The 144,179-nt window shown below is 42.2% G+C and overlaps 1 protein-coding gene across 3 annotated transcripts; it reads left to right on the forward strand.

Annotated features, from left to right (window-relative positions):
- The first annotated feature begins 19,535 nt into the window (after positions 1 to 19,535).
- On the forward strand, positions 19,536 to 72,683 carry MEE21 (PIN domain-like family protein). 3 transcript variants are annotated; one of them, XM_086485261.1, is made up of 7 exons: positions 19,536 to 19,809; positions 70,665 to 70,745; positions 70,824 to 70,944; positions 71,037 to 71,262; positions 71,349 to 71,363; positions 71,965 to 72,028; positions 72,114 to 72,683. In XM_086485261.1, exons 1-7 carry the CDS (start codon positions 19,622 to 19,624, stop codon positions 72,175 to 72,177), a joined length of 759 nt encoding a protein of 252 aa, XP_086341387.1. In that variant the 5' UTR covers positions 19,536 to 19,621; the 3' UTR covers positions 72,178 to 72,683. The 3 variants fall into 3 exon arrangements, with proteins under 3 accessions (XP_086341387.1, XP_086341386.1, XP_086341385.1); XM_086485260.1 differs by having other exon boundaries at positions 19,540 to 19,809; positions 71,037 to 71,363; positions 72,106 to 72,683; XM_086485259.1 differs by having other exon boundaries at positions 19,541 to 19,809; positions 71,037 to 71,363.
- The last annotated feature ends 71,496 nt before the right edge of the window (positions 72,684 to 144,179 follow it).

The raw sequence follows: 144,179 nt of genomic DNA on the forward strand, positions 1-144,179 counted from the left end.
ACATATCCCCAAGTCCAATTCTGGAAAAAAAAATTAGCAAATTTAGATCAAAAGGCAACAAAACAGGTGACAGATAGAAAACCACAGTGCAGCCCTAGTGTTGGACATTTGACCTTGTTACCATATACATGTGTTAGTGATGTGTGTGAACACACTAGGCCACCGGGGCATTTTTTCCCTCTTTAGGAGGTTTTTTCCCCCGTGCATTGTATATACGCCCATCACTCTAGGGCTATCCATCTTTCCATTTGCACACTAAGTAATACACTCTCTATTGTGTGCCTTGAGCTTCCTTCGTCTTCTCCAAGCTGTGTGTGTGTGTGTTTCTCTACAACCCTAATTCCAACAATTGGTATCAGAGCAGGTTGCGTCCTTCCTGGCTCAGTCGCCAGCTGCTCCAATACACGCCTGCTCACTTTCTCCGATTTCAGTGAGGTTTGGCGAGCATTCACAGGTCGACAAAAAATTCAAGTAAGCTCGAGGAGTTTAGTCTGCTCAGATTTTTGATTCGGGCTCATTTCGGCCTCCGTTTCCACTACAGGTAATAGTGCACATGCTATTTTGTCATTTTGTGCAGAATTTTTGTTAGTGCCGTTTTTTGCATGTGCCTTATAGTCTTCTACGGCTTGTGCTATATAGCACGTGTTGTTCCTGCTTCATTTCTCCTCTTTTTGGACGGTTTTCACATCAGGTGCAACATTTACCATGGCTGACAACAACACAGATGTGTTCAAGATGTTTGCTATTGAGGACAGGTTGGATGGGGACAATTACCCTATGTGGGCTTATATGATGCAACATGTTCTTGTGTCAAAGGGCGTCTAGAATATTGTGCAGGGCATTGATGTACGTCCTGGTTGTGAGGATGCAGGAGATGTTGAGGATGTTGCAGGTCTTGCTGCTATTAGATTTGTTTTGCATATGGCAAAACAATCTCGTTGGGATGTAAAGGATGCGCATGCTCATGCATTGATTGCGTTTTCTATGAAGTGCACCATTGTTCCTCACATTCGTTCAGCATAATCTACAAAACAGGCTTGGGATATTTTGGCTGGTCTTTATGCAAGTCGCAATGAGAATAAAATTGCTTTGCTGCGTAAAGAGCTGGAATCAAAGATTATGCATGAGGAAGATGATATGGATACTTTCCTTACTGGTGTCAAGGATATCAATGAGCAACTTATTTCTATAGGTGAAGTCATTTCATACAGTTCCCTTGTGCAAACTGTTCTTAATGCCTTACCAGATTCTTACTAGACTTTTGCTAGTACTTGGAGACTTATGACCCAAGGAAATCCTGAAGTTGTCAAGTTTGATGCATTATGCACATTGCTATTGCAAGAGTCACTTTAAAAAAAAAAGCAGGACTAGGCAGCGTGCACTTGAACAGGCTTTTATTGCTTCTCAAAGAAAGGGTGGTAACAGCAATGCAGCCACTTCTTATGGTTCTGCTGCGAGTGGCAAAACTTTTGTTCCTAATGCTTCTGCTGGCAGCAATTCATCTGGAAATTCTGGTGATAAGGGCAAAAAGAAGATGCGTTGTCATTATTGTAAAGCTAATGATCACTTGATCAAGCAGTGTCCTAAGTTGAAGGACAAAGAGGCTAAGAAGAAAGAGGGTGGTTCCAATGCAAATGCTGGTTCCACTACAAATGCAGCCATTGTTGAGTCTTCTATGAAAGGAGACTCTGTTGCTGATGTTGATGCAGAATCGGCTTTTAGTGCAAAGTGCACTTACAATCCTAATGTCCATGATGATGCATGTACTGCAGTTGCTGCAGATTCACATGTGTGGTATTTTGACAGTGGTGCTACAAAGCACATTACCTCACATCATGAATTGTTCACCTCTCTCGAGTCTGTCCCTCATGGGAATTCAGTCACTTGTGCCAACAATGCCTCTTATCCGGTTCAGGGAGTTGGAAAGATTGTGCTTACTGCTGCAAATGGTAGTTCTTTCACACTTGTTGATGCACTTTATGTACCTGGGATCAAGAAGAATCTTTTGTCTGTATCTGCACTTTCTAGACTTGGACTTATAGTCAAATTTGTGGATGACAGATGTACAATTCATGATCTTAGTTTTGGTGATGAAATTGTTGCATCTGGGCTTTTGTGATGTGGGCTGAGCTCAATTTGTATGACAAGTGTGGAATTTTCTTTTGCAAATGCAGTTGCAGATTTAAGGGCTATTTCAGATGCATAACTTTGGCATGCACGTTTTGGTCATCTGAATTTTGTCAGTTTGCTGCGTTTGTAGAAATCTGATATGGTTGCTTCTTTGTCGCCTCTTGAAGCACCTGTCAAACATGTTTGTGAAGGCTGTATTTTGGGTAAAATGCAGCGTTCTAAGTTTCCAAAGGATGGTTCAGTTAGGGCCACATGCAGGTTGCAGCTTCTGCATAGTGATGTTTGTAGGCCTATGTAAACTCCGTCCTTGGGCAATTACCTATACTTCATGACTTTCATTGATGATTACTCCAAGCATGCATGGGTATTTCTGCTTAAAGCAAAGTCTGAAGTTTTTATCTGCTTCAAACAATTTCTGGCTATGGCTGAAAATGTCTCAAAATGTACTATGGGCACCCTCCGTTCCAATTGAGGGGGGGAGTATATGTCTCATGAATTTAATGCATTTCTAGCTGGTCGTGGGATAAAACACCAATGTACAGTGCCTTATACACCTCAGCAAAATGGTGTTGCTGAGAGGAAAAACATGTCACTTACCAAAATGGCACGATGTATGGTCAAAAGTCAAGCTTTGTCGCATTCTTTTTGGCTTGAGGCCATCACATGTGCCACTTATGTACTAAACAGGTGTCCTACAAAGGCTTTGCAGTCTATTACTCCATATGAAGCATGGCATGATAGAAAGCCTTCTATTGAGCACATGCGTGTTTTTGGCTGTTTCAGATTAGCCTATTATTGATGCAGATGTACATGATGTACTTGATGAGGAAAGGGCTGAAAATGAGTAGGCTACAGGTATGCCAAAGGGCTGATGCATACATTGCGTGACAGTAAATTGGATGCACCTTTGTCTAGTCGTACTCATTCATGCTCTCGCCATGCATCTTATGCATCAGATTGTTATGCTTTGGCTGTGTCTAGCTTACATGATGTTGACAAACCTCTATCTTTTGATGAAGCACAGAATTCAGAAAATTGGATGGCTGCCATGCAATCAGAATATGATGCACTTATAGAAAATGACACATGGACTTTATGTGATTTTCCTCCTGGCAGAAAGGCCATTGGTACGAAGTGGGTTTACAAGTTGAAATGCAAGTCGATCGCCATAAGGCTTGACTTGTTGCAAAGGGTTATGCACAGCAAAAAGGCATAGATTATGAAGAGACTTTTGCTCCCACTTGTCGTATGACTACTGTTCATTTTCTATGTACATTGGCAGCTCATTTTGGTTGGGATGTACATCAATCAGACATTGTTACTCCTTTCTTGAATGGTGACATATTTGAGGAAGTTTATGTAACGCAGCCTCGCTGTTTTGTCAAGAAAGGACAAGAGGACAAAGTGTGCAGATGTAAGAAGGCTTTGTATGGGTTGAAGCAATCTCCTCGTGCTTGGTATGAGAAATCTCACACTCATTTGGTCAAACAAGGCTTTCGTAACAATCCAACAGAAAGCACATTGTGTGTAAAGTGTGAGGGTGATGTACTTCTCATTGTGGTTCTTTATGTAGATGATTTGTTGATCACTCGACCAAATGAGAGACATATTGCTGAATTTAAGGCTGATTTGAATGCTACTTTCAAGATAAAAGATTTGAGACTATTGCATCATTACTTGGGCATACAGTTGAGCAAGAACTCCGTCTCCTTCTCCAAGCTTGAGAAGTAGAGAGCCTTCACCAACACCTCTTGGCTATGGAATGCAAATCCAAGCAAGAGTCAAGCTTCAAAGCAATGCTTATCATCTTCTTCATCTCCATTTTCTATGCTATGCTATGCCCTAAGAGTAATGATATGTGAGGAGACTACTTCTTTCTCGTAAGAATACATCTTTTTCTCTTCCCTTCCCTCACTCCCTGCTAACTCTGTTCACCTTTGAAGGTGTTTGAGGTCTTGGGATTGAGGCCGAGGACAAGTTTATATTTATTGCAAGTTAATTACAGGAATAATATTGGTGCATTATTCTTACCATCTTCATGGAATCAACAAGGTCTCAAGGAACACAAAGAATAAATTGTACCAAGTCTCTCTTTATGGGAGAACCTATAATATAAAAGTCTTTTGGAGGGGGGACCGTCGGCTGCAAGTAAATCCGGTCCTCAGTTTTTCTCAATTTCTCTAATTCTCTCTCTCTCTCTCTCTCTCTCTCTCTCTCTCTCTCTCTCTCTCTCTCTCTCTCTCTCTCTCTCTCTCTCTCTCTCTCTCTCTCTCTCTTGCAAGTATTATTCATGCCAAGCTAACTAGGTATCTTTGAAATTGGTGCATTTCAAATAATGTGGGAAATTTTCACATACTTTGGGAACCTCCCCCTCCCCCAAATCTCTCTCATTCTCCCCCCCCCCCGCCCTCTCTCTCCAATCATGGACATGCAACCAAGGAGGTGGATAGTTCTTGGAAAAAGTGTTACCATATACATGTGGTAGTGATGTGTGTGAACACACTAGGACCGCTGGGGCATTTTTTCCCTCTTTAGGAGGTTTTTTCCCCCGAGCATTGTATATACGCCCATCATACTAGGGCTATCTATCTTTCCATTGCACACTAAGTAATGCACTCTCTATTGTCTGCCTTGAGCTTCCTTCATCTTCTCCAAGCAGTGTGTGTTTCTCTACAACCCTAATTCCAACAATTGGTATCAGAGCAGGTCACGTCCTCCCTGGCTTAGTCGCCAGCAGCTCCAGTACACGCCTGCTCACTTTCTCCGATTTCAGTGAGCTTTGGCGAGTGTTCGCAGGTCGACAAATATTTCGGGTGAGCTCATAGAGTTCGATCTACTCGGATTTCTGATTCGGGCTCATTTCGGCCTTCGTTTCCACTATAGGCAGGTCTGCACAGGCAATTTTGTCATTTTGTGCAGAATTTCTGCCAGTGCCGTTTTTTGCATTGCAAGTGCCTTATAGTCTTCTATGGTTTGTGCTATATAGCACTTGTTGTTCCCGCTCTGTTTCTACTATTTTCGAGCAGTTTTCACATCAGGTGCAGCATTTACCATGGCTGACAACAACAACACAAATGTGTTCAAGATGTTTGCTGCTGAGGACAGGTTGGATGGGGACAATTACCCTATGTGGGCTTATATGATGCAACACGTTCTTGTGTCAAAGGGCGTCTGGAACATTGTGCAGGGCATTGATGTACGTCCTGGTTCTGAGGATGAAGGCGATGTTGAGGATGTTGCAGGTCTTGCTGCAAGGATTGCTGTTGTTAGAGTTGTTTTGCCTACGGCAAAACAAGCTCGTTGGGATGTTAAGGATGCACATGCTCATGGATTGATTGCATTGTCTGTGAAGCGCACCATTGTTCCTCACATCCGTTCAGCAAAATCTGCAAAACAGGCTTGGGATATTTTGGCTGGTCTTTATGCAAGTCGTAATGAGGCTAAAATTGCTTTGCTGCCTAAAGAGTTGGAGTCAAAGATTATGCATGAGGAAGATGATATGGACACTTTCCTTGCTAGTGTCAAGGATATCAATGAGCAACTTATTTCTACAGGTGAAGTCATTTCAAACAGTTCCCTTGTGCAAATTGTTCTTAATGCCTTACCAGATTCTTACCAGACTTTTGCTAGTACTTGGAGACTTATGACCCAAGGAAATCCTGAAGTTGTCAAGTTTGATGCATTATGCACATTGCTGTTGCAAGAGTCACCTTCCAGAAAAAACAGGACTAGGCAAAGTGCAATTGAATAGGATTTTATTGCTTCTCAAAGAAATGGTGGTAACAGCAATGCAGCCACTTCTTATGGTTTTGCTGCGAGTGGCAAAAATTATGTTCCTAATGCTTCAGCTGGCAGCAATTCGTCTGGAAATTCTATTGATAAGGGCAAAAAGAATATGCGTTGCCATTATTGTAAAGCTAATGATCACTTGATCAAGTCGTGTCCTAAGTTGAAGGCCAAAGAGGCTAAGAAGAAAGAGGGTGGTTTCACTGCAAATGCTAGTTCCACTACAAATGTAGCCATTGTTGAGTCCTCTGTGAAAGGAGATTGTGTTGTTGATGTTGATGCAGAATGGGCTTTTAGCGCAGAGTGCACTTACAATCCTGTTGTCCATGATGCATGCTTGTCAGTTGCTACAGATTCACATGTGTGGTATTTCGGCAGTGGTGCTACAAAGCACATTACCTCACATCATGAATTGTTTACCTCTCTCGAGGCTGTCGCTCATGGGAATTCAGTCACTTGTGCCAACAATGCCTCTTATCCAGTTCAGGGTGTTGGAAAGATTGTGCTTACTGCTGCTAATGGCAGCTCCTTCACACTTGTTGATGCACTTTATGTACTTGGGATCAAGAAGAATCTCTTGTCTGTATCTGCACTTGCTAGACTTGGAATTGTAGTCAAATTTGTGGATGACAGATGTACAATTCATGATCTCAGTTTTGGTGATGAAATTGTTGCATATGGTCTTTTGTGTCGTGGGATGTATAAGCTCACTTTGTATGACAAGTGTGGACAAAACTTTGCAAATGCTATTGCAAATTCAAGGGCTATTTCAGATGCAAAACTTTGGCATGCACGTTTTGGTCATCTGAATTTTGCCAGTTCGCTACGTTTGCAGAAATCTAATATGGTTGCTTCTTTGCCGCCTCTTGAAGCACTTGTCAAACATGTTTGTGAAGGATGTATTCTGGGTAAAATGTAGCGTCTAAGTTTCCAAAGGATGTTCAGTTAGGGCCACATGCAGGTTGCAGCTTGTGCATAGTGATGTTTGTGGGCCCATGCAAACTCCGTCCTTGGGCAATTACCTGTACTTCGTGACTTTCATTGATGATTACTCCAGGCATGCATGGGTATTTCCGCTTAAAGCGAAGTCCGAAGTTTTTACGTGCTTCAAATAATTTCTGGCTATGGCTGAAAATGTCTCGAAATGTACTATGGGCACCCTCCGTTCCGATCGAGGGGGGGAGTATATGTCTCATGAATTTAATGCATTTCTGGCTAGCCGTGGGATAAAACACCAATGTACAGTGCCTTATACACCTCATCAAAATGGTGTTGCTGAGAGGAAAAACAGGTTACTGACGGAAATGGCACAATGTATGGTCAAAAGTCAAGCTTTGCCGCATTCTTTTTGGCTTGAGGCCATCATGTGTGCCACTTATGGACTAAACAGGTGTCCTACGAAAGCTTTGCAGTCTATTACTCCATATGAAGCATGGCATGATAGAAAGCCTTCTATTGAGCACATGCGTATTTTTGGTTGTTTCGCATATGCTTTGGTGCCACAAACACAGCGCTGAAAATTGGATGATAAGGCTGTCAAATGTATTTTTGTTGGTTATAGTGCTGAAAGCAGAGGTTACAAGTTGTATCATCCGCAAACAAAATGTATTCTCTTTTCACGGGATGTAGTGTTTGTTGTAGATTCTGTTCAGCCCTTGCTGTCATGTACTAGAGACAGTATGTAAGCTCACAGGACATTTATGGCACTTTGTTGCCTCTTTTCAATGGTGGAAATACGAATGTAAGTTCCAATGAGGCAAATGTACAGCCTATGCAGGTTTCTAAAAATGTTATAGATCAGCCTATTACTGATGCATATGTACATGATGTACTTGATGAGGAAAGGGCTGAAAATGAGCAGGCTAGAGGTATGCCAAAATGGCTGGTGCACACTTTGCGTGACAGTAAATCGGATGCACCTTTGTCTAGTCGTACTCGTACTCGTTCAGGCTCTCGTGATGCATCTTATGCATCAGATTGTTATGCTTTGGCTGTGTCTAGCTTACATGATGTTGAGGAACCTCTATCTTTTGATGAAGCACAGAATTCAGAAAATTGGATGGCTGCCATGCAATCAGAATATGATGCACTTATAGAAAATGACACATGGACTTTATGTGATTTGCCTCCTGGCAAAAACGCCCTTGGTACGAAGTGGGTTTACAAGTTGAAACGCAAGCCGGATGGTGAGATCGATTGCCATAAGGCTCGACTTGTTGCAAAGGGTTATGCACAGCAAAAAGGCATAGATTATGAAGAGACTTTTGCTCCCACTTGTCGTATGATTACTGTGCAGTTTCTATGTGCATTGGCAGCTCATTTTGGTTGGGATGTACATCAATCAGACATTGTTACTGCTTTCTTGAATGGTGACATATTTGAGGAAGTTTATGTAACGCAGCCTTGCGATTTTGTCAGAAAAGGACAAGAGGACAAAGTGTGCAGATGTAAGAAGGCTTTGTATGGGTTGAAGCAATCTCCTCATGCTTGGTATGAGAAAGCTGACACTCATTTGGTTAAACGAGGCTTTCGTAACAGTCCAACAGAAAGCACATTGTATGTAAAGCGTGAGGGTGATTTACTTATCATTGTGGTTCTTTATGTTGATGATTTGCTGATCACTGGACCAAATGAGAGACATATTGCTGAATTTAAGGCTGATTTGAATGCTACTTTCAAGATGAAAGATTTGGGGCTCTTGCATCATTACTTGGGTATACAATTTAAGCAGTGTGATGGTGGTATTGCCTTGTGTCAGAAAAGTTACATAGAGACATTGTTATGTAAGTTTGGACTTGAGGATTGCAAACCTATTGCCACTCCATGGAAACAGGTTCGAAGTTGAGTCTACATGATGCTGGCAATCCTGCTAATGTCACTCTTTACCAAACTGTTGTTGGCTACCTCATTTATGTATGCAACACGAGGCCAGATATTCAGTTTGCAGTCTCACAGGTCAGCAGATTTATGCATAGCCCAGGGTCTAAGCATTGACAGGCTGTCAAGAGGATTTTCCGCTACCTTAGTGGCACTTTACATCTTGGCTTGTTTTATCCCAAGAGGGGATCATTGCCGCCAGACTTACATGCTTTTTTGGACTCAGATTGGGCTGGTTGTTTTGACACAAGAGTGTCCACAAGTGGTTTTTGTTTCATGCTTGGCAGTTCATGTATATCATGGTTGAGCAAGAAGCAACCTACTGTGGCCACTTCGAGTTGTGAGGCTGAGTACAGAGCAGTCTTCACAGCTACGGTTGAGTGTGTATGTCTCAGACGCCTTATGGCTGATTTGGGTGTTGGACAGGACACTGCCAACACTATGTACACTGATAGTCAGAGCGCATTGGTAGTTGTGAGGAACCCAGTTTTTCATGCTCGCACAAAGCACATTGAGGTGCATTACCACTATGTCAGGGAGAGGCTCTCAGCAGGAGAGATCGACTTGGCTTATGTGCCAACACAGGACAACCTTGCAGATCTTTTCACAAAGGCATTGTCTCGTGAGAAGCTTGAAGCTTTCCGCAAAGCTTTGGGCTTACTCCCCTTTGTGGACTGATCATGTCCTCAGGGCATGGCACTTCCCTTTACTCATGTGCCAGCTCTCATTCACCGCATCACTCTAGGGCGGATTTGTTACCATATACATGTGGTAGTGATGTGTGTGAACACACTAGGACCGCTGGGGCATTTTTTCCCTCTTTAGGAGGTTTCTTCCCCCGAGCATTGTATATACGCCCATCACACTAGGGCTATCTATCTTTCCATTGCACACTAAGTAATACACTCTCTATTGTGTGCCTTGAGCTTCCTTCGTCTTCTCCAAGCTGTGTGTGTTTCTCTGCAACCCTAATTCCAACAAAAAGGTGGTGTTTATAAACACCATAAATAAAGAGAGATGAAAAACAAGATTTGGGTTTTTATGTTTTTATTAGAGGATTTTGTGCCAACAATATGGGATTCAAAATCTCTACTTATATACAATTCTTGCTGAGATTTTTTGGCTTTCCTTGTTGGTATCTTTATTCTTATATACAATCCTAGATTTTATGTTTCCATGACCAAACAATGTCTGACATAGCCATTGCAAGCCAAATAGAATGCACGTCTTGATATGAAGGGAGAAATACTACAAAGTCTCCTTGCTAGAATTTGCAGATGGGTTGAATTCTTTCCTTGGTTTCTGTCTTTGAGGCCCACAATAATGATCATTCTATACTTCATGTCCTATAAATCTTGTGGTATCCAATTGGGTATCCATGGAATCAATAAAGCTAGGACCTTGAGTTTTGGTCCAAAAAGGCATGTGCAACCTGGTATGTGGGAGGATGGGTTTATCAAGCTCCTATATCACATCAGTCCTATAGTTTATCACATGTTTGTAATTTTGTGGAGTGAAGGTCCATTTCTAATGTTTTTATAAAGTTTAATGTAATATTTTATCCCTGGGATGACTTGAGTCATGGCCTTTAACATACTCAACCAGTGGTAATAGAGGAGGGTCACCAACTTCTAGCATTGTCTTGCCATTGTTATCTTCCTTCCAAAGTGTAATACCATCACTTGGCTTCCAATCTAGTGTGGTAACATGGAATTTGTATTGCATTACTAGTGTGCCCCCATTCACAAGAAGAAGCAAGACCAAAGTGTTGGAATTAGGGTTATATGAAGATGAAGGAAGCTCAAGGCCCACAACAGACAGTGTATTACTTAGTATGCAATGGAAAGAACAATCAGTTCTAGAGTGATGGGTGTATATACAATGCACGGGGGAAAAAACCTCGTAGTGAGGGAAAAATGTCACGATGGTCCTAAGTGTGTTCACACACATCACTACTACATGTATATGGTAACAAATTCCCCTTGGGAGTGATGTAGTGAATGAGAGCTAGCACATAGAGTATAGAAAGTGCCATGCCCTGAGGACATGATCATTCCACAAAGGGGAGTAAGCCCAAAACTTTGCAAAAAGCTTCAAACTTCTCACAAGACAATGCCTTTGTGAAAAGATCTGCAAGGTTGTCATGTGTTGGCACATAAGCCAAGCTCGTCTCTCTAGCTGAGAGCCCTCCCTAACATAGTGGTAATTCACCTCAATGTGCTTTGTGCAAGCATGAAAAACCGGGCTCCTTGCGACTGCCAATGCACTCTAACTGTCAGTGTAGATAGTGTTGGCAGTGTCATGTCCAATACCCAAATCAGCCATAAGGCGACTGAGCCATACATACTCAATCGTAGCTGTGAAGACAACCGTGTACTCATCCTCACAATTGGAAGTGGCCATAGTAGGTTGCTTCTTGATCAACCATGATATGTGAGCTACCAAGCATGAAACAAAAACCGCTTGTGGACACTCGTGTGTCAATGTTGGTATACTTGCAATGCCCACCTCTCTCAGTTTTTCCACCACAATATATGATGCACAGTTTGTAAGGCCCCCATATGAGGAGAAGCCAATGGTGCACATATATTTGGTGGATTCCAACTTTGCACGCTGATGGGATCTCTATTTGTGATTGTGGATGGTACGAAGCAAATTCAGGGCCAACTTTGGGGGCTTCGGGGGCGGAAGCCCCCGATACTTTTTATTCCTTTCGCTGAAATATTCCTTTTTGCTGGAATATCTTGGTCGGAAAATGGTCGGAAGACAATCGAAAAATGGCAGTCCGGTTGGCCAGCTGTCCGTGGTCTTTGGCCGGTGGCCGGATTTCCTTGGCTAGTGGCCGATTTCTAGGAGGACTTGTCTACCCAAAAGCGGCTACACATGGGCGCATGGGCGAGTCCTACCTGGACTTGGCTATCTAAGGGTAGCTGCACATGGGTGTTTAGAGGCTCCCTTACATCTATATAAGGAGACCTTCTCATGAGTAATTCGGTAGAATGGTGTGCACACTTGACGCACACGACACATCCTTGTGTAAGGATTGTTAGTCCCTTGTATTCCTACTTACTCTAGTTGTCTAAATCGCCATCTAAGCTCTATCTTGAGAGCGCATGGGTGGATGATACCATCACTTTGTAATAGTGTGCTAATCTAAAGTTTTTGATTTACCACTAATCTACTTTGCATCGTATATCTCTCTACTCTCCTTGCTACTAGATCCTTATTGTATTCCGCATTTCTTACAGACAAAACGACCAGCCCAATTTGAGGCCAAAAAAGCATGTAACTCTGGCAGCAATGATCCCCCCTTGGGATAAAACATGTAATGGAAATGGCCTATGAACTTTGAGAGTAGCGAAACTAAGAAACTTAGAAAAAGCATTTTTGTGAGATTATTTTGAGAGCATAGAGGGTGAAATTAATTGATGGTAGCAACATAAACATGGTGCTTAATTAACTTGGCATGAACAATACTTTTGCAAGAGAGAGAGTTTAGAGAACATGACAACAATTGAGGACCAGATTTATGTGGAGTCGGTCCCCCCTTTAATAGGCATTTGTATTATAGATTCTCCCATTAAGAGAGACTTGGTACAATACAATCTTTGTGTTCCTTGTGACCTAGGTGATGCAATGAATATGGAAAGCTTCATGCATCACGAGCATAACATAAACTTTGCAAAAAGCATTAACTATCCCAAGGCCTCGAACACCTTCGAAGGTGAAGAGAGCCAGCGGGGAATGAGGGTAGGGAAGAGGAAGAAGAAACATTCCATAGGAGTAAGAAGTAGTTCCTCACTTATCATCACTCTTCTTGCTAGCATACATAATAGCATATTAATGAAGATGGAGAATATGGCAAGCTTAAGCATTGAAGCATGGCTCTTGATTGTATTTGCATTCCATAGCCAAGAGTGTTGGTGTAGGCTCTCAACTTCTCTACTAGCTTGGAGAAGGAGATGGAGCTCTTGCACTTTGCACTTCACACAATGAGAGTGTGTGTGAGTGTCTGTGGGAGAGTATATAGTCCCCCTTCTTGCTTTGGTCGACCCCCTCTTCTAGCTCATGGAAGAAGCTTATTGGACCCCTGCAAGCCTTGGCCAATCAACTGCAGAATGCATAACAGGCAACAAGGGTATCCTTGGGCCGACAAGTGTCCCCCTTTCCCCTTTGAGACAGAGGACTTGATAAATGCAAAAACAATTAATCAAATTGACTAATTTACCTATGCTCCACAGCCACAACACCCAAGCTCTTATTTCAATGGGACCCTACCGGCTAGCATGAGCATGTCACATCCGACGTCTGCTGCTATGCCTAGGGCCACACATATGAACTTTGGGCCACCACATGGCACAACACCATACCAAACTTGGAACCCAAGGGCTTCCTATGTGCCAAGACCAATGCCAATACCTACTCCACATGTAGTTTTTGGAGCGCCTTTACCCACGGTGCCTGCTCACTTAGGTGACTTGGCAGCATTTGCTCAAGCTATCGGTCGATCTATTGTTGAGAATATGCGTAACACGCCTGATAGAGAGCCTAGAAGTAAGGCAATACAAATAGCCAAGCTCACACAAAAAATTAGTGGAGATGGGGATTTGAGAAATCATATCGAAGTGTTTGAACAAATATGCGATTCTCTAGGAGAAACACAATGACCTGCATAAGAGTAATGCTTTAAGCCTAACCTTAAGTGGGAAGGCTGGGGATTGGTATAGAACCCTAAGGGTGGAAGAAAAAACGATTTACCCTACTCTTAGGAGACTGTTCTTAAAAGAATACATAAAAGAGGGAGTGCTTTGGGGTGTAGCCCCTCAACTCTAGAAAGCCCAACGAGAGGAAGGAGAGTCGGTGAGAGACTTTATTAGTCGCTTGAAGCATTTGAATTCTCATTGTAATCCAAATGAGCGATTCAATAATAATCAATTGCTTGATAGATTCATTAAGGGATTACGACATGAGGATATCTACAATGGCCTAGTCATTAGAGGTCTCACCACTTGGGAAGCAGTCACCGCCAATGCGATCCAATTGGAGGATAATTTAATGATTCAAGGAGAAAGAGTGTCTATTGAGCCTAAATCTACTAGCTCACAAGCATCGGGGCATTTGTCAGGTTGTTGTTGCATAGGGAACAATGTGTCTGTAATCTGGATCTACCTAGGTGCTGGCTCTAGATCCCTTTGGGTATCTTCTAGGAACTGGGGTCTGACTTCGCTACTTTTGCAATCTCTTCCTTCGTGTTTTCTTCTTCTTCTAAGATTGGGCAATTGATGTTGTGTCTCTTTCTTCAAGGATATAATTTTGTTTTTGGAGCATCGATCGTGTGAGTACATTTACTGGTACCACAGGTTTACTTTGTGATGGCTCCTCGGTAGCCTCAATCAAGTTTAATGGCGTGATCTTTGGCGCATTTGGATTATTCGGACATTGGGTAATCAAATGATCTATGCCACATCGATTACATATGAGTATCGACATTGTAGACGTGCTCGCTTGATTGGTTTGCATTAGTATAGCGTTCTTTTGTAGCCTAATAGGACACTCGGTCACACGATGTGGACCTCCACACTCATAGCATTGAAGAGGTGGTCTCTCGGCAGTGTAATTGATATTTGGGCCTCTTACAGCAAGAGCGGCTACTTGATAGACAGGTTTGACTTGTCCCCAACAGTCCTCCATGTAGTATTGTGGACTTTCTTCACGCGCATCAATCCCATAGGCAATATTAGGGTCTATATCTTCCTCACAGCCTTCCAAACAAGCAATAGATGACTCACGACCCACTTGATTCATAGAAGTGATTCTTGGATGTGGTGGTTGCGATCCTAGCACTAGAGGTGGTAAGGGTGTTGTTTGAACAACATTTTGGGCCCTAGGGACCATGTGTTGTGACGTTTGTTCAAGAGGTGGGGCCGGCATCAATGCAGGCACTCGAGGTGTGTCCGTCCATGCTAAGGTTGGTCTATTGGCCATCGCGCGATTAAATACTATGCAATTCCTAGCTTGATGACCATACCTCCCACGGGCATTGCAATTCCCATTGAATTTTACAGTAAAAGTAGGACATTCACTGGTACTATGCGGACCATAGCATATTGGGCACCGTTGTTGCTCCCTTTTTGGATACATATGATTGTTTTGTAGAGCACGATTGTCTCCAAGACTCTCTTGAATGGCCTTGGTGAGATATGCTAAAGTCATCTCAAATATCTTTGCCTCCTTAGCAATAGGATCATAGATTTGACACCACAGTTCACTCGGCCCAATTGCAGCATTGTTACACATGTAAAATGGACACTAATGTTGGGGAAGATTCTCCTTATATGGATGTTCTACCTAGGATGACTGAGTCGGAAAATGTGGATTGGGTCCACTTAGCAGCTACCATAGACACTTGGGGAAACAAGGGAACGACCTGGGTAACACCTGAGGGGGATGAAATGCCACCACTTATACCCTTAAATATGCTAGAAGCAATGAATATAGCTTCTGATGACCTACAAGATGAAGGTTTGTATGGCATTGGAACCAGTAGTGTCTCACAAGACTATAGCCCACACGATTTGGAGTCAAAATTATCAATTGAAATTGACTCTGAGGAAGAAGAATCTGAGTTAAATCTTAGTGCAAATGTGGGGACAAATCATTCAGGGCCCAGTGGTACCCTAGATGACAATCTATCCAAGGGAATAGAAGACACAAGTAGCAATTCATCTAGTGACTCTTCACTAGAGATCGACCGTAATAAAAAATTAGACAAGAAGAGTAAGAGATATAAGAGACGACGATATCGAGCAAATGTGCGTGCTAGAATAAATGAAAAGAGATCTACCACAGAATGGCTTAATTATATAGGGGCATGTGATGCTCATCGGAAGTTGGTAGATAACTGGGGTGAATACCTTCAAAGCGTTATGTGGTGTAGTCCACAACCCATCGACATCGCACAACTAGAGGCTACAGAGAAGCCATTCAAGGATATATTTGCTTGGACATATCATGATATAAACGGTGTTCCACCTTTTGTGGTGCAACACACAATCCCCATGAATAGCATAGCTAAACCAGTTCAGCAACGACCCTACCCAATGAATCCTAAATATGCAAAGATCGTTCAAGAAGAGATTGAAAAGCTTGTGAAATGCGGATTCATATACCCTATTGAGCACTCAGAATGGGTGTGTCCAAATAGTGATTGTGCCAAAAAAGAATGGGAAACTCAAAGTGTGCGTGGATCTCAAGAAGGTCAATGCCTCCACTAGGAGGGACCATTACCCCTTGCCATATTCAGAACATGTGCTTGAAAGAGTTGCATGGAAGGAAGCTTATACCTTTTTAGATGGGTACTCTGGCTACAATCAAACCACAATGGTGCTAGAGGACCAAGATAAAACAGCCTTTATAACCGAATTTGGAGTGTTCGCATTTTGTCTTATGGCTTTTGGCTTAACCAATGCCCCTGCTACCTTTCAAAGATTAATAAACACTGCTTTTAGAGAATATTTGAGGGAGTTTTGTGAAGCTTTCTTAGATGACCTTTGTGTTTATTCCTCTTGGAAAGAACATCTATCATGCTTACAAAAAGTGTTTGAGAAGTGCAAATTGTATCGCATCTCTTTAAACCCTTTCAAATGCCAATTTTGGGTTAAACATGGAGTCATTTTAGGGCATATAGTGTCCAAAAATGGGATTTCCACAGATGAGAGCAAAATTAAAGCCATTGCTGAATTGCTACCACTTACAAACTATAAAGGAGTTTAAAGGTTCATGGGCCATGTTGGTTATTACCGACGGTTTATTTTAAACTTTGCCGAGATAGCTCGTCCATTGTACAAACTTCTTATTGAGTTTCACTGGACCGTAGAGTGTGACCATGCTTATGAGTCATTGAAAAAGACCTTGACTAGTGCTCCTATTCTACGAGTGCCCAATTGGAGTGTAATTTTCCATGTGCATATTGATACATTGAACTTTGCTATTGGGTGTGTTCTAGTTCAACTAGGAGAACAGAAAGTGGACTACCCCATTAGCTTTGCAAGTCGTCAATTGAATGATGTCGAGAGAAACTACACCACTACAGAGCGAGAAGGTTTAGCTATGATTTATGCAGTAAAGAAATTCCACTACTACCTTCTTTCCAACAAGTTTGTTTTCTGTGTGGATCATCAAGCCTTGTTGTATTTAGTAAATAAACCTTGTTCCACAGGAAGAATTACACGATGGTTGTTAATTCTCCTTGAGTTTGATTTTATCGTTGTGGTGAGACCTGGTAAAAGACATGTCAATATGACGGATCATTTGTCTCGTATACCTAATGATGAAGCCCCTATTGGAGTCGATGATGAATTGTCTGATACTTCCTTATTTCTAGTCGAGACCATGTCTGAATGGAGTGAGAAGATTGTGAACTTTCTAGTTAATGGTTTTCCACCCAAAGAGCTTCATAAGGACATAGCTCGAAAACTGTTAAAAGAATGTGAACCTTATTCTCTCATTGCAGGAACTCTCTACAGGCTAGGGAAGGATGATATTCTTAGACATTGTGCCCATGAGGATAAGTATTTATACATACTGCAAGAAGCCCACATGGGTATAACCGAAGGACATTTCTCAGGGGAACTAAGAGCTAGAAAGGTGTTGCAATCAGGCTGTTGGTGGCCTAACTTATTCAAGGATGTATCACTTTTTGCAAAAGGATGTGATGAATGTCAACATTACAAGATCACACAACGAAAGGATAAGATGCCCTTACATCCTGTTAAAGTGACTCAACCATTTGAAAAATGGGGTTTGGACTTCGTAGACCCAATTAGTCTGGCAGGTCGTAGCACTCAATCTCGATATATTATCGTTGTCACTGACTATGTGACAAAGTGGGCGGAAGCTAGGGCGACGCGTAAAGCTGATGCAAGGTCAACTGCCAAGTTTCTCTTTGAGAACATTATTACAAGATTTGGTTGTCCCTTTGAGATAGTGAGTGACAATGGCACTCATTTTATAAATGGAGTGATAAAAGAACTCACTACCAACGTCATGATAGCTCACCATAAGTCCACACCTTATTATCCACAAGCAAATGGCCAAGCGGAGAGTACCAACAAGACCTTAATCTCTATCTTGACCAAAACGGTCGAAGCTCATCGCACAAATTGGGATTTGACAGCCCTATGTACTTCTTACAAAGTGGCTATTAATTGTACACCATTCAAAATGGTATATGGCCAAGAAGCAGTTATGCTATGGGAGTTTGTAATTCCTAGTCTGCGTGTAGCTTCACAAGAAGGTTGGGATGGTAACCCTTTAGTTGAGCACTTATATATCCTTAAGAGGTTAGATGAATAAAGGCAATTGGCTGTGCAAAACGCACTTGTGGAGAAAGATAGGAGGAAGAAATGGTTTGATTGTCATCTAAAGAACAAAGATATCAGAGAATTGTGATGGCACGACGGTTGAGTGCGGCACGGCGGTAGCTCCCTCTTCTTTGCGACGAGGAATCCTCCAAGAAGGTGAGCGTAGGGCGGTGAGTGACACACCCTTGATCTCTTGAGCTTGCTAAATTAATATGGTTGTGTGCTTGCATCCATTTGTGGCTCGCACACAGTGTACGGCAAGTCCCTTGTTTTGACACGTGCGATAGACGCGCACAAACCATCCTTCTTTAGAGGGAAAACAAGGTACTCCATTGACATGTCGCATGGAAAAATCAAAAGAAAACAAGGTACTCCATTGATGTGTCACATAAAAAAATCGTAAGAAATTCAGAGGGTTCACTTCATAGGGCTGCAATGACACAATGTGCTTTAGCCAAAGAGAGGAGAGAGAATTGCGAGAGCATTAACAAAGAACTATGTTTCATTCTATCCCAAAGGATCTGAATCTTCCTTGGGAAGATCCCACGCCAGAAACAAGAGACCGACATATCGCTCAGGGACTTCCTAGGGTGTAGGACTCTTTGCGTATGATATGTTGGAGAGGAAAAAGGATGCATTTGGTAAGGTATCCATTTATCTTTTTTCCATTTTTCAAAAGTACAAAAAGTTTAACTACTGTTTTCTATTTCTTTTGTAGCTCCTCAAAGGAGAGATTTTTGCCACACAAACTTGCTAAAGTGAAAAAATTACACTGAAGGTTAGTGCTTTGTTTTGATGGGGAGATGCATGCATGCTTTGCAAAAATGATGTTTGTGTTTCACAAAATCTTCTAGGTTTATTTTGATTTATCGCTTCTGTTAAAAAAGATATATCAAGAAATTCATCCTTAACATCCTTTTTACATAACTACTATGATTATTATTTTCACATTTACACCAATTCACATATTAACTAGTAGGGGGTACCCAATTGTAGAAAATTGAAAATTGGTGTCATTAAGTGGGTTGGAAAAGTCTAAGGGTAATTGTGATGAAAGGCGAATGGTGATGGCAGGCTTCGTAGCATGCACGGAGGAGGCAGACGAGAGGAATGGAGCAGGTGGGCCAGGTACGCATTGATGAGGCAGGCGCGATTGCGAGCAAGTGGCAGGAGTTGGTAGCAGGGGAAGGGGAGGGGTCGCTGGAAGGTTCCGTCCTTTTTTTTGTTAAGTACAAAGAAGCCATCTCCATGACCGAGTTGGGAGCGTTGTAGTGGTATCCGACATCTGAACTTTGGTCGAAACTTTGTACTATGACTATCATTCAAATGATTTTGAGAAGCTGGGAGTTGAAGCAAGTAGTAGCATAAGGATTACGAACATTATGATTTTTAAAGCGACAGTTGAAAAAAACTACTCCAGCGTTGAAGAATCAGAGTTCCAATAACGAGCATAGCACGAGGACGACATGAGGGTGAAGAAGCAAAAAACGAACAGAAGAACTATCCGCTTCTACAAGACGTGCTGTGGGTTCCGGGATCCCTTCAAGGTGCTGTGCGATGGCACCTTCTTGCATTACCTCCTCGCTCACAAGATGGGCCCCCCTGCTGACCACCTCACGCGCCTTCTCGGTTCTTCTAGGCCCTTCACCACCAGGTATGTGTGTGTGTGTGTGTGTGTGAGAGAGAGAGAGAGAGAGAGAGAGAGAGAGAGAGAGAGAGGGGCCGATGTGGCCATGAGAACAAACCAGTAGTATCAGAAATGAAAACAGGCCTAAAAATAAATGCCTATCCTGAAATTCATGAAGTTACAAGAGATTACTGAAAAGCTTTTTCTCAATGGTTATCTGTGTCCTAAAAAGATGTATATTGGTGTCACTAAGATACCTTGGCATCTTCCTCCTTTGACACTTAATAATGGCCGGGGTGTCCTACAAGTAGATAAGAGTCCTCGAAGATGAGGGAGCGCATGACTAAATAGTCTGCTTGGAAACATCCTCCATGATGAGGGAAGCTGGACATAGGAGTCTGTGTTGTAGTCATCCACTGAGAAGAGTGGTGGCAAGACCAAGCTGTCTGCATAGGGGTCTTCCTCCGAGAAGTGGGAAAGCCAAACTAAGCCAAGATCATCGGAGAGAGTACAAGGTGCAGCAGAAAAAGTGAATCGGATGACGATCTAGTTTGCAACTAAGAGAAAACCTCCTCACAAACACGGGCAGCCACCGGATTTTAGATCTACCACGACAACTCCAACAAATCAGCCTTTGAACTAGGGCAGCTCACCGCAGAGGCCTTGGGCAGCACCAATTCTACAGTTGCACATGAAGCACTTGCAAAGAGAGGCTAGAGGGAGTGTCACAAGGTGGGTACCACGTGCCAATAGAAAAGAATAGACTGGACAGACTTTTAGCTTTTCAATGACAACTGAATTGAAAAAGAGAGCACATGCGACACGGAGTGGCGGAATACCACCCCCAAAGAGTATTGGCCCCAAACCTTGGCGCCCCTTTCGGTATTTCTTTATATTTCTTGAACTCAGTACAATGCCGGTACTCCACCCTCGGCACCTCTCTTGGAGCATGTCAGAGAATGAGCCCTCTGCACTTATTTAAAGGCCCTTGGCCTATGAAAAGCATTTAGATGAAAATCCTTCAAACTCAAAAGTATCTGGTCCAAAAGCAGATGCGCAAAAAGCAGCCAGCGTGATTTACGGAAATCCGTACAGTTTTGCCACGTCAACACAGCCAACACAATCTGCGGAAATCCATACAATCTGCCACGTCAGCAACGCACAATGCGGAAATTCGTACAGTTCTGCCACATCATTAGCTCCACGCATGTGTGTGTAGGTCCTACTTTATTTTATTCTCGTGTCACTTGGGCCCCATCGGACGGGGTCCCATAAGTTGGTAGGAACTTCTTCTTCTTCGTCTGCTTATTCTTAGGGTTTAGGCCCCTCGGTCGGGATCTGCATAGTGGCTCTGTTCTTCAGTGGCTTGACACGTCAGCAGTTTGTGACAGGGAGGTGAGAGAGTTCGCTAGAGATAGAAAAGTGGAAACGCTCATAATAACATGGGACGTCCATTTTTGGGCTTTCCGTCCCCACTGTCGTCCCATTCCCCTCGTCCCAACAACGCTTGCTTGTTTCGAACTCCTCTTGCGGAAACAAGATTCCCCTTTGAGCCTCGTTCTCATTTCCCGTCCATGCTATTTGGGACGCGTCCTGTGTTACTATGGAAATGTTGCACAATTTGCACAACGGAGAGAGAGAGAGAGAGAGAGAGAGAGAGAGAGAGAGAGAGAGAGAGAGAGAGAGAGAGAGAGAGAGAGAGAGAGAGAGAGAGAGAGAGAGAGAGAGAGAGAGAGCTTCCGACTTATACCCTATGGTGAGTTCTTGCTCCATTGTGGCCACCACACTGCACTGGGTGTCATGACGACTGTCCATGCACTCTTCACTTGGACATATGACCTGACTACGAAGGACCTAGTAGTATCGAGGCGGCCACTGGACGTTACTTAGGCCGGACACTGGTTGGGTACATGGTGGGCCTCTCGCCTTCATGCGACATAGTTTGAGAGCGGCTCCAGTCTGCCCTCCGTGGCTCTGAAGGCAGCATCGTGGAGCTCATCATGCTCGGCCGTGGCAGCTTTCAGATGACCGTTGCGCCGACTCTCTCTATAGTCGCTCTCTCATTGTTGCAGGGACTTGACTGTTGGTTTTAGAGTGTTGGACACCAGGCTTCGATGTTAAGGAGTTTGATTGCTAGCGGCGGCGGATCCCTTGTTTTTCGGTTATTCTCTCTTTTCCATTGCTCCCGATTCATCGTTCAGGTTGTGTTACTGGTATAGCCGCTAGGTAGGGCTTGGTTATACCAGGTTCACTGGCTACAAAGATCGACACACCACGGATATAGGTCTACGCATCGGGAGACACCCATTTCCTGGACACAATACGACTTCGCTATCCCACCACAGAGCAGGTCCGTCTACAAAGATTGGTGGTTACTGATCGTTCGGATTAGTGTCTTAGATGCCATCAGTTTGGGCACATGGTGAGATCTTGCCCTTCCCACCCTTCTCGCCGCCCCGAGCCACAAAATCCCCCATTTAGGTGTAGCACAGGGTTGGCAGAAGGCCCCTTGCCGCCATACCTTTCGGTAGGCACGCTTCCTGTAGCGCCACACCCACCACCTCGACAACGTGCCTCCCCAACAATCTCACAAGTTATAGCTACTCAACCGACTGAGCCGATACCGGACATACCCTCACTTCGTGGCATCCGCCCAAAGCTACCTCACACTTAACTATGGAAACTGACTTCCCACCTCTGCCATCTTCACCAGCCTCTTCTCCCATTACACCCCCACCCACTGATCCCGCAGTTCCACCCCATGCCACCCACCTCAACCCCCCACCCCTTACCCATGGTACACCACCCCATCCACCTCTTTTGTGCGCTGCACCACCCCCTCATGCTCCTCGCTCCTTCATAGCTTTTGCACGGCCAGTCTGGTAGATTTCTAGAGCTGAGTACAACAATGATAGCACTAGTCCGTTGCTGTACATTTTACGGCATGCACAAAAGACACCTTCTCCAAGATAGTCGGCAGAGTCCCATGCGCTCCTCCCTGTGCGTCTATGCCTCCACTTCAGCTCATGTTAGAGCTGAGGTTTGGTAGTAGATTGTAAGTGGATTGCCTATGTGGATTCGTGGGTTGTTGGTTGTGATTTCAACAATGTAGAGAACATTGAGGACTGACAGCCATTCAGCCCCCATCTTTACCATATGTAGCACCGTGTGAGAGAGATGCTTGGGACAGATGCCTTTTTGCAGTTTTTGGTACAGATGCTTGGCATACTTCATCTGTGGCTCGCACTCCACAGACATTGCAGTTTTCGTGGGGTTTTAGAAGGCAGTCCGGTCGTTTGCTCGAGCAACTAGATAGATTTTATGTGGGCCCTTGGGGAGCATCTCATGGTGGGACAACTATGATTTGGCTTGACACAATGCTCTGTGATCATGCCCTAGTTTCTTTGCATTTGAGATTTGAGACCTCCTCAATGTCTAGACGAGGATTGCACATGCCTGACTTGGTGTTACATAACGCTTCATTGTCTCAATTGATTCAGGAGGTTCGAACACGCATTAGTACTGTTGACCGTGTGTTCGATCTGGTTACATGCATCATGGCGTCTTCGGAGGCTTGTAGACAAACAGCTGTGCAGAGGTGACGAGGCTTGTTCCGCAAGGAGTGAGAGTTACATGACTATTTGAGTTGCATTCGCCGCCAACTCAAGGAATTTCCAAGAGATGAGTTCCTGGGAGAGCGCGAGGTTGACACCTTAGTCACATGTAGAGTGAGAAATCCGAATTCGCCTATCATGCTCCGGTCTCGACATGGATATGCAAAGCGGATAGGATGAATAAGGAAAGGGTCTTGTCCAGCCTAGTACTTCACCGTATTGCTCTTGAGTGTTGTTGGTTTTGAAGAAAGACGGATCTTAGAGAATGTGCATCGATTATAGAGCTCTCAACAAAATCACCATCAAGAACAGATTTCCGATTTCTAGGATTGATGATATACTCGACAGATTACAGGGATCCTTGTGCTTTAGCAGGATTGATTTGAAGAGTGGATATCATCAGATCAGAATCGCGTCGGGAGACGTCTACAAGACAACTTTTCGGACAACTTTTGGGTTATTTGAGTTTTTGATGATGCCTTTTGGCTTAAGCAATGCTCCTGCGACATTTAACCGGATGATGGACAGATTTTTCGAGAGTACAGGCTATTTGTTGGCACTTTCTTTGACGATATCATTGTTTACTCTAAGAATCAGACAGAACATAGAGATCATCTGCTTCAGGTCTTTTAGGCATTACGAGATCACAAGTTAGTGATTAATGCAAAGAAAAGTGAATTTTTTCTACCAGAGATACACTTTTTGGGACACATTGTCTTAGCAGAGCAGGAGTGCAGATGGATCCGGCCAAGATAGAGACTATCCGTGATTGGCCGGTTGCTTCCCCTTTGCATAGCTTGACACAGAAAGGAGTCTCTTTCTCATGGGGACCCACAGAGGTGACTGCCTTTCAGACACTGAACGAGAAATTGACTATGGGAAGAGTTTTGACTTTGCCGGACTTGCAGAAGTCATTTGAAGTATATTGTGATGCTTGTGGTCGTAGTCTTGGTGCGGTCTTAATGCAAGAAGGCCATGTCATTGCTTACGAGAGCGGATTGTTCTCAAGGCCGGAAATGACAGCATAGATTTATGAGAAAGAGCTTTTGGTGGTAATCCATGCTCTTACTCAGTGGCGACATTACCTACTCGGAGCGGATCTTACTGTCTTTACAGACCATCAGAGTTTGTGCTGCTTCTTGTCACAGAAGCAGCTATCGGAAAAGCAGATGCGGTGGGCGAATATCTTGTCATAGTTTCACTTCTAGATTGTCCATGTTCAGGGTTAGAAGAATGTGGTGGCAGATGCTGTGTCTCGGAAGCCGTTGGTTCTGGCTATTTCCGCGATACATCATAGGAGCTTCGCGGATACGGTCGACCAATATGCCACAGATACAGATTTTGTAGACGTTTTCACACGGATATGGGATGGGGAGACAGTAGCGGGATATTCCATTCGGGATGGCTACTTAATGAGAAAAACCATGTTGTGCGTTACATAGCCGTTGAGGGAAAAGGTTATGACTGAATGCCACTGTCTACCTTTTACGGGTCACCGCGGAATCGCTACCACCATGAAAGGGGTAGAGAGATACTTCTTTAAGCCGAGACTCCAGAAGGATGTGGAAGAGTTTGTGCGCAGTTGCTTGGTATGCCAGAAGGTCAAGTTTGACAGGCATAAAGCACAGGGATTGTTACAGCCTTTGCCCATACCCACCCGCCCCTGGGAAAGTATTGCAATGGATTTCATTTTTGATCTCTTGAGAACACAGAGTGGTCACGATGGTATCTGGACTGTTATTGACAGATTTAGAGCAGGCTCATTTCATTCCAGTGAAGAAAGTTAGCGAGACTGTTTGTGGCCCAGATCTTCAGATTACATGGCATGCCTGAGACGATTGTCTCCGACAGGGACCCCGGATTTACGAATTTGTTTTGGAAGGCAATTTGGGAGAACATTGGCACGCGGTTGCAGTTCTCGTCATCGTTCCACCCGCAGACTGTGACGGGCAATCTGAGATTGCCAATTCAGTGTTTTTAGATTTATTGAAGTCTTATATCTCGGATCAGAAGACTCAATGGGAAAAATATCTACCTTTGGTGGAATTTGCCTATAATGACACGATACACTCTTCGACGGGGAAGGCGCCATTTGAGATTGTTGAAGGTGCTGCGAAGGTTTCACCCTTCCTAAGCACGAAAGATAAGATTTTTGAAGCGGATGAGTATACGCGCGACTTAGACACGGCTTTTGCCAAGGTCCGCGAGGCTTTGCAGAAATCTCAAGAACGACAGAAAAAGGCAGCGGATCGCCATCGTCGCGATTTGAAATTGAAGGAGGATGATTGGGTGCTCTTACGTTTTGAAAAGGCACGCCTGAGAAAGAAAAAGGGAAAGGAGAGGCTTTTTCCAAAGCTTAGTATGCGATACTACGGACCTTTCAAGATCTCTGAAAAGATTAATGATGTCTCCTTCCAACTGAAACTACCTAACACTTGGAGGATTCACAATGCATTTCATGTGAGTCTCTCGAAACCTTTCAGAGGTGATGTGCCTGATGATGGGGAGCCTGATGAGCAACCCGAAGTGGAAGAAAACGAGGAGATCCTTGTTCTTGAACAAATTTTGGCACATAAGGATACGAAGAATAAAGGTAAAGTCCGAAGGCAGTTCTTGGTTAAGTTCAAGAACTATCCTGCATTAGATGCGAAGTGGATGGAGGAGGAGGACCTAGCAGATACTCCTCAGATTGTGAAACTTTACCTCGAGGCTTTTGGTTTAGCATAGTCTACTCCAAATGGAACCCAGAATTCAGCTTGGCCGGAGATCTGGTACAGTGGGATGCACAAGAGGGGAGTTACTTCGCTCCTTTGTCAATAGATGCCTCGATTTGGATACTAGAGTCACTGACGTCTCTTTGAGCTTCAGGATACTGATGTTGAGCGCGCGGCGGTGTGTGCAAGTGAAAGAGCACGCGAGGAAGTGCAGTGTGTGTGTGCAGAGAGGGGTGGCGAAAGCCAGCAGGAGAGGAAGCGCTAGCAGAACGATGAGGGAGAGAGAGAGGGCTCACGTTTTTGGGGAAAACTCAATAAGTGAGTTTTGGGTTTTCCCACTTTTATTATAAGTGACCTTTAAAAAATGCGTCCAGGTTCATATTGAACCTGGACAAAGTATAAAAATGTACAAAAAGGGGTTATTCAGGCCTTTAACCCAACAACCTCCCACTTAAAGGCATAAATGACGCCTTTAAGTTAACCAACTCCTAGCAGCTGTATGCAAAGCTCATGTTGAGCCTTAGCAAGACTCTTGGTGAGAACATCTGCAGGGTTATCTTGTGTGTGAATCTTAGTCAAGGTGACTAGACCATCCTCCAATACCTGTCGTATGAAGTGGTATCGCACATCAATGTGATTTGTCCGTGCATGAAACATGGCATTCTTGGCCAAATAGACAACACTTTGGCTATCACATCCCAAGACAGGAGTACTAGCAGGCATACCAAGCTCTTTGACAAGTCTGCCCAATCATATGGTCTCTTTAGAAGCCTCCGTGGCTGAAATATATTCAGCCTCAGTAGTACTCAATGCCACAATTTTCTGCAGTCGTGAACACCAAGAGACAACACCACCAGCAATAGCAAACACACTAGTGGACTTCCTGGTATCCAAGTCACCTGCCGTATCTGCATCACAATAGCCCTTCAACTTCAGGTCACTTTTGCCATAGCATATACACCTAGACTGTGTACCTCTGACAAGTATCTTAGAATGAATTTCACAGCTTCCCAATGTGCTTTGCCGGGATTGGACATGTATCTACTAACAACTCCCACCGCATGGGCAATGTCAGGACGAGTGGCAACCATAGCATACATAAGAGAACCACAAGCTGATGCATAAGGGATTCCCTTCATAGCATTCACTGCCACGTCATCCTTTGGGCAATCGGCTTTGCTAAGTTTTGTGTGTGGAGGTAAAGGTACTCCAAGTGACTTAGCTTCAGCCATGTTAAACCTGTCAAGTACTTTAGCAATGTATTTTTCTTGAGATAAGAAGAGCAATTTCAGCTTTCTGTCCCTCTTGATTCTCATGCCCAAGATGTGCTCAGCATCACCTAAATCCTTCATTGCAAAAGCTGAATTCAGCTGACGTTTAAGAGCATCAATGGTAGACTTATACTTCCCAGCAATCAACATATCATCTACATATAGCACAAGGATTATAGGACTTCCATCATTATCCTTCTTTGTATACAAACAATGGTCTGAATGGCTGCGTTTAAAGCCTTGAGACAGCATAAAAGTATCAAACTTTTTGTACCACTGACGTGATGATTGCCTCAAACCATACAGTGCCCTTCTTAATTTGCATACAAGTTCCTTTCTATCAAGAACTACAAAACCCTCAGGTTGCTTCATGTAGATATCTTCATCAATGTCACCATGAAGAAAAGCTGTTTTTACATCCATTTGATTCAATTCTAAGTCAAGCACTGCAGCGAGAGCAAAAAGGACAAGCAATGTCGTAAGCTTTACAACAGGAGAAAAGATCTCTTGAAAATCAATCCCCTCTTTCTGTGCATACCCTATGGCAACTAACCTTGCTTTATACTTGGGCTTTCCATCAACACATTTGACCTTGTAAACCCATTTGTTAGGAAGAGCCTTTCTTCCTTTAGGCAATGCCACAAGATCCCAAGTATTGTTTGCATGCAAAGATTTGATTTCCTCTTGCATCGCAAGCTCCCACTTACTGCTTGACTCACATGATTTTGCCTCTTTATATGTAAGAGGCTCTCCCTCATCTGTCAACATAACATGATGCAAAGAGGGCTCAAAGCGCTGTAACAACCTTCTGACACGAGTAGACCTGCGTACCCAATGATCTACATTCTCAGGCACAGGTTCTATATCAGGAGGCAACTCATTTTCAGCATGCTCATGCTGCTGAAAATCATTTTCAGCCATGACAGGTGGCTGCCCATCCTCATTTGGAGCATCTAAATCATATCCTACCTCTTCTGGCTCAAGGTTAACCGGCTGATTATCAATTTCAGCTTGCGGTAATGCATCTTGAGGCTCTTTTTCAACATCAATAGGTGGCAAGAGAGGCTGAAATTTGATCGATTTCTTGTCAATTTCAGAAGATGTAGCATATTTTAGCAATTTAGCCTCATTGAACACTACATCTCGGCTGCGTATTACCCTCTTAAACTGAGGCAACCATATCCTGTAGCCCATTTCACCCTCTTCCCCATAACCTAGGAAGAGTCCTTGGATGGACTTGGCATCTAGCTTTGTCCTCAAGTTATCACGAACATGGACAAAAGCCTCGCAGCCAAACACTCTCAAATGATCATAAGAGGCAGGTTTGCCAGACCAAACCTCCTCTGTAATGTCATTTTTCAACGTACTGTTAGGAGAGCGATTGCATACATGAACTGCGGTTTTCAAAGCTTCTCCCCAAAACCCATGAGGGAGATTAGCCGTGGACAACATGCAATGCACTCTCTCACATAAAGTACGGTTATACCTCTCAGCCACACCATTAGAAGATGGATTATAAGGGGTTGTCAACTCCCTTTTAATCCCATATTCTTCGCAATAACGCTGAAATTCAGCAGACGTGTACTCCCCCCCATTGTCAGATCTCAGACATTTAAGCTTACTACCCTTTTGCGTGGTCACAAAAGCATGAAACCTCTTAAATGCATTAAATGTCTCACTCTTATTCTTTAACAAATATCCCCAGTCTTTCCTAGTGCAATCATCAATGAATGTAACAAAGTATGATGCACCACCAAAAGACTTGACAGGCATTGAACATACATCGGAGTGAATTAAATCAAGAGCATTAGCTTTGCGCGAGACACCAGAATAATAAGAAGACTTCTTTTGTTTACCATACAAACAATCATTACAAAAATCTAACTTGGTGCCCTTTACATCAACCCTCTTCAAAGAGGAGAGCACATCAAGTCCCTTCTGGCTCATATGGCCAAGTCTTTTGTGCCACAACTCCAAATGAGAAGCAACTTCGGCCACTGCAAGAAACTTGCCAGGCAAAGCTTTGCCATGTAAATAGTACAATGTACCACTCTTGCATCCCTTGACAATGAGCATTGATCCCTTAAGCAACTTTCATGAACCCCCAGCAAAAATGGTTGTATAACCCTGTGCATCCATCTGGCCAACAGACAATAGACTCTTCTTGATGCCTGGTACATACCTTACATCTTTAAGCATAAACTCTTGGCCATTGTTTAATGCCAAGCGCACAGTGCCCATTCCTTCAATGTCACAAGCATGGTTATCCCCAAGGTAAACCTTGCCATACTTGCCTGCATGATAAGAAGCAAAACACTCCACAGATGGAGTCACATGAAATGAGGCACCCGAGTCTACTATCCAAGACTGTGTAAGGCCATCATTTGCACTTAGCAATGCATCAATGACATCTCTACGTGAGATAAGCATGTCTTCTGCATTTGCTACAACAAAATCTGAGGGGCATGAAGCTGCAACCAAGATCTCCTCACTGTCGGATAACTCTGTGATAACCACACTAGAGGATACATTGACAGTCTCCGAATCCTTGGAGGAGGTACCTGCTGATTTTTTCCCTTTCTTATCCTCTGTCTTCTTCTTCTCCTGTGATTCCTTCTTTCTTTCCTGCTCTTTCTTGAAATACCTGCAATCTGGCTTCTTATGGCCTTTTCTACCACACTGGTAACAAGTCACATCCTTATCCCTAGACTTGCTTTTGCTCTTGTTTTGAGTCTTGGTACCTGTATTTTGCTTCTGACTTCTGCCTCTCGCATTGCAAGGAGAACTGCCACCTTCCCCACCACTAGACTTGCGTCTAATTTCCTCATTTAAGATGGAGCCTCGCACTCCATCATATGTGAGGTTGGGGCTATTACTCAAAGAAACCACAAGCGTTTCCCAAGAGTCTGGCAAAGTCATCAACAAAAATATGGCTTTCAACTTGTCATCAAAAGGTTGAAGCTCAGTATCCTGTAGCTGACTCATAACACTGGTGAAAGCACTTAAGTGCTCAGAAGCCGACTTGGCTTCGTCAAGCATCATGTTCACCAGTTTGCACATCAAATGCACCTGATTCACAGGGGTGGCATTCTCATAAGTGGCCTTCAACTTATGCCAAATTGCATGTGCACTGTCCAAGCCCTTTATGTCCACCAGAATGTCATCGGTCACAACCATTTTGATATAGGCCTTTGCCCTCTTGTTGAGCTTGGCCCAATCCTCATCCGGCATATCCTCAGGCTTTACAGCCAAAAGGGCGTCCTCACAATCCTTGAGGAACAAAATCCCCTGCATCCTGTCCTGCCATAGGTCGAAACCTGTACCGTCAAATCACTTGATTTCCATCAAGCTCTTGGCATCAGACGACGAGGAAGTAGAGGCCATTTGCACGGATAAAAATGCAGCAGAAAGTGTCTACACAAAATCTGAAAATTTTCAGTGATCACAATGTACCGCACGTTGCATACAATGTGCTGAAAATTTCAGCAATTAACAAGTATCCCCAATGCGTACTTGCATAAACCCACAAAAAGCGTACATAAACCTCAATTTGTGTACATAAAAACAGTCCAATTCTGAATTTTCTGCAAATTTACTGTTTTGGCGCATCAATTTGCATCAAATGGACCTATTTTGAGTGGGAAAAGCAAGGGGCATTCACGGGAATGGATTTAGAACACCTGCGTTTTGCTGTTTTGACCTGTAATTTTCTGGTTTTTACCTGTTTTGACCTAATTTCAGCCTGTTTTAGGCTGTTTTGGGAACCCTAATCACCCTACATGACACCGGAAGCAAGGGGCTTCGCGATGAAAGCGGAAATTTGACGCGAGAGAAGCCTTATGCCTGTTGTCCAGCCTCCTGCGCAAAGCTTCCGAAACCCTAATCTGGCTCTGATACCAGTTGTTGAGCGCACGGCGGTGTGTGTAAGTGAAAGAGCACGCGAGGAAGTGCAGTGTGTGCAGAGAGGGGTGGTGAAAGCCAACAAGAGAGGAAGCGCTAGCAAAACGATGAGGGAGAGAGAGGGGGCTCACGTTTTTGGGGAAAACTCAATAAGTTAGTTTTGGGTTTTCCCACTTTTATTATAAGTGACCTTTAAAAAATGTGTCCAGGAACCTAGACAAAGTATAAAAATGTACAAAAAGGGGTTATTTAGGCCTTTAACCCAACAACTGAGAGCTGACAATATTCTACTGTATGAAATGGAATTTGAATATGATACTGATTTGTTCTTGACTTCTTTTTAAGTGCAGGAACTGAGAGACGAAATGATTGCAGCATTTTGGTCTGATTGATCTCGAATAGACATGGTTGCAATAGGGGTTAGTCAATTGGACATCGATGAGGTCCGGATTGGATCTAGATGCGATTACTAGCTACATTGCCGATAAATCATGGTCTAAGATCCGAATGAATGTTGAATGTCATGTGATGTCTAGTGATGTCCTGTGATGTCGTGTGATGTGACTGTCGATTGGTACATGTGCTAGATGTGTGTTCCTAGTACGTAGGTACTAACAATCAGTGTCTGCTAAGACGGTTTATGGCCTCTGTCTGTTTTGGCAGGCGTAATCGAGGGTGATTACAATGCTTTCAAGAGGGGGGTATGTCACAAAGTGATGACGTGTCTGTCCGAGAGCATGCGGGAACCTTGACTGCTGCGGAAGACCCAATCTGCAAACCCTAACCCTAAAATTTGCAAGAAACCCTAAAAATTGCAGAAACCCTAATTCTAACCCTAATCCTAACCCTAAAAGAGTAGCAGTGAAAAGCGCCAACTTGATGACGTGGCAAAATCCCGTAATTTGCGGCGGAAATCCAGCTTTTGCGGCAGCTTTTTCCTACGCAAATTGAGTTAGAGAGAGATAATATCTTATGCTTTATTTTTAGAAGCTCAAGAGAGAGCTTGTAAGAGAAAAGAGCCTTTGCTTTATTTTTAGGCTTTTGATTTTAAGCTTTTGGGGCTCTGCTTTTGGCATCCCTTGTAAATAAATAAGTGGCTTTGGCTCCCACTCTGCGGAGCATCTGGATGCAGAGTCTGAGAGTGAGACCCAACCACTCTTGTACTTTGAACTCAGATTAATACAGAAAGAAATATCGAAAGGGGCGCCAGTCTTTGGGGCCAATATCTCTAGGCACGGAACTCCGCCGGGCCAGTGTAAATCTATTGTGAACTGTGAACTGTTTTGAAGTTGTTATTTGGTGCTGTCGCGGTTGATTCTTGACTTGGAGTGTCCAAGTCTGTTACAAATACTCTCATTTTAAATGCCAAAAGTGACTCTCCCATGATCATTCGTGGTGAGGAGGGTTTGCATTCTTTGCCTCTCATTTCTCATGTGCAGGCAAAGCGTGAATTACGACGAGGAGCACAAGTGGCATTCATCTATGCCTCTTCAGTTACCCAGAGCATTCAAACTCCAGACAGGTTTTCTACTTTGTTTACCAAGGTTAAGCATCTCTTTTTGCAAATGATCTTCCACTCCGTCTCCCACCCGAGCAACCGGAGGACCATCGCATCGAGCTTACGGAGGGGGCACAGCTTGTTAGTAAGGCTCCCTACCGTTTGAACAAGACTCCGGAAGAAGAGTTAGAGCGGCAACTCACGGAGTTGGTGGCCAGAGGATTCATACGTCCTAGTGTAAGTCCTTTTGTTGCTCCTATTTTGTTTGTCCGCAAGAAGGATGGTTCGTCTCGTTTGTGTGTTGATTACAGGGCATTGAACAAGATGACCGTCAAGAACAAGTTTCCGATGCCTCGCATTGAGTATATCCTCGATAGGCTCAATGGGGCAAAGGTCTTCAGTAAGGCCGATCTCAAAAGTGGATACATCAGGTACGGGTATTCAACGGTGACATCTACAAGACCGCTTTTCGCACAGAGCGAGGGCAATGGGAGTATGTAGTCATGCCTTTTGGATTGATAGGTGCCGTGGGTACATTTAACCGTCTCATGGTAGGGCGTTTTGGCGATATGGTTGATGTATGTGTGCTCATCTTTCTTGATGATATTTTCATTTTTTCTGCATCGTGGGAACAACATGAAAAGGATGTAGAAAGGGTATTAACCCGTTTGGATAAGTGTCAGCTGTACATTGCAGCTAAGAAAGCTGAGTTTTTTCTCACTGAAGTTACTTAGCTGGGTTACATCATTTCTGCAGAAGGCGTCAAGCTAGATCCCGCGAAGGTGGAACAGGTACGTAATTGGGATTTGCTCAAAACTGCATATGATGTGCGTTCTTTTCTTGGTCTATGTCGAGCATATAGTTCGTACATAGAGAATTTTGCATGCATTGCCGCACCTATGACAGATGTTTTGAAAGGGGCAAAGACTCCTCGACAGCGCGTGGATTTACCCGAAGCAACCATTGAGGTTTTTGCAGCTCTCAAGGTTGCGGTGACAAAAGCGCCGTGTCTTATCCTTGCCTCTTGGGACGACCCCTTTGAGGTATGGATGGATGCAAGCAATGTCGCCATAGGCGCCATGCTTCAGCAGCATGGTCGTCAAGTTGCTTTCCTTAGTCGGAAGCTCAATAGTGTAGAAAAGAACTACTCAGTTTAGATAAAGAACTTTTGTCTGTCATTCACTCTCTTAAGCATTGGAAGCATTTTTTGTATGGTAGAGAGTTCACAATTCGCACGGATCACAAAGCCCTCAAGTGGCTCCAGTCTATGCCTAGTGCACATTGGAGTGATCGCCAAGCACGGTGGTCACAATTTTTTGAGCAATTTGGAGGTTTGATTGAGTATGTGCCTGGAAAAGCAAACCCTGTTGCAGATGCTTTAAGTTGCAAATCCTGGCTCTTGAGTCAAGATCCACAATTTTTCTTCAGGGTGTGTCTTTCGACAACATGAAGAACCAGTACGCAAATTCCAAGTTTGGTAAGCAATGGTTGCAGGCTCTTGCTTCCCAAGGGCATAGCAACTATCTTATTTGTGATGGTTTGTTATATTTTCGTCACCGTCTATGTGTGTTGCCCTCTCTCAGGACAACCGTATTGCACGATGCACATGCTCTCTCACGGGTGGGTACAGGACTCTGAAAAATATAGAAAGATTCTTTTATTGGCCTAAAATGCGAAAGGATGTGTTTCGTTATGTCACACAGTGCACTATTTGTCAAAAGGTTAAAGCTCCTCGGGGTAAGCAGCAAGGCCTCTTGCTTCCGCTGCCTATTCCCGATGGACCTTTTCAGGACATTTCCATGGATTTTGTGACTAATCTTCCACCTAGTTTGCATTCAAGGAACACTCAATGTTTGACAATTGTTGATCGTCTCAGCAAGTTTTTCATGTTGATTCCTTGTAAGGCCACAGCCACCGCATAAGATGTAGCACGGTTGTTTATTAAGCATTGGTACCCCCTCTGTGGTTTGCCAAAATCGATTGTTTCAGATAGGGATGTTAAGTTCACGTCCAATTCTTGGCGTGCACTCTTTGAAAATTTTGGCACTAAATTGAAATTTTCATCGGCTTTTCATTGGCTTTTCAATCACAGTCAGATTGTCAGACAGAGATTTACAATTAGTTGGCTTTTGATGTTTTAAAGTCTTGTGTGTATAATCAGCAGCCTCATTGGGAGCTCTATCTCCCATTGGTTTAGGCTATTTTGAATGACTTGTTTTCCTCTACCATTGGTCGAACTCCGTATGAAACAGCTTTTGGCCGTCCGTTCCAGTCACTTTTGACTCGCTCGATCAGTCAAATGCCTGATGCCAATGCTGAAAGTCAGTCGTCGGATGAGATTTCTGAGAGTGTGAAGCTTCGGCTAAGCAAAGCTAAGGAGTCTTACTCACGACAGGCTAACAAGCATTGTCAGGAAGGGGATTGGGTTTATTTTAGAATCATGAAGCAACGTCTTAAGCAAGTTGGAAAGAAATGTCCTAAGTTGTCTTTTAGAATGTATGGTCTATTTCCTGTCATTAAAAAGATAAATGAGGTTTCAATGAAATTGCAATTGCCTAACTCATGGTCAATGCACAATGTTTTCCATTTTTCTTGGTTGAAAGTGTTTCAGGGAACACCTCCGAAGGTGTGAGGTGCAGCAGAAGTGAATGTTGAACTTTGCTCAAGATGAGTGCTTCGAACTGTGCTCAAGGATTTCTTTTACTTACGGAAGGGAGAGCCTTCCGTTCCTTTAGTGAGAAAGTGCAAATGATCACAAACAAAGTGAATGACAGTGCGAATGAAGGTGCTGAGACTGAGAGATAGACAGAGAAGAATACGACACCAGAATGTTGTCAAAACCCTCTTCCTAAGGCCCCACTCTCTATGGCGAGAGCGGTCTACTATTGATTGCACAAATCTCTACAATGCTTGGACTTGCCGACGATGTCGACGACGATGAGGACACCGACAAGATGAGTTGAGATCTGAAAACGCTAATGGCTGAAATGTGCAAATCTTTATCTGCTGAATTCTGACTCTATGTCGGTGACGATGTCGACGACGACGATGCAACGACGGCGCGCTGGAAACGCAGAAGCTGAAATCTACGTTTTTCAAGCTGAATCTGCAAACTACGCGGAATTTGACCGTGCGGCGAGGATTTGCTGCGGGAAGGTGAGATCTGCGAGGTTCGGGACTTCTACTGCTATGTCTGACTGCTGAAAACTGAAAACGCTGGTGCTACTGTGAAAACCGTCGCAGAGAATCTGCAAAACACCAAGGGGTGATCTGCAAACCAAAAACGCTAGGGTCGAAAATTGTCTGCTGTGGTGGAAATCTGCTAACGCTAGGGGAATTGCTGGTCTTGCTGTCGCCAGGTTGCTGCAATGCAAAGCGTTAGGACTGATCTGCAATTGAAAACGCCAGGGGCTGGTCTTGCTGAAAACGCTAGGTCTTTGCTGTAGCAAAAACGCTAGGTTTGTTGATGGGGTCTGCTGAGAAGTTGCCTGTTGAACGCGGAGTTCTTGCTGCCCCTTCTGCTACAAAGTGCTAGCGCTAGGTTTCTTATATACATCATTGGCCAAATTGCCCTACCCAGTTCCCAACAAAAAGTCACTTAAAAATAATAAGTGAAAAATGTCAAAAATAGGGAAAATAGGTCTATGCACTGTAAAAATGCTCCTGATAGGTTCTGATGAAAATCTGATGATCATGCTGTGTGCAGCTAGAGGATATGCATCTATTCTAAGTGTCTGGACATGCACGGTCTGTGAATAGACTCACAAAAGTGCCAGATCACTTTCTATTCTAGACTGACTGAACTGAACCCAACCCTTGTCATGAAGTAGCTTGTCCACGTACATGTAGGGTTAGATGTGCACGTGACATTCCCTCCTTTTCAAAGTGAGGTATTGGTACCGAACTGTATGGTGGCGAGGGAGATACGCCAACAGCGTCTGGAATCCTGGAAGGGACTCTTCGTCGGCCCACTCTGATGCGTGGGTCATGCGATACTTGAACTTCATAAAGGTCTGCAATGCTTGCTTCTTTGGCCGCGCCAAAAGAGACACAAAGTCATCTGTGGCTCCTTCAATGCTTCAACTTTGTCCATAGTCATGCGTCTACCTTCTTCAAGAATCTCTGAGGATGAAAAATCCTGAAACCACTTCCAACACAAAAACATAAACATACCCATTCCATGTAAAGTGACTGAAAAAATACTATTCCTTCAAAAAAACTGTGCATGTAATGCAGATGAACAAAGTGATGGAGTGCCAAACCGTTCACGAAACACACGCAAACAATGGGGTCGAATCTTGACTTTTTGATCTAAATCAATCAACTGTGGCAAAACACAATGGAAATGCCGATGCTTGATGCTCAATCCTTCTTGTGCTCTTTCGGATATTGTGTTAGGAAGAGACATGGAATGTGAATTCCTTGAATGCAAACTTTTCTTCTTTTCATGAGTAATCCGCATACATCCGTGCTCATTCATGAGTGAATCGTTCTCAACGTACAATATGTCATGCCTATGAAAAGGGATCACATAAGGACGGTGACTTAAATACAGGAAAGCATCACGAATGAAACACTCGAACAATGCGTGCTGACTAATCATTCGAACACAGAATACTTTGTGTGGGGGTTCTTTGGACCTCGACTCGAGAGCCAAGATCGGTTCTTCATGATCGATCGAATCTGCAATGAGGTTAGCTTCACTAGACAAAGTATTAACTAAACCATCATCCTTGTGAACAAAACACATCTTTGTCATGCAAATCATCCTGCTTATCATTATCATGCAAATCATCATGCTTGTCATTATCATGCAAATCATGTGAGTCATGCTTTGGAAAAGAAGAGACTGAAAGAGTCTCCTTTTCCGGATTCTTTGCAATCTTCGCCTGCACATTAGAAATGAGAGATGAAGAATGAACAACTTGCTCTCCACGAATGACAAGGGGAGAGTCACTTTTGGCATTGAAAATGAACGTATTTTCCACCCAATCAATGAGAGGGTTATCCTCACAAAACTATCGAATGTCCAAAAGAATATCACATCCTGAAAGAGGAGAAACTACAAATTTTCTGCGGAAGGACACTTGTTGAACAGTGAACAAAATATCAAGGCACTCTTGCGTGATGAGAGAGTCCATACCGGTGGGAGAGAAGCCTGACACCTCAAGAGGAGATGTCTTGCGAACTCCAAGCGGGCTCTTTCGACAAGAGAGTCACTAATCAAATCATGCATACTGCCTGGGTCAAACAATATGACAAAACGCTGACCCTTCACATGACCATAACACTTAATGAGAGACTCATCAACGGGAGGATCATGAGAAACTTGGGTCACACTCGTGTTCTCATTTATTGCATTGACAGAGGAAGTGGGTTCTGTGGGTTCTTTAGATTCATTAGATTCAAGCTTAGGACATGTTCTTTTTATGTGACCCTTGATGTGACGATGAAAACACGACCTTCCTTAGAATAATTCTTTGTTCTTCCGACGTGATGTATCCTCCTAAAATTCTTTGTTTTGCCTTTTTATCTGGAGTGAGGTTAGGTTTAGCTTGAGTTAGCTTTACCCTTAGGTTCATTTTGTGAGTTCTTTTCTGAGAGACTATTGGAAGATTGGTTAGAAGAGTTACCGTTCTTACCATTCTTACCGTTCTGAGGGTTCTGAGAACTCTGAGAGGTACTTGTGGAAATCTTGTTTTCCTTAGGCTTTCCTTTGTTGTGCTTCATCTCCTGTGCAAGAGCAATCGCTACCGCCTTGTTGAGATCGATTGGGTCGAGAACTTCGACATCAAACCTGATATAGTCGTCCAACCCAAAAATGAAAGCCTCTTTGTGCTCATCATCCGATTTGCGTAATTAAGTGCCGAGCTGCAAAACACGATTAGAGAAAAACATAACTGGCATACCATTCTGCTTGAGACTGCGCCAATCGTCTTTCAACCGTGCTAGGTACTGTGGGGGCATAAACCGCGACTTGAGCTTGTCTTGGAAGTCGGCCCAATTGAAAGAAAGGGGCGCCATCCTCGGCTTCCTCTAGGTGCGCAGTCAACTGTGCCTCTTGCCATGCGTGGTACCAATTAATGGCATCACCGGCAAGGTACATAGCTGCCGTCAAAACCTTGCTATTTCCTGTCTTCGTAGTTGTCGCAAAATAAGCATTAAATTGATGCAACCAAGAATGAATAATCGTAGCATCCATCTTACCATCATACTTACTGAACTGGATCTTCTCTGTGACTGGGTTGTTGGAGTCCGAATCTCGGTTTGCGCCACTTGATGAACTACCAACATCTTTGGCTGGCTCGGACTTCGAGGTGAGAACATGTCGGATCAACTCTTGCATGCGTAGTTTTCTCTTTGCCTCACGCTCTGCCTGTCTTTCTTCAGTCGCCAAGCGCGCTTGCTCACGCTCATGCTCCATGGCTTCCTGTCGTTCTGTTTTTCTTTTTAGATGTGCCATCGCAACGCGATTCGCTTCTTGTTGTTGTGTCATCATGTCCATCATCGACTTGACCAAAGCCTCCATAGGATTTGGTGCAAACAGTGGCGTAGATGGGGAAGGGGGAGGGTCGAAAAAACCTCCTGGTGGGGAAAATTCTTCTTCGCCTTCTTCATGCCCATCACCTTCATGCAAAGTATCCATTCCGCTTCGGGTGATGACCATACACTGAGATTTTTGGTTACTGAGATCTTTGGTTCTTAAGTTCACGAGGAACTTGGGTTCTTGTGGGTCTTGGGTTCTTGAATTCTTGAGGTTCTTGAGTTCTTGAGGTTCTTGAGGGTCTTGAGGTTCTTCTTTCGCTTGCAATCTGTGTTAGAGAAGGACCTTCTCTTCCCCGAGTTCTGCTCTTTTCTACGGGCGCACCCCTTGGCAGCCTTGCGCTCACACCAAGGTTTCTTTTTCCCACCTCACGTCGATTGGCTGGCCGCTAAGTGCACGGTCCGCTCTCAATGAGTGAAAAGAGGCACAAGGGGAGGCTGGACAAGCCCTTCTTTCTTGGGTTTCTTGTCACTCTTCAAAAACATGATTAGGAATCGACACGCCCAAGAAGACTTGGGTTACGTGCGACCGCAACAAGCAAAAAAATTTCTGTGGTTCTTTCCTTGAGTAATACAGAACACTGCCAAAGCTCTGATACCAATGTAAGGTGCAGCGGAAGTGAATGTTGAACTTTGCTCAAGATGAATGCTTCGAACTGTGCTCAAGGATTCCTTTTACTTATGAAAGGGAGAGCCTTCCGTTCCTTTAGTGAGAGAGTGCAAATGATAGTGAATGACACTGTGAATGAAGGTGCTGAGACTGAGAGATAGAGAGAGAAGAATACGACACCAAAATGTTGTCAAAACCCTCCTCCGAAGGCCCCACTCTCTATGGCGAGAGCGGTCTACTATTGATTGCACAAATCTCTACAATGCTTGGACTTGCCGACGATGTCGATAAACGATGAGGAGGATGACGAGACTGGCTGAAATCTGAAAACACTAATGGCTGAAATCTGCAAATCTTTATCTGATGAATTCTGACTCTATGTTGGTGACGATGTCGACGACGACAATGCAACGACGACGCGCTGGAAACACAGATGCTGAAATCTGCGTTTTCCGGGCTGAATCTGCAAACTACGCGGGATCTGACCGTGCGGTGAGGATCTGCTGCGGGAAGGTGAGATCTGCGAGGTTCGGGACTTCTACTGCGATGTCTCTCTGCTGAAAACTGAAAACGCTGGTGCTATTGTGGAAACCGTCGCGGAGAATTTGCAAAACGCCAAGGGCTGATCTGCAAATAAAAAACGCTAGGATTGAAAATTGTTTTGCTGCGGTGGAAATCTGCTAACGCTAGGGGAACTGCTAGTCTTGCTGTCGCCAGGCTGCTACAATGCAAAGCGCTAGGGCTGATCTGCAATTGAAAACGCCAGGGGTTGGTCTTGCTGAAAACGCTAGGTCTTTGCTGTAGCAAAACGTTAGGTTTGCTGATGGGGGTCTTGCTGAGAAGTTGCCTGTTGAACGTGGAGTTCTTGCTGCCCCTTTTGCCAAAAAGTGCTAGCGCTAGGTTTCTTTATACATCATTGGCCAAATTGCCCTACCCAGTTCCCAACAAAAAGTCACTTAAAAATAATAAGTGAAAAATGTTAAAAATAGGGAAAATAGGTCTATGCACTGTAAAAATGCTCTTGATGGGTTCTGATGGAAATCTGCTGATCATGCTGTGTGCAACCAGAGGATATGCATCTATTCTAAGTGTTTGGACATGCACGGTCTGTGAACAAACTCACAAAAGTGCCACATTACTTCCTATTCTAAACTGACTGAACTGAACCCAACCCTTGTCATGAAGTAGCTTGTCCACGTACACATAGGGTTAGATGTGCACGTGATAGAAGGACATTTCGGAAGAAGAAGAGCCGGAGATCATCGATGAAGCAGAAGTCATGGCACTGGAGCAAGTGCTGTTGCATCGGTTTCGCCATGGCTCAAAGAAGCAAGTCAGACAGTGCTTTTTGAAGTTCAAGGATCGAGGAACCCACGAGGCAGTGTGGGTCGATGAAGAGTTTTTCAAAGATTATTTCGAATTTGAAGCCATGCATATCGATACCAGTACCTCACTTTAAAAAGGAGGGGATGTCACGTGCACATCTAACCCTATGTGCAAATGACAAGCTACTACAAGTCGAGGGTTCATGTCATCTTAGGAAGTGTTCTGGCACCTTTGTGAGCCTGTGCGCAGGCCATGCATGTCGAGGCACTTAGAGTAGTTGCATATCCTCTGGTTGCACACAACATGATCATCAGCATTACAGTCACAGCCATCATGAGCATTTTACAGTGCACAGAACCCATTTTCCCTATTTTAGCCATTTTCCACTTATTCTTAATAAGTGACTTTGTTGGGAAACTGGGTAGGGCAAATTTGCTAAGTTAATATAAAAGAAACCTGGGAGTCACTCAATAGAGTAAAAGAAACCAAGAGAGCACAGGCAGAATCTGCAGCAGGCCCTCTAATGTTTTCTCCTCAGCAAGAACCCCTTCAAGACTTGTGTTTTCTACAAGGATCTTCAACACTCAACAGCCAACGTTTGCAGATCAGCCTGTCAGCGTTTGCAGGTTAGCAGCAACAGCGTTTTCATATCAGCAACATCAACGTTTTACATAGCTTGTACCAGCGTTTCTAAAGATCTGCAAATCAGCGTTTTTACACAGCTTTGTACCAGCGCTTTTCAGAGATCTGCAATCAGCGTTTTCAGCAGGCCAAAGCAGCGTTTTTAGCCAAAGATAGTAGTGTTTCCAGCCCTGCTATAGTAGCATTTCAGCCAGTCAAGTCAGTGTTTTCAACCAATAGTCATCCACTTGTCGTCGCCCTCATTGTCGCCATCGTCACCGACTTAGACCATCATTGCATCATAGCATCAAGAACTTGCATCGACACCTTTGTACCATATTTGTGCAATCAATAGCATAGAATTCTCTCGCCATCGAGAGAGGGGCCCTTGGAGGAGGGTTTGACAACAGTCTGGTGTTGTATTCTTCTCTCTATCTCTCTCTCTCAATCTCAGCACCTTCATTCATAGTGTTTTCCACTTTGTTTGTGATCATTTGCACTCTCATTAAAGGATGGAAGGCTCTTTCTTCCGAAAGTAAAAGGAACCCTTGAGCACAGTTCGGAGCACTCATCTCGAGCAAAGTTCAACATTCACTTCCGTTGCACCTCACATTGTGTGAAGTATTTTAAAGTGATTCTCTCTCGTGTGTCGTACCAGATTTGCGACTTGGGGTGCCCAAGCCTGTGACAGTGGTATCAGAGCTTCAAATGTGTGCCTTGCTCAAAGCATAACGGTCCTACCAAAGAGCAGATAGAGCACTTGGGCACTTTGGAAATTGTTATTGAAGAATCTTCGTGTCCCAACCCCGGACTTATGAGCCACTCCCACCCTTACTTCATCGTGCATCGGGCGCGCTCCCGTCTTCATCGCTCTGTCTTAAAGGGCATAAGCCATAAAAAATCCCAAATTACACATGGGTTCTCGTGGAGAATTTGACAGAGATAACACCTCTTGGTGGGCAGGCAAAGAAAAATGAAATTTGGCATTGGAACTGAAGAAAAGAATGAAGAATATGACAAATTTTTGAAAGGAAAGTTTGCCAGAAGACTTTTAAAAATCTCTTCAACGGTTGAGAATTTGGATATGCAACAGAAGGCAAAGTTGATCCTCTCAATAAGCTCTACGCATTGACGCGAACATATTTTATATCCAACAACTATGGAAAATTATGGTTTTTGCCATAGTTACTTGGAACGGGAAATCGGAACGGGGAACGGCGAACGACAACATGCATGAAAAGTCATTCCCTGTTTCGGATACTCATGTTTAAAACACGGACGGAAAATTGGGATGGGAACGAGGACCTGAAAATGGCCATTCCCTGTACTATGGTTTTTGCAGAAGATTTTAGTATGTGTGGAATTAATGTTTTTGGAAGCTCTTGGAAACATGGAGCCAAACATCGACTCTCTTGTAACGAGGTGAACCATTTGCTTGAAATTTACCTGTTTTGCAAGTAAAATTGAGGATGACATGGCAAGGAATTTTCAACGGTAGCTCATGAATAAATACGTCGATTTAGGATAAAAATGATGAATTTTGTTTTGAACTTTGAATGATGATGCATGAGGAATGATGAATGATGAATGATGAAAGAAGATTCTAGTACATCAAGATTCCCATATGAATGAGATGATTGGATATTGTGGTGAGCACATCAAGAGTTCTTGCGGGATGAGACGGCTACACAGGAATTTAGGTGCATCAACGGATGAGATGACTAGATGATTGAAACATTGTGTTCAGTATGAACTAAGTGTGTGATTTGTGATTTGTGGACTGCATGTTCAATGAATAATGAATTTTGAAATGGAAATTCGCCAAGATGAATCTGATTTATGTATGAAATTGATGTTTTCCGGAAGAACTTGCTATTTGTGTGCAGATAACATGTTAAAATCAACAATGAGATGACGATGAATTCAGAGCAATGACAACTCCAGAATAAACCTGATAACGATAAGAATCATGAATTTTGAATCATGGTGAATGATTGAATGGAACTGTTGTGAGCGCATTAAGAGTTCCCGAGGGATGAGATGGCCACACTGCTAGAACTGAATGATAGAAACACTCTGTTCATTATGAACTCAATGTTTGATTGATGGATTGGAATTTCCTGAAATGATTACTCACACATGACACTGTTTGAGTGCAGATGGAATGATTGACGAAATGATTGCAGTATTTTGGTCACGAGAAATCTATGGACATGATCGCAATATGGGATTAGTTAATCCGACATCATTGAGGTCCGGTGAGGATCTAGATGCGATTGCTAAATATGTTGCCACGAATCATGGTCCTAGATCAGAATGGATTCTATGTGATATGATCTGAATGTGATGTGAATGTACAAGCGCTTGATTTGTGTCGTCTAGTGCGTTGGTACTTAAAGTCACTGTCTACTGAATTGGTTTATGGTTTATGTCTGATTTTGCAGGCGTAATCGAGGGTGATTACAATTCTTTCAAGAAGGGGATATGTCACAAAATGATGACGTGGCACTGCTTGTCTGTGGACAGACAGTACGGATGCTAACACGGACAAGCTGTATGGATTTTCCGCGTTATGCGCTGACAGCTGATGACATGGCAGGCTATACGAAATTCCGCAATTAGCGCTCGCTGCTTTTTGGGGCAGATTTTAGACCAGATGCTTTTTGGGATTGGTTGCTTTTGAGTTAACTGCTTTTGGGGCATCCCTTGTAAGAATAAATAGACCCTTAGGGGTCTCACTCTGTAGAGCATCTGGACGCAGAGTGTGAGAGAAGAGGTCCCTTAGGTGTTGTACTTTGCTCAAGCATTAATATAGAAATAAATACCGAAAGGGGCGCCATATTTTGGGGCCAACACGTGTGGGCACGGAACTTCGCCGGGCCGTGTCGACTCAATTGAACTGTGAATTACGTGTGAAGTATTTCAAAGTGATTCTCTCTCGTGTTGTGCCAGATTTCCGACTAGGGGTGCCCAAGCCTGTGACATTCCCTATGCAGCTATGGTCTTCAGGAGCCACCTTCAGCAAGTGGATTGCTCTCTATTTTGGATGATGGCTCCTTGCCAGTTCCGGTGCTGGCGTCGGTGTCTCCTCTCTCCCTTCTGTTCCTCCATTGAGCATTAGCCCGACACTTAGCTCTTGTAGTTGTAGTAATGAAAGGGCATGTTAGGTGCAGCGGAATGAATGTTTGCGCTTTGCTCAAGATGAGTGCTCCGAACTGTGCTCAAGGTTCCTTTTGTTCTTATGGAAGGTAGAGCCTTCCGTTCTTAATGAGAGAATGCTATGATCACAAACAAAGTGAATGGACACTATGCGTGCAAGTGTATGAGACTGAGAGATAGAGAGAGAAGAGAGATACGACACCAGAGATGTAAAACCCTCCTCCAAAGGCCCCACTCTCGTCGGCGAGAGTGGTCTACTTATGATTGCACAATCTGGTATAATGGTGATGCATGAGACTGATGCAAGTCTAGGCTATGTTGACGATGACGACGGTGATGCATGAGACTGATGCAAGTCTAGGCTATGTTGACGATGACGACGGTGATGACGAAATCGACGTAAGGGCTGAAATCTGCAATCTTTCTACTGCTATCCAAAAACGCTATGGCCTGAAATCTGCTGCAGGTCCAAAAACGGTGATTTTTGGGGCTTTTTCTGTGGGTCTTTGTCGCTGAAATTCTGCAGGTTTAGGGCTAAAAACAGAGGTTCCTAAAGGTTGAAAACTGAGGTTCTCATCGGACTGAATCTGCTACCTTTTAGGGCTGATCTTGCAGGTACTTCACTGATGAAAACGTTGCATGCTGGATCTGAGGGCTGAGATTTGGACCAAAAATGCTAGAGCTGCTGAAGTCAAAAACGCTAGCTTGCCTGTGACTTCTTCTGCTGGCGATGGATGGTGATGCAAAACGCTATTGGCTGAGGTCTTCTTGCGATTGTGTGATGATGCAAAAACGCCAACTTGAGATGCTTCTGTCAAAAACGCTAAGGGAGGTCCTTCTTGCTTGGTGGGGGAAACCGCCAAGGTCTTTGTCTTGCTGAGAAGTTGCCTGCTAAGCTTGGCTCCTGTTGCCTCTTCTGCCGATTAGTGCTAGTCTAGGTTTGCTTATATACAAACTTACTCAATTTGCCCTACCTACTTTCCAACAAAAGTCACTTAAAAATAGTAAGTGAAAAATGTCAAAAATAGGTAAAATAGGCTAAATTCATTGGAAAATTCCCTTGAAGGATTCTGATGGATTTTGATGGGAATGCTTATGATCATGCTGTGTGCAACCAGAGGATATGCATCTACACTAAGTGATTGGGCATGCACGGTCTACGAATAGACTCACAAAAGTGCCAGATCACTTCTAAATCTAAACTGATTAGACTGACTGAATCCTTGTCATGTTGTAGCTTGTCCACGGACACATAGGGTTGGATGTGTCACGTGACATCCCCTCCTTTTCAAAGTGAGGTACTGTTACCTAACTGTATGGCGTCGAGGGAGATCGCCAATAGCATCCGGAATCCTGGAAGTGACTTGAACTTCATAAAGGTCTGCAATGCTTGCTTCTTTCGGCCGCGCCGAAAGCGACACAAAGGCTTCTGTGGCTCCTTCCATGCTTCAACTTCGTCGAGAGTCATGCGTCTTTCTTCTTCAAGAATCTCCATGGCTGAAAATTCATGAAACCATTTCCAACAAAAAACCATGAACATACCTATTCCACGTAAAGTGAGTGGAAAAAATCCTGTCTTCCTCAAAGACTGTGCATGCAATGTAGATGAACAAAGAGACGGAGTGCTAAACCGTTCACCACATACACGCAAACAATGAGATTGAATCTTGTCTTGCGGATCTAAATCAATCAACTGTGGCAATTCACAATGGAAATGCCCATGCTTGGTGCTCATTCTTTTATGTGCTCTTTCTACGAATGTGTCATGCCAAGGGAGAGACATGGAATGTGACTTCCTTGAATGCATACTTTTTAGCTTTTCATGAATAATCCGCATACATTCGTGCTCATTCATGAGTGAAACGTGCTCAACGTACAATATATTATGCCTATGAAAAGGGATCACATAAAGACTCTGACTAAAATACAAGAAACGATCACGAATGAAACACTCGAACAATGCGTGCGTATGAATCATGTGAACACATAATACTTCCTGTGAGGGTTCTTTGGACCGAGGTTCGAGAGTCAAGATCGGTCTTTGTGATTGATCGAATCTGCAACGAGGTTAGCTTCGCTAGAAAAAGCATCAACTAACACATCATCCTTGTGAACAATCACATCATCTTCATGCAAATCATCATGCTTGTGAGAAATCACATCTTGATCATGCAAATCATCATGCTTGTCATTATCATCCAAATCATCATGCTCATCATTATCATTCAAATCATCATGCTTATCATCATGCAAATCATGTGTGTCATGCTTTGGAGAAGGAGAGACTGAGAGAGTCTCCGTCTCCTGAATCTCTTGCATCTGTGCCGGCACTTGAGAAAAGAGTCGCAAGAACTCTTGCATGTGTCGCTCGCGCTGTTCTCGTCTTGCCTTTCTTTCTACTTTGTCTTCTGCGTGCCTGCGATCCATTTCTGCTTTTATTTCTGTGTGTCTGCGATTCATTTCTGCTATTCTTTCTGCATTTCTTGCTTCGCGTTCTAAATTCCTTTCCATAAATATCAACTCCAAAGCCTCCATAGGAGTTAGTGCAATCCTTGACGTAGATGGGGAAGGGGGAGGGTCGGAAAAACCTCTTGGTGGGGAAAATTCTTCTTCGCCTCTCTCATGCTCATCACCTCCAAGCGAAGTATCCATCCTGCTTTGAGTGATGACCATCCACTGAAGTTGTGGGTTCTTGTGGTCTTGGGTTCTTAAGTTCACGAGGAACTTGGGTTCTTGAGGGTCTTGGGTTCTTGGGTTCTTGAGGGTCTCGAGGTTCTTGAGGGTTTTCTTTCGGTTGCAATCTGTGTTAGAGAAGGATCTTCTCTTCACCCGAGTTCTGCTCTTTTCCGCCGGCACACCCCTTGGCGGCCTTGCGCTCACACCAAGGTTGCTTTTTCCCCACCTCACGTCGATTGGCCGGCCGCTAAGTGCACGGTCCGCTCTCAATGAGTGAAAAGAGGTATAAGGGGAGGCTGGACAAGCCCTTCTTTCCTGGGATTCCTGTCACTCTTCAAAAACACGATTAGGAATCGACACGCTTAAGCGAACTTGGTTCCTGTGACTGCAACAAGCAAAAAAAATTCTTGTGATTCTTGTGGTTCTTTCCTTGAGTGATACAGAACACTGCCGAAGCTCTGATATCAACGCTAGGTGCAGCGGAATGAATGTTTGCGCTTTGCTCAAGATGAGTGCTCCGAACTGTGCTCAAGGTTCCTTTTGTTCTTATGGAAGGTAGAGCCTTCCGTTCTTAATGAGAGAATGCTATGATCACAAACAAAGTGAATGGACACTGTGCGTGCAAGTGTATGAGAGAGAGAGAGAGAGAGAGAGAGAGAGAGAGAGAGAGATACGACACCCGAGACGTTGTAAAACCCTCCTCTGAAGGCCCCACTCTCGTCGGCGAGAGTGGTCTACTTATGATTGCACAATCTAGTACAATGGTGATGCATGAGACTGATGCAAGTCCAGGCTATGTTGACGATGACGACAGTGATGACGAAATCGACCTAAGGGCTGAAATCTGCAATCTTTCTACTGCTGTCCAAAAACGCTGATTTTTGGGGCTTTTTCTGTGGTCTTTGTCGCTGAAATTCTGCAGGTTTAGGGCTGAAAACAGAGGTTCCTAAAGGCTGAAAACTGAGGTTCTTACCGAGCTGAATCCGCTACCTTTTAGGGCTGATCTTGCAGGTACTTCACTGATGAAAACGCTACATGCTGGATTTGCAAAGGGCTGAGATTTGGACCAAAAACGCTAGAGCTGTTGAAGTCAAAAATGCTAGCTTGCCTGTGACTTCTTCTACTGGCGATGGATGGTGATGCAAAATGCTATTGACTGAGGTCTTCTTTCGATTGTGTGGTGATGCAAAAACGCCAGCTTGAGATGCTTCTGTCGAAAACGCTAAGGGAGGTCCTTCTTGCTTGGTGGGGGAAACCGCCAAGGTATTTGTCTTGCTGAGAAGTTGCCTGCTAAGCTTGGCTCTTGTTGCCTCTTCTGTTGATTAGTGCTAGTCTAGGTTTGCTTATATACAAACGTACTCAATTTGCCCTACCTACTTTCCAACAAAAGTCACTTAAAAATAATAAGTGAAAAATGTCAAAAATAGGTAAAATAGGCTAAATTCACTGGAAAATTCCCCTGAAGGATTATGATGGGAATGTGTAACAGACTTGGACACTCCAAGTCAAGAATCAATCGCGACAGCACCAAATAACCACTTCAAAACAATTCACAGATCACAATAGATTTGCACTGGCCCGCGGAGTTCCGTGCCTAGAGATATTGGCCCCAAAGACTGGCGCCCCTTTCGGTATTTCTTTTTGTATTAATCAATTCAAAGTACAAGAGAGTGGGTCGGGATTCATTCTCAGACTCTACGTCCAGATGCTTTGAAAAGTGAGGCCCTCACCACTAATTTAAAGGTTACAAGGGATGCCCAAAAGCAGAGCCCCAAAAGCTTTAAATCAAAAGCAACTGCTCTCTCTCTCTCTCTCTCTCTCTCTCTCTCTCTCTCTCTCTCTCTCTCTCACAGAGAGTCAAAACTTGAAAGCAAAAACATTCTCTCTCTCTTTCTCATTGCATAGAGAAAAAGCAAGATTCGCGTCGCTCATCATTAATTTTTTTTAAAAACAAAATAAATTATAAAAAGCCTCCACGATTTTCAGAAATTAGGGTTTGCAGGAATTTTAGGGTTTTTGGCAGAAATTAGGGTTTCTGTTGTTCGTAGCCACGTCATCACTTTGTGACATACCCCCCTCTTGAAAGCATTGTAATCGACCGCGATAACGCCTGCAAAACCGACAAAAGCCATAAACCGTCTTAGCAGACACTGACTGTTAGTACCTACGTACTAGGAACACACATCTAGCACATGTACAAAATCGACAGTCACATCACAGGACATCACAGGACATTCAACATTCATTCGGATCTTAGACAATGATTTATTGGCAATGTAGCTAGCAATCACATCTAGGTCCAATCGGGACCTCATCGATGTCCGATTGACTAACCCCTATTGCAACCATGTCTATTTGAGATCAATCAGACCAAAATGCTGCAATCATTTCGTCTATCAGTTCCTGCACTCACAAGAAGTCAAGAACAAATCATTATCATAATCAGGAATTCCATTTCTTAAAGTCATCCAACAGAATACTGTCAGCTCTTAGTATCCCTGAAGCTCAAAGAGACATAAGTGACTTTAGGATCAAAATCAAGGCCTCTGTTGACAATGGAGCGGAGTAACTCCCCTCTTGTGCATCCCACTGCACCAGATCTTCGGCCAAGCTGAATTTTTGGGTTCCGTTTTGGAGTAGACTATGCTAAACCAAAACATCAAGGTAAAGTTTCACAATCCGAGGAGTATCTGCTAGGTCCTTCTCCTCCATCCACTTCGCACCAAATGCAGGAAAGTTCTTGAACTTAACCAAGAACCGCCTTCGGACTTTACCTTTCTTTGTATCGTTATGTGCCAAAATCTGTTCAAGAACAAGGATCTCCTCGTTTTCTTCCACTTCGGGTTGCTCATCAGGCTCCCCATCATCAGGCACATCACCCTTAACAGGTTTCAAGAGACTCACATGCAATGCATTGTGAATCCTCCAAGTATCTGGCAGTTTCAATCGGAAGGAGACATCATTTATGTTGTCAGTGATCTGGAAAGGTCCGTAGTATCGCATACTAAGCTTTGGAAAAAGCCTCTTCTTTCCCTTTTTCTTTCGTAGGCGTGCCTTCTCAAAAGTAAGAGCACCCAATCATCCTCCTTCAGTTTCAAGTTGCGACGATGGCGATCCGCTGCCTTTTTCTGTCGTTCTTGAGACTTCTGCAAAGTCTCGCGAACCTTGGCAAAAGCTGTATCCAAATCTCGCGAATATTCATCCGCTTCAAATATCTAATCTTTCGTGCTCAGGAAGGATGGAACCTTCGTAGCACTTTCAACAATCTCAAATGGCGTCTTCCCCGTCGAAGAGTGTATCTTGTTATTGTAGGCAAATTCCACCAAAGGTAAGTTCTTTTCCCATTGAGTCTTCTGATCCGAGATACAAGACTTCAATAAATCTAAAACCACTGAATTGGCAATCTCAGATTGCCCGTCAGTCTGCAAGTGGAACGATGACGAGAACTGCAACTGCGTGCCAACGTTCTCCCAAATTGCCTTCCAAAACAAACTCATAAATCTGGGGTCTCTGTCGGAGACAATCGTCTCAGACGTGCCATGTAATCGGAAAATCATCGTGATCATTCTGTGTTCTCGGGAGATCAAAAATGAAATCCATTTCAATATTTTCCCAGGGGTGGGTGGGTATGGGTAAAGGTTGTAACAATCCCCGTGCCTTATGCCTGTCAAACTTGACCTTCTGGCATACTGCGCACAAACTCTTCCACATCCTTTTTGAGTCTCGACCAAAAAAAGGATCTCTCTACCCCTTCATGGTGGTAGCAATGCCGTGGTGACTCGTAAAAGGTGGACAGTGGCATTCAGTCATAACCTTTTCCTGCAACGGCTGTGTAACGCACAACATAGTCTTTCTCATCAAGTAGCCTTTCCGAAGGGAGTATCCAGCTACTGTCTCCCCATCCCGTATCTGTGTGAAAATATCTGCAAAATCTGTATCTGTGGCATACTGATCGACCATATCCTCGAAGCTCCTATGATGTATCGCAGAAATAGCCAGAACCAACGGCTTCCGAGACAAAGTATCTATCACCACATTCTTCTGTCCCTGCACATGGACAATCTGGAAGTGAAACTCTAACAAGATGTTCGCCAACCGCATCTGCTTTTCCGAAAGCTGCTTCTGTGGCAAGAAGTAGCGCAAACTCTGACTTGTCTGTAAAGACAGTAAAATCCGCTCCGAGTAGGTAATGCCGCCACTGAGTAAGAGCATGGATAACCACCAAAAGCTCTTTCTCATAAATCTGTGCTGTCATCTCCGGCCTAGAGAACAATCGGCTCTCGTAAGCAATGACATGGCCTTCTTGCATCAAGACTGCACCCAGACTACGACCATAAGCATCACAAAATACTTCAAATGACTTCTGCAAGTCCGGCAAAGTCAAATCTGGTCCTATAGTCAATTTCTCTTTCAATGGCAGTCACCTCTGTGGATCCCCACCAGAAAGGGACTCCTTTCTGTATCAAGATATGCAAAGGGGAAGCAACCTTTGCAAACTTTCGAATGAACCGTCTGTAGTACGAACACAGTCCCAAGAAGCTTTCAACTTCATGGACATTCTTCAAATTGGTCCAATTACGAATAGTGTCTATCTTGGCCGGATCCATTTGCACTCCTGTTGCTGAGACAAAGTGTTCCAAAAAAAAAAAAAAGTATCTCTGAAGCATATGATCTCTGTGTTTTGCTTCATTCTTGGAAAAAACAATGATAGCATCAAAGAAAGTGCCAACAAATAGCCTGTACTCACGAAAAATCCGGTCCATCATCCGGTTAAATGTCGTAGAGCATTGGTTAAGCCAAAAGGCATCACCAAAAACTCAAATAACCCAAAAGTCGTCCGAAAGGCTATCTTGTAGACGTCTCCCGGCGCGATTCGGATCTGATGATATCCACTCTTCAAGTCAATCCTGCTAAAGCACGCGAATCCCTGTAACCTGTCGAGTATATCATCGACCTAGGAATCGAAAATCTGTTCTTGATGGTGATTTCGTTGAGAGCGCTATAATCGATACACATTCTCCAAGATCCGTCTTTCTTCAAATCCAACAACAGTGGAGAGCAATATGGTGAAGTACTATGCTGACAAGATCCTTTTCCAAGAGGTCTTTCACTGGGTTCATAATCTTTTCATTCTGTACTCGGCTCACACGATAAGGTGGCTGGTTCGGTGGCGTGCTTCCAAGTATTAGATCAATGGTTTGATCTTGAGGCCCTCTGAAAAGCAATCGGCATGAGTGTGGAGAAAAATCTTTGCGTTCTTTTGATCAGGTCAAAACATATTCAACCTTTATCCATCGTTCGGTTCTCTCCCAAAAGAATGAGTAAGACACTGAAGTTCATCAAGTACAATCTCTAAGCCCTTCATTTATCAAAGTGGCTTTCTCGGCCCGGTAGTCAACCACAAGGGGTAGTTCTTGTGGTACCAAGGGATCCTGAGTAGAACGTCACTCGCTTGCCCTGAACACCCTTGTCATTGCAAACGAAGTTTGCGAATGCTCGGTGTAATGGCAACATCCCATCCGGGTGCCAGTCGAACTACCTCCGCCTGTGGCGTCAGTCTGTCGGGCGTAATTCCAAATCGAGCGGCCAGTTCCAAGTGAAAAGAAGTTGGCCTTGGCTCCTTCAAAAGAGCTTCCTGATCCTTCACTTTACCCCAAAAGCGGCAAAGTTTGTACTTTCATTCATTAGATTCGGTGCAGGTCCCACGCCATGTGGTACCAGTTCTGCTTTTCTATCTGCCTTTTCTGCCACGTTCCTCAGCTGCTCTCGAACTCTCAGGCCTGTCGTCGTCTTTATCATTCTGTTCTTTCTGTGCCTTTTTAGGGCACTTTGCGGAGATATTTCCATGTTCCCCGCATCCAAAGCACTTCCCCTCTCTGATGAAGCGAGCTCTCTCCTCGGGAGTAAGCTTGGGTCGTGCATCCTTTTTCTCTGGGTTGCTCTTTTTCTTTCTACTTTCATTCCCAGAAGTCTGTTCGGCTCGTTGTGTCATGGCCTCATCTGTGGGGTAGGTTAGATTGCTAGAGTGAATGGCAAAGCCCCGCTTCGCATGACTCATCAACTCTTGAATAGAAGCTGACTTCTGTTCCAAGCAGTGATCTCGGATCTCTGTAGGTAGACCCAAGGTGAACCGCTCAATCTGTTCTCTCAACGAGATCTTCTTGAATGAAGAGGCGGGTAGAAAAGAGCTCCAGAATCTTTCACAATAAGCATTGATTGTATCTTTCTTGGTCATCCGAAGATGGTTCCAAGCAGCTCGTATATCTCATTCATATTCTTGCGTCAACCAAGAAGAAATAAAAAGCTTTTTAAATTTCAGCCATTTAACTGGCGCAGTCTTGTTTAAAGGAAGCGTGGACCACCAAGTACGAGCATTCCCGTTAAGGTAAGAGGTAGCTCTCTGAATCTTGGAGTGCTCTGAATAGCGAAAGCAATGTCAAACTGCTGTATAAAAGACAAAGCCTTCGAAGCATCTGAGTATCTTGAAAAAGTATCAAACTTGATCGAGTGGCCACCTTCCTTCAACTCTCGGACTTTCTTGCTTTTATCTTCGAGAAAGTCATACTTGCTGGCTTTGTAAAAATTCTTCTTGTTCGCATAGAAGTTTCCATCATCAGAATCTGAGCTGTCTGTAGACGAGTCCTCAGTAGAACCGTCAGTCTCTGGGCGAGATTTAGTCTTCTTTGCCTTTTTCTTGCCCTTTCCGAAGCTTTGTTTCTTGCTTCGCTTTTTACCTTTTCTGTCTTCTTCGCTCGAATCTGAAGAGCTAGAAGAACTGTCAGAAGAAGAAGAAGAAGAAGAAGAACTGGGTACTCCAAATCGAACACGCTTCTTGTGTTTCTTTGCCTTGTCAAATGTCGACTGACGACCCAAATATCCTGGGAAGTCAGTGCTTTTCTTCTGCTTTTTGCCGTGCTTTTTGGCTTTCTTTTGCTCGTCAAAAAGTTGAGCAATCTGTGTATCAACCACCTCTTCTAATTCCTAGAATATTTCTTGTGAGCAGAAGGTTTCTTGAGAGTGGGCGTAGTGGTTTTCTGCCACTGCTCATGCACTTCTTGAAAGGAAGTCTCGCTCATATATTTGCAAATTTTGGATCCTTCGCAAAATTGAGCATCATCTTCGTTGCATCGCCGATCAATTGGCGACGCTCCATCTCTCGCTGCTCCACCTGAGTAGGCCGAGGCGGGCCATACTCTCTGCCGGAATCTTCGTTTTGATCCCTGCCCGCATCTCCAGATGCAAAGGGAGTCGACTGATCCTTGCGTGAATCCATAGGTGCCGCGGAAAAAAAATTGGGGATCGGATTTCTTGTAGAAGAGAAATCGGCCTTGCTTTGATACCAGTGTAACAGACTTGGACACTCCAAGTCAAGAATCAATCGCGACAGCACCAAATAACCACTTCAAAACAATTCACAGATCACAATAGATTTGCATTGGCTCGGCGGAGTTCCGTGCCTAGAGATATTGGCCCCAAAGACTGGCGTCCCTTTCGGTATTTCTTTTTGTATTAATCAATTCAAAGTACAAGAGAGTGGGTCGGGATTCATTCTCAGACTCTGCGTCTAGATGCTCTGAAAAGTGAGGCCCTCACTTTTCAGATTAATCAATTCAAAGTACAAGAGAGTGGGTCGGGATTCATTCTCAGACTCTGCGTCTAGATGCTCTGAAAAGTGAGGCCCTCACTTCAAAACAATTCACAGATCACAATAGATTTGCACTGGCTCGGCGGAGTTCCGTGCCTAGAGATATTTGCCCCAAAGACTGGTGTCCCTTTCGGTATTTCTTTTTGTATTAATCAATTCAAAGTACAAGAGAGTGGGTCGGGATTCATTCTCAGACTCTGCGTCTAGATGCTTTGAAAAGTGAGGCCCTCACTTTAAATTAGTGGTGAGGCCCTCACCACTAATTTAAAGGTTACAAGGGATGCCCAAAAGCAGAGCCCCAAAAGCTTCAAATCAAAAGCAATTGCTCTCTCTCTCTCTCTCTCTCTCTCTCTCTCTCACAGAGAGTCAAAACTTGAAAGCAAAATCATTCTCTCTCTCTTTCTCATTGCAAAGAGAAAAAGAGATTTAAAAAAAAAAAAAAAAAGCCTCCGCGATTTTCGGAAATTAGGGTTTCTGGCAGAAATTAGGGTTTCTGTTGTCCGTAGCCACGTCATCACTTTGTGACAGAATGCTTATGATCATGCTGTGTGCAACCAAAGGATATGCATCTACACTAAGTGACTGGGCATGCACGGTCTACGAATAGACTCACAAAAGTGCAAGATCACTGCTAAATCTAAACCGATGGACTGACTGAACCCTTGTCGTGCTGTAGCTTATCCACGGACACATAGGGTTGGATGTGTCACCTGACAGGGCACTACGTATCAATGGAAAAGAACAGACTGAACAGATTTTAAACTCTTCAAAACAACTGAATTGAAAGAGAAACACGACACACGAGACACAGTGGCGGAGTTCCCAAGAGACTAGTTCCAAACGATGGCGCCCCTTTCTCTATTTCTTTATATTGCTTCAACACGTTACAACACCTGTGGCTCTGCTCTGCACCTGCACGCGGTAGAATGCCAGAGAGAGAGCCCACATTTGATATTTAAAGGCCCCCAAGCCATCTATAAGCAATTTACATGAAAAACTGTTAGATTTACACCACTCTGCTGCTTCACTCAGGTCTAGGGCATACATGTACGGCTAGTATGTCTCCGGGCTGGCCACCCACTGCATTGTCCGACCGCCCACTTGTAAGGGTGCAACGGAAATGAATGATGGTAATGCAGGATGAGTGCTTAAAAACTTTACTCAATGGGTTCTTTTTACTTACGGAAGGGAGAGCCTTCCGCTGTTCTTAGAGAGAGAGAGAGAGAGAGTGAGTGTAATGACCACAACAAAGTGAATGCTACTGTGACTGAAAGTGCAGAGAGAGAGAGAGAGAGACTCTAAACCCACCGGTGCACCTGTATCATTCTTTGAGTACACTGTCAGAATTGGAAGATTAGCATTGATGAGACAGCACCCAGAGCAGCCCACTAGTATGCGTTTCTAGTTACATTCAGGTCTCTCCCATGCCTATCTACAGCAGTTTTGGTCAGCCATCCTGGGATTTACAAGCGGCTCGTCGTATTTCTTTTTTCATGTGGATGATTGCACATGCAGGACTTCCAGTTGGGACTTGGCTAGCTACTATGGGTCATGATCCGTTATGTACTCGCTGTCCTTTGCGACTACATGAGTCACCTGCACACTCTCTTTGGTCATGCTCATCTTCTCATGTAGTGTGGCTAGCAGTTTGCTTTTTACTTAGCAGAGCCGGTGTTCAGCATGGATTTCTCACTTGGGGATCTGTCTCATGGTTGATGCCGATGCCCAGACCGCATCTTTTCTACGAGGGCTGAGACACAGATCCAGCTCTTATGCTTACCGAGACTGGTTATCGGCGAGGGACTTTGGCTATGTTACCACAGATTGCTTGGCAGGGGGATCCTCAGACACGTGATGAAGTTTTTTCAGTCATCACTAGCATTACACTATGGAATGTTTGGAGAGCTCGTTGTCTTCACATTCTCAGTGCGGCTCCACAGCTCCTTCAGGATACCCTCACTGCCATTTGGCTGGACATCATTCACACCCTGATTTGGCAGTGGGATTCTTCCTCAGGTACATCTCGAGCAGTCGAGGCTCGTCGATTTGCCTTCCTTCGGCGTTGGGCCCGATCTCCACTCTTCTTCACACTTACAGGTGGCCAGATTACATGGCATTATGCCCCCCCTCGGTGGTTTCTCCTCCACTCATCACACAGACCACCATGAGATTGTTCTAGTCGAGTTGTCACTATAGTGGCTCTCACCCTTACATTCAGCTTGTACACCCCACGTGATAGGCTATTTTGGCATCCGCTGGGGATTATATTGTACTCAGTAATATACAGCCCTGATTTTTCCAAAAAGAGAGAGAGAGAGAGAGAGAGAGAGAGAGAGAGAGAGAGAGAGAGAGAGAGAGAGAGAGAGAGAGAGATCCCACAGGTGCACCTGTATCCTTCTTTGAGTACACTATCAGGATTGGAAGATTAGCGTTGATGAGATAGCAACCACAGCAGCCCACTCGTATGCGTTTCTAGTTACATTCAGGCCTCTCCCATGCCTATCTGCAGTAGTTTTGGTCAGCCATCTGGGATTTACATGTTGCTCGTCGTATTTCCTTTTTCATGTGGATGATTGCTCATGCGGGACTACCAGTTGGGACTTGGCTAACTACTATGGGTCATGATCCGTTATGTACTCGCTGCCCTTTGCGCCAACTTGAGTCAACTGCCCACTGTCTTTGGTCATGCTCAGCTTCCCATGTAGTGTGGCTTGCAATTTGCTCTCTACTCAGCAGAACAGGTGTTCAGCATGGATTTCTCACTTGGGGATCTGTCTCATGGTTGATGCCGATGCCCGGCCCGCATCTTTTCTACGAGGGCTCAGCCACAGATCCAGCCTTCACGCTTACCTCGACTGGTTATCGGCGAGGGACTTTGGCTATGCTACCACAGATTGCTTGGCAGGGGGATACTCAGACACGTGACGCAGTTTTTTCAGTCATCACTAGTATTACACTATGGAATATTTGGAGAGCTCGTTGTCTTCACATTCTCAGTGCGGATCCACAGCTCCTTCAGGATATCCTCACTGCCATTTGGCTGGACATCATTCACACCCTGATTTGGCAGTGGGATTCGTCCTCCGGTACATCTCGAGCAGCCGAGGCTCGTCGATTTGCCTTCCTTTGGCGTTGGGCAAGATCCCCACTCTTCTTCACACTGACAGGTGGTCATATTACTTGGCATTATGCCCCTCCTCAGTGGTTTCTCCTCCACTCCTCACACCGACCACCATGAGATTGTTCTAGTCGAGTAGTCACTATAGTGGCTCTCCTCCTTACATTCAGCTTGTACACCCCACGTGATAGGCTATTTTGGCATCCGCTGGGATTATTTTGTACTCAGTAATATATAGCCCTGACTTTTTCCAAAAAAGAGAGAGAGAGAGAGAGAGAGAGAGAGAGAGAGAGAGAGAGAGAGAGAGAGAGAGAAATATGAAATGTTATATTAACGTCTTCAAAAGGCCAAAGTGACCTATGAGACCAGAAAGTTACAATGGGGTGTATCTGATACAAAGTCAGAATAACAAGATGACAAAATGACAAAATAAAATACTAAACTGCTAGGTGTGAGCTAAGCAACTAGCTGGGATAGCTAGATCACAAGAGATCCAGCATCGGTCGCGGGCGGATCTCATCAATCTCCTCCATGGTCAGTAGTCTGACCGGGCGTCGTGCGTGTAGGGCCAAAGAGAGAGAGAGAGAGAAGAATACGACACCAGATGGGAGTTCAAACCCCCCTCCAACGGTCCTCCTCTCTATTGCTAGAGAGGTATTTGCTTTAGATTGCACAAATCTGGTACAATGGTCTAGATGTTGTGGACTTGCCGACGATGTTGACGACTATGATGACGACGATGAGGACGGGCTGAATTGCAAAAATGCTAAGGCTGATCTGGCTGAAAACTGGGCTGTGTCGGCGAGGACGATGGTGACAGCGACGCGACGACAAGTGCTCAAATTGCTGATTTGATGAATTCTGAAAACACTGGCTGAGATCTGAAAACGCTGGCTGATCTGACGATAGGCGAGGATCTGCGACGGTAGGGTGAGATCTGTGAAGGTAGGGGCTAAAGGCTGAAAACTGAAAACACTGACCTGATTGGCTGATTTGAAGCGCTGTAGACTGAAAATGCAAGGTTGATTTGGAGCTTGCAAAAACGCCAGGTGCTGAGGGCTGAAAATGCTAGGCTCCCTGCCGGTACTGCTGAGGAGAGGCTCTGCAAGTCTGGTAACTTCTTTTGCTGCCTCTTCTGCCAATGACTGGCGACCCCCTTCTCCATTTATAGGTGCAGATGGGTTGGGTCGAGCACTTGCTTCCCAAGCCCCACGGCCCATAAATAATTAAATCTTCTATTAAATAAATGCCAAGTACCGGATGGCTCACATGCTACTGCAAAAATGTGGTCCTGCTGTGGAAAATGCTCATGCTGGATCCTATTGGGTTGTGCAATCAGAGGGCATGCAACTACTGTAAGTGCCTGTGTCACGTGCACATCTCACCCTATGTGCATGTAGACAAGCTACTTCAAGTCCAGGGTTCAGTTAGCCTAGCTTAGGAAGTGTTCTGGCACTTTTGTGAGTGTGTTCGCAGACCGTGCATGCCCAGGTACTTAGAGTAGATGCATATCCTCTGGTTGCAAACAGCATGATCATCAGCATTACCATCAGAATCCATCAGGAGCATTTTCCAGTGCATAAAACCTATTTTCCCTATTTTAGCCATTTTTCACTTATTATTTTTAAGTGACTTTTGTTGGGAACTGGGTAGGGCAAATTAGCAGAGCTTGTATAAAAGGAAACCTAGCACTAGTAGAATCTGGCAGAAGAGGAAGTGTGCACAGGCAAGTTGTTTGCAACAGGCATCTCTCTCTCTCTCTCTCTCTCTCTCTCTCTCTCTCTCTCTCTCGCAAGAACACGTGCAAAACCTGGCGTTTTTCACCAAGCAAAGCCCAATGTTTTTCAGCAGCATTCCCATCGCCAAGCAGCCAGCTGATCAGCGTTTTTTGAGCTCCTCAAATCAGCGTTTTTGAAGCCAGCGATTCAGTGATTCAAGACCAGCAAACCAGCGATTATCAACCAGCAGTTCAGCGTTTTAAAGACCAGCAGATCAGCGTTTTTCAAGGACAGAAATTCAGCGTTTTCAGCAGCCGATAAACGGCAGATCCAGCGATTTCAACAGTTAGCATTTCAGTCATACGTCGTCGCCGCTCTCATCGTCGCCATCGTCTCCAAACTTAGATCCACATTGCATCATAGCCTCACGACTTGCATCAGCATCTTGTACCATATTTGTGCAATCAATAGCATAGACCTCTCTCGCCATTGAGAGAGGGGACCTTGGAGGAGGGTTTGACAACTTGTCTGGTGTCGTATTCTTCTCTCTCTATCTCTCAGTCTGAGCACCTTCATTCACAGTGTTTATCCACTTTGTTTGTGATCTCTTGCACTCTCTCATTAAAGGAACGGAAGGCTCTCCTTTCCGTAAGTAAAAGGAACCTTGAGCACAGTTCGGAGCACTCATCTTGAGCAAAGTTCAACATCACTTCCGCTGCACCTTACAAACTGGACATGCACGGCTTGCGCACAGGCTCACAAAGGTGCCATAACACTTCCTAGGCTAACCTGAACCCTAGGACTGGTATAGCTTGTCCACATGCACATAGGGTTAGATGTGCACGTGACATCCCCTCCTTTTGAAAGTGAGGTACTTGTACCGAGTTGCATGGCTTCCTTGTAGTTGGCCAACAACTCTGGGTAGTCTTTCAAAAAGTCTTCGTCCACCCACACACGGCTTCGTGGGTTCCTCGATCTTTGAACTTCAGAAAGTACTGTCGCTCTTGTTTCTTTGAGTCATGGCGAAATTGATGCAACAAGACTAGCTCCAGGTCCATAACTTCGGCTTCATCTATGATTTCTGGTTCTTCTTCTTCAGAAATGTTCTTCGGAGGTGTACGCTGAAGCACTTCAACCAAGAAACATGGAAAACGTTGTGCATTGACCATGAGTTAGGTAATTGCAGTTTCATAGAGATCATTCATCTTTTTAATGACCGGAGATGGACCATACATTCTGAAAGACAACTTAGGACACTTCTTCCCGACTTGCTTAAGGCGTTGCTTCATGATCCTCAAATAGACCCAACCCCCTTCCTTGATAGTAACATCCTGATGATGCTTATTAGCCCGCCGTGAATAAGACTCGTGATCCTTGCTTAGCCGAAGCTTCACACTCTCAGTAATCTCATCCAATGATCGACTCTCAGCATTGGCATCATGCAACTTAGTAATCGAACGAGTTAAAAGAGACTGGAACGGACGGCCAAATGCTGTTTACACGGAGAATAATGTCATAGCCTAGTTGATCATTGCGAGGGATGGCTAGAGTCTCTCTCTCTCCCTGATTTTTGGTGCAAAGTCTTCTTGCAGTGGTGATGTCTCTTCAGCTGGGATGCGCCGTTGTTTACGGCCTTGGAGATCTAGAGTTGGCTATCGGAGATTCTTTGGTGAGTTTTTGGCCTCCTCTCGACGTTAGGGTGGCTTGTTTCTGCTCGAGCGTTCTCCTACTATCACAAGACGGGCACCACGTGCCAATAGAAAAGAACAGACTTTTAGCACTTCAATAACAATTGAAATGAAAGAGAGAGACGACACGTGACACGGAGTGGCGGAATTCCACCCTAGAGAGTATTGGCCCCAAACCTTGGCGCCTCTTTCGGTATTTTATTATATTGCATCAACACAGTACAAGCCGGTACTCCAGACTTTGCACCTTCTCCAGGAAGCATGCCAGAGAATGAGCCCTAACCTCATATTTAAAGGCCCTTGGCCTGAAAAGCAGTTACAGTGAAAAGCCTTCAAAACTCAAAAGCTTTTGGTCCAAAAGCAATGTCAAAAAGCTGCCCGCGTAAATCACGGAATCCGTACAACTGCCACGTCAGCAGTCAGCGCAAAACGCGAAAATCCGTACAGTGCCACGTCATCATGTCAGCAAAAATTTCAGGGCGTCCGTACAGTTGCCACGTCGTCAGCTTTTGCGTGGGTCCTGCTTTATTTTGATTCCTTTATGTCACTGGGGCCCCATTGGACGGGGTCTCCATATGTTGGTAGGACTTCTTCTTCTTCTTCTTAGGGTTTAGGCCCCTCGGCCAGCTTTTGTAAGTTGGCTCCATTCTTGAGGGCTTTGACACGTCGGCAGTTTGTGACATCTCCCCTCCTTGAAAGAGAGTAATCGTCCGCGATTAGAGCATATCTGCAAAACAACTCAAGTTAGCTCAAAAATTCCGAGGGTCATTTCGAGGGACATTCAGTTTGCTCTTTTTGTTAAGGAGTTAGCTTCTCCTTTCGGCTCTTTTAATCAAGGAGTTAGCTTGTCCTTTCGTCCGGATCAGAACTCTTGATATTCCGGTGTAGTAAAATTAGCCATCACACCAGACCGTACTGATCTTCCACGGGTGTCTTGATGCACTAAATTTACATACTCAGGCAATCTCATCCAATTAGGAATATTCAGTAGTTGGCACATCACAACACAAATGCTTACATATGCATGTTACAAGACATAGAAACATAAAGCCGCTGATGAACACTCCCCCCGCAAATAACCATCCAGGTCCAGGCCATGAGTTGTTCAACGACTTTCTCATCACTCCCGCAAATAACCTAAAAAGGTCCGGGCCATGAGATAGAGGCCTTTTACAACCAAACGTCCCCCAGACCGCAGCCTACGCCGTTTTGAGGTGCTGAGAGTAACCACTACTCAGACTTCTTAATACTCCCCCCGTAAATAACCATGCAGGTCCGGGCCATGAGTAACAATACTTTTCAATCATTCAATACTCCCCCGCAAATAACCAGAAGGGTCCGGGCCACGAGTATGAACAAGCATTCTCAAACATCATTTCTCACCCTCCACGCGGGAGTAAAATCACCAATCATTGAAACCAGTATTAAAACCAGAGTCAAACATTTCAAATCGGCACCAAGATAGGTTCAAAACAGATACCATCCATTTCAAACAAAGTTTCAAACAATACTTTCTCAAACAAAGTTCAAAAATATCTAACTATAAAACAACTAGAGAATTCATTCAGGGTTTTGTTCGGACAACCGAACTTTGAGGACGACTGGCTTGCCCTTATGCATCACGGTGATGGTTCGGTTCCGAACCTAGAGAGTCGCATCATTCTTGTCATGCCAAGGCATGCCTAATAGAACGTCACAATTGTCCAACTTCATGATGTGGAAATCTCTTTTCCATGATAATCTTGAATAGTCATTGGAAGAGCACCAATGAGCGGTACCACTTTCTGAGTTTGCCCCATGGCTAGTTAGCTTCAATTTCTCCACCCTCTGCATCATAATCAAAGTGCATTTGCTTTAAGAATCCTCGATGGATGAAGTTCTCTGTAGCTCCGGGGTCAAAGAAAATAAGGGCTTTGAAGCCATTGACTTTGCCATATGCTCGACACAATTCATTTGTACTTTCAAGGCGTATGCCATAGATGTCAGGTAAGCTGTATGCCATAGATGTTTCGGTGGCAAGCATTTTCAAGTTGCCCCACTTTGCCAAAATCCGGACTTCAAACATACAAGTCATGTAACTACGTGCAAAAACTGTCTTGAGAGCTTGCCAGGTCCTTGGAGCATGTGGTTGTGTCACGATTGAACTCCACCATTGCATAGCATTATCTTTAAGAAATCCCGCTGCTCGAGAAATCTTGGATTCTTCTGTATAGTTCCCTAAAGCATAGATGTTGTCGAATTGCTGTAGGAACTGCAATGCTTTCTTGCGATCTTTCACCCCTGAAAAAGTGAAAAATTTGACTGTCGTGCCACCATCTTTGAAATCTTTGGGTTGGTTAGGCGCATATCCCGAGTATGGATAATAAGGGTATCCATATGGGCTCCAACCATTGTAGCTTGGTGGCGGTGGCGGTGGCGGTGGCGGTGGTGGGGGCAATGGCGGTGGCAAAGGCAATTGTATTGGATCGGGGTCAGATGGCTGTACCATATTCTTGAAAACTCCCTCGATCGGAACAGACGGATGAGAAGGTTGCTGGTTGGAAGCTCTTGTACTTTCGGATGCCGGAGGAGGAGGTACCACCTGGGGCATCAGAGGGGGTAACACGTAGTTCAAAAATTGTTGAAAACTTTGCAGCATTGGAAGATTCTGTTAAGGATGCGGCGAAAGAATGTCGTGAAGTTCGTTGAGCAGAAGCTGCAAATATTCTGCTGAATCCATGAATTCTAAGTCTTGGGTTCTTTATGGCTTATGTCCTGTAAGACAGAGTGATGAAGACGGGAGCACGCCCGATGCGCGATGAAGTAAGGGTGGGAGTGGTTTGGTCCTTGGCTGAAAACGCTAGGTTTACTGCGGTGGAGGGTCTTGTTGAGAAGGTGCCTATTGAACAAGTTGTTCCTACTGCCTCTTCTGCCAGATAGTGCTAGCGTTGGGTTTTCTTATATACTTCCTTAGTTAATTTGCCCTACCCAATTCCCAACAAAAGTCACTTACAAATAATAAGTGAAAAATATCAAAAATAGGGAAAATAGGTCTATGCACTGTAAAAATGCTACTGATGGGTTCTGACTGTAATCTGATGATCATGCTGTGTGCAACCAGAGGATATGTATCTACTCTAAGTGTCTGGACATGCACGGTCTGCGAATAGACTCACAAAAGTGCCAGATCACTTCCTAATCTAACTGAACTGAACCCATGTCATGAAGTAGCTTGTCCACGTACATAGGGTTAGATGTGTATGTGACATCCCCTCCTTTTCAAAGTGAGGTACTGGTACCGAACTGTATGGAGTCGAGGGAGATCGCCAACAGCGTCTGGAATCCTGGAAGGGACTCTTCGCCGGCCCACTCTGATGCATGGGTCATGCGATACTTGAACTTCATAAAGGTCTACAACGCTTGCTTCTTTGGGTTGTGCCGAAAGCGACAAAGTCATCTGTGGCTCCTTCAATGCTTCAACTTCGTTGATAGTCACGCGTCTACCTTCTTCAAGAATCTCCGAGGATGAAAATTCCTCAAACCACTTTCAACTCAAAAACATGAACATACCCATTCCATGTAAAGTGACTGGAAAAATACTAGTCTTCTTTAAAGACTGTGTATGCAATGTAGATGAACAAAGAGACGGAGTGCCAAACCGTTCATCAAACATACGCAACCAATGGATTCGAAACTTGTCATTCTGATTGAAATCAATCAACTATGGCAAAACACCATGGAAATGCCTATGCTTGATGCTCTTTCCTTCTTGTGCTCTTTCTGATATTGTGTCATGCCAAGGAAGAGACATGGAATGCGAATTCCTTGGGTGCAAACATTTCATCTTTTCATGTGTAATCCGCATACATCCGTGCTCATTTATGAGTGAATCGTGCTCATCGTACAATATGTCATGCCTATGAAAAGGGATCACATAAGGACGGTGACTAAAATACAGGAAAGCATCACGAATGAAACACTCGAACAATGCGTGCTGACTAATCTGTGGGGGTTCTTTGGACCTCGACTTGAGAGCCAAGATCGGTTCTTCGTGATTGATCGAATCTGCAATGAGGTTAGCTTCACTAGAAAAAAGTATCAACTAAACCATCATCGTGTGGAACAATCAGATCTTTTTCTTGCAGATCATCATGCTTGTGAGTAATTACATCTTGATCATGCAAATTATCATGCTCGTGAATAATCACATCTTGATCATGTAAATCATCATGCTTATCATTATCATTCAAATCATCATGCTCATCAATATCAGGCAATTCCTCATGCTTATCATCATGCAAATCCTGTGTGTCATGCTTTGGAGAAGACGAGACTGAGAGAGTCTCTTTTTCCCGAATCTCTTGCATCTGTGCCTACACTTGAGAAAAGAGTCGCAACATCTCTTTAATGTGTTGGTCGCTCATCGCTTTTCTTGCTTTGTTCTCGTGATCAAATTCTACTTCTTCTTTCTTCGCGCTCACGATCGAATTTGGCTTTTCTTACTTTGGCTTTCGAGCGTGCTTGCTCGCGCTCACGTGCTATGGCTGCCATTCTTTCTTTGCGTTCACGTCCTATGGCTGCCATTCTTTCTTGGTACTTACGATCAATTTCTGCCATTCTTTCTGCTGTTCTTGCTTCGCGTTCTAACTTCCTATCCATCATCATCTTGTTGAAAGCCTCCATAGGAGTTAGTGCAATTCTTTGCGTAGATGGGAAAGGGTCAGAAAAATCTCTTGGTGGGGAAAATTCTTCTTCGCCGCTCCCATGCTCACCACCTCCATGCGAAGTATCCATTCCGCTTTGGGTAATGACCATCCACTGAAGTCTTGTGTTCTTAAGTTCCCGAGGAACTTGGGTTCTTGTGGTTCTTGGTTCTTGAGGGTCTTGAGGCTCTTGAGTTCTTGAGGTTCTTGAAGTTCTTGAGGTTCTTCTTTCGCTTGCAATCCGTGTTAGAGAAGGATCTTCTCTTCACCTGAGTTCTTCTCTTTTCCGCGGGCGCATGCCTTGGCGGCCTTGCGTTCACACCAAGGTTGCTTTTTCCCACTTCACGTCGATTGGCCGGCCGCTAAGTGCACGGTCCGCTCTCAATGAGTGAAAAGAGGCACAAGGGGAGGCTGGACAAACCCTTCTTTCTTGGGTTTCCTGTCACTCTTCAAAAACACGATTAGGAATCGACACGCCCAAGAGGACTTGGGTTATGTGCGCCCGCAACAAGTAAAAAAAATTCTTGTGGTTCTTTCCTTGAGTGATGTAGAACACTGCCAAAGCTCTGATACCAATGTAAGGTGCAGCGGAAGTGAATGTTTGCTCAAGATGAGTGCTCCGAACTGTGCTCAAGGGTTCCTTTTTCTTACGGAAGGGAGAGCCTTCCGTTCCTTTAGTGAGAGAGTGCAATGGACACAAACAAAGTGGTGAATAGTGTGAATGAAGGTGCTGACATTGAGAGATAGAGAGAGAAGAATACGACACCAGAATGTTGTCAAACCCTCCTCCGAAGGCCCCACTCTCTATGGCAAGAGCGGTTTACTATTGATTGCAGAAATCTCTACAATGCTTTGGACTTGCCGACGATGTCGACGATGATGAGGACGACGACGGGCTGAGATCTGAAACGCTAAGGGCTGAAATCTGCAAATCTTGTATCTGCTGAATTTTGACTTTATGTTAGTGACGATGTCGATGACGACGATGCGACGACGACATGCTGAAAACGCAGATGCTGAAATCTGTGCTTTCCGGGCTGAAACTGCAAACTACGCTGGATCTGACTGTGCGGCGAGGATCTGTTGCGGGAAGGTGAGATCTGCGAGGTTTGGGGGTGCTACTGCGGAGTCTGAATGCTGAAAACTGAAAACGCTGAGTATACTGTGGCTCTGTCGCGAAGATCTGCAAAAACGCTAGGTCTCTTGCAGATGCAAAAACGCTAGGCTGATTTGGGATCCTGCTGCAAAACCGCTAAACCTTGCTGTGCAATCTGCTAACGCTAGGGCTGATCTGTCTTCTGTTGGTTTTGCTACCGCCGGTTTGGATCTGCAAAAGCAAAACGCTGGCTGATCTTTGGTCCTTGGTTGAAAACGCTAGGTTTAGCGCCGGTGGGGGGTCTTGTTGAGAAGGTGCTTGTTGAACAAGTTGTCCGTGCTGCCTCTTCTGCCAGAAAGTGCTAGCATTGGGTTCTCTTATACACTTCAATGTTAATTTGCCCTACCCAGTGCCCAACAAAAGTCACTTAAAAATAACAAGTGAAAAATGTCAAAAATAGGGAAAATAGGTCTATGCACTGTAAAAATGCTACTGATGGGTTCTGACTGTAATCTGATGATCATGTTGTGTGCAACCAGAGGATATTCATCTACTCTAAGTGTCTAGACATGCATGGTCTGCGAACAGACTCACAAAAGTGCCAGATCACTTCCTAATCTAACTGAACTGAACCCATGTCATGAAGTAGCTTGTCCACGTACACTTAGGGTTAGATGTGCACGTGACAAGTGGCTAATAAGTCCGGCGTCGGGGCCCGAAGATACCTCCTATAGCTCTGTCTGCACTTTTGTAGGACTGGTATGCTTTGAGAAAAGCACATGCCTGATGCTCTTATACCACTATCACAAGACTGGCACCACGTGCCAATAGAAAAGAACAGATTGAACAGATTTTTAGCACTTCAATAACAACTGAACTGAAAGAGAGAGACGACACGCGACACGAAGTGGCGGAATTCCGCCCCAGAGAGTATTGGTCCCAAACCTTGGCGCCCCTTTTTGTATTTCTTTATATTGCATCAACATAGTACAAGCCGGTACTCTAGACTTTGCACCTTCTCTAGGTTGCATGCCAGAGAATGAGCCCTAATCTCATATTTAAAGGCCCTTGGCCTGAAAAGCAGTTACAGTCAAAAGCCTTCAAAACTCAAAAGCTTTTGGTCCAAAAGCAATGCCAAAAAGTTGTCCGCGTAAATCACGGAATTCCGTACAACTGCCATGTCAGCAGCCAACACAAAATGCGGAAATCCGTACAGTGCCACGTCATCATGTCAACGGAAATTCTGGAGCGTCTGTATAGCTGCCACGTCATCAGCTTTTGCGTGGGTCTTGCTTTATTTTAATTCCTTTATGTCACTGGGGCCCCATCGGATGGGGTCCCCGTAGGTTGGTAGGACATCTTCTTCTGTTACTTGTTCTTCTTAGGGTTTAGGCCCCTCGGCCGGCTTCTGTAAGTTGGCTCCATTCATCAGGGCTTTGACACGTCAGCAGTTTGTGACACCTACTTTCTCCCCTCACTCCCTTGCTCCTAGCTTTTGTTGTATCACCGATCTTTTGTAACTTTGCATCACTGGTAGTTTTTCCCCTATGGTTTGTAATTATTGAATATCTCAGGGGTTTTTTCACTATCAGATCCATTATCCTTGTATGCCTACCGCTGATGTAATGCCTTCGGGCTTGTAATTTTGATTACATAATACAAAAGGGTACTAAGCCCCACTTCTTTTGCACAGAGAGAGAGAGAGAGAGAGAGAGAGAGAGAGAGAGAGAGAGAGAGAGAGAGAGAGAGAGAGAGAATTTTCCATGCTCATACAAATCTGCATATACAAGTTCCCAAGGGGGCTCCACCATAGATGTGACAGAGAATTGCTACTGCCATTTGCTTTTGCACATGAGAACTCTGACTCGGCCTCAACATCGGCAACAACCCTCGAGAACAAAGCAAACTCCTGGCAACAGGGTGAATCTGGATAGAGAGGTTACATGCCTCAAGGCTGTCCAGTATGGGTGCCCTAGAGGATATGGAGATCTCTCCTCTCCTCGGCGTGCAACATAGATGCTGTGCCTCTGCAAGTGATTCCCCATGTGAGGGCTGCCCTGAGGAAAGAATGGCTGGGAGAATGTTTCCTAGGTCACATGGCTGAGAGAATGTTTCTCTAGAGCTGCTATCTGAGGGAGATAGGCTGTAAAAAAGGCTAGGGTGGGCTGCTTGCTGAAAACAGAAGGGTTGCCTTTCCTGTAGGCTGCCCACACCGCTGGCACCCTACAGGCTGAGCACAACATACTGCAGAACTCATCCCCTGCTCTCGCCTATATAGGCTCATTGAATCTATCCGACCCACACTCCTAGCCCCCACGAATGGAGATAGGGCACAAAATAGGAGAAGAGTGAGAACAGGGCACTGGAGGTCCCTAGAGCCTAGGGGAATAAAATAGGACAAGGCTGGGACAAAATGTCCCAAGCCTGGAGGAGACTAATTGGCGCTGGACAAAGCCAACAGCCCATACATCGACATAACCTGCCATGAGAAAACTACTTCACTCTGGCTGGGCATAGCCACAAAATAGCCTTCACTCCGTATCACGTGTCCCTAGGACCGACTAGATGAATTTGGAGAGATGCCTAACAAACACTGGCAATATGCATAAGTGAATGAATTACAACATGTTGTGTGTGTGTGTGTGGGGGGGGGGGGGTGTCCCCATATACGGTCCACAGACATCTGCCCAACATCCCCTCAAATACCCCACGACCCAAAAATGTAGGGGCGCGCGGCTTGGGAAAAATATACCACATCAGCCATAAAATCAAATAAGGCCAAAAACTGCATAAGATTGAGACTCTGACCCCACAGAGACCTAAGAACAGGGACATGTTTTCGGTGTTGAAATGTTTCACGGGGACACAGGATCACCATATGGGTTAAACATGGTGACTTTTAATGCTTGGAAGCTGCTTTTCGTAAAAAAAAATTGCAATCTTGTTGTACTATTTATGTTGAAATTATCAGTTTGATGAATTGAGTTGTCCTTTTCTGTGCAGATGTGTTATTGCTGAGTTAAGAAAGTTAGGAGCAGATTTTTCTGGAACCTTGTCAGTTGCACGGAAACTTGATGCTGCCAAGTATGCGATTTTGCTTTTTTGCTGAGCGTTTGGGCTACTGTCGAGTGTATTCATTTGTGAGCTTTGTGGTTTTTCCAGGTGTGATCATGAACCTTTGAAATCGGCATCCGATTGTTTGGAAAGCTTGATTGCAGATGGCAATCTTGAGCACTTTTTCGTGGCTACTCAGGATGCTGAGCTCCGCATCAAATTAAGACAGGTGCTTTATGTGGAGCAATTCATCGAAGACAGTTACCTGTGTCTGCGGACTGCATGCTCAAAATCTTTATTGACATTTTTCTCTTTTATCAGGTTCCCTCCGTTGCTATTATATTGGCTCAAAATAATTTTCTAGTTCTTGAGCCACCTTCAGAAAAGCAGCAGTCCATTGCACATGCAAACGAAGCTCAAAAAACTCATGCTACCAAGCGAGAGTTTCAAATTATTGAGGCCCGAGAAAGGAAAAAGGAAGCACTACTGGCTGCCAAAAGTGGGGAGGGGGATACAGGAATTGCTACAAGGGATGAACCAAACAACAGTGCGTTGAACAACTTTAACACTTTCAAAACAAGAACTGACTATAGAAGAAAGAGCTCTTCAGCACAAGATCGCCCTCAGTTTAAGAAACATCGTGCCAAGGTCAGAACTTTTAGACATTTCTATTACTGTTAATTGAAATTTTGAGAACTTTGGAACAGCAGCTATAATCTCATTTAGTTCTAAAGGGGAGCAAATTTAATGAGCTTGATTGAAGTTATTGTCATCGTGATGGTTAAGTGTCCTTGGCTTAAGGTGGAAGGCCTAAGCTATGGTAATTCAGGTCTGTTGGGGGGAAACATCTTACAAGACTCTTTCAAATCTAAAGCATAATAACCTGTAGCAAAATTTCCATTTCATTGCAAATTTCTGCTCATAAGTCGATTTAGGTTTGTATGGGGTAAGTTCTTATTTCTTGAGCATAGAGCAGAGCAGGTAATGTGCTATGATAGAGTGCCTGAGGTGGAGTAGTGCTTCTTTACTATCATAAAGGTCTTAGGAGGATGATGGTCCTTGCTGTTTTTTGGCTTCCTTATTTGAAATGACATTGTTGTTGACAAAATTACCAAGGTCTCAGCAGAGACCATGCTTTTTATGAGCAAGCTTACTGCACACCATGTGCTTTTTGCCACCTCTTATTTTGCTTTTTGTTTGGGAGAAGATCAAAGGCGGTTCCAAATGTTAAAGAATGACTTTGATGCAGGGACCGAATCCACTGTCATGCAAAAAGAAGATAAGAAAAGGCAGCAAAAACTGAGGCTAAACCTGTAAGAGCTGTATCTTTGAATAACATAGTAGTCTTGATTAATGGAAGGCGATCGTGCTTGTCATAATGCTTACTCAGACTTTCAGTTGCAAAGGCATGTGGGAGATGGTGAGAAAGGTGGCACTTTGGATGGAAAAACAAGTCGATTAGAATAAAGTGACTCCGGAGTAACAAAAGGCAGGGAGTCATTCTGTGGCTTTCCACGTGTGCATACCGGTTTGAACGGTCTCTTTTTGGAGGTGAGTTTTGAAGTTTATACCGAGACAGCAGGGAGGCGGGTTTTGGACATTCAAGGCGAGAGGGTAGCAATATTGGCTCACACTTTCTAGTATCGCAGTCTGTATGTTAAGGGAATGCAAAGCAATTGGCTGAGGATGTAGGGTTTCTAAATGGTACAAATTGGCTGCATTCATTGAGCAAGTTTTTGATGGTGTCTGAGTACCGATAGCATGTAATGAAATCCTCAGACTGATGCTTCTGGTTGTGTATGGACAAGTCTTTATTTAATTAAGCCTTTATCCTCACCTTAGAGTGTATACTTGGGTGGGGTCACTGAGAAGACCAAAGGTTCTCACCTTTTCATGTAATGAAATCCTCAGACTGATGCTTCTGGTTGTCTATGGACAAGTCTTTATTTAATTAAGCCTTTATCCTCACCTTAGAGTGTATACTTGGGTGTGGTCACTGAGAAGACCAAAGGTTCGAAAATTGTTTGTGTGCCGCTATCAATATTAAACATTTGCTTTTGCTGGACACAACCACCTGCAGCATGCGAAGTGGAAGCTGATGCGTATAAAAAAGTATTACAGATATATTGTGGTGCCGCATGCTATCTTCAAATCGTTTGAGAAATTGCTTGCAGAGTCCATGAATGTGCTAAATTTACGCGAGATGAATTTTCAAGAGTGATCTGTTGTTGATGTTTGATAAGTGTAGGCCCCTTGCTAAATTATGGTGTGCAGGAGCTTTGCCTCACTCAAACCATCTCGGAGCATGTGGTGACTGGTCTAGAGTAGGAAGCTTCTCCTGAGTTGTGCCTGGCCTTGTGTACTGTGTTGCTCCAGCTCCTAATAAAAGAGCCTTCACACATGGCTTTAATATGTCCACATTGCGAACGTAGTCATGAAAACACTCTAATTCATAAGAAGAGTGAGTTGAGGTCCATCTCCCAAGAACATGGCCTAGTTAAAAATTCTTGCATGATTCTCTTGACTCTTGACGTGAAATACCCTCTAATTGAGCTGGGTTTCTAAGGGGCTTATGATAATAGAATGAGGTAAGGTATGGTAAGGCATGCCTAAAGACAGTAACTAGCTTTGGTGTCGGAGGCTAACCTGATTTTCCTCATCTGTCCTTGAAGCATTTGTATTTACATCAAATTGTTGCCTGTAAAGATTTCTATTATTTTGGTTTTAGGTGTCAAAAAGCTCATTCTGGTCTGCCAAAATTGATCTTGACTTATTTGATTTCAGTAGTGTCCAAGCTCACAAGCAAGTGTGATTCCTAGAGGTCTATAGTTGATTTTTCTGGTCAAGTTGGCCTCTACCATAACTATTGCATGTGAAGCTCAAGATTTATTAATAAGCTGAAGTTAAAGGCGCGGATGTTTCCATTGATTCAGATTACAATTGCATGAAGGTTATTTTTGTGCATGTATCCCCTTTCAATTATCACTGTCTAATTTTGACTCTCCCATCCTATTTGTACAGCTAAAGAGAAAGTTGCCATGTGTGCTTACTTCCTTTATAGTTGAGTAATTCATCTCTCACGTCCTATTGCGTGATGAGTCAAGTTGCATTTAAATGCATTGGGCATCATGATATTCTTGAAAATCAAGGTCATATGCATGACAACCATGTGATAGTTGATATGGATATTACAAGTTTGTCTTGTGCTCCAAGGTTTCTCTGATAAATATTTGAGTCATGTAATTTGCTAAGTACTTCAAAAGCCTCAGTGTCCTTATGAGTCTACACGACGAAGCTGTTGCCAACATTGGGGTTCAATAAAAAAATTTATGGGGTTCAATTAAAGGCACTAGATCGTCGGGTACCATGTTGAAAAATATGAAGTCACCCAAGCTTTGTGTTGTAGAGAGAGTTTGTGACCAATTTGTTGATTAACAAGGTGATAAGCCACTTTGGCAAACATAAGAGGATAAGAAAGAGTGTGTGTGAACCACTACTTATATGTTCCTCTTTATAGAAGTAGTAAGACATTGTCAACTATGCATAAGATGATGCTTAGTTAATGCCCGTTCTAGAAGAAAAAGGAGGAATAAAAGTTTGCCATCATTGCTTGCCAGTTGGCACTAGTGGACAAGGTTATTGAGGGTAGTGTCCACGACAAACAAACTTTCAGTATATTTTTTTATTGGCTGAAATCATAGCACCCCGGCTAGAATTTAAGCTCATCTTGAAATAATATGGCTGAATTTTACACTTTGTAGCGTGAACACTGCCAAATCCTTCACATTTTGATACGAATTTTAGATGTGTCCTTTTTCTCATTGGTTGGAAAATAAAGTTTTTGTTGAGCGCATTGCAGGTTTTTTAAGGGGTGACCATTTTTGAAGGGTGGTCCCTTTCTTTCATAGGAAGTGTACCCAAGTACTTGCCCTTCACCAAAATGTTTTTTCCCTTCATATCATATTGGCACTATGATATTACATAAAGAATTTTACCATTTGAAATGCAAATTCATACACCATTCCATTAAAAAATTGTGCAATTGTTTGTACTTCAATACTTAAAACAATTTTTTGCCCCAAAAGTTGCCCTTCAAGTGCAGGTGCCAATGGATCTTTACCCTTCTGTGCGAAGGGCAAGTTTCTATTTTTACACGTCACAAGTTTCTATTGGATAATTCTTGTCGATTTTGTCCCACTGTCCACAAGGCAAGCTGATGATCACAAACTTTTTTCTCCTATTGCTTGTAATACATGCATTAACTAAGCATTGGCTTTTGTACATGTAGGACATTATGAGAGAGAGTTGACATTTGTTTTCCTCTTTCTGTAAAGAGAGGCCCAGAGATAGATACCCCTATAGGAGTACTAGAGAAGAAGGCCAATTTCTTTGCATTGATCTCTAGGAATTCTTTTTTTCCAAGAGAATGGGGTTGGATGATAAGCATGAAAATTCCATGTAGAACCCTTAATAAAGCACCATTGGCAGGGCATGAAACCAAGAGATGTACAATAGTGTCTTTTGTTGATCGGCAACTCCAATATCACAAGCCTTGCTAGTTGTCCAAATTGCCTTATGAAAGATAAGCCATAACAATTTGAATTTCTTCTAACTGTAAGAAAAAATCAAACAACTCTTGAATATGTATGACCATTGTGGAAGCTATCAATTGAGGTTTTGACATTGTCTCTATTTAGCAAACCTTGGGATGGAGGTAATTTCTGTTCCTCATGGTAGATAAGACAAGAAATATAAGACTTTTGGGATGGAGGTAAATTATTTTCCTCATAGTAGATAAGACAAGGCATTTTTTGGGGGGAGGAGATACCTTTAGTGTTGAGAGGGTATCTGATATTGGAACTAGTAGATCCTTTTTATAATGACACTAGTAGTTGCATTTGAGAGCCCAAAAAATTTAACAGTACCATTCATAGAGCACCAAGTGCCATCCTAGCATCGATCCCCCCATACTCCAATGCTAGCTTTAAAGGCTCCGTGTGCTCCCCTTAGGTGACATGAGTGTGTTGCCATCGTATCATAGCATTGAGCTACACACACTAGACCAACACAATAAATGTCAATCCGATGAGCGCTACACTTGGCTAGGGCATTGAGACACGACATGCACTTGATGCTCTCAACCAAGCTCAACCAAATCTACCAAAACAAGCAAGCATTATGAGGAATCTATATATGCACACACTAAATATTACGATACAATGTACATAATCCCTCCATAAAGCATGTATGCAAACTCATGGATCAAGCATAGAATACACAAATGTGCATTCACACAGTCAAGAGGGTCCAAATGCAAACAATAAAGAGATCACCTCTCTCAATGCAAGCAATCACATGCACATTGGATGTCTCTCTCTCTCTCTCTCTCTCTCTCTCTCTCTCTCTCTCTCTCACGCGCGCGCACACACACACACACACACACACACACACACACACACACACACACACACACACACACACACACACACACACACACACACACACACACACACACACACACACACACACACACACACACACACACACAATAGTACTTTAAAACCCCTAACTTATTGGTCACTCACCTCCTAAAGCTTCAGTTTGTTGAGTCTCCACCATGGGACTTGACCCTTCTAATTTACAAGGGACATGTTGTGGTGGCGGTTTTTTCTGCCCGGGCTAATTGTCACACACACACACACACACACACACACACACACACACACACACACACACACACACACACACACACACACACACACACACACACACACACACACACATTGTACCACCTACCTATTAAGCAATCCCGAGCTTACTTAGCTCTTGGGATTCTATTGAAACCTACCACCTATGGTGTCCACCATGGGGCGTGACCCTTCTAAAAACATGAGTGCTACATCGTGGTATTGCCTCGAGTTAACCCGGCCGTGAAAGCACTTGGGTTGCCTCTTCATTGCACCTTGCAGGCGGCCTCACCATCTCAGCTAAGGATCTCTCCACTCATGGAAATCTGCGCGCTATGCAGTTATTTGGACCTCCCTCCCTCCTCTATTTCAAAGGTGAGGGCGCAACTCTGCCCCTCACTTATCTTTGTTTGTGCTCTGTTTTTTGCATAAAAAAAGGACTGCGTGTCTGTATCTCTACTGCACCGAAGTATGGAGCTCACAACACAAGTAACACAGGTCGATAACTTTTACTCATGTTTTTTTCACACCTACGTTTTTAGGGCAATATTTCTGTGCTACGTTAGAGGGCATGACACCTTGAGTAGTTTTTACATAGTTGAGTAAGGAACAATGGGTTGTTTTTTCTGCAAGGCTTTAAATCCCAGTATTGGGATTTTGATTGCTATCTGTGTCGTGTTATTTTTGTTGAGGATTCCATATTGGTGGTTCTTTGGTATGGCTTACTACCTGCTGCCGCTTTTAACTCTGGTTTTTCTTATAAAAATGGAAACCTACCTACTAGATACTGTTCGGTGCACTGACGACTGGTTTGGTTACGGCGTTGCCCTGGTAACTGGTACAAACATACATTTTTTCTGGTGCTTACTAATTTGATTGCAGGTTGGCATGCTAACTGGTGCCCTTTTGCATGGGTTATTGTTCTATGATTGGATAAACCTTATGTTTTTGATATGATGTAGAAAAATGCTTTGATTTTTTTTTTTTTGGGTGCAAATACTTTCTTGTTGTCTGGAGATAGCTGTCTTTTGAACATTTTGTTCTTTTGTGTTTTAGTCTATTTAAAACAACAAAACACACATAGTCTAAACACAAGTCCGTCCCAAGAAATTGGGTGGGCCGGTGTCGTGCTGCTTTGCGGGCACGAATTGTGACTTTTGGGCCATTAAATGAGATTTGATGGCTATAGACCAAGATACATCGATGATGTTAAAATGCAATTTAATAAACCACAATTGTAGAGCTCGGCATGCTCTCCATGTTTGTCTTTACGACTCATCAATCAAAGTCCAGACGAGGAAGATATGACCATTACAATAATTTTTGGGGGCAACTTGCTTTGGGATGTGTGCCGTGAAAGTTGAATCAAGTTTAGCAGGGGTTTGATTACTAGTGCTTGAAAAAATCTATAACATGTCTTTTTACAGGGCTCAAATTTGGCATTGCTCAAATGATGGCCAGTTCAATTTTCTTTGGTAGTCTTGGACATTCATGAGTAGAGGAAATTGATGTGGATGCAATTATAGCTATCCTCGACATTGTTTGGTCAAAGTCTATGGGTGCTTGCTAATACTTTGGTTGACATGTAAGCTAAATGTTGTGCTTAGCATTGCCTTCGGTTGATATGAATGTTAAATGTGGTGTCGTAAGAGAAGCATCATTTATGCTTGCACCTTGAATGGATGAAAAAGGGCCCGATGGGAGAAAGATGCCATGCTTGGCAGTGTTTTGATTGAATAAGAATGACAGAGGAGAGGAGGCTTTTTGGGAAAAATGTTGTGATAGGCAATGCTTTGGTTGAAATGTATGCCAATGCATGGGGTGTCCACCCAATACATTGAACAAAAGGGGCCGTCCAATGTGTGTGTGTGTGTGTGTGTGTGGGGGGGGGGGGGGGGGGGGGGGGGGGGGTGGTTAATAAGTGTGAATGGAGAGTGGAAGAAAAGAAGGTGATGGAGCAGGGCAGCAACGTGGGAGAAAGAGGTGCTCGTAGTAGTTCATGCCGAGCTCAGACAAATATGAGCAAGAAGCGAAGGTCGTACAACGGGTGGGGGCGACCAATTTTGGCACCATTGCCGGTGAATTTCGAGCGGCTCAATGTTGGAGGTGCCATGTCAGCAAACCCCCCATTCCCACAATAGCAACAACAACACCATCATTGCTAAAGGGGATGGTGCTAATTTGGGGGGGGGGGGGGGGGGGTTGCATGAAGAGAGTGGGGAGATAGTGAATGTGGGGAGATAAGGGAAGGAGGAGATTGGAGATTGAAAGAAGAGAAAAGGGCAAGCAAGGCAAGGAGAAAGGAGGAGAGGAGAAAGCTCTCTCGGCTAGGAGTTCTCTTGGGTTCTCTCTCTCTCTCTCTTCCCCCTTAACCCCTTAACACCTGAGTCTCCCCATGAGCGAGAGGCAGCCCTGTGGGGAGGCGTTAGGCCTATTACCATAACCTCAATCTCGAGCCAACATTGGAGCCCTCTTAGTGGCGGCATCAGATCCTTCTTGAACCGTCCAACCTCGCAAACCTTTGAATCTCTCATGTCAAATCTCTCGCAAGCACCTGAATCCCGTGGCGTCAGAGACCCTTCTTGGACTGTCCAGCCTTGCAAGCCCTCAAATCTCTCATGTCAAAGCTCTCGCAAGCCCTAAATCTCTGTAACATTTAATGCACTAGTAACTTGTGTGTAGAGGAAAATGATAACATGGTGAGAATTTCATTGAGGACAAGTTCCTAATGAGCATATAGAGAGTACTTAGTTAAAGAAAGCAACATAGCAATTACATCTAGCTAGTTTGGCATAGACAATACTTGAAAAGAGAGAGAAATAAAACAATTGACAACAGTTGAGGACGAGATTTACATGGAGCCGTGACAAGTGTCCCCCTTTCCCCTTTTGTCAGAGTTTTAGGTAATTAAATTAATTTATTTAGACTCTCATTGGACCTTTTAGTCTTCTAGCCAATAGGAATCAAGCAAGCCATTGGGCTGTTGGATGCTCATTGGATCCCTTGGTAGATTGTCCAATAATCATCTAGGGAGCTTGATTTCTATTGGTTCTTTTATCAAGCATTTTTAAATTGATTAGAATAATTTTACTCTAGCGTAATTCTCATTGGTCCACCTCTATGGCCATCCAATAGGATTTGAGGGGAGATTGGGGGTATCTGGGCTAGGAGCCTGCCATGTGTCAGGCCATATGTCCATTATTCCCTTTGTGTAAAGGGAGAGCTTGGGAGTGTGCGTGTGTGTTTCTCTCTCTTCCCCTACCTTTAGGGCTCGCCCCCTCCTTCTTAGGGATGTGGGAATACTTTTTAGTCTTCCCATAACCATCCAATTTTCCCACTTTTGGCCAATAGACTTTTTAATTAAATTTTGGAACCTTAGCCTATGGAAGTCTTAATGGAGCTGAACCTTAGGTCTTTTAAGCTCCATTGATGCACATTGCTCTTTTGCAGACTGTCCCCCTTTGGATCCCTATTTTCCCTCCTTTGGATCCCTGCTGAGATCGGTCTAGCAGTCTTACCAATATTCTAGCTTTTACTCCCTTGGTACCTCCCCATATTAAATGATCAGTTGAACATGAGAAAGTCATTTGGGAGAATTAGATATTAATTTTTTATGACATTATGACATTACCTCTCTCTTGAAATCATAGTCGTCCTCGACTATGAGGTAGAGAAGATAAAGCCTAGTCATTAGTCCGTTTGCTAGCGGGTAGAGGATCCCTATTTTACCCTACGACACCGTTCCATAATGGATGACTAGTCCATTTGGTGCTTGAGAGCCTTAGCTGCCGCAAGCATGTCTGTACATTAGTCCGTATCAATCTTTCATAATAGAGTGACAAGCTCTACTTGGTGTTTGGGAGACGTCGTCTCCACAAACATGATTCTAAGCATCCATATTTATTAACATTTGTGCACAATAAAGAAAAAGAGAGTCTTATAAGACAAAATTTTGTTCATTTATACATATTTACATTTGCTTATTCTAGGGAATCATTGTAAGCATTGACAAGGTTTAGGTTATCCTTTAATTGTATGAATTGCATCCATCTAGAATCTTCAAAAGGATAATTTTTAAACTTGATAAGATATCTTCGGATAGTCTTACCACCTCTCATTAGCTTGTCTTCATGTCGAAGAATGGACTCAGGCTGCAGCACCTCTTCTTGGTCCTCGATCTCCGGTGGGTCTTCAATGGTTGCTTCTTGAGGTGGCTCTCCTTTGTAAGGCTTTAGTAGGTTGACGTGGAAAGCATTGTGTATGAGCCAAAGGTTGGGAAACTTGTGTTGATAGGCCGTCTCATTGATCGGCCTAAGAATTTGAAAGGGACCATAGTACCTTTTTGCTAACTTAGCATAGTACTTTTGGTGCCCCGTAGGATTCTTGCCTGTCGTGTGCCTTAATTCAGCCTTGGGAAACTTAAGCAAGACCCAATCGTTTTGTTTAAAGGCTAGGGCTCTTTTGTGCTTATCAACAATAGCCTTTTGCCTTTGCTGAGACATGGATATGGCATCCTTAATCTTTCGAAAAGATTCCTGTAGGTCTCAGGTATATTCATATGCAACGAAGATCTTTTCATGTACCTTGAGTAGCAGGGGACTTTTTGATCTTCCCTCTATCACCTCAAAAGGTTCTTTTCCCGTGGAAGTATGCAGAGTGTTATTGTAAGCATACTCCAGTAAAGGTAAGTACTTCTCCCATTGGGACTTTTGACCTACTTCTGTAACATAAGCTTTTAGTAGATCAAGAATCGTTAGGTTAGCTATTTCACTTTGGCCATCCGTTTGGGGGTGATAGGCCAAAGAGAAGTTTAGCCTTGTACCTAAATTCTCAAAGAGACCCTTCCAAAAATTACTGGTCATTCTAGGACCTCTATCCGACACTATGGACATTGGCAAGCCGTGGTACTTGAAGATTTGTAATATAAAGAGGGTTGCCATTTGATGGGCCTTGATAGTCTTTTTGACAGGTATGAAATGTGCTTGGTTGCTAAACCTGTCCACTATCGGCCATATACCTGTATTCCCATGGATAGACTTGGGCAATCCAAAGATAAAATCCATGGATATGCTCTCCCATGGTGAATTATGGATTGGCAAAGGTTGAAGCAATCCAGGTTGCTTCCCTCTATCAAACTTTGTCTTTTGGCATACCACACATTTTGAAACATACTCCTGTATGTTTTTTTTCATGCCAGGCCACTAGAAGTATGTTTCTATCTCTTTTAAGGTAGATTGAATCCCTCTATGCCCCGCATAACGAGGAGCATGAGATTCATACATTACTTTCTCACGTAGTGAGTTAATAACGCATAGCCTCCTTTGCCATAGAGAAGATAACCATCTTATAGGGTAAATGGTTCTTCCTTCTTCCCTAGTGCAAGGGCTGAAATCACATCTTTAAAATCGGGATCAATAGCGCACTCATCTATCATTGAAGATAGATCATTGTCAGTTGCCATGGATACCGCATTCACTCTCGGTCGTCTTGAGAGTGCATCGGCTACTTGATTATGCTTTCCAGCAATGTGAGCAATATGAAAATGGAATTGCAAAAGGATATTTGCCCACCTCATTTGTTTGTCGAAGAGCGTGGCCCGTGTCATGAAGTACTTAACGCTTTGGTGATCGGTTGCAGAATGAAAGAAGTCCCCAAAAAATAGTGCTTCCACGATTCTAGAGCATGTAGAACTGCTAAGAGTTCATTCTAATATATACCTAGAGATTTCTCAACAGCGTCGAGGCTTCGACTTTCATAGGCTATGGCGTGTCCTTCTTGGAGCAAAAAAACTCCAAGGCAATCACCACATGCGTTGCATTGGACCTTGAATGGGTTTGAGAGATCCGGTAGTGTAAGCATAGGTTGAGAGATAAGATTCTCTTTAAGCTTTTACAAAGAATTGTTCTCCTTGATGGACCATATATACCTAACATTTTTCTTTGTTAGGTCATGTAATGGTCCTACAATTTGTGAGAACTTTTGTATGAAGCGCCTATAGTATGCACAGATACCCAAAGCTTCTTAGTTCATGCAGATTCCTTAGATTAGGCCATCCTTTTATTACCTCTAACTTTGATGGATCCATTTGGATGCCATATTGAGAGATAATGTTACCTAAATACTAAATCTCTTGTAAGTAAAATTCACGTTTCTTTTGATTAATAAAAAGTTTATTCTCTCGTAAAACTTGAAATATTACCTGGAGGTGTTTCTTGTGTTCGTCTAATCAATGACAGTAGATATTTATATCATCAAAGAACACTCTAGTAAAGCTTTGGTGAGGCCTGAATAGCTTCTCCATCAGACGGTTAAATGTGGGTGGCGCATTGGTCAAGCCAAAAGGCATGACAATGTACTCCTAAAGACCAAACGTAGTGCCAAATGCGGTGTTTAAAATGTCTTGATCAACTATCCTTATTTGATGTTAGCCACTTTTTAGGTCAATCCTATTGAAGTAGGTTGACCCCTGTAGCTTATCAAATATGTCTTCTACCCGTGGAACGGGAAACCTATTCTTGATAGTGATCCTATTTAGTGCTCTATAGTCGACACACATATGATATGTGCCTTCTTTCTTTTGGACTAATAAAAGTGGTGAACAAAATGGAGATGAGCTAGACCTAAACATGCCTTTCTCAACCAACTCATGCACTTGCCGCATAATCTCATCTTGTTGAGCTTGAGAAACTGGATAAGGACGTTTATTAGGCGGTGAGCTTCCTGGAGAAGTTCAATTGCATGGTCGCCATCTCCTCGTTTGGGAGGTAGCTCACAAGGGATGTTGTTAGTAAAAACATCTTGGAATCCGTTGAGGAAATTGGATAACTCTAATTCATTTTAATTGCCCATTTCTTCTTTTGCTAAAACATTAGGTTCATTTTGAGAATCTTTAACAAAAATCATGTACACGGAAATAGAGGTCTTATTTGATTTATTGAAAGCTTGCTTATGTACAATGGGTATGGTGGTACCCGACTCCTTAGCATCTATGTACATATCTTTTTCCATGTCCTAAAGTAGATTGTCTTTCAGGGAATTTAACATTGGCATCCGTGCGATCAAACCATGGTGCCCCTAGGATTACATCCTCATGCTTGAGAGGAGAGATGAAGAAATCCTCCTTGTCCACATAGCTTTGGACATGGAGCCTCAATTTCTCAATTAAGGGAGTAACTGAGGCTTCTCGTCCCTTGAAAGCACCATTGGCATGTAGGACATGTCCCATCTCATAGGCTTGGATGCCTAGCTTGGTGGCCACCTTTGTGGATATGAAATTGTGAGTAGAATCAAGGTCAAAGAGAATGAAAGCATCATGTTTTCTTACCTTTCCCCGAGCATGACATAGAGGAGATCCTTTGTGATGAGCATCCTCTTCTTGAATTTCAACTATGGAAGCTCTAGGAGGCTCATTACATGTATTCTTATGGGGGAAAGCAGGATAGGAATGCCTTTGCTCCCCGCACTTGAAACAACGCTTATCTTTTTGATAACGCTGTAGCGCTTCAGGAGAGGGTTTATTTTTGCCTTTATAAACTCCCTTCTCCGTGGCATTGTTGTTGTTGGAGTCCTTGTTTTCCATGGGCTTAAGATTTCTCTTAGCCCCTTGTTGGAAGTTGATTCTTGAAACCACCATGGTATGGTGTATTACCATAGACATGGTGCGTGGCCTTTGGAAGTTAACATACTCCGCCATATCCTCATATAAACCCGCACAAAATTGTTGTTTTTGCTCTCCAAAATCCATCTTTTTGTAGATAGTGGCTTTGAGGTGTAAATACCAAAACTTGTCTGCATATTTGTGAATAAATTCATAGGGAGAGAGCTTCAAGATTTTCCATTCGGTGAGTACTTTGTCTTTGGCATCGCTAGCCAAAAACGGCTTCATGATGGAATCTCTTAAAGCTTTTATGTTCATGGAGCTTCACCTTTTTCTCATAGGCTATACCACCATTGCTTGGCGGACTTTTGAAAATGTATAGCTACATGATGTAGCTTAGAGGACTCTGTGAAGCCCTCATCTCCAAATGCCCCATCAAATTGTTGGATAAAGGCCAAGAATTTGTCGGTAGCACCAAAGGTGCCATAGTAGGTGAGGAAAGAGGTGTTCTTTCCTCCCTCTTTGAACTTTTTGAGCTTGGGTAACCTTTTCTAGGCGTCATAGGATTTCCTATGGCCTCTTCACTTGGGTGGTTCAAGAGCTGCACCATCACTTTCTTTAGAAGAGGAAGAGGATGAGGAGGATGGAGAAGAGGGTGACCTCTTTCTCGCCTTTTTCTTCCCTTGTTCCTTCTCTTCTAGACCATTACTTTCTTCAGAAGAGGAAGAGGATGAAGAAGATGGAGAAGAGGGTGACCTCTTTCTCGTCTTTTTTTTCTCTTGTTTCCTCTCTTCCCTCTTTGAATTATGGTGAAGAGGAGTATGCAGTGGTCTTCTCCGTTTAGGGGTGTTGGAGAGCGTTTTGTCCGCCGTCTTTGTGGAGCCATCTCTACCGAGGTGGCAGGAGACTTGCCTCTTTCTCGTTCTTTTGGTGGAGTATCTACCATTGAAACTTGGGCTCTCCTTTGAGAGGGAGATGCCTCATCGAGTATTGCAAGGAATAGAAGAGAGGGTTAGCACCGGTTCCTGTCAAGCTTCTAATAGCTCAATAATGGTTAAGCCATAGGCAAGCCCCGTAGGACTTCATTATTAAGGCCATATCTCTCGAGGGTATCCCTGTTAACTGCATAAAGCAGGCGTGCTTCAAGGATGAAAAATCCCTATTCTACTTACTCTTTTTCAATTAATAACACCAACCATTTGTAACAAGCTTGAGGACCTCTCTTCTTGAGCAAGAAAAGGGAAACCAATAGCTCTGATATCAATGTAACATTTAATGCACTAGTAACTTGTGTGTAGTGAAAAATGAAACACATAGTGAGCATTTCATTAAGAACAAGTTCCTAATGAGCATAGAGAGAGTACTTAGTTGAAGAAAGAAACATAGCAATTACACTAGGTAGTTTGGCATAGATAATACTTGAAAAGAGAGAGAAATAGAACAATTGACAATAGTTGAGGACCAGATTTACATGGAGCCGGTCCCCCCCTCCAAAAAGGCTTTGTATTATAGCTTCTCCCATCAAGGGAGACTTTTGTACAATACAATCTTTGTGTTCCTTGACAAAACTCATTGGTGCAATGAAGATGGAAGCTTCATGCACCAAAATATGCTTGAAAAACACACCTAGTGGGCCTAGCCTCAGTCCCAAGACCTCACACACCTTCAAAGATGGTGAGAGCTAGTAGGGAATGAGGAAAGATTGAGAGGAAGAAGATGTATCTTATGAGAAAGAAGTATTCTCCTCACATAATCACTCTAATAGCATAGCTTAGCTTAGTAATTAGCATGGTAGAGTAGGTGAGCGTGCCATTGAAGCTTGGCTCTTGGTTGGATTTGCATTCCATAGCCAAGAATTGTTGGTGTAGGCCTCTACTTCTCAATGCTTGGAGAAGGAGATGGAGTTCTTGCTCAACACATGAGTTATGTGTGTGTGTGTGTGTGTAGAAAAATTGGATAGTGTAAAATGCAAAACTCTCTCTCTTCTTGGTCGACCCCTCTTCCCAAATGCTCTCGCTGGCTTCCCATTGGCTCCTGCAAAGCTTATCCAAATAACAATTAAGAAGCATAGTTGATAGCCTTGTGACAAGTGTTCCCCTTTCCCCTTTTGTGAGAGCTTTAGGTAATTAAAATGATCTATTTAAACTCTCATTGGACCTTTTAGTATTCTAGCCAATAGGAATCAAGCAAGCCATTGGGCTGCTGGATGCTCATTGGACCTCTTGGTAGACTCTTCAATAGTCTTCTAGGGAGCTTACTTTCTATTGGTTCTTTTATCAAGCATTTTTAAATTGATTAGACTAATTTTAATCTAGCCTAATTCTCATTGATCCACCTCTATGGCCATCCAACAGGATTTGAGAGGAGATTGGGGGCATCTGGGCTAGGAGCCTGCCATGTGTCCATCATTCCCTTTGTGTAAAAGGAGAGCTTGGGAGTGTGTGTGTGTGTGTTTCTCTCTCTTCCCCTAGATTTAGGCCTCGCCCCCTCCTTCCTAGGGATGTGGGAAGACTTTTTAGTCTTCCCATAACCATCCAATTTCCCCACTTTTGGCCAATAGACTTTTTAAATAAATTTTGGAACCTTAGCCTATGGAAGTCTTAATGGAGCTGAACCTTAGGTCTTTTAAGCTCCATTGATGCACATTGATCTTTTGCAGACTGTCCCCCTTTGGATCCCTATTTTTCCTCCTTTGGATCCCTACTGACATCGGTCTAGCAGTCTTACCAATATTCTAGCTTTTACTCCCTTGGTACCTCCCCATATTAAATGATCAGTTTAGCATGAGAAAATTATTTGGGAGAATTAAATATTAGTTTTTATGACATTATGAAATTACCTCTCTCTTGAAATCATAGTCATCCTCGACTATGAGGTAGAGAAGATAAAGCCTAGTCATTAGTCCGTTTGCTAGGGGATAGAGGATCCCTATTTTAGCCTACGACACCATTCCAGAATGGATGCCTAGTCCATTTGGTGCTTGAGAGCCTTATCTGCTGCAAGGATGTCTGCACATTAGTCCATATCAATCTTCCACAGTAGAGTGACAAGCTCTACTTGGTGTTTGGGAGACGTCGTCTCCACAAACATGATTCTAAGCATGCATATTTAGTAACATTTGTGCACAATAAAGAAAAAGAGATTACTATAAGACAAAACTTTGTTCATTTATACATATTCATGTTTGCTTACTACTCTAGGGAACCATTGTAAGCATGGACAAGGTTTAGGTTATTCTTTAATTGTATGCCTTGCATCCATCTAGGATCTTCAAAAGGATAAATTTTAAACTTGATAAGATATCATTGGATAGTCTTACCGCCTCTCAATACCTTGTCTTCGTGTCGGAGAATGGACTCGGGTTGCAGCACCTCTTCTTGGTCCTCGATCTCCGGTGGGTCTTCAATGGTTGCTTCTTGAGGTGGCTCTCCTTTGTATGGCTTTAGTAGGTTGACGTGGAAATCATTGTGTATGAGCCAATGGTTGGGCAACTTGTGTTGATAGGCCATCTCATTGATCGGCCTAAGAATTTGAAAGGGACCATAGTGCCTTTTTGCTAACTTAGCATAGTACTTTTGGTGCCACGTAGGATTCTTGCCTGTCGTGTGCCTTAATTGAGCCTTGGGAAACTTAAGCAAGACCCAATCATTTTGTTTAAAGGCTAGGTCTCTTTTGTGCTTATCAACAACAGCCTTTTGCCTTTGTTGAGAGATGGATATAGAATCCTTAATATTTTGGAAAGATTCTTGTCGGGCGGTCTCGGCTATATTCATCTTCAACGAAGATATTCCCACGTACCTTGAGTAGCAAGGGACTTTTTTATCTTCCCTCTATCACCTCAAAAGATTCTTTTCCTGTGGAAGTATGTACAATGTTATTGTAAGCATACTCCACTAAAGGTAAGTACTTCTCGCATTGGGACTTTTGATCTACTTCTGTAACATAAGCTTTTAGTAGATCAATAATTGTTAGGTTAGCTATTTCACTTTGGCCATCCGTTTCGGGGTGATAGGCCAAAGAGAAGTTTAGCCTTGTACCTAAATTCTCAAAGAGACCCTTCCAAAAATTACTGGTCATTCTAGGATCTCTATCCGACACTATGTACATTGGCAAGCCGTGGTACTTGAAGATTTGTGATATACAGAGGGTTGCCATTTGATGGGCCTTGATAGTCTTTTTCACAGGTATGAAATGTGCATGTTTGCTAAACCTGTCCACTATCGGCCATATTCCCGTATTCCAATGGATAGACTTGGGCAATCCAAGATAAAATCCATGGATATTCTATCCCATGGTGAATTAGGGATTGGCAAAGGTTGAAGCAATCCAGGTTGCTTCCCTCTATCAAACTTTGTCTTTTGGCATACCACACATTTTGAAACATACTATTGTATGTTTGTTTTTATGGCAGGCCAATAGAAGTATGTTTCTATTTTTTTAAGGGTAGATTGAATCCCTCTATGCCCCGCATAACGAGGAGCATGAGATTCATACATTACTTTCTTACGTTGTGAGTTAATAACGCATAGCCTTTTGCCATAGAGAAGATAACCATCCTGTAGGGTAAATGGTTCTTCCTTCTTCCCTAGTGCAAGGGCTGAAATCACATCTTTAAAATCAAGATCAATAGCATACTCATCTATCATTGAAAATAGATCATTATGAGTTGCCTTGGATACCGCATTCACTCTTGGTCATCTTGAGAGTGCATCGGCTACTTGATTATGCTTTCTAGCAATGTGAGCAATATGAAAATGGAATTGCAAAAGAATATTTGCCCACCTCATTTGTTTGTCAAAGAGCTTGGTCTGCGTCATGAAGTACTTAAGGCTTTGGTGATCCATTTGCAGAATGAAAGGAGTCCCCAATAAATAGTGCTTCCACGAGTCTAGAGAATGTAGAACTGTTAAGAGTTCATTCTCATATATACCTACAACTTTCTCAACTGGGTTGACGCTTCGACTTTCATAGGCTATGGCGTGCCCTTCTTGGAGCAAAACAGCTCCAAGGAAATCACCACATGCGTTGCATTGGACCTTGAATGGCTATGAGAGATCCGATAGTGTAAGCACAGGTTGAGAGATAAGATTCCAAAGCATTGTTCTCCTTGGTGGACCATATATACCTAATGTTTTTCTTTGTTAGGTCATGTAATGGTCCCGCGATTTGTGAGAACTTTTCTATGAAGTGTCTATAGTATGCACACATACCCAAAGCTTCTTAGTTCATGCAGATTCCTTGGACTAGGCCATCCTTTTATTACCTCTAACTTTGTTGGATCCATTTGGATGCCATCTTGAGAGATAATGTGACCTAAATATTGAATCTCTTGTAACGAAAATTCACTTTTCTTTCGATTAATATAAAGTTTATTCTCTCGTAAAACTTGAAATATTACCTGGAGGTGTTGCTTGTTTTCATTTAATCAATTACAGTAGATGATTATATCATCAAAGAACACTGCAGTAAAGCTTTGGTGAGGCCTGGATAGCGTCTCCATCAGACAGTTAAATGTGGCTGGTACATTGGTCAAGCCAAAAGGCATGACAATGTACTCTTAAAGACCAAACGTAGTGCAAAATGCGGTGTTTACAATGTCTTGATCAACTATCCTTATTTGATGTTAGCCACTTTTTAGGTCAATCCTATTGAAGTAGGTCGAACTCTGTAGCTTATGAAATAGGTCTTCTACTTGTGGAACGAGAAACCTATTCTTGATAGTGATTCTATTTAGTGCTCTATAGTCGACACACATATGATATGTGCCTTATTTCTTTTGGACTAATAAAACTGATGAACAAAATGGAGATGAGCTTAGAGGACTCTGTGAAGCCCTCATCTCCAAATGCCCCATCAAATTGTTGGATAAAGGCCAAGAATTTTTCGGTAGCACCAAAGGTGCCATAGTAGGTGAGGAAAGAGGTGTTCTTTCCTCCCTCTTTGAACTTTTTGAGCTTGGGTAACCTTTTCTAGGCGTCATAGGATTTCCTATGGCCTCTTCACTTGGGTGGTTCAAGAGCTGCACCATCACTTTCTTTAGAAGAGGAAGAGGATGAGGAGGATGGAGAAGAGGGTGACCTCTTTCTCGCCTTTTTCTTCCCTTGTTCCTTCTCTTCTAGACCATTACTTTCTTCAGAAGAGGAAGAGGATGAAGAAGATGGAGAAGAGGGTGACCTCTTTCTCGTCTTTTTTTTCTCTTGTTTCCTCTCTTCCCTCTTTGAATTATGGTGAAGAGGAGTATGCAGTGGTCTTCTCCGTTTAGGGGTGTTGGAGAGCGTTTTGTCCGCCGTCTTTGTGGAGCCATCTCTACCGAGGTGGCAGGAGACTTGCCTCTTTCTCGTTCTTTTGGTGGAGTATCTACCATTGAAACTTGGGCTCTCCTTTGAGAGAGAGATGCCTCATCGAGTAGTAAGTTTTTGAGTCCTTCGTACCGATCCTCCTCTTCTTTCCTTATCGGAGAGAGTCCTCTTTTGGTAGTCTCACCAGGAGCTTTCCTAGGTAATCTCTCTTCTTGGTGGGGAGTTTGGAGAATACCATGGGTATGCAATTGTTGTAGCACTTCACCTTGGAGGGATGGATTGCCTAGGGCTTGTTGAAACCTAGAAACAAGATAGCTTACAAGCATAGGGGCATCATTAGTTGCTCTTTCATTAGCAAAATCAAAGCTATCAACATTCATTTCAATCTCTCCCCTTTGCCTTCAAAGATAAGCACTCAAGCATCTATACCCATGGCTCAAATATTATTAAAATTGCAAGGAATAGAATAGAGGGTTTCAAAAAGCCGATCCTCTTGGCAATCATTATCTACTGCTGAAGACAAAAGCTATTGATGACAACAAAGCATTCATCAAGTAGCAGGGCCACAAATTCACTTACAAGGATTTGGTGCCAACAAAAATTCACTTACAAATAAAAAAAGTTTCCATTGCGACTGATTTTCCAACACCTAAAGGTACAGAAGGCACCAAGATACACGGAGCCAAATGTGCACATTGCAGTCGTTATGGCAATGGGGTTTGCTAAGAAAAAAGTTTTTTTCTATGATTTGGGCAACTACATTCTTGAAAACCTTGTCAAGGTAAATCTCAAGAGCAATGACAGGAATAAAACCTACATGAATGCGGGGCCGATGCTTACCACAATTGCATACCAAGCCCTAGGGATGATAGATCAACTACCATCGGCTGGCTCTCAAATAGACCTTCTGCACAAATCCAAACATGCGGTTCGAGTGGTAGGAGGTCCTTTGTTTGCACCTGGCTCAAGAACAACAAGAGGTTAGAGTTCTAAAAAGAACACAACAAATAAACTTGAAGAAACAAAAATAGATATAGATTTTGGAGGTGAGGTCAAACTTGGAAACATGGACACACCTTCTGAGTTTCAATCAACACCAAAAGAAGAAGGTGAAGAACCTGATGTCATCATACCTTTGGTGAGGCAGAGAAGAAAACCAAGGGAACAAATACCGATCTCTTAGACTCAAAGATCAATGGAAGAGGCATAGAGACTTAGAGACGAACGAATGCAAAAAACTGGTAGAGGAAAAGAAGAAGGTAGAGGTAGAGGGTGTTGATGCGGATGACAAGGAAGAAAAATATTTAGACAAGCCCCGCGACCAAAGGAAAGCTAAACGGCTTGAGAAGATCAAGCAATAAAAGAGGAGAACAACAGCAAATGCGGTGGATCTTGCCGGCTCCATGTGATAGCATATCCACAATGTTTTGAAGAGAAAAAATGAATATAAAGCTTGATAGGAGTCCAAAAAGCAAAAAATTGATGATCTAGAATCACCTACAAAGAGAAAAGAGAAAGATAATGACCCACCAAGGGAGGAGATGAGTGCAAAACCCTTAGAGATCCATACAAAGACAACTCCGCCCCCCTCTCCCAAACCAATCACACCTCCTCATGTTGAAGAGACAAGAAATGAACCTCAAGACAAAGGGAAAGAGGAGTCCCCAAAGCAAGAAGCTACTCAACAACAAACTCCCTCATAGCATCAAGAGTCTGACAAGCAAAAAGAAATCAAGAAGACAAAGAACATGAAAAGACGGAGCAGCCATCAAAGGAAGGGGAGTAAGATACACCAAAGGGGCTACCGAAAGAGAAAGAGTCAAAAGTTGGTACATCTCAGCAATGAATCACATCAAAAAGAGGCCCAATATCTCCACGCTCTAAATCTATGATTGAGGATGGTGCAAAGCTCTTCCAAGAGTTTGAGTTGTACGAACATTTAGAACATATCAAGTTGCAATTCTGGTGTCAAAGAGCCATTACCAACCTACGGGAATTGGATGTGCGAGATGCCAAATCAGAAGCACAAACATTGAAAGAAGCAAATTAGAGACTCCAACAAAAAATTCAAAAACTACAAGATACCCAAATCAAGCTAAAAGAGGATCTAAAGGAAGAAAAGAGGGAGACAACAAATTCTACTAGATCCTACAAGAACACATTGCGGCAAATAGCCAAATGCAATTAGAGAGGTAGACTCTTGAAGAAAAACTAGAGGTGGAACATCAAAAGAATGAAAATCTTGGGGAATCATATAGTGTGGTAAAAAACACACTATCACAGCTTCTAGCAATGCAAGACGCACCTACCCCACCTTCAACATCATCAACTCCAGTTGCAATTTTAGAATAGTTGAAAGAAATCAAAGATGAGCTAGCACAAGAAAAGTATGATAGGTAGATCTTGACTTTGGGACATAGGGCTATCATGGCCCAAAAAGATTAGGAGATCATGTAGCTCAAGGAATAACTCGTGAAGGCTCATGAAAATTTAGCTACTCAAAAAGGGGCTATCCTATGGAAGAAGAAATTATTGCCCACTCTTGAGCCAAACCTAAAGGAGGATTATAAATATGTGCATGTGGTAGTGGACCAGGTGCTAGCAATTTTAGAGAATCAAACCCTATGGCAAAAGAGATGTTTTGACTATGAGACCATCTACAAAAATGCACTGTAGCATCTCAGGATCAACCCTACATTCTGTCCCATCAATAAAAGGCAATCGTGGAACAATTGGTAGAGCAAAAGTCACTCAACTACCCTATAATATCAAAGTCAGCCAATCATTTCCCACCATAAAAAATCTACATGGTCCATACATCACAGACACTGGCTACACAAATGTGCGAGGTCCCGAACTTCTTTTATCTGATGGTGGTCAAGATTGAAAAAATGATAATCACATGCATCACAACATTCAAGGGCATTGAGGTGGTGGAGTACCCATGGCAAGTGCTTCTTGAGGGCACAAAAGGCTTACACTGGATTATGGAAACAGGGATTTTAAGCCACAACATCATCAAAAACCTTTGAAGGTTTTAAAGGATAAACTCTACATGATCTATGTAGTATTTTAGAGGTGAACATTTCTTTTGGTGTGCATGAGTGTCTATAAAAGAAAATTCACCAATGAGTGGTTTGTTCTATTTTATTTTTGGCAAATCGCACAAATCTTGCGTGAGACAAAAACCATGTCTGTGAGAGCTAGCAGGGTTGCTTGGTCCCACTTGAACCCATGGCCCTGGTCACGCTAGTCAAGTGATCAACCAACCAAGCTAGCTCATTTGGACATGAATGGTTCATTCTTATTGAGAAAAACTATGTATCTCCTACTTATAGTTATTGTGGCTTTGCCATGTTGGTAGTCCCTGTGTATTTGTGTAGCTCTAAGTTACATTTGAGAAGTTTTGGTATTGCTTCTCCATTTGTACAATTGAGTCATGTTTTTGCCCTCAAAAATATATGCAAACATTCAAGGAGGTGTTCATATTAGGCTCTTTGAGATGGATCATTAGGAAAATTTTGAACTCATTTTCGGGCCTTTTAAGAGTGCCACATCATCAAAGTTGTACAAAAGAAAGCAACCCCAAGACAAAGGATCTTCCTTATGCTTTCCATATCTCCTATCAAAGCACTTTAATGAACGATCCTTTCAAAGATTTGGCAGTACAAGCAGAGATTGAGGCTTGAGCAAAAAGACTCAGGTGCCTCATGAAGACACTGGAGAAAAGAACTTTTGACTATTAAAGACTCTAGTACATCAACCTGAAGATCAGGTGCTGCCAAAGCTAAAGCCAAAGAGAAAGATCAAGAAAAATCTTGCACAAGGGTGTGCAAAGGATAGAAAGGTACTGCTATTCAAACCTTTGTGTCTTTAGGAGAATCTTTGTGGTAGCTCAGTTCAATGACATCATGCTTGAAATCATGAGCTTATATATTTAAAAGGTCAATAATTATAAAAGTTTTGCAAGTTAAATAATGGAAACATGCACTACATCAACTGCTTAGGTGGTGCCCTCTAGGGAGAAAACATGCTAATGCCTTTGGCTAAAGCTGTTAGATAAGGATGAACATGGTCTTTTGCTTATAAGTTGTACACCACCTTTTTAGAAGTGTTGTCCTCTCAAGGCACATGAAGTACTTAAGGCTCATTGTTGATTATTTGTTGAGTTAATATAATATCTCCACTTATAATTGTTAGTATGGCTTTAAAAAAAGTAGTTGTTGATAGCCGCAATGAGAATTACATTGCATGCCACTCTAGCTACTCATAATTATGATCACTTAATGCAGTTATATAAAAATTAAAAATAAAACATTGAATACATACATAGTGGAATATAACTTGAATGACAAGATAAATAAGCTATGATTACCATCATTTCACACAATGAAAAGAGATGTATACATGTAAGACACGGACTTAGGATTTTAGTTCAAATATCTTAGGGTTTTACTTTGTATCTTCTTTATGTATTGCCTTACCTAATAATTTCTCATATAATTTTATACTTTGTATGGTGGGGTGCTCTGTCCCTTCTAGCCATCTAACAAATAATCTTCAGACACCAAAAAATAAGAAATGTCAAAAGAATGCTAGAAAGTATTTGAAGCTAACTTACCTTAATTAAGATTTAATGGGGTAGTAGCATTCCTTTTCACCTTGAGAAAGGAAGAATCTAAATATTCACTGTCATTGAGTATACTTGAAGATCTACCACAATAATTCATTTGCAATCAACTCTAAGGGTCCCTCCAAAAGAGAAATCCATTTGCCTTTAACTAGCTAGATGAGGGTTTTTCTCATGCCCTTTGCCTTTCAAAGTGGAGAAAGACCCATGCTCAGATGTATCCCTAGTGATTTTAGGTGGTAAATCTTGAAAATGGAATGCCAATCTTACTCCATACCTATCTCCTCAATAGATTTTTGTGCATATCTCTGGACACTTTTCACCCCTTGTTTGCCACCTTAACATGCTTGATCTCTATTTCTTGCTTGAAAACCTATTAAATGAAGTATGGGGAGTATATTGTTTGTTTTTAGAGCTCATCAAAATCACTACAATGTGGAGAATAAAAAAAATTCATTACTTTACCCTAAAATGTTGAGAGACGGAAACCGGATATTGGTGGAAACTAGAAGGCTATGGAAATTGGAAGGTTGAACATGGATTAGGAAAGTGAAGGTTAATCATATAGGAAATGAAAAGTATCATGAAATTGGAAAGTAAAAAAAAAACTATACATCTATAATATTTTTCCAAATTCTACTCACAACTTGAAAAGACCTAAATCTTTTAAAAAAAACTCTAAATTAGAAGCTCCCAAAAATTAAGCACTCGGTAAAGTGGGGGTTGTAAGTGATCCGAACAAATCAAGATTACCATGATGGGAGTAGATCAATCCAATAAGATAATGACTGTGAAGTTGATGAATAATGAAGTTTTAACCTTGCCATTCTAATAACTACAAAGTATATAGGTGTAGGTATAACATACCAAAGTGATTTTCAGACACAGAAGTCAAAGAAATCCATAAAGAAATGTGGAAGTTCTTACAATAGAGGGTTGAGCCTATTGAAGAATTAGGACGGAGGGGAGACGTACGTCACATATGGGATGTTGAACAAGAAGTTAAAGGGGGTAGGAGAGAGCACACAGATCATGACTTGTCATAAGGTTTGTAGGAAGTTATCCGCTATGAGAGAGATAAAGGCCAAAATAATAATCTAAGCATCAATACAGGGGAAGGATCCCACGGCCCGAGTGTCCCATCATTTTTGAATTTGAAGACATTGTATTCCAAGCCACCAACCCCCAAGTGGAGGACAACCCAAAGATATACTTAGATGCATCCAAGAAAAGCCCATATTCACCCTTTAACAAAAGTGCTAGGCATAGACTCATGGTAGTCACCCACAAGTCAATATAACCATCATCTCTATCAAGCAAAGTATTGTCCAATTATAACAACATACCATTGGATTTTTTAGTGCCAAGTTTTGAACAAGTTATGACCCTCAAGGATTCTCTCGGGAAGATATATTGCATGTAAAAGCTCATGGTGGTAATCACCCTCAAGACAATATACCCATCAACTTCATCATGCGTAGTAAAGCTAGATTCACCCATTGAGGAAAGTGCAAGGTAAATATTCATGGTAATTACCCACAAGACAATGAAACCATTAGCTACATCATGCATAGTATAAGTTGGCTACTATAAACAGCTGAAGGTTGTTAAGCTGAAGCAGCTAACTAGCAAAAGTACAATGATCAAAGAGTGTGTTTCTTTAAAGAAAATATGCAATGGTAGACAAAATCTTGTAGCCGAATGAAGCAATCTTAGCCAACTAAGATGACAAAGTGTGTGTGTGTGTGTGTGTGTGTGTTGCTATTTTTAGAATTGTACTTATACACAAAAGAACATATGGCATGTCAAAGAGAGCTGGCTTTAGACAAAGGACAATCATTAGCACAAAAATAACTCAGTCTTTGATTCATTTTTGTAAAACATAGTGAGAATGAGGTATCATTCTAGTGTTTTTTACATAAGATAGTCAATAATAACTTATTCAAAAGTGAAAGAGGCTAGGTTCAACAATGATTGACAACAACTTAGCCAAAAAGATCCTAAGTAAAGATAGAATCCTCATCTGCATCCATATAAAAAAGACAAAAGATTCATTAGCCTTGAATACGTATTATAGGTGTCAACAAACTTATCAAGTGTTATTCATGTCCTACTCAAAACCTTTTTAACTTATACCTACCATCCATGTAGTGTTAAATATAAGAAAATATCCATTCTCAAAACAGTAAGACACAAATAAAAGTGCCATGTGTATGTGTGTGTTTAAGAATGATTATCTAGCAATAGTTTGATTTCACAAACTATTGAACCATACAATGGGACTAGAGACCAGTCAAAGTGTAACCAACCAAACCTTATGTATATATTAGATAACAAGTAGATAAAGTTAAGATTACACTTGACATTGATACCGACATACAATGTATTACATGTTATTATCAAAGAATCATATACAAGGGTTATCTATCACCAATAGAAATAATCGAACATTGGATGATCTTCTGTTATTGCTTCAGTTTTCGTTTCAACGCCTTCCTCCCCTTGTTATTGGTGTCAAAAATTACAACACAAATTAATAACATAACCTAGATCAAATATGAAGCTTAAAGAATGAGCCTTATTTATGATAATGTTTACATCATTTAATTCCATAAAAAATCGGACAACATCTCCTTTGTAATTTGAATTAATTTTCAAAATTCAAATCAAACGCCATCTCATCCGAGACCCTCACGTGAGGATTAAGGCCCTAAACATTGGGATGTTTTCAAAGTACAACACTAACATCAATTTTAAAAGTTATGCTTCTATTCAACAAAAAGCATTTTATGTTTCATTTACCACAACAATGATGTCATTCCCATGGAGATGCAGTTAAGAGTCATATAAAAAATGCCAACATTCCATCAACTAATTACTGTCAACCACAAACAGTATGAGTTCACGCCGTTAAGAGTCATACAAAAAATGCCAACATTCCATCAACTAATTACTGTAAACCACAGATAGTATGAGTTCACGCCGTGCTTTTAAACCTCGTTCAGTAAAATGAATTTTAGAGTTTTCTTTAAGGTTCAGGGTCTCAATCTGTGTATATAAAAGTAACTTTATGATGTTGGTCAGGTTCTTAGTCAGTTTGAAGTCATCAAGCCGAACCTTAAAGCAGATAGAAGTTCAAATTTCCAGCCAAATCCATCTCTTTTGAGACCCTCCCAGGAGGTTAACGGCGTCAAAAAAGGAAAACAAGTTCAAAAGTTATGTTATGTATTATTCGATCTTCTAGTTTACCAATCTCTAAAAAGTACAAAACTCGGGCAACATTTCCTTTGTAAAATGGACAAATTCTCAAATATCCAATCCATGCCATCTCTGCTGAGACCCTCACAAGAGGTTTAAGGCTGCTAGTACCCAATCCAAAGCAACATAATTCAAAAGTAAAACAATGTAAATGTTTACTTTCGAGTCACAAACCATCAAGCTAAACCTTAAGTCAAATTGTTGAATCTGACATTTATGCATAGCAATTCCACTCTATCAACATGTTTTTCAAATTTTCACTAAGGGTCAATATCATGTAGTGTATACAAGATTGAAGAAATCATTATGCTCAAACTAGATTTTTTGTAAGTGTCCAATAGGCCAATTTTCCAAAAATTTGCCAACATCCTATTTGCAATTTAATACTTCTTTTTTTTAAACCCGTGTTTGCCATCTCTTATGAGACCCTCACAGGAGGTTAACAACAACAAAAAAAGAAGAAACAAGTAACTTCAATCAATCTACAATATGTCAAAAAAAGGATAATGTATTAACAATTTTAATCTTTTTAAGTAAATAACCCTGTACTTGTTATCATTACCAGTTCAACACTCCTCTGAGTAAGTATTGCAATTTTTCTTGCCAAGAACAAGAAAAAACCCAATATGTCTAAGATTATACATTCAAACCTGCAAAAAATTGTGAAAGCCAACATGTATGTCTATGTGCAGGGATACATTATGCTTAAAAAAACTAGATTAAATCCAAAACTAAGCAACCTCTGTAGTAAATGAAGTACTGAGGAGGTGCAATTGCACCTACTTGGACTATGTTTTCCTCCAACATATCAGCCATGTGGGATGAAGGTGGGATTAATGGAAGCCCCATGTTTTCCACCAAAGTAAAGCTATGTTTACCATCGTTCATACTGCAAATGTGTTGTATTGACTCCCTCAAGAAGACCCAGAACAATTTGTGAATACGCTGCTAGTTGTTCTTGTGTGAGAGAGAGTGTGTGTGTATGTGTGTATGCACCCATGCATGAGCATATCCATTTTTGATAAGCTAAGATCTAGTACCAGATACTGCCGATAATCAAATGGAGAGATCAAATGAGATATGGGCCAAGGGTCAATCCAGATACTGATGGTAATAAAATAGGGAAATCAAATGAGATAAGGGCATGCATGTGTGTGAGCGCGAGTGATCCAACAAGTTTTACCATGCCAAGTGTGTGTGTGTGCGTGTGTGTGTTCAGAGAGGGGGTTGAGAATGTGCCAGTGGATTTCTATATATGGTCTATTCCAGAAGATTAAGTGCGTGAGCGCATGGGCAAACTCCCAGTCTGGGTGTTTCATGTGTAGTAGATCCGTATGCAGAAAGCTATCAATGAGCTCTAGCTGTGAGTGAGTTAGAGGGAGATAAGGCTTTGTTCATATAGTTTGAGAGAGAGTGCTAGCCCGATATGATCAATCTTAGCATGTGCCTATTATTAAGGCAATTATGTGGGCCAACATCCATGTTGGACATGTCACAAGGGATTGAACATCCTTGGCAAGAGGGAGAGGATCTTTTATTTAGATAGGGATCTTTTAATTGATGTGATATATGGGTTGGTGCTAGTAAGACATCAATACCCAACAACTTACGCATATTATGGTATTGAAAATTTCTTAAAGGAGTACACAAAGTAACTTACCGAAAAACGCCCATAACTAGATGATGTGGGTGAGTGCATGGGACCCAACTAAAGAAAGACCATACCCATAGAGTGATTGCAAAGGCTCAAAGCAAAGCGATGCCATAGGCCATTATGGCACATCATGTGTGTAGCGGATACAGCAAGTCTGAGCACTATATGAAGCAAATGAACCCTTGTTTTTTTCCAAGTGCCAAAGAAAGCCTTAGACAATAGGGATTGAGAGGAAGGTAGGTGAGGTAATTGCAACAGAAACATGGTACCAAATATGCATGTGCCAGTGATGAAGGCATCCACATCGGTTAATACGGTGGGTTAGAGAGATTTTAAAATCGGCATAGTTTTGGCCTCTAGTGTTCACATGTCAAATGATAAAAAAGGGAGTGCATATGCAATGAGTTAAGTGCAGGTTCACACCATGTGTAATTGTACAAGTATATCATGCTTTACATGTAATTTAAGAGGTGGCATGAGCCAAGTTTGGAACCAACAACATGAATGTGATCCCTACTGTCAGACAATGGAGCAACATAAGTAGATAAGGATAGAGAATTTTGGTATCCGTGTCAAAAAATCCATCGACGGAAAGCCTGAACATGGATCAAGAATTGAAATGGTTTAGGGCTATTTATCCTTGTCAAGAACTGAAATGGTTTAGGGCTATTTATCCTTGTCAAGGATAGTCATAATGAAAAATACTGGATAGGGATTTAGAACAAAAAATTGGAATAAGATAGAAAGCTCTCATCTACTAAGGGTAGAAACAAATTATCATGTTTAAATGTGTGTGTGTGTGTGTGTGTGTGTGTGTGTGTGTGTGTGACCCTCCCCCATTCCGTGAGGAGCAGATCCACATGGTGAAAGGTAGGGCCCACCATGTGGAACCCTACCTCCAACCAAATAAGAACAATTTAGTGACAAAAATATTCAAATAATCAGTATGAAGTGTCCAAATAGACATTTATCATATGGAAAAAGGTTACTATTTTGGTAAAGTGGTGCCAATAGGGCTAAATTATATACGCATCATAATCCTAAAACAACCATCTGATTAAGTATACTTAGTCAAGTATAGAGTCAAAGAGACTCTGCCAGTCTAAGGTAATCAAACTATATGATAAATGTGCTTGACCAGATTAGGAGCTGTGGCCCCAACCCATCCCTTTGGATTAGGTGGGTCAAGTGAATGACATTATAGCAGGTCTAGGCCCATTGTATGGTGCTAACCCAACCAAAGGCTCTAGCTAAAGATAAGTGTGTGTGTGTTTAAGAATGATTATCTAGCAATAGTTTGATTTCACAAACTATTGAACCATACAATGGGACTAGAGACCAGTCAAAGTGTAACCAACCAAACCTTATGTATACATTAGATAACAAGTAGATAAAGTTAAGATTACACTTGACATTGATACCGACATATAGTGTATTACATGTTATTATCAAAGAATCATATACAAGGGTTATCTATTACTAATAGAAATAACCGAACATTGGATGATCTTCTGTTATTGCTGCAGTTTTTGTTGTATTAATCCCAAGGAAAGAATCTCTTACTTATCACCATCCAAGAAACACATGCCTGTTAGAACTGACATTACTTGGGAAGACAGGTGTCAACGCCTTCCTCCCCTTGTTATTGGTGTCAAAACTTACAACACAAACTAACAACATAACCTAGATCAAATATGAAGTTTAAAGAATGAGCTTTATTTATGACAACGTCTACATCATTTAATTCCATAAAAAATGAGACAACATCTCCTTTGTAATTTGAATTAATTTTCAAAAGTCCAATCAAATGCCATCTCATCCGAGACCCTCACATGAGGATTAAGGCCCTAAACATTGGGGTGTTTTCAAAGTACAACACTAACATTAATTTAAAAAGTTATGCTTCTATTCAACAAAAAGCATTTTATGTTTCTTTTACCACAACAATGGTGTCATTCCCATGGAGATGCAGTTAAGAGTCATAGAAAAAAGGCCAGCATTCCATCAACTAATTACTGTCAACTGCAAATAGTATGAGTTCACGCTGTGCTTTTAAACCTTGTTCAGCAAGATGAATTTCATATTTTTCTTGAAGGTCTAGGGTCTCGATCCGTGTATATAAAAGTAACTTCATGATGTTGGTCAAGTTCTTAGTTAGCTTGAAGTCATCAAGCTGAACGTCAAAGCGGATAGAAGTTAAATTTCTAGTCAAAGCCATCTCTTTTGAGACCCTCCCAGGAGGTTAATGGCGTCAAAAAAGTAAAACAAGTTCAAAAGCTATGTTATGCATTATTTGATCTTCTAGTTTACCAATCTCTAAAAAGTACAAATTCGGGCAGCATTTCCTTTGTAAAATGGACAAATTCTCAAATATCCAATCCATGACATCTTTGCTGAGACTCTCACAAGAGGTTTAAGGCTTCTAGTACCCAATTCAAAGCTACATAATTCAAAAGTAAAACAATGTAAATGTGTTACTTTCGCATCACAAACCATCAAGCTAAACCTTAAGTCAAATTGCTGAATCTAACATTTAAGCATAGCAATTCCACTCTGTCAACACGTTTTTCAAATTTTCACTAAGGATCAATATTCATGTAGTGTATAGAAGATTGAAGAAACCATTATGCTCAAGCTTGGTTTTTGTAAGTGTGCCATAGGCCAATTTTCCAAAAATTTACCAGCATCCTGATTGCAATTTAATACTTCTTTTTTTTAAACTCGTGTTTTCCATCTCTTATGACACCCTCATAGGAGGTTAACGACAACAAAAAAAGAAGAAACAAGTAACTTCAATCAATCTACAACATGTCAAAAAAAGGATAATGTATTTACAATTTTAATATTTTTAAGTAAATAACCCTGTACTTGTTATCATTACCAGTTCAACCCTCCCCTGAGTAACTATTGAAAACTTTCTTGCCAAGAACAAGAAGCGAACCCAATATGTCTAAGATTATTCATTCAAACTTGCAAAAAACTGTGAAATCCAACATGTATGTCTATGTACAGTGGTACATTATGCTAAAAAAACCGAGATTAAATCGAAAACTAAGCAACCTTTGTAGTAAATGAAGTACTGAGTAGGTGCAGTTGCACCTACCTGGACTATGTTTTCCTCCAACATATCAGCCATGTGGGATGAATGGAAGCCCCATGTTTTCCACCAAAGTAAAGCTATGTTTACCATCGTTCATACTGTGAATGTGCCATATGCATACACATTGACTCCCTCAAGAAGAGCCATAACAGTTTGTGAATACACTACCATTTGTTCTTGTGTGTGTGTGTATGCACCTCTGTTTTTGATAAGCTAAGATCTAGTACCAGATACTGCTAGTAATCAAATGGAGAGATCGAATGAGATATGGGCCAAGGGTCAATCCAAATATTGAAGGTAATAAAATAGGGAAATCGAATGAGATAAGGGTGTGTGTGTGTGTGTGTGAGCGCGAGTGATCCAACAAGTTTCACCATGCCAAGCGTGTGTGTGTGTGTGTGTGTGTGTGTGTGTGTGTGTGTGTGTGTGTGTGTGTGTGTGTGTGTGTGTGTGTGTTTGTTCAGAGAGGGGGTTGAGAATGCGCTAGTGGATTTCTATATTTGGTCTATTCCACAAGATTATGTGTGTGAGCGCGTGGGCGAACTCCCAGTTTGGGTGTTGCACAGTGTAGTAGATCCGTATGCAAAAATTTATCAGTGAGCTCTAGCCGTGAGTGAGTTAGAGGGAGATAAGGCTTTGTTCATATAGTTTGAGAGAGAGTGCCAGCCCGATATGATCAATCTTAGCATGTGCCTATTATTAAGAGGCAATTATGTGGGCCAACATCCATGTTGGACATGTCACAAGGGATTGAACATCCCTTGGCAAGAGGGAGAGGATCTTTTATTTAGATAAAGATCTTTTAATTGATGTGATGTATGGGTTGGTGTTAGTAAGATATCAATACCCAACAACTTATGCATATTATGGTATTGAAAATTTCTTAAAGTAGTAAGTAACTTGCCGAAAAAAGGCCCATCACTAGTTGATGTGGGTGAGTACATGGGACCCAACTAAAGAAAGACCATACCCATAGAGTGCTTGCAAAGGCTCGAACCAAAGTGATGCCATAGGCCATTATGGCACATCATGTGTGTAGTGGATACTGCAAGTCAGAGCATTGTATGAAGCAAATGGACCCTTGTTTTTTTCCAACTGCCAAAGAAAGCCTTAGACAACAGGGAGTGAGAGGAAGGTAGGTGAGGTAATTGCAACAGAAACACGGTACTGGATATGCATGTGCCAGTTGATGAAGGCATCCATGTGAGCTTAATACGGTGGGTTAGAGAGATTCTAAAATTGGCATAGTATTGGCCTCTAGTGTTTACATGTCAAATGATCAAAAAAGGAGTGCATATGCAATGGTTAAGTGCAGGTTCACACCATGTGTAATTGTACAAGTATATCATGCTTTACATGAAATTTAAGAGGTGCCATGAGCCAGGTTTGGGACCAACAACATGAATGTGATCCCTACTATTGGACAATGTGGCAATAGGAGTAGATAAGGATAGAGAATTTTGGTATCTGTGTCAAAAAATCCACCGACGGAAAGCCTGAACATGGACCAAGAATTGGAATGGCTTAGGGCTATCGATCCTTGCCAAGGATAGTCATAATGAAAATACTGGATAGGGATTTCAAACAAAAAATTAGAATAAGATAGAAAGCTCTCATCTACTAAGGGTAAAAACAAATTATCATGGTTAAATGTGTGTGTGTGTGTGTGTGTTTAAGATTTATTATCTAACAATAGTTTGATTTCACAAACCATTGAACCATACAATGGGACTAGAGACCAAAAAGGTACATAAAAATACATCTTTATAGAAGGCAAAAAGTAGTTTTGTGAAATGATAGTGATAAAATTATACAATTGACAATGTTTTGACTAGATACATGATACAAATTGTATCCGAAGTGTTTACCAAGAGTATTTATCATTCATTAAACGCCAAAACCAGACAATGGATTATCTTCAGTTGTTGTTGAAGTTGTCTTTGTAATCCTAAGGAAGGAACCTCTTACCTGCCTGCCACCATCCAAGAAGCACAAGCCCATCAAAACTGACATTACTTGAGAAGACACATGTCAACGACCCCTTCCCCTTGTTATCTGTGTCAAAAATTATAAAGAAACTGACAACAAAGCAAAGATCAAATAAATATAATTTCTTAACAACTGTAATCATCAAAGCACTAGCCTTACATAAGAGGATAGGTGTCAATAATCTCTTTCTCTTATTATCTGTGTCAAAACTTACTAAGAAATTCACCGCTAAGCAAAGGTCAAATTTAATTAGTAGTCGCATACACTCCCTTTTGAAAAAAATTGGATAGCATTTCGTTTGTATTTCGAACAATATTTCAAAAAAATCCAATAGCGGCCATCTCAAAAGAGACCCTCACTTAAGGATTAAGGCTATCAACATAAATAAAAAGCTAGAATCAATGTGTTTCAAAGTAGAAGAGAAACACATGCCTTGTCTATCCCAAGCCATAACCTCTTGTAAACAATCATTTCTCTCCATATAATCCAATACATTCTTAAGCTTAAGAAATGAAGGAAAATCAACTAGGGTAGCAACCATAATACTCAAGATTTTGCATTTACCAAATTACTAGCACAATTTGAGATATATGTGCAAATGGATTCCAAATTAAGTCTACCAAACCATGCTAAGAGGCGGATGTTGAAGTTACTCTGTGTAAGGCCATCATAAAAAGAAAGTAAAAAAAGGTTAGCTACATGCTACTCAAGATCCAACATCGAGCAACATGTTGCTCAATATGTCTAATAAATCCAAAGAGCCAACATATCATATTATGATTATCCAATTGCTTGAGGTTTCAACTCCAAAGTAGCTTTGAAATCTCAACCCAAAAAAACCATATGAAAGCCCAACTTGGAAGTCCATGTAAAGCATAAAAAACCATTCAAAATTTGAAAAAGAGTAATAGCTACACTTCTCAGGATCTTTCCTCCCTGAGATTACCATTATGATTAGCATCGGTAGCTATGGAAAAAGGATTGATCTTCAAAGGCCAACAACGTCATGTTCCTAAAATATATCAATAACAATTTGCAACACAAAATACTAGCAAGTCCACATGCCAAACGCTAGAAACTAGAAATCTAGCAAGTTGATAGTATGCCAAGAGTGAGCCAGAGAGACATTATTATTTGTACCTTGACCTGCATCATGAAATCTCACAACCCTAGTTTGATATGGTGCTATGTCATGATAATCTTACATAGACAAGTTATTGAGATGATGGCAATTCAAGCTGAGCCTAACATGCCAAGTTTTCCCACATAATATTCCTTAAGTTTAGCACAAAGGATCCAATTGTTGTGTGGGAGTTTGTGTGTGGTGTTGTGTAAATGAAAGATAACACCCGCCCTTAGGTAAGCCAACCAAGCCAGTGAGCACGAGGGGGTAGGGCAGAAAACCTCGTCATAAAATCCATCCTACATGCAACGGGCATGCAACAAGTTAATTAACCAATCATTGTCAAGCCTAACTTCATTTTGGAGTAGCCATTTTCTTAAGGTTAATAACCATTTATAAGCTAAACTTTTTACGCAAAAGTTTTAACAGTATTTCCTTTGTATCTGCTCAATCAGTTCAAAAAATCCAGTCCATGCCATCTCCCATGAGACCCTCACATGAGGTTGTATGCAAACCAAGTAGTGACAATCATTTCCATAGATAAAGGGAATTTGTTATTTTAGCTCTATCCAGCCTTGATGCATTCAGGTCAATGAATTGGCTTGGTGTACGATTCGATCTCTATATAATTTTTCATAACATGAGAAATAAAAACTCTCTATCCCAGATTACTCAACAAGTTGAGCCTAAAGTAAGAGTTATATAGTCTTCAACTGTGCAACCATATGTGAGAAGGTGTTGCCAATAATTATCAATACATCATATTTATGCTTAGAATTAAAGTATCCAAGTACTACCACACCACCAAAAAGTTATCAATGTGTGTGACCTCAAAGCCAGAACCCGCAAAAATTGAACATCATTACAATCAGAAGAAACCTTATATATACAAGTAAAGGGCCAATCTCTAATCTTAATGAATTGATTATTCATCTTTGGACATGACATGTGCAAGGATAAGAAGAACATATGGAAAGCACATTGTTCAATTTCTCACATTTTTTGTGAACCATGAAAGAAATTGTGACAATCTTTGAGAGCAGCGTTTTTGAAGGGTGAGTAAGATGTTTCATGATCGTGGAGAGATGATGGGTTTTGGGAGGGTCCGTGGCAAGGAAGGCTCTTTCCTGATGCAAAAGTACAAAAAGCCTTATTTACAAGATTACAAGTAACAAAACATGGATCAATATGCTTTACAAAATTTGAGTACTTGAAGAGATGTGAGATTAGTTAGTTATGACTAAGGGTTAAAACACTCACTCTAGCACTAGCTAAGTTAGGAAGATAACTTACAACTCGCTTACATAGCCTCAAAGAAAAATTGGAACACATGGATGCTACATAGGTGACTGTACAGATGCAAGATTTCCTATTTGTGTCTTTCGTTTTTGATTAACTGACTAACTTTCACAACTCCAAACAAAAGCTTGAATTTTTCTTTTGAAGCACAATGGAAGTCTTTTCCACGTCTTTTTTTTTCTTTTCCTTTTTCTCCTTTTTTCATATTGATTCAAAATCATTTGACAAGTGTGCTTATTTTGTATACCCGGGGCTATTTGCTTCTTAAAGAAAAGTGCCACATTGGGAACCTCTAGGGCTCAAGTACCATAGGCAATACATGTGAGTGAAGTACCAAGATCAAGATGGGATTATTCTTCGAGCTTGAGACTTTACATTTGTGGTACTTCTGTTTTTTGCTTCCATTTCCTTTATATTCTCACTAGTGCTTTTTGTTGTTTAAGTGAGCAAGCCTCTCTATGCCTAAAACACTCCTAAGGTCTTGAGAAAACATTCAAATACTTTTACTAGCTAGGACTAGTGGTCAAGTAAATGAGTTAACCTAAAGTCACAGCTTCCTAACCTCAAGGCTCATCGATAAGACTAAACTCAAAGTCAATGAGCTAAAGCAAAGAGAAATTTATACATATATAATGGCAGATAACATGACATAACTAAATGCACTCAATCAATCCATGAAAAACCACAATCAACAAATATAAATGTCCATCAACACGAATCATAGGAAGTAGTACACCTGGAGTTATGGGATGTGTCTGCTTGAGAATTGGAAGCAAACACACAATGCTGAAGCTCAATTTATCCATGCTATGTAAAATCTCAAGTGCATCTATGTTGCAAAATCATAAACAAAACACTACCACCTAGAAAGGTGTGTCGTCATATAAACAAAAACTTTATTACCTAAATGCAAATAAAAACAAATCCTATACTAAGGTCTCATACCTGGATGCCTAGAGGGGAAAAATTCAAAGAAAAAAAAAGCCTCTAGTATATGTGCATGTGTCTAGTGCACCATGGTCAATCTTCACAAGTCAAGGGCCTAGTGCAACTAGGAGGCGTAAGAGAACTCTCTCCAAACAATAAAACTTGTAATCTCCTAGATCTCTGTCTAATTGTCAGTGGCTGGCTAGCACCTAGCTCCATGTGGATGGTGGAAGCATAAATAATGGGTCTAGGGATAAAATCAACTTGTGATTGTGTGGCTCAAGATCCCTCAATGACTGACTCTTACCTCACTCTAAGTCAACAACATGGTCAATGGAAATCTCAGGTGATCTTTGGCTCATGTCAACCTATGGTGTGATAGGTGGTTGGCTCTTTGGTAGCCAAATATTCAATGCATGTAGTATCTCACTAAATGTAGGTCAATCTTGCCTCACATGTGGTCATGAATGTCTAGCTCATGCCGACACTCATCATGGGGTAGGCCTCTCTATAGGTCGTGAACATGGTCTAGATATTTGTAGCATGGGTGTGGTCAAAGAAATTGTAGGAGATCTATGAGGTTGTGCTATGGTCTATGGTCTAGGAACCCAAATCTCTCTATGTCCTCTATAAAATACATGTGCCTCTAGTGACTGTCTAGATGTGAGCCAACCCTGGGATAAACCATCATGTTTATTGTTGCTCTCAATCCAAACGAGTGTATCATCACTAGCTAATGGTCTAGTCTGTGCCATCATGCAAGGCATGTAAATGTGTCTAGTGGCCCTACAATAAGCTCTCTATGGTGAGTTATAGGCTGAATATGTCGTAGGCCATGCATAGGTAGTGCTACTCTTGTGAAAATACTCTAAGGTAGGCTCTACTTGATCTCAGAGTGTCTCAAGTGTCATGGTAAGAGTCACTCTAGGAAATTTGGTCTCTAAATCCTGGTGTGTGTGACCTCTACTATATGGGGGTGGTGACATTCATGGTCTATATGTACCTCATTTGTCCATGTCTTGCATGGGGAATCTAAATACTCAATCATTGCTAAATATGGTTTGTGAATGTTTGTGAGAATCTATCTCAATGGCAACCTCTGTCTCTATCATATCTACAGTATCTAAGTCTCTAATGGCTCGGTTGTAATGTCAGCACTCTCGAGATAATGTGGTTTGTGAATTTTTGTGAGCATCTATCTCAATGGAAACCTCTGTCTCTATCATATCTACAGTATCTAAGTCTCTAGCTAATGGCTCGGTTGTAATGTCAGCACTCTCAAGATAATGTGCATAAAAAATATCCTCAAGTGTAGGCTCTGGTGGGACATCTACCTCTATGATAGGTGCACTAGAATCAATCATAAGTGTAGAATCTGGCACTCTATTGGCTCAAATCTTGTCTCTAGTATAGGAGAAATATCATTAGTTTGTACCTCATCTATAGAACAAGTAGCATCCTCTGGAATAATCGCTCTAGGTGGCACTATGGTAGTGATATCTAGTGTGCTTGTCCTATTGTCAATATGGGCATTGATCTCCTTCATCTCAACCACTCTAGACCTCAACTGGTCAACTACGCTCTATCTATATGAAGAGATTTGGGAGGTGACCTTGTAGGGAAGTCTATTTAGTAGGTATTTGTGAACTCCCTGGGGTAATCAATACGGATCCTGGCCATGCCGTGTAGAATAGGGAAATCCCATCATCAAGAAATATCTAGTACCATCTGTGTCCCTATAAATACTATCACAAGGATATCCAACAAGATATACCATGTCACAATAATCAATATCTAATTCTACTAAATGATTTTCTCATATTAAACTGATCATTTAATGTGGGGAAGTGCCAGGGGAGAAAAAGCTAGAATATTGGTTAAGCTAGCAGACCGGCCACAGTAGGGATCCAAAGGAGGGAAAATAGGGATCCAAAGGGGGGGCCATCTGCAAAAGAGCCATGTGCAACAATGGGCTAAAAAGACCCTAAGGTTCAGCCCATTAAGACTTCCAAAATGCTAAGGTTCCAAAATTCAAAGGTTGTGTCCAAAGGTCAACCCTAGGGAAAATTGGATGCTTTGTGTGTGCCCTAAAATTCTTTGCACATCCTACATGGGAGGGGGCGAGCCCCAAAGATAGGGGATGAGAGAGAAATCCACACACACACACACAGGCTCCCTTTACACAAAGGGAATGAGGGACACATGTCAGCTCCCTAGCCCAAATGCCCACAAGGTGTGCCCAATTCCTATTGGAAGACCCTTGAAGTGGACCAATGAGAATTAAGCTAGAGTAAATGTAGTTTAATCAATTTAAAAACATTTAATACAAGAAACCAATGAGAATTAAGTCTCCTAGAAGACTATTGGGCAGTCTCCCAAAGGGTCCAATGAGCATTCAGGAGCCCCATGGCTTGCCTGATTCCTATTGGCCAGGAGGCAAAGGGGTCCAATGAGAGTTTAGTTTAATTATTTAATTACCTAAAGCTCTCACAAAAGGGGAAAGGGGGACACATGTCAGAAGGCTATCACTTATACTGCTTAATTGTAATTGGCTTGACTTGGGGAGGGCCAATGAGGCTTCAACAAGAGCAATTAGCAAGAGGGCTCGCCCAAGAGAGAGAGGGGGCTGATTTTTGCAAGGCATTATCACACACACACTCACACAAGCTCATGTGTGAAGAAAGAATACTCTATCTCCTCCCAAGCTTTAATGGAGAGCTCATCACCTACTCCAAGCTTGTGAGATAGAAGCCTACATCAACACTCTCTTGGCATGTGGATGCAAATCCAACCAAGAGCCAAGCTTCAATGCATGCTCATCTTCTCTACCAAGATAATTACTAAGCTAAGCTATGCCAATATGAGTGATTATGTGAGGAGATGTACATCTTTCTCGTAAGATACTCCTTCTTCCTCTCAATCTACTCTCATACCCTGCTAGCTCTCACCATCTTCGAAGGTGTGTGAGGTCTTGGGTCTGAGAACGGGGATAATTCAAGTTGTGTTTGATTAAGTGTTTTGCTTAGTGCATGAAGCTTCCATCTTCATTGCACTAGCTAGTCTTGAAGGAACACAAAGAATTGTATTGTACAATGTCTCTCTTGATGGGAGAAACCATAATACAAAGCCTTTTGGAGGGGGGACCGGCTCCATGCAAATCCGGTCCTCAACTGTTGTCAATAGCTTAATTTCTCTCTCTTTTGAAAGTATTGTTGATGCTATATAACTAGGTGTTATGATTTTTGTTGCTCTCTCCACCGAAGCACTCTTGTAATTCTCATTAGGAATCTATTCTAATGAAATTCCCACTATGTTCATGCTAATTTCCGCTACACATAAGTTATTAGGCCATTAAATGTTACATTGGTATCAGAGCTCAAGGTTTCTCTTTTCTTGCTCAAGAAGGGAGGTCCTCAAGCTAGCTACAAATGGTTGGTATTATTAATTGCCTGTGAGTAAGTAGAATAGGGATTTTTCAGCCTTGCAGTGCGCCTGCCTTCGTGCAGATAACGGGGCATCACCGTCGAGAGCTATGGTCTTAATAGTGGAGTCCTACGGGGCTTGCCTACGGCTTAACCACTATTGAGCTATTAGAAGCTTGACAGGAGCCGGTGCTGTTTTGGTGTCGAAAGACCCTCTCTTCTATTCCTTGCAATTAATGGTATTCGAGCCGCGTGTACAGTAGCTTGAGTGCTTTTTCTAAAGGGGTAAAGAGGAGTAGCAACTAGGGCTTGAAGTGCCAAAGTACACCTAAAAAGTTTACACCTAAAAGTTGTTAGAATGGCTGACAATAGTAAAGAGAGTGAAATTAATGTTGATAACTTTGATTTTGCTCATGAGCAAGCTACTAATGATGCTTCAATGCTTGTTAACTATCTTGTTTCTAGACTTCAACAAGCCATGGGCAATCCATCTCTCCAAAGTGAAGTGCAACGGCATCTCCGTGCTCACGGGATTCTCCAAGCTCATCACCATGATGAGAGAACACCTAGGAAGCCTCCTTGTGAGACTACCAAAAGAGTTCTCTCTCCGATTCGGGAAGAAGAAGAGAATCCATATGAAGGGCTCAAGAATTTACTTCTTGATGACGCATCTCCTTCCCAAAGGAGAACTCAAGAGCCTCCACTGAAGGAACGAGAAAGAAGCGAGTCTCCCGCCACCTCGCACTACAAGAGGTTCTTCATATTAACGACGCTCACATAGCGACGCTTATAGCGACGCTCATAGCGACGCCGACTGGGGTAAAAAAAATAACCGAGCGCGCCCAAAAACTCAGATCTCAGATCTGAGTTTTTCGACGCCCTCAAGCAAAGAGCAGGTAACGCTCTCCCTCACTCTCTCTCTTTCTCTCTCTTTTTCTTCTCCACACACACACACACACACACACATACACACACACACACACACACACACACACACACACACACACACACACACACACACACGAGGAGAGGAAGGAGAGCCAGGTATGCTCCTTCCCTCTCCTCATTCTCATGTTCCCTTCCCCTCTTTCTCTCTCCCTCTCTTTCTCTCTCACACACACACATACACACACACACACAGTGTTTTGAGAGAGAGAGAGAGAGAGAGAGAGAGAGAGAGAGAGAGAGAGAGAGAGTACAAACAAAAACAAAAACACACACACACATACATAAACAAAGAATGCACACACATTGAGAGAGAAAAAGAGAGAGAGAGCATGCATAAACAAAAAACGCACGCATTGAGAGAGGAAAAGAGAGAGAGAACATGCATAAACAAAAAACGCACACATTGAGAGAGGAAAAGAGAGAGAAAACATGCATACGATCCAAAAAAATGCACACACATTGAAAGAGAAAGAGAGAGAAACTAATTTAACGTTGTAGAAAACTAATTAAAATTAAAAGACGTAAAGATCTAACCGACGAGGAGTTGAACTGAAGACCTATTATTCAAGAGAGAAATGGCATAATCAATCTATCATACTTGGCATGGGTGATAGAAAGGTTATACCGTTTATCTCTTTTTATTGGCACACACATCCACACACGCGTACACACACAAGAAGAAGAGAGTTATAACGTCGTAGGAAACTATCTTAAAAGACGTTAAAGATTAGGTTATATGTAGACTTACATTAAATTAGATTTAGGTTTATTTTTAACTAGATTTACGTTTATTTAAGCTAGATTTAGATTTACGTTATATTAGATTAGATTTAGGTCTCCATAGACTGCGATGCCTACATGAAGCGGGTGAAGAAAGCCCTCAATGGAATATAGGGTATTGCTGTCTTCACTCATGGTGGGCTCCATCGATCCAAAAGTACTGGTGAAATGTCTTCAGAAGATAGGGAAGAAGGTGGATCTTCAGGGCGGCAAGAGTCACTACATCCCCGACACAATGACCATCTAGACAACCTCTAGTCATTAGACTTACGTTAAATTAGATTTAGCTTTATTTTTAGTTAGATTTACGTTTATTTAGATTTACGCTTATTTACGTTAGATCGAGTCCACGCAAGAATTACTTACGGTTTAGGGTTTAGAGTTAGACGAACAGTGAAAAGATCTACTGTGAAAAGATGTTAAGATGAAGTGAAGTGCTACAGCTAGAGAAGAGGCAAAGGGATTTTGTCCACTACATGCAGTATCATGTAGACGTGGGTGTGTAGATTTCTTGTACCCACAAATATAGGTATTGACCAATAAAGACGAGATGATAACCCGGTGGTTCTGATCTCCGTGCACCTCTAGACCGAGGTGTGCGGGGATTGGACATGACTAGAGAATGTGAGATAAAGAGAGAGAGAGAGAGAGAGAGAGAGAGAGAGAGAGAGAGAGAGAGAGAGAGATAAGACGAAGAATGCCAATAGAATATTAAATTTGTTGTCCAGGTTATAAGTTTTTTATCCTCATTATGAGTAGCGACGAGGATGTGGGACCGTCCAATCGAAACACCTATCTCTCAACGAGGGTCTTATGTCCTTGTAATCAATGCAAGCATGCTGTGCGACGGACAAGACGTGTTTCTTTGCAGCACGTTCGCGAATTTGGCGAGTTCGATCCATCTATTATAGATCGAGTTGTTGCCAATTATAACTCGTCGGACTCTGACGCTGGCCAACAAGCAGCAATCTTGCAACCCAATAGACGTGTTCGCAGGCGCTAGAGGCTAAAATCAACCGATTTTGCATGCTTCACAATCCAGTGATGCAAAAGTGGATTTCACAATATGAGGATGCAAAGCAAGAGCGACAAAGGGCACGAATCGAGTGGAGACGGGGAAGACGACCACCGATGCACTATCCAGCGGTTCTGGAGAGCCTACCAACCTTCATGAGCTTAAGATGGTTGCACAACCAATTGAAAAGCGCACAACAATGCGGTGACGAAGTGACTGAAGAAGAGTGGGAGTACTCTCGGGGTTGCGCGACCAAGGTAAGTTTGCAATGTACGACTAGCAAGTGACTTTATTTATAAACGTTTGAACGGCCACTCATAATCTTTGTTCGTTGTAGTATAAGTCATACACAGCAGCATGGTGTAAAGGTCGACATTTTAGGGTGGAACGAATCGACAAAAAGCGTTTTACTCAAGATTGTGGAATCATGGCAAAATTTGAACAGTCTAGTCGACGACGTTCCTCTGATGCAGATCCTGTGGTGGCGGAACTCACTTACTTCGGCACGCTGCAAGAGATTTTGAGGATCGATTACAGAGGATTTTTTGTCGACTTATTCGACGTGCAATGGTTCAAGATAATCATGGAGGGTCGCAACGCTACTGTGCGTAGAGGAGAGTCTGGTTTTCTTGAGGTGGATTCTACTAAGAAATGGACTGACCTAATTAAGAGACACTTTCGTACTACCCGAGCATTGTGAACAAGTAAGTATATAAATAGTTAACATCCCCCTTTTACAAGTTATGTGCTTGAAAGCTCTCATGTAAGTTATGTGGCTCTGGCAGGTAGTATTTCATCCTACAAAGTCTACATCAAACTGGTGGTACGTCATAGAGGTAGCCCCTCGTAGTGCAAGGACGTATGAAGGCTACCATGTGCCAATCACAACGACATCAATGGAGGAGATTAGAGAAGATGCTCAATCAGAAGCCGTTGCGGTGGTGCCAGACGAGCATCAAGATGCTACTACTCTATATGGGGTGCATGCAGAGGAGCTACAAAATGAAACAGAGGATATGTGTTTAAACGGAGAGCTCTATATAGATATAGGAAGTTATGCTGAGTTATGCGAGGATGAGAGAGAGATCTCTTAAAGCCACAAATATTGTATTTGAACAATTTTGCTCCGTGCTGTAAAAGCTCTGTTTTCGACTTGCCTCTTCTATCACTCGATTCATTGCGTCATTGTATTTATATGCGTCATTACGTCATTGTATTTAATGGTCTTTGCGTCATTGTCTACTCTATTCATTCAATATTAAGTTTAAATATTCGTGTGTTTAATGCAGGTATGGATGATGAGGAGTTTCTTTCTTCTTTGTCACCGCAGCAGAGACAGTGGTACGTGGAGCGTCATCGCTCTGGCGCATCATCGCGCGTTCTTACACCATCCGCATCTCCCTCTCTTTCGGAGCATTCGGCGCGCTCCGAAGCTTCGGCGTCGACGAGACGAGCGTCACACTCGTCTAGACACCGGCGCTCTAGTGGTGGCGGTGGCGGTTGTTGTGGGGATTCCGCCACCGATGCCTCCACACCGCCTCGTGTTCGACGAGGCTCTTTACCCTCCCCTTCTTTGCCCGCCCCCACACCAGCCACAGCATCGCCGTCTACGCCAGGTTTTGCACGGCTGACCGTTCCTAGAAGCTACACACCTCTACCTACTCCGCCAGGAGCCACCCCACTCGACACTCCTCGCTTCGGGGCCCAGACGCCGGTGGAGACACCTGACGTCCGTACCCCCATCGACACGCCGCTAGAGACCCCTGCCGAGACACCCAGGTTCACGCGTCACCGGCCAGAGGGCTTGCCTTACTCCATCGACATCAGCGGCGGCATCATCATGGATGATGACGGCAAGAAGGTGATCTCGCGCATGCGTGGTCTTTGCTCTCAGCTGTTTAGACACTATATACTAAACAAATGGAGTGAAGTACCAAGTGATTTAAAAAACAGAGTCATCAGCATACTTCATGATGAGTTTCCCGTTCCAACACGGGATCAGCGCTTCAATGAAGACCTGATGAAGATTCGAATGCGCGAATACTGCAAACACAAGCGTTCCGAAGTGCAAAAAGCAATCAAGAATGGGTGGAACAGGCCAGATTGGCTGGCCAAAGAAGATTGGAAGAATGCGAAGAAAGCAGCGCGCGAGAATCCCGACAAGTGGAAGCAACAAAAGGATGCAGCCAGAGCGCGAGTAGAGGCAGGGAGCTCGCACCACTTGGGGAGCGGTGGATGGGCATCATTTGAGGCCGATTTTGTAAGTCTTTTCACATTGCTCTTTATGCATGTTCGATAGTTTAGGGTTTATGAGTTTTTTAGTTCTAACATAATGAAATCTTTGTATGTTTTGACAGTGGTTGATGACAGGACGTGATCCCACACCGTACGAGCGCGAGTACGCAGGCAGGAAGGGCTTAAACGCCCTGATGGACATTCTCAGTTCTCGCGGCGGCATGGTTAGTATTAGGGTTTACTCTTTTTTATTTTTTGTATTGTTTTATAAATGTCGTTATATGTTTATATTTACTGAAAACTGTCTTATTGTCTTTTTTTGTAGAATCCGACAGATACGCCGCTTGGACGCGATGAGACGTCTGACTAAACGACGTCAGTTTAGCCGTAGCTAGATAGCATTAGTTTAGGGTTTCTCATAGCTTATGTATCATGAGACGGATTTTATACGTCTTTTTGAACCATGTATATTATTACATTTGTCACCGCAGTTCCTTTTGCCAATAAATTCTTTATGCCTATGATGTTGTACAATTGTCATTATTACATTTGCCAATCAATTCATTTTGCTTATGATGTGTACAATTGTCAATTTTGCAAACAATGCGTCTTGTGGGTGACTATTTTGGGTCTCTTATTTACCTTTGCACTTTTTTTTAAAAAGTGAATCAAGTTCAATATGGTTGATGGGTGGCAGGGCATTCAATGCCCTGCCACCAAAAAAATATTCTCTCGGGCGTCGCTATAAGCGTCGCTATTTATGGCTCTGTAGCGTCGCTATGAGCGTCGCTATAGTCTTCTTTGAGACCGTCGCTATAGGCGTCGCTATATGCGTCGCTATATAGCGACGCTGATAGAGACGCATATAGCGACGCCTATAGCGACGCCTATAGCGACGCTCTCGTAGCGACGCTCTCGTAGCGACGGTTTTAGCGACGCCGGGGGTTATAAAAACCCAGTGTATTTCCGTCGCTAACAGCGTCACAAGAGCACACAACCTCTTGTAGTGTCGGCGGAGATGGCTCCACGAAGACGGCGGGCTAAACGCTCTCCATCACCACCAAAGCGGAGAAGACCATCATATTCTTCTCCCCACCACAATTCAAAGAGGGATGATAAAAGGAAAGAGAAGAAAAAGGCGAGAAAGAGGACACCCTCTTCTCCATCTTCTTCATCCTCTTCCTCTTATGAAAACTATGGTGAAGATGACAAAGATCAAAACAAGAAAAAGGCGAGAAAGAGGTCAACCTCTTCTCCACCTTCTTCAAATTCTTCACCCTCTGAAGAAAGTGATGGTGCAACCTTTGAACCATCAAAAAGAAGAGGTCATAGGAAATCCTATGCCGCATGGAAGAGGTCGTCCAAGTTGAAGAAATTCAAAGAGGGAGGGAAGAGCATCTCTTTCCTTACCTATGATGGTACCTTTGGTGCTACGGACAATGTCTTGGCCTTTATCCAGCAATTCGATGCGGCGTTTGGAGATGAGGGCTTCATGGAGTCCTCTAAGCTACGCCATGTAGCTATGCACTTTCAAAAGTCCGCCAGACAATGGTGGTCTAGCTTACGAGCCAACGGTGAAGCTCCACGAACATGGAAAGCTTTAAGAGCTTCCATTATGAAGCAGTTTTTGGCCACCGATGCCAAAGACAAAGTACTCACCGAATGGCGAAGCTTAAAGCTCTCTCCCAATGAATCTATCCACAAATATGTAGACAAGTTTTGGGACCTACAACTCAAATCCACTGTCTTCAAAAAGTTGGATTTTGGAGAGCAAAAGCAACAATTTTGTGCGGGCTTAATCTAGTGCCTGATCTCCTCATGAGACTCTCCATAGCACATACAACAATCAAAATGTGAGTTGGATGTATAAATTCTCCATAGCATTATAATCAAAACTATTTCAATCACCACTCAATATTGAGCTCTAACTAAAAATACTGCGTAGCATTGTGAATTTACAAGAATTTTGCCTAGCTTGTACGTGACCCCAAAGCTCTACACTTGGGCTACACATGACCATGGCGACCATAGCTCAAACTTGAGTTTGAGCCTTGAGCTTGAGGTATAGATGGTCCATACCATTATAATCAAATTTACATGTAAGTGCACTTGGGCTCCACATAACCATGGCTCAATCATGGGCTCAAGCCGCAAAAAAATTGCACTGATCGTAAGAACTTATAGAAAACTTTATTTACTCCGACATAGTCACTCGCTGACTTGTCAAAAACATCATTAGAATTTGCAAGTAAGGCACAACCGCATCACATACCTCGGGAGAGTGTTTCTGACTTAACATTATCTACTTGCGTGTAAGTGTGGGCTACGTTGACACAAACTCTCCGTCAAGTTTGAAATTTGAACTTGACGGTGAATTTGTTCGCTACCGTCAATTTTTTTGCCATCGTTAGTTGTGCTCTGCAGGAACCAGGATGGAGATGGTGTAGAATCTTGTCAGGTTTCTGCCGTAGATGGTGCTTGCATGGTTGTGTTGAACGTTCTTTGGATTTTTGCAGTGGTGCCGACTACACGCCTCTGGCAAGGAGCAATAGCGGTCCCCCATCATAGCCCGCTCTGGATTTTTGCAGTTCCATCGAGTTGCCAATAGTGCCGTCTGGTTACACTGCACACCTCTGGCAAGGAGCAATAGTGGCCCCTGCCGCAACACCCCTATAATAATAGCAGCAGTAAACCCTCCAGATCAAAAAACAATAATGTAAATGTAGTTTCCATGGCGACGCTAGATCTCCCCGACCTCATCAAGGGCTCCAAATCCCTTCGAAGTGTGCATCAACATCAACAATTTCCCGTTCGAGCTGCTGTGCTGCATCGCCGCCCCCCCCCCCCCCCCCCGCGGGGCTGGATTAGCATTGGTTGATATGCCTGGAAATCTTAACAATCTATGGTAAGTGAGTTTCACAGCTCCCTACTTTGGCCTCTCTAACTTATGGCAAGAAGCATCACGCACATGAGGACTACTCCCAAGTCCTGAAGCAGTTGTTGTGACAGGTCCTAAGCTCATGGCGGCGCTGCTGCTGCAGCACCTTACATAGCCCCATGAGGAAGCATTAGTTGATCATGAGCCTCGTCAATATTGAGAAGCTAAATTAGCAGCTGCCGCTGGCCGCCAGCTTGGATTAGAGACGGCAGCCAATCTCCTAAAGTGGTGACAGAGTACGCCATGCATGGGCGCGCACAAGACCTACGAGATGGTAGTGGTGGGCAAAAATCTAAGGGTGGTGATGCAAATGGTAGAAATCCAATAACACGCTAGTCAAAGTGCTATTGATATCCAATTAGGTGGCCATTGGCAAAGATGCGCTAGTGCCCATCTCGCGAGACGTGTGAACCAGTATTGTCCAGACCATGGAGGCCGTGCCAGAAGTTGCCCACCACAAAGCGGACGCAGGCAACACGGCAACTAGTGGAAGGGTCTAGTTGGACATATGTACGTTGTGTTCTCTTACTATGTGCACCCCTTTATCAACCACAACTTTGTACTCCAAACGTGTAAGTTCAAGCCCCATCCTTTCCACTCCTCTTACTATGTGCACCCCTTTCTCACCCAAAGCTTTGTACTCCAAATAACATGGAGACTTGAACTTAACATCATTTGTAGTCCTCTTACTTTGTGTCCTCTTACTATGTGCAGCCCTTTTTTATCCACAACTTAGATCTTTTTCAGCCACAACTTTGTACTCCAAATAACTTAAGTTCGAGCCCCATCCCTTGCAAGTGGAAAGGCGAGGTGGTAGAACAAACCAATAGGGTTTACACTTAAAATTGAGCCTAGATATGTTTTTCGGATGGGAAAACACTATGCAGCTCGAACCTAAGTTTCAGCCTCCACCCTTTTGAGAAAAACCAAATGGGTTGAGTTTGCATACAAAATAGTTCATATGTTTACATGTTAAAGTAAGCCACAATCCCTTTTGCGGAGGAGAAAGTACTTTGAGGCTCTTCAACCCCTTCTAGTTGTGAGAAAGAGAAGAGAAGAGTTGCATCTCTAGGAAAAATCTCAAGAGGCTTCAAATTCCCTTTTGGGGGGAAAACATTAAGAGGCTCGAGCTCAAGTTCGAGCCTCCACCACTTGTAGGTGGATAGAAGGGCTAGAAAAACACATGAAGGGCCAAGAATCTCCCTACAAAACTTTAAGAAGCTTAATGCAAAATTTAACCTCAATCTGTTTTGGGGGAGGAAAACACTATGAGACTTGAATTCAAGTAAAAACCTCTGTTCCTTGTAGGAGGGAAGAAGGGGTGAAAAAACCACAAATATTAAACATATTTTTTGAGTAGATTTATAAATAAATTAAGCACTCCCTTTTAAGCAATGCCCGAAGTTAAGATGGGAAGCGATTCAAAGAACATCTGGTCTCCACAATGGCTACTGGAGATGAAGCTCTTTTTATGGAAGGTATTATAGGGAGCTTTGCTGACAAGGATAAGGATTCGTGCGAGAGGATTGGCTCTAATAGATGTTTGGGATGCAAATTGGCTTGTGAGAACCTTACATACCTTTTCAAGGAGTGCCTATGCAGCCTAGCATGAGAAATTTGTGAGTGGGTTCAAAGGACCTGGAAAATAGGGTTCTCAAGAACCACTGTTGCTTAGAGGGATGATGATGAAAAGCCAAGTTCGTTTGGTATGCACTTTGATCTTTAGATTTTGCATTTTTAAGCAAATTTGAAAGTCCAAGAATCATAAAGTATTTTGAGAATTCTTTTTCAATGGTTAGCTTCGCCGAGATGATCCAACAAAGCAACAAATCGATTGTCTCCATTAGTGAAAGGAAGGACTTGGCCGAGTGGTTTAGGTCCATTAACATTGATGGTCTAGGGATGTCCCACAAGATGGGTTGTTTGTTACCTAAGAGTGAGGATTGGTAGCATATTGTTTTATTCTGGTATCTCTCAAGGCTCCACATGAGCTTGAGGTTTCTTTGTACATCCAATTGGTGAATAAGAATCATACACTCACTATTGTGAGTTTTGGGAACAAAAAGGAATTTCATTTATATGCTACACTTTGATGCACATCAATAAAACATTAATCCTATTTTCTAGTAGGTCTTGATTCTCTATCATGGTTTGTCTAACTTGTTAAATAGAGTATTGCAAAAACTTTATCGATAAGAAGGTCACTATTATTTCTAGATTAAGTTTAATTTGGATTTTCAAAGACGATCTACTAAAAGTTCTTTTTCTTGATTACATCGAGTGTTCTCAAGAAATTTCAACTTTATATACAAAATGCTATGAAGGATTGAAAATTGCAAGGTGAATAACTCTAGAAAACTTATAATTTAGAAACAAATTGTGTTCACTATAAAGTGTGCTATTGTGTGATTGACTAACTTTCAGCTCCCATTTCACAAAATGGGACTTGAATAAATCCCAAAATTCCTAAATTGGTCTTACATGTGTAAAAGTAGCTTTCCATAGTGATCCGGCTCTTTCTCATCCATTGAAGAACGATCATACAAGTGAACTTCCTCCAACTCCCTTGAAATGTATGGCATATCAAATTGTTGAGTATCATGTTGCAATGTTTTTGTGTGAGCATTCATATCCCCAAATACAATAACATCACCTTCACCTTTGAAGTAAGCAATGTCCTCTTATAAATAAAAAAATGGCTGATCTCTATCCATGCAAGCATAAAAGGGAGAATCATGATGAGGAATGTAGCAACTGGCTACAAAAATGGGTGCTCTTTTTGGTGTCATAATTTTCAGCCATACATAACGTTTGTACTTGTCATCTTTCACAATTGATACAAAATCTTCCAATCCTTTCTTAACCATACATGCTACCCCTCCTTGTCCTCTTCGTTGCTTAAGATTCTTTGACCACATCAATGAATGTACATTGTAATTATCCAAGCCGTTAATCCTTTGTGTATCATGCTTCCAAGCTTCAACAAGAAGTACAACATCGGCTTTGCTTGTTAGTTCATCAATGCCAACCCCCGCATTCCATGGGTATCCATTACAATTCCAAAAGCATATTTTCAATTGTAACTCGGTCTCATAGGTCACGCATCCCTATTTGCTCGAGGGACTTGCCTCCTCCTTGGGCACATTTTCTTCATGAGAGATCTTCTTGTTTTTCTTATTCTTTTTCTCATATGCCTTGCGACGCATATTTTGTTGCTTAATAGTGCGATCTTCACATACAAAACATTTTGTGTCCCTCAAATAGATCCAAAGATAATCTTTCGCTTGGTCTCATCCGGCATGGTGCAAACAATTGGCCATTCTCCCGAGCGAGGAGCTCCTTGCTTCCCCACTCTATATGCTCCATAGACCATAACTCCGGACATGCCAAAGTAGGTTTTGAAGAAATCTTCAATAACAGTGGCAAGAGAAGGAGGTGTCTCTAGCTTCTCTTCGGGAATTCCGGAAATAACAATGTTCTTGGAGTGTCGCTCCCGTTCCTTCAACTCCTCCACATCCACATTCTCAACATTCTTTGTTTGAGCCATATCTTGCATGAGTGAGGAATTAGAAACCACATTGCTACCACATACATCAGCCCAAGATTTGTTTGTGCATACATTTTTCATGTCACATACATCTCCTCTTTCAATACATTGTCATGCTCTACTTTTCTCATCTGCTCCTTCAAAGCATTCAAGTCCACAAGAGAGCGTTTACATTCCTAGACTTCCTCTTCAAGCTGCATCAAATGTGTTGTTTGCATCTCAAGTGTCCTCTTGAGATTCTCATTCTCAACCACAAGTACCCTTAGTGTGCCATTCTCCATTGCAAGTGCTCGTAAGCCTTTGCCTTGTTTGTTTATGGTCTCTTGCAATGATACCAAGTATGCCATGATCATGGTTTTCGATGTCGTTGGTTGGGTGGTTGTGATGCTATCTCCACACTTAGGAGATCTTGGATCATTTTCCACAATGGTTGTGGACCTTGTTGAAGAAGAAGAACCCTTGCGAGTGCCAGAAGACATTGTATGTAAAATAAGAGATGAGAGTCAATTTCCTTGAACCTGTTCACTTCAGAAATGCTGTTACAGAAACAACTTCTATAACTTTGAAAAATTCTATCTTTATATCAATGCGTAGAGGGCTTCGTGCTCTTTGATTGAAGCTATAGATCACCCAAATCGGAGTTCGGATGAAGAAGTTATGATCAAAAGAGTGAACTGCTGTATACTAGGTCAAAAAACGGCTGCGTTTTTTGTTGGAGAGAGAGAGAGAGAGAGAGAGAGAGAGAGAGAGAGAGAGAGAGAGAGAGAAGAGAGTGCCCACGCCGTGCCATTGCGATAGTTAGGTAATCTCTTCTTCTATTTTTTATGTTTTTTTGGTGAAAATTATTTTCTAGTGCTGTTGTTGTGGAGCTTTGCTCGCACCTCAGTGTTAGTTTGCAAGTTGTTTTTGCTAGCGTTGTTGTTGTGGAGCTTCGCTCACACCTCAGTGTTAGTTTGCAGGTTTGTCACTCTCTTTGGTTGTGTTGACCTCTATGTCACACTGCAAAGAGAGAGAGTTTAGACACTCGTCCTTAGCTGTGTTGATCCTTGTGACACACTGCAAGGGGGGTTAGATTTTAGACGCTTTGTCCTTGACTGCTGCTGACCTCTCTGTCACATTAGATTTTCCATCTCTGGTTGTTGCTGACCACCGAGTTGCACCGTAGAGAGAGGGATCAGCTATCTTACATCCTTTCTTCCTAGTTGTTGCTGACCATTGCATCTCAATATTGGAAGATCGAATTTAATAAATTCTTCATCTCTGTCTGTTGCTAAACATCATGTCGCATTGCAGGAGGGGTTTAGGATTTTTAAATCCTTTGTTCTTGGATGTTGCTGAGCATTGCATTGCATTGCAAGAAGATTGGTTTTAATAGATTCTTCGCCTTTGTCTGTTGCTGACCACCGTGTCGCACTATAGGGAGGGGTTTAGGATTGTCAAATCCTTTGTTCTTGGCTGTTGCTGACCATCATGTCACATCGCAAAAAAGATTGGATTTAATAGATTTCTTGTCTCTGAGTGTTGCTGGGACCACCGTGTCGCACTGCTGGGAGGGGTTTGGCATTTTTAAATCCTTCGTTCTTGGTTATTGTTGCTGACCAACGCGTTCCACTGCAGGAAGATTAGATTTAATAGATTCTCCATCTCTGGTTGTTGTTGACCACCATGTTGCACTAGAGGGAGGGGATAGATATCTTACATCCTTCGATCCTGAGTGTTGTTGACCATTGCGTTGCACTGCAAGTTGATTAGATTTAATAAATTTCTCATCTCTAGCCGTTGCCGACCACCGTGTCCCACTGTAGAGGGGGGCTAGGTATTGTAAATCCTTCATCCCTGACAGCTACTGACTTCCATGTCGCACTTGCAGGGAGATTGGTATTATATGCTTTTTTGTCTCTCGGGGGGTTCACTCTATGTAAAACTGTCATATCATGTGTGTTCAAGACATGTTTGTAAAACCCCTTACCTATGAATTTTTTAAAGAATATAATGTACCCTTTTCTTTTAAAATCTGTAAGTTTTTTTTAAAATTTGAAAAAATAATGCCCTTCTGTATATATATTTCTGTAAGTTTCAAGAACTTTAAATACCCTTCTATTGAACTCACATGATAGGTTACATTTTTATTAAGTGACCTCTCCGGGTTTTGTCTCTGGCTATTGCTGACCACCACGTCGCACTGCAGGGAGGAATTATATATCTCAAATTTACATATATTCTAGATCTACCTTACTTATATTTGCTTCATGTATTTGCAGGCTTCAGCCATGGTAGAGACAAAGTTAATGCATCAGCATCACAAAATCATTTGTGATGCTCTAGTTTTATCTCTCTATGGAGCTTCAGACAATCATTTGCATCGGGCATTTGATCCACTGCAGGAAAAATTTGTGATTTGGTAATTGAACTTGTGGAACAATGTTGACTGAAATTGTGCAGTGCATTCCCTGTTTCATTTGACCCAGCTTTGCATACTAGTGGAGTAATGCCATAACACAATAAAAAAATTATTGGGCCAGGTCACTAGAAGCTTTGAGAGATGGTTCATCCAAAAATCAAAGCCAACCTTGGAATCAAAGAGAAAATGCAGCTTGTGGCTCAAATACATTCAAAATTGAAGAGCAAGGATAATATCAAAGGCTCTTCAAAACGTCCTAGGACAGAAGAGGATGTGCCTCCTCCTTCAGCTGCCAAGACCTTAGCTTTACACGTAGATGATACTACATGTCCTCCTATCCTACACTTACTTGGGGAACATTCTATCTTTCACTTGCAAGCACCCTAATTAGGTGAAGGACGTTTTGCAAATGTGAAACAGGTTTTAGTGGCCCATCCTCTCTTCAAAGATCCTGTCTATGCGGCAAAGATCTACAAGGACCAGATAGGAAGCAAGCCGACATTACAAACAGTGCTAGAGGAAGCAACTGCTACTACTTTTCAACATCGCGGCATGATATTGCCCCATTCTCTTGTTCGTTATATCAAAAGGCCTATGTTGATCTTCAAGCTTTGGAATGAAGGTCACCTTGAGGAGTGGATTTAGGCATGTCATCATGATGGAAGCAAGCCTACAATCAGAGAATTTTAGCACACATATAGAACTGTACAATAGTTCATAGAAAACATTTTGCCGATTTGCAACGCTCTTCTGTAGAGGATGAAATTCATGCATAGTCATGAATTCATTCACAAAAACGATCTACACACTAAAAATATTCTACTACATTTTGCGAGTGAGGAATGTATGCTGGAATCACAGACTGGGGACAAAGTACACCATCAAACACTTTGGCAGCATTTCCCAAGCTGCCAAATCTCAACCCTCAAACTAGAGCTCAATTCGAGCGAGATTATCCATGGATTGCCTATGAAAATATCAGCACCAATACTCCTCCTTTCACCAAAGCATCTGATATATATAGTCTCTCATATATTCGTAGACGCTTGGTTGCGTGTATTCCAGAGCCCTCTGAGGTTCTCAAGCTTGAATTTTTGTGAAATGTAAACAATCATCTTGCCAATGGAAAATTCTCCAAACCCTTAGATAGGCCTAAAATATGGGATTTAAGCCTTTGTTTGAATGGAGCCCATAATGTTGGCTATCATGTTGTAACCGAATATGGCTTGAGACCTGTTGATGATTAGACTAGTAACAATATTTTTTGTCATGGTGTGCAATGTGTGGTGATTTCAAACTAGATCTTTAATCGTATTTTCAGTTACGTCTTTAAAGTTCTTCAAGTTAGGGTTTTAAAGTATTTCAAGTTGGATCACTAAAATCCTCTAAACCATCTCTCTTTTCTAAGTGCTAAGGATTCGCTCATTAAAGCTTATTTGTTTTTCATTTTAGGTATGGAATATATTGCTCCAGACCAGAATGCACAGGAACCTAATGATCCTTTACTTAATCATGCATTAGCACGACAAATTTACAAAGAGGAAGAGATTCGGGTGTCTCAAGTAGATCTTAGCGCTTTGGCTGCATCCCAAGAAGACAAATTAGAACTTCAAAGAGAGACACTGAATTATAGGCAATGCAGACAGCTATGCCCAAATCATTTTGTACGCAATACATTATTTTGAGTTAGTGGAAATGCTAAGGCTTCCGCTCCCTTGAAAGTTTTAGATTTGCAACACATTGTTCTCGCTAGAAATATCCTTTCAAGATTTATCCAAGCATACAGATCACCACCAAATAATAATCAAGTGAAAATTTACTTTGTGCAACAATGCTATTGTTATTATGTATTACGGCTCAAAGTAGATTGGAATGATCGTCCCACTATAGAAGGTGGCAAAGGATGCCCAGCCGAGAAGATTCATGCACGGGAAGCCAATCAAGAAGATCCTCCTCTTGCAAAAGAGGTGACACATATTTGCTTGAAGAAACCATAGTCATTGGGTAGCTCGCAACCCAAGGCATGGATTTGGCAAGTCAAGGAGAGACCCAGCCATGCTGCACGCTCTTATAACAGAGCTAGAAAGAAAGTTGGCATGGTATGAGGTAAGATATGGGCCTGTTATCGAAGAAGAGATAGGCAATGCGGGTCCGAGTGATTCATTTGGCAATTCAATAATTTACGTATCTGATCTTTTAGGGGATCCATCCCATCATTTAAATTAAATGTCCCAAACAATACTAAGCTCTTTTTGTATCTTAAATCTCAAGATTTGTAACTAAAACCTCTTTTTGATATGTAAATCTCTATTTGTTGGAACAAATGAACATGTCGGATGTTGTTGCAATTGTGTAAGTTTTATTCTCTCTCCCTCCCTCTTTTCGACAATGATAGAAAGAAGATGGAGAGAAAGAGAGACCATGAGAGAGAGAGAGAGAGAGAGAGAGAGAGAGAGAGAGAGAGAGAGAGAGAGAGAGAGAGAGAGAGATTGTGAAGCTAAACTCCACACAACTTTTGCATTACAAAATTAATTGAGAATATAGTACAAACTTTATAGCTCATCCGTCCCCTCAATCACAGGCACCATGTCATCAATTTCTTCGACATCTGAACATTCCGGATCAATATTTTTCGGGTTCCATTCCATTTCATCATCGGAGTTGAGTTCATTTGCAATTGCTTCGTGTGTTTGAAAGCGCTCGAAGCTTTCTTCTGTGGCACATGTGGCTAACTTTGCTGGCTTATGCACAAGTCGCATGTTACAAAACACATACACCAAGTCCACAACTCGTTTAGGACTTAATCGATTTTGTTTTTTAGTATACACGAAAGCAAACGAAGACCAATTTCTTTCACAGCTACCACTTGAGGCGGCAACAGACAATACTCTCACAGCCACATGTTGAAGTAACATATTTTTTTAAGTTTTCTTTCTTTTTACATTTTTTTTGTCTTTTATGTTTTTTGTTTGTGGTGTCTTTGTGACTTTTTTTGTGTTTTTAATGTTCTTTTTGAAGTTTTATTGATTTTCAATTTTTTTTGTAAATTTTTATAATTTTCTTCTATTTTTTATAATTTTTATATATTTTTTTATTTCATTTAAACTTTTACGTATTTTAATTTTTTTTTCAAGCTTTTTTGTTATTTATTGTAATTTTTTAAAAATAATTATTTTTAAAATTTTGTTTAAATATTTTGTTTAATTTTTAAAAAATTTTTCTTTTTGGTTTTTGATTTGTCTTTTCTTTTTTAATATTATTTGAAATTTTTTGCCTTTTCTTTTTATAAAGTTTTTTGCTTTTTGGTCTTTTCTTTCTTTTTTAATTTTTGGAAATTTTTTTGGAAATTTTTGTTAAAAAGTAACAAAAATGAAATCAATATTAAATGGAATAAACTTCTTCATTGTTCACACTTGCGAGTTCATCTGTGTGTTCTAGCTCCTATTTGACCAACATTTCCTCTGATATGTCTTTTGGAGAGACAAAATCAGCATTTGGTTCCTATAGAGTCATAGGCTCTTCTTCCTCGACTTTAGCTATTGAAATGTCACCAATAGTGTCTGAACTTCCTCTCACTTGCTACACCTCTTCTTTGATTGATTCCAAGTCTTCATATTGCTCGTTTAGGCGCTGGACCTGAAGCATCTTCTTTGGATCTCAGCCCTTCTTCCTGCAACTTTGCTTCGTTGACTTGTGGCTCCTCCTTTGTACTATGCATTCAAGTTGGACATTTTGTAATCAAGTGTGTTATCGCACACTGATCACAAAGAGCACCTATTTCTATATGACCAATATTCGGGCTAGGTATCTGGTTTTGTGCTATCCCCATAGATGATAACCCTGTTTTGAACTTTTCTTGTGCAGTGTTTTGTAGTGGTTCACTTTGTTTCGTGTCATCCTACGGTGGGGATGTGTGCTCATGCACGTGCTTTGACTGATCATGCGTGAGTGATGGCTTTATTTCCATACTGGGTTGTACTCCAATCTCTTCAGAGTGATCATTGATATGTGAAGTAGGGTTAGACACACTTACTTCTTGACTCGTAGCTATTCCACTTGTTTGGTTCATCTCCTCTGCATTTGGTTTTGGCAGTAGTATGTAAGATACTTCATTGGCTGAGAATTCTTGAGAGAAAAAATCTGGGAAATAGAATTTATCCCTTGTCATGCAACAATTCATTCGACGCTCAACCCATAGGCTCTTTGGTGTAGGGTTTCCATCGTATTGTGTGATCCATCTTTGCAAAAAGTAATCTGAGTAAATTGGGTCCTTCCATCTGGTTTCACCGTCCCAAAATAAAAGTAATTGCCCTTCGTCCCTAAGTTGGGCCTCCTCTTTTTTATTAGTAAGAATCTCATCACTCAATGGTATTTCCAGTTCACGAAGTGAGAAAATGATTTGGCAAAAATCTTCTCTGTGTACAAGAGCTAAACTAACATTACCAGCTAGAGACTTGTAGTTTATGCCTAATGTTGATCCATCTTCAATGGCATCAAAGTATGTATCATTTTCTTCAAGGTTGTCGTGATTTGTTATCGCTTTGTACCAACTATCAGCTCTATCTTTGTATAAACCATTAAATTCTCTCTTTCCTTGGTTTTTCTAGACCAATTTAACTTCCCTTCGATAATAGGCAACTTCTGAGAGGTCCTCTTGGGACAACCACTCTATTTTTGTTTCAATATTTTGCTTTAGTTGCATGTAGTCTGATCCCCAACAGTCTTGAACCAAACTAGGATGTGGATGTGGTGTGCCTGTGCATGTCTCTATTTGCACTACCTGAATTGTCGGGGTTTCATTTGTGTCATGCTTGGTCTTGCGGTAGACATTCTCTTCAGCATCCACATAGCATGGTAGTTCCTTGTGGAAACCCACTAACGTCAGTCGTATCCCTTCTACTTTGACTTTCATGAATGAGATAGATGCACCTCTTTGACTTTGTTGCATCTTATCTAATCCATCTTTGTCTTCTCCTGGCTGATTATCTTCCTTGTTTGGGCTCCTTGCGTCTGAGGTTCTAGTGGTGAGAGATGCATCATGTGGTGGTGATTTGCATCTAGCACTTTGGATAGCTCTCATACCTCCCTCCGTTGTAGCAAGTGTAGCAATACCACCCAATGATATTGTCGACATCATTGAGGTATTCACTTCTTGCCTATCTGACCCTTCATTATATGAATCACAAGCAGGATCACCCATAGAGTCATTTGTCTTAACTTTGATTTCATCATACTCACATTCTTCATTTGTCTCACACATAACCCTTACCATGTAGTAGGGGACTATGTCAAACCCATTCTCACCGCAAAATTTTGCTGGTGTGGTCTCATTAACACAAACATCCAAATTAGCCAATATCTGAGTCCACTCTAGCAGTTCTAACGCCTCTTCCGGGAAAAGGTTCTCTTATGTAAGCATCATCTTCTAAGACCCTCTCTAAGGCATTCTCATTTCTCCCAAAGTCACTACACTTTGATGCTCCACACATCCAAATTTCTTTCTTTTTGCCCATCCACCTATGGTTTGTTGATCCACGTTGTGTTGCAGAATCAAAATCTTCCACGGGCATTCTAGTTACATCTCGGTAAGTATGATTTCTCATATTTACACGTGTTGTGGTTTCAGCATGTCTCAAGTATAGATAATCGTAACCCCAATCTTGTACCATCTTGAGTTGCCCCATGAATGGTCTTCCAAGGATGATTTCATAGTTATTTTTCTTGCCAAAGTCAACTATGGCAAAAGTATGCGCATACTCTATACCACAAGAAGACACCACTATCGCTTCTAACAATCCCATGGGTCTTTCCACATGCCCATCAGCTAACTGTAATTTTATTATGGTTGTTCTAAAGGCGGGCCTACCCCACTTCTCCCATATTCGTTTTGTTGCTATGGCAATTCCTGCTCCGCTGTTAAGTATAGCTTTCGCTTCAATCCCATTGTACTCGAGAGGCAAAGTGGCGTTACCATCTTCTCCTTCACGATACTCTCCTACTTTTTTCTCGATCTCATCTAGCTCTTTTTCCAGGAACCTTAACGGGCTTTTGATCCCAAGCATTTTCCTATATCCGTCCACATACTTGGCTTGATTTTCAAAATTTCTGCCAACGCAATTGTGCACTTCACTGGCGTGGATAGCAAGTCAGTCAAAATTTTTGTGTCCAATTCTTTTGTCCCTCCTAGCCTCTGTGATGGAACTCTCACAATCTCAGACTTTGTCTCAAAATCTCCCATGTGCTGTGGCAAAGTTCTTAACGATGCAGGTCTACTGTCTTCGGAGGCTATCTATCCTACATCACCATGATATGACCTCGCATCAACACTCACTTGTGGTCTATCTAATGTGATTTCAGGAAATGGTGTTGGTCCAGCATCCTCTTCTCTTTTTTGGGCATCTTGTACAGCCTTCCATAACTCCTCTGGCCACTACTCCTCGACTATAGGAACATAAGGTGGTAAATTCCTCATTTATTCATCTGTTGTATTTTGGACTACCCTCGAGTCTTGCAACCTTGGCAGTGGTTCTTCCCTATGATCCACCTCTTGTCTCAGCAATTCTTCTACTTTAATGCTCTCATCTTTGTGCACTCGGGTGACTATCCTATCCTTCAATTCTGGTGGAGGTGGTTCTAGCAATGCTTGAGCAGTTTCAATGAGCTGCTTACACATTTCTAGCCTCTACTTCTCTAGTTCAGGATAAGGATGGGTCATCCATTTTTGTTCTAAGGTCTGCCTATTTTTCTGTCAGTAGTTAGTAGGGTTCCTTGCGATTAGCGAGATGTTCCCTTGCGGTTAACGATTGGGAAAGTATGCATTTCACAATTAGAAAATAAGTAAATCCTTTGCAAAGGCTCTATTGTTTAGACAGAGAAAGTCCATGGGTAGCGGCACACTCTTAAGAATAATTGAAAGATACATTTTTGTTGAATTATAGGACAGTGTTCATTAGACCATGTTTGAGAAGGAAACATTTTGGTGATGTTTGAAGGGCTAGATGAAAGAACCTGTGGCTGGAATTAATTAAAGAACAATGTTTGTATATGTAAAACAACATGGCAGTAATTAGAAAACAAGCTAAAAAGTGTGAGTGTGGGCTGGAAAGTGGGGTTTGGCTAGGGTTGCGAGTCAAGGATGGGTGGTCTTGATTAGTTGAGAAACTCTCCATTCCCCCTTATTAAGAGAAGCAAATTTAGAGACTCATTGTGCCAAGAGTTGAGATGTCCCAAATATACGTGTCCCTGGAAGCGGTGGACCCTATTAGTCAGATAACTTTCACAAGATTACTAGCTAGTTTACACTAAGTCTTATATCATATTTATGGTTTATGGACGTGTCTCTTAAACGTGGGAAAAAAGGCATTGTTTATGGATTCTAAATATGTCAATGGGATTTCATCTTTATGTTAGAAAGTAGCTTTCATTAGAATCCTTGATTTATCGACCTAGCTTGTGGTGTATGACCCTTCCAAAGAACCAACCACCTATCACACCATAGGTTCACACTAGCCATAGGTCACCTGAGATTTCTAGTGACCATGCCATTGACTTAGAGCTAGGGAGGAGTCAATATTTGAGGGATCTTAAGCCACACAGTTCATTGACCATACAGTCATAGGCTGATGTCATTCCTAGTCCATTACTTGTGCTACAGATTTTATCATTAGCTTGGAGCTAGGTGCTAGCCAGCCATAGACATGGAGCTAGGAGATTGCAAATTTTATTGTTCGTGGAGAGTTCTCTTATCCCTCCTAGTTGCACTAGATCCTTAACTCATGCAGATTGATTATGGTGCACTAGATGCATGCACATATACTAGAGGCACTTTATTTCCTTTGGGGTTTTTCCCTCTAGGCATCCAAGTATGAGACCTTAGTTTAGGATTTTTTTAAATTTGTATTTAGGTAATGGAGCTTTCATTTCCATACTAACACACCTTTCTAGGTGGTAGTGTTTTGTTTGTAATTTTGCAGCATAGATGGACTTCAACTTTCACATAGCATGGATAGATTGAGCTCCAACATTGATTAATTATTTCCACATCTATAGAGGAGACGCATCACATACCTCCAGGTGTACTACTTTCCATGATTCATTCTTGTGGATATTTATATTTGCTAATTGTAGTTTTCCATGGTTTGATTGAGTGCATTTAGTTATGTTTTGTTATCTACCATTATAGATTTATAATTTTGTCTTCGCTTAGGTCGATTGAACTAGAGTTTAGTCTTATAGATGAGCCTTGAGGTTAGGAGGCCGTGACTTTAGGTTAACTCATTTACTTGACCACTAGTCCTAGTTGGTAAAATTATCTGAGTGTTTGAGACCTTAGGAGTGTTTTAGGCATAGAGAGGCTTGCTCACTCAACCAACAAAACACTAGTAAGAATACAAAGGAAATGGAAGCAAAAAACAAAAGTTCCATAAATGTAAAATAATAGGCTGGAAGAGTAATCCCAGCTTGATCTTGGTAGTTCACTCTATGGAACGGGTTTCTAACCTCACTCCTATCTTATTGCAGACATTCAAGAACCACAAACATGATTGTCAATCCATGGGACAAAGCTGACTCGACTAGCGCATAGAGGCTACAAGAGGTTTTCAATCTCTTGGAAAACAACAGACAACTTGCATTTAACTCAAGCTACACTCAAATGACCGTAATCACCAAAATCTAGTCACTAATCAACAAACAAATCATAATCGTTACAGCATCAAACGACATCCAAATGTTACAAAACTTCTAGGACATGTTTATAAGACCTAAGCACACATGGCTTATGGTCTCAAATCTCACTTTAGGTCAAGTGAAAAAATCGTAATTATTAACAGCAATGAGTTTTTGACCTAGTCGTTTTTGACCTAGAATGCATCTAAATGTTTAGTAATGATGTCCCAATACCCGCCTATACTTATTTTATGATTTTCTAGCTTAAATTCCTACTTATAATGAAATTAGGCCGCGGGTCGGTGATGCCAAAAGCTACGGATTACCATGAAATGTCTACGTCAACGCGTCTAGAGCTCTTACCTGCGGTTGCAACGCAACAAACGACATTGCAATGTGACAACCAGGAAGGGAGTAGGAATCACGAGAAGGAGAGAAGTGAGTGCCCTTAGCTCACGTTGTGTTCTATTATCCAAAACCTTAATAATAAACTTTACAAATTTCTCTTTTATACCTTAGCCAAGGTCTATAATGTAAGGTCTCTGACCCCAACCAAAAAGAGCACCCTTGTACCATGAAATGATCATAATGGAAAAAAGTTACTATTTTTAGCAATTTTCCGAATTCTGTCAGTGCCATGATGTTTAAAGTGTCATAAAGCTTCGAAATGTGAATTAAAATAATTTTTGTGAAATTTTTTCAAATATAGTAAGTTTTTGGTCACCCGACCCGTCTAGTTTTGACCGTCTCGAAAATCTGCACCAGTACCCCGAATTTGAAAAAAAATGCATTTTCGGACCCCGGGGGCTGCTAAATATGGTAGGTACTCGGGCCAGTACGTCTTAGTTAGAGCTCCCTATAGCAATTTTCGGCATCAAAAATCCGACTCGTATGACCCGTTTTAGCGTAGAACCAATTTCCCTAAAAATTGTCCGGGGAGGTATCGGGGGCCCGGGACTGTGTGGGAACAGGTTCCAGCCCACTCCAGATCAGCTATAGCAGCTAGGGGGCGCCCTCTTGCTTTGTGGGAGTCCTGTCAGAGTTTCCAAGCCAGAAACTCAGTCTCAGAACCAGTTAACCAAGACAATCTGACACTTGGTGGGCAGGGAACTGGACTTGCCATGCTTAACTGGAGAAGCTCCCAGATGCATTTAGCAACCCAGATTGATTTTCAGCTTGAGAGGCCTATTTAAAGACCTGCACACACACACACACACACACACACACACACACACACACACACACACACACACACACACACACACACACATGCTCACACACACACAATGCACACACACACACACCTACACACACTCTAGGAAGTTGCTGCCGGAACACACACTTTTTGAAGGAGAAGCAAGGAGGGAGGTGCTGTCAAATTCTTGCCTCAAGAAGCTCGATTAGATCAGAGAATCGAGAGGATTATCAGCCCTTAATCATGGTAACCACGGTTTAATTAATGCTTTCTGCAAATCCTTTTCATTACCGCCTAAATTTCTCGTCTATTATGCTTATTCCTAGTCGTAATTCTCTATAATTACTCTCTAAATTCTCATTAACCATATTCTATTATGTAATCATCATCCCATAGCTGAATTATTAGCCATTCATCACTCTCAATTAATGATTAGAGAATAATTACCAGAATTTTCTCTCTCTAGGCAGTATAGTAATTAATCGGTAAGCTAGTAATTGTGTAGATTGATGAGAACCACTCTTTCTATCACGCATTAATATTGTAGCTGATTTAGATTCATCTCTGTTATGCATTAAGATATAATTAAGGTAAGATTAATCTGTCATTAAGTCTCTAAGAGATGGTTTTTCTCACCTATGCATGCGGTGACTCTGCACCCTCTAATTGCTAGGAAAGAGATTAATCATACTTAATTCATCTCTCTGATAATTCCATTAGTGAAATCCTATTATTCTTAATCATGTAAGCCGAGTAATTATCTTTAGAGCCGGTTCCCATAGGATTATGTGCCATCCTTAATGATTGCTTTATGAAAAATCTAGATCTATCATATAGGAGGGATTAATTAATGTCACTAATCTACCCATTGGACTGTTCTGATGCTTGCGAACCTTAGCTCTTTCTCCAAGCTAATCATTTAAAGTAGTGAGAAATGGCCCCGGTTAAGAGGACTCGCTTCGGTGGTGCCCACGATCGCGAGGCAGGAACGAGCAATGTCAACGGGAAGGGGAAGGCTCCCATGGAGGAACAAATACTAGCCATCTCACGGGCCATCGATAAAGAAGGGGAAGAGGTAGATCATATTTTTATTCAAGTTGTTTAAACTAACATTGCATACGCTAGTTAGGAATGCTCATATCCCCAAACATGCTAGAGAAATCCGACGGAAACCTCAGCATTGAAAGCATTGTACATTAAGTTCTAAAGTAAGAAGGAAATGATTGATGGGAATGCTGTTTGCAATAGGAAAGAATGTCTGCTAGGGAAAATTTAGCTCGGCATGTTCATTCTATTTCCAATGTTGAATTAGTCATGAACCCCCTCCTGATCACAGGGGCAGAGTTCCTGGTTAAGGGCTCTTGAATCCACGACTGCTGGTTAAGCGGTGGATACCCACGTCTGCTGGTTAAGCGGTGGGAATGTCCATGTCGTGCTTTCTATGCGGTGGACATACCTAGTTGTACGGGCAGCTAGGCGACAACGGGAGGAGTAAACTCTCACTGGAGGGGGGATGTTGTACCTCCAGAACATTGGAATTTTTATGAATAAGTTTGAGTAGAATTTTTACTAGAATTCTGTCTTGGTGTTGTTTGCAATACTGGTTGAAGGGCTGTATTAACGAACAATGTGATTCAGAATTAAACAAGGAATCTTTATGTTGAACAACCTTTGTGGTAGTAGTTAGGTCACACAAGGAAGTGTGAGTGTGGGGGTGGAAAGTGGGGGCTTGGCTCAGGTTGCCAATGCCTACGAGATGGGTGGTCCCGATTGGTCGGTAACTCTCTGTCCCCATTGTGCTTACTTTGATATTAGTAATACTCATTGCCCCTAGAGCGGTGAAATCTCGAGTGTACGTGCCTCTGAAACATGGGGAAAAAGGCGCTCGGGGTTTCTCTCCTCTTGGAAGGTGGGTCTTAGGATCGCTAGATAGTTCGAGTACGCTTCCCCTGTGAGGTGGAGCTAGATCTCCCTGCTAGTAGGCTCGAACTCGACTCACTTTATGATGAGAGATCGTCCGCTAGTCGAATCTTGAACCATTTTGTTTGCTTCCGCAATAGATCTAGTGGCCACCGGGTTCACCATCAGATCCGCCATTGGAAACGGCGGGGTGGGGACCTCACATATAATGTGTAATGTCCGGCACCCAAGACCTTTGAGGCTCCACAACTTATTGTATTTGCAACCTAGGCACACTAAATGACATATTCTTTACATTTTGGAACTCCCAGTGAGCCCGTAACGCATTAAAAATATTACAATGGCTTGAAATAAATTGGGAATTTACAATACATGACCATTTTGGAAAATGTAAAAAATGTGTAACTCCAATCTTTACTGCTTCTTCATGTTCATTTTTTATGTGAATCCATAAGGCTCGTCCTTTAGAAGCTTCTGTTAACTGACCTCGACTCATTTAACATTCTCCCCTTTGATTTTAGTGCCCGTCCTTGGGCACTGTTGAAAAGTGTCCGTGGAGGCTGTGGAAGGTTTTTGATTGGTTGATGATGGGCTGATCGTCTTCATTTGTCGTTGAATTTGTTGATGAGGTTCAATTTGCTGCAGCGTCTTCATTGGTCTGAAGTTATTTGATGTGAGAGATGATGCATTTTTCTGTTGTAATAACATAATGATGAGGTTGCTATTCGTTTATGAAAAGGATGTACAAGGGAAGTAGAATGATGAGGTTCTAAATTAGGGTCTAATACCTGGATGACCAAAGGGAAAAGCTCAGTGGGAAAAAAGTGCCTTTGTGATAAAGTACTTATTAGCATGGAAAATATTAATAAAGTACTCAAGGGATTATTTGCTGATAGATATGGAATTAAAAAGGCACGAAATATGAGAGGGTAGCATGATGAAACATTGGTTTGCCTGCTATAGTCCACTCAAGGTGCATAGGTGGAGGCAAAGAAAAAATTGTCTAATGCATATTGTCCAATGGTGGGACTTCCTATATATGCATACACAAAAATGCATGGAAAACTGTCATAATAATCAATATCTAATTCTCCTAAATTATTTTCTCATGTTAAACTGATCATTTAATATGGGGAAGTGCCAGGGGAGAAAAAGATAGAATATTGGTTAAGCTAGCAGACTGGCCACAGTAGGGATCCAAAGGAGGGAAAATAGGGATCCAAAGGGGGGGCCATCTGCAAAAGATCCATGTGCAACAATGGGCTAAAAAGACCCTAAGGTTCAACCCATTAAGACTTCCAAAATGCTAAGTTCCAAAATTCAAAGGTTGTGTCCAAAGGTCAACCTTAAGCAAATTGGATGCTTTGTGTGTGTACAAAAAGGTCTTTGCAATCTCTACTTGGGAGGGGGCGAGCCTTGCATGTAGGGGATGAGAGAGAAAGCCACACACACACACACAAGCTCCCTTTACACAAAGGGAATGAGGGACACATGTCAGCTCCCTAGCCCAGATGCCCACAAGGTGTACCCAATTCCTATTGGATGGCCTTGGAGGTGGACCAATGAGAATTAGAATAGAGTAAATCTAGTTTAATTAATTTAAAAACACTTAATAAAAAGAACCAATGAAAATTAAGTCTCCTGGATGACTATTGGATAGTCTCCCAAGGGGTCCAATGAGCATTCAGTAGCCCAATGGCTTGCCTGATTCCTATTGGCCAGGAGGCAAAGGGGTCCAATGAGAGTTTAGTTGAATTATTAAAATACCTAAAGCTCTCACAAAAGGGTAAAGGGGGACACATGTTAGAAGGCTATCACTTATGCTGCTTAATTATCATTGGCTAGCCCTCGGGAGGTCCAATGGGAGGACAGCAAGAGCAAATAGCAAGAGGGGTCGCCCAAAGGAGAGTGGGGGCTGATTTTTGCAAGGCATTATCACACACACACACTCTCACACAGTCTATTTGAGAAGCAAGAAAAAGACTATCTCTTCCCAAGCTTTAAAGGAGAGCTCATCACCTACTCCAAGCTTGTGAGATAGAAGCTTACATCGACACACTCTTGGCATGTGGATGCAAATCCAACCAAGAGCCAAGCTTCAATGCATGATCATCTCCTCTACCATGCTAATTACTAAGCTAATCTATGCTAATATGAGTAATTATGTGAGGAGATGTACATCTTTCTCGTAAGATACTCCTTCTTCCTCTCAATCTACTGTCATACCCTGCTAGCTCTCACCATCTTCAAAGGTGTGTGAGGTCTTGGGTCTGAGAACGGGGATAATTAATGTTGTGTGTGCTAAGTGTTTTGCTTAGTGCATGAAGCTTTCATCTTCATTGCACTAGCTAGTCTTGAAGGAACACAAAGAATTGTATTGTACAATGTCTCTCTTGATGGGAGAAACCATAATACAAAGCCTTTTGGAGGGGGGACCGGCTCCATGAAAATCCGGTCCTCAACTGTTGTCAATAGCTTAATTTCTCTCTTTTTTGAAAGTATTGTTCATGCTATCTAACTAGGTGTTATGCTGTTTGTTGCTCTCTCCACCTAAGCACTCTTGTAATTCTCATTAGGAATCTATTTTAATGAAATGCCCACTATGTTCATGCTAATTTTTGCTACACACAATTTTTTAGGCCATTAAATGTTACATTGGTATCAGAGCACAAGGTTTCTCTTTTCTTGCTCAAGAAGGGAGGTCCTGAAGCTAGCTATAAATGGTTGGTATTATTACTTGCCTGTGAGTAAGTAGAATAGGGATTTTTTAGCCTTGCAGTGCGCGTGCCTTCCTGCAGTTAACGGGGCATCACCGTTGAGATCTATGGTCTTAATAGTGGAGTCCTACGGGGCTTGCCTACGGCTTAACCACTATTGAGCTATTAGAAGCTTGATAGGAGCCGGTGCTGTTTTGGTGTTGAAAGACCCTCTCTTCTATTCCTTGCAATTAATGGTATTCGAGCCACGGTTACAGTAGCTTGAGTGCTTTTTCTAAAGGGGTAAAGAGGATTAGCAACTAGGGCTTGAAGTGCCAAAGTACACCTAAAAAGTTTACACCTAAAAGTTGTTAGAATGGCTGACAATAGTAAAGAGAGTGAAATTAATGTTGATAACTTTGATTTTGCTAATGAGCAAGCTACTAATGATGCTCCAATGCTTGCTAACTATCTTGTTTCTAGGCTTCAACAAGCCATGGGCAATCCATCTCTCCAAAGTGAAGTGCAATGGCAGCTCCGTGCCCACGGGATTCTCCAAGCTCATCACCATGACGAGAGAACACCTAGGAATCCTCCTTGTGAGACTCCCAAAAGAGGTCTCTCTCCGATTCGGGAAGAAGAAGAGAATCCATACGAAGGGCTCAAGAATTTACTTCTTATGATGCATCTCCTTCCCAAAGGAGAACTCAAGAGCCTCCACCGAAGGAACAAGAAAGAAGTGAGTCTCCCACCACCTCGGCGGAGATGGCTCCACGAAGACGGCGGGCTAAACGCTCTCCATCACCACCAAAGCGGAGAAGACCATCACACACTTCTCCACACCATAATTCAAAGAGGGATGATAAAAAGCAAGAGAAGAAAAAGGCGAGAAAGAGGACACCCTCTTCTCCATCTTCTTCATCCTCTTCCTCTTATGAAAGTGATGGTGAAGATGACAAAGATCAAGACAAGAAAAAGGGGAGAAAGAGGTCACCCTCTTCTCCACCTTCAAATTCTTCACCTTCTTAAGAAAGTGATGGTGCAACCTTTGAGCCATCAAAAAGAAGAGGCCATAGGAAATCCTATGCCGCATGGAAGAGGTCATCCAAGCTGAAGAAGTTCAAAGAGGGAGGGAAGAGCATCTCTTTCCTTAACTATGATGGCACCTTTGCGGACAAATTCTTGGCCTTTATCCAACAGTTTGGTGCGGCGTTTGGAGATGAGGGCTTCACGGACTCCTCTAAGCTACTCCATGTAGCTATGCACTTTCAAAAGTCTGCCAGGAAATGGTGGTCTAGCCTACGAGCCAACGGTGAAGCTCCACGAACATGGAAAGCTTTAAGAGCTTCCATTATGAAGCAATTTTTGGCCATCGATGCCAAAGATAAAGTACTCACCGAATGGCGAAGCTTAAAGCTCTCTCCCTATGAATCCATCCACAAATATGTAGACAAGTTTTGGGACCTACAACTCAAAGCCACTGTCTTCAAAAAGTTGGATTTTGGAGAGCAAAAGCAACAATTTTGTGTGGGCTTAACCAAAGAAATGGCGGAGTATGTCAACTCCCAAAGGCCACGTACCATATCGGCGGTAATACACCATAGTATGGTGGCCTCTCAAATCAATTTTCAAACGGGGGCTAAAAGAAATAATAAGCCCACGGAAAACAAGGGTTCCAACGAGCCTAAGGGGAAGGACAATGTCCAAAAGTTTCCTAAGGGCAACTCCAACAAAGCTAAAGAGAAGGGAGTTTACAAAGGTTAAAACAAACTCTCTCCTGAAGAGCTTGAGCGTTATCGCAAGGATAACCGGTGTTTCAAGTGCGGCGAACAAGGGCATGCGTACCGCGCTTGTCCCCAAAAGAACAACTGCCAAGATCCTCCTAGATCTTCCTTGGTTGAAATCCAAGAGGAGGAGACTCACCAAACTCATCACAAAGGATCGCCTCTATGCCATGCTTGGGGAAAGGTAAGAGAACATGATGCTTTTATTCTCTTTGACCCTGGTTCTACTCACAATTTTATATCTATAGAGTTGGCCACCAATCTAGGCATACAAGATTACGAGATGGGAGATGTCCTACCCGTAGACAGTGCCTTCAAGGGGCAAGAAGCTTTAGTCACTCCCTTAATCAAGGCTTCATGTCCAAGGCTATGTGGACAAAGAGGACTTCTTTATCTCTCCTCTCAAGCATGAGGATGTAATCCTAGGGGCACCATGGTTTGACCGCCTGGCTGTCAATGTTAAATTTCCCGAAAGGAGAATCTCCTTTAAGTTCAGGGAAAAAGACATGTATATAGATGCTAAGGAAATGGGTAACACTATCCCCATTGTACATACACCAGCTTTCAACAAGTCAATAAAGAGCTCTATTTCCGTGTACATGATTTTTGTTAAAGATTCTCAAAATGAACCTAATGCTTTAGCAAAAGAAAATAAAAGCAACCAAAAGGAATTAGAGTTATCCAATTTTCTCAAGGGGTTTCAAGATGTTTTTATTGACGACATCCCTTGTGAGCTACCTCCCAAACGAGGTAATGATGACCATGCAATTGAACTTCTTCCAGGAAGTTCACCGCCTAACAAACCTCCTTATAGAGTTTCTGAAGCTCAACAAGAGGAGACTCATGCGGCAAGTGCATGAGTTAGTTGAGAAGGGCATGGTTAGGCCTAACTCATCTCCATTTTGCTCACCTGTGCTATTAGTGCAAAAGAAAGACGACACATATCATATGTGTGTCGACTATAGAGCACTAAATAGGATCACTATCAAGAATAGGTTTCCCGTTCCACGGGTAGAAGACCTATTTGATAAGCTACAAGGATCGACCTACTTCAGTAGAATTGACCTAAAAAGTGGCTATCATCAAATAAGGATAGTTGATCAAGACATTGTAAAGAACGCATTTCGCACCACATTTGGTTTTTATGAATACATTGTCAGGCCTTTTGGCTTGACCAATGCACTAGCCACATTCAACCTCTTGATGGAGAAGCTGTTCAGGCCTCATCGAACCTTCATTGGAGTGTTCTTTGATGATATTATCATCTACTCTAATTCATTAGATGAACACAAGCAACACCTCTAGGTAATATTTCATGTTTTGAGAGAGAATAAACTTTATTTTAATCGAAAGAAAAGTGAATTTTTCTTGCATGAGATTCAATATTTAGGTCACATTATCTCTCAAGATGGCATCCAAATGGATCCATCAAAGTTAGAGGTAATAAAAGGATGGACTAAACCAAGGAATCTTCATGAACTAAGAAGCTTTATAGGTATGTGTGCATACTATAGATGCTTCATAAAAAAGTTGTCACACATTGCAGGACCATTACATGACCTTACAAAGAAAAGCGTTAGGTATACATGGTCTGCTAAGGAGAACAATGTTTTGAAAATCTTATCTCTCAACCTGTGCTTACACTACCGGATCTGTCAAAACCATTTGAGGTCCAATGTGATGCTTGTGGTGATTTCCTTGGAGCTGTTTTGCTCCAAGAAGGGCACACCATAGGCTATGAGAGTAGAAGGCTCGACCCTGTTGAGCAAGCTCTAGGCATATATGAAAAGGAACTCCTTGCAGTTCTACATGCCTTAGACTCATGGAAGCACTATTTATTGGGGACTCCTTTCATTCTGCGAACGGATCACCAAAGTCTTAAGTACTTCATGACGCAGACCAAGCTCTCCGACAAACACCTGAGGTGGGAAAATTTCCTTTTGCAATTTCATTTTCATATTGCTCACATTGTTGGCAAGCATAATCAAGTAGCTGATGCACTCTCAAGACGGCCGAGAGTGAATGCGCTTTCCATAGCAACTCACAATGATCTATCTTCAATGATAGATGAGTATGCTATTGATGCCGATTTTAGAGATGTGATTTCAGCCCTTGCATTAGGGAAGAAAGAAGAACCATTTACTTTACAAGATGGTTATCTTCTCTACGGCAATAGACTATGTGTTACTAACTCACTACGTGAGAAAGTAATGTATGAATCACATCCTTCACCTTATGCGGGGCATAGAGGGATTCAGTCTACCTTAAAGGGAATTGAAACATATTTCTATTGGCCTACCATGAAAGTGAACATACAAGAGTATGTTTCTAAATGTGTGGTATGCCAAAAGAC

Source organism: Adiantum capillus-veneris, chromosome 16 (genome assembly GCF_014529385.1).
Source record: "Adiantum capillus-veneris isolate H3 chromosome 16, ASM1452938v2, whole genome shotgun sequence".
In the NCBI taxonomy this organism is placed as follows: Eukaryota; Viridiplantae; Streptophyta; class Polypodiopsida; order Polypodiales; family Pteridaceae; genus Adiantum; species Adiantum capillus-veneris.

Bases quoted from the DNA above. Each gene is read 5' to 3' on its own strand.
- MEE21 (XM_086485260.1), top strand. From the start codon at position 19,622: ATGAGGGTGAAGAAGCAAAAAACGAACAGAAGAACTATCCGCTTCTAC. The intron at 19,810-70,664 runs GTATGTGTGTGT...TTTTCTGTGCAG, and splicing joins TCTAGGCCCTTCACCACCAG to ATGTGTTATTGCTGAGTTAA. The intron at 70,746-70,823 runs GTATGCGATTTT...TGGTTTTTCCAG, and splicing joins CGGAAACTTGATGCTGCCAA to GTGTGATCATGAACCTTTGA.